This window comes from Pan paniscus, chromosome 9 (genome assembly GCF_029289425.2).
Source record: "Pan paniscus chromosome 9, NHGRI_mPanPan1-v2.0_pri, whole genome shotgun sequence".
In the NCBI taxonomy this organism is placed as follows: domain Eukaryota; kingdom Metazoa; phylum Chordata; class Mammalia; order Primates; family Hominidae; genus Pan; species Pan paniscus.
In genome coordinates this window covers 59,964,599-60,083,096 of record NC_073258.2, presented here as the reverse complement: position 1 = coordinate 60,083,096, position 118,498 = coordinate 59,964,599, and the positions used below count along the sequence as shown (strand labels likewise).

General features: G+C 39.4%; 1 protein-coding gene across 5 annotated transcripts; it reads left to right on the top strand.

The window, feature by feature from the left end:
• The first annotated feature begins 18,609 nt into the window (after positions 1-18,609).
• GLYATL2 (glycine-N-acyltransferase like 2) lies at positions 18,610-86,684 on the top strand. Of its 5 annotated transcripts, XM_063608187.1 has the most exons (8): positions 19,278-19,416; positions 24,695-24,801; positions 74,398-74,488; positions 79,256-79,373; positions 80,544-80,651; positions 81,521-81,647; positions 81,741-81,903; positions 84,082-86,684. In XM_063608187.1, the coding sequence occupies exons 4-8, from the start codon at positions 79,296-79,298 to the stop codon at positions 84,488-84,490; spliced, it is 885 nt and encodes a 294-aa protein (XP_063464257.1). In that variant the 5' UTR covers positions 19,278-19,416; positions 24,695-24,801; positions 74,398-74,488; positions 79,256-79,295; the 3' UTR covers positions 84,491-86,684. The 5 variants fall into 5 exon arrangements, with proteins under 5 accessions (XP_063464256.1, XP_063464257.1, XP_034788560.1 ...); XM_063608186.1 differs by lacking the exon at positions 24,695-24,801 and having other exon boundaries at positions 18,610-19,416; XM_055094364.2 differs by lacking the exons at positions 19,278-19,416; positions 24,695-24,801 and adding an exon at positions 39,896-39,951.
• The last annotated feature ends 31,814 nt before the right edge of the window (positions 86,685-118,498 follow it).

Sequence of the window (118,498 nt, the reverse complement as noted above, 5' to 3'; positions counted from 1 at the left end):
TCAACATTCCACAGGCATCCCATATAACTCCAAAGGTCAAGCAATAGTAAAAAATCAGAAAAAGGGGAATATAGGTAAAGACCCTGCAACACTACTGGCACAAACCTTGTTTACCCATAATTTTCTAAATTCAGATGACAAATTTCAATCAGCTGTAGAAAAACACTTTGCTAAAACCTCTCAAGGCATAAAACCAGCAGTTTTATGGAAAAATGTGAACAGTAATAAATGGTGTGGTCCAAATAAATTATTAACATTAGAAAGAATGTGTGCATATGTCCACCCCTAGAAAGAGAAATAAAGGGAAAGAATGATTTAAAAAGAAACTAGAAGAAACAGATCAGAAAGAGACACAAAAAGAAAGACTAAGGAAAGAAAGTGGGAAGAAGGAAAAGGAAATATTTAAAAAGTTATTAATATAAGAATGCACCCTTAGTAAGGAAGATTACAAAACAGAGTTAAAAAGTTAAGGCATGTCAAAAATTGTCTGTGAAAGTCGTGAAGAATGTTATAAAAGGGATTCATGCAGGAAATGTATAATTTTTGTTTTGAAAGTCTAAGCAAGTTGTAAAATGTTAATTGTAAAAAATTCTGTATGTAAACATATTGGCTAAATTTAAAAAAGTATCCAGTTTTTTTCTGTAAACTAGACATTAAAATGAAGCACAAGTTTTTCCCCACTTCAGGTTCTCCTGAGTCATCAAAGACAGCCTTGAGGAGCCTCCTGGGAGCCAAGGGGAGGGGCAGGCTGGCAAGGAGAGGGATGCCCCAGATCTGAAGGAGTGAGGCAGAACAGGATCTGGAGGCAGGGAACCTAAGGATGATTCACACTCACTTCCTAGAACTCAATCAAAAGGAAAATCCCACCTCTCCACAATCAAGTAACAAAAGGATCAGAGGTTACTCCCTTTGCAAATCATGCCACCAATTCCCGCTTTCCACTGCATTGCAGATGAAAAAGGGAAAGTACCTCTGTTTGGTCCCCTCCCGCAACCATTCAAACTGGTTGCGGGCCACTACTTCATTTCCGTAAGGTGTAAACAAAGTAACCAATGAGAAACCTCTAGAGGGCGTTTAAACCCCAGAATATCTGGCTCATTCAGAAAAGCAGGCAGCTCCCCTGTGACTTTACCCAAAGTCATTCAAAGCAATTGCACGTAGTTTGTTTTCCCTCTAGAGTGAGAAAGAAGGAAGGAAGTTTACAATTCTACGTGCATCTCACATTGAGATGTTCACCTGATTCTATCACTGCCTCAGAGACCTGGTAAAAATCCTGGGGATTGACAAATGGAGAAATGGATGCCCAAGTTCAGAAGGGATTCGGTCTGAAGCAAAAGTCTGAGCAAGTGTGCTGTGCCATAACTGGGAGGAAATGAGAAGAAAATTATTGAGACCCACCCCATTAGAATGCACGTTAAAGAATTTTAAGAAAGGCTATGTGAGGAATTATGGAGTCAAGGTAACCCCTCAGATGTTAAGAACTCTCTGTGAAATAGTATGACTCTCTTTTAGTGTTGGCTGGCTGGCTGAAGGCACTATAGATAGGGAAACAATTGGCCATGTATTTAAGGTGATGACCACGGTTGGAGGACAGTCAGGGCATCCAGACAAATTCCCCTATATTGATTTATGGCTAAATAGAATTCAAATTCAACCAGCATGGCTGCAAACCTGTCTGGCAGCATACTGTAAAATGCTTGTAGCTCAAGCCAAACCCAAAGTGAAAGAAAAATCAACGGCATAGGAAGGTAAAGAGACAAAGGAAAAGTCACAGGAAAGGCAAGAAAAGCCAGTTTTGCAGTCACCTCACGTGTTCCAATCTACCACCCTTTACCAAGGCTAACTTCCCCTGAGGAGTCAAGCTCAAATGGATACATGTCCCCAGTCTCACTGGAGAGGGAGGAATCGGAGCTTCAGGAAGTTAAAGGAGAAGGCCCAGAACATCAGGCAGGCCATCTCTGGTCTGGCTGCACCTGAGTTATGCAAATGCCTCTCAGGGAAAGAAGAGGACCCACCTATTATAATGAGCATGGCCACGTCCAGGGAGGAGAACAAACCTTCATTTACCAGTTTTTTTGAACCACTGGTCTCCTAAACTGGTAGCATCATACTCCCTCTGACACAGAGAAGCCCTAGGCCCTTATAGATGTAATGCAGTTTATCTTCCTAACGCACCATCCAACTGGGCCAGACTGAAACAGCTCAACCTGATGCTATTTAACACTGAGGAGCGCCAGAGAGTAACCCAGGCAGCCCTCCATCGGCCAGAAGCCAATGCACCTGCAGGCACAGTTGACGCCCAGGCATATACACAGGACCAATTTCTTGAAGAGGATCCCCACTGGGATCCAAATGATGCAACCCAGTTTCAGCACCCACAGAGCTAACAAGAGACAATCCTGCAAGGGTTAAGAGATGACAGGAAAAAGGCAATCAATGTAGGGAAAATCTCAGAGCTGCTACTATGTGCAGATGAGAGCCCCATACAGTTTTATGACTCTGTGAGGCATTCCAGTTATACACTCCATTTAACCCTGAGGTGGCTGAAAATCAGCGCATGGTGAATATGGCATTCGTAGGGCAGACCAGGGAGATATCAAGTGGAAATTGCTGAAGTTAGAAGGCTTTGCAGGCATGAATGCTACTCAGCTTATTGAAGTGACTATCAAGGTGTACATTAACTGAGATCAGAAGGCAAAGAAGGAGGCTGAACGGAGGCTTGGGAAAAAGGCTGATTAGCCAGCGGCAGACCTCACAGGAAGAGAAGCTGGCTTTGCAAGGGGTCATGGATGCGGTCATGGAAGAGGCTGGTCTGGAAAGGGATTCGAGAGCCGGCCAAGGCTAAAGAGAAATCAATGTGCGTGATGCAAAAGGAAAAGACACTGGAAGGATGAATGTCCAGAGAATAATAACGTGGAGAATGGTTAAGGCCACGGTATGAAAAAACCACTGGCCAAGGGCTACCATACCCTGTGAGGAACCAGACACTGACCTGATCAGGATGGCAGGGGCTGAAGAATATGAGGTCTCAGACAGACCGGGCTCCTTCTCTTTGGGCCCCTAGGAATGTATGGTCATATTACTAGTTGAAGGCCAGCTGATGGACCTTATGGTAGACACCAGCACTGAACACTTGGTAGTGACCTGACCTATAAGGCCACTATCCAAGAACTGTGAAACTATTGTAGGTGCCACTGGAGTCTCAGCTGTTTGTGCGCTTCCCACTCCAACTATCTGGCATCAAATAAGACAGTTCCTAGGAGCAGCAGGGTTCTGCTGCATCTGGATCCCAAATTTCTTGCTCATGCCTAAGCCATTATATGAAGCCACAAAGTGGGGAGAAATGGAGCCCCTCCTCTGGGAGGCCAATTAGGAGAAGGCCTTAAAAACAATCAAAGAAGCGTTAATTCAGGCCCCAAACTTGGGACTGCCAGACCTAACTAAGCCTTTCTTTTTGTATGTCCATGAGTGAAAAGAAATGGCCATAGGAGTCCTGACTCAAGTCATAGGATCTTGGCATCGCCTGGTGGCATACTTGTCCAGGCAACTAGAATCTGTGGTGCTTGGATGGCCTACTTGTTTCAATGTGCTAACTGCCACTGCCCTACTGGTGCAAGAAGATAATAAACTGACTTTATGGCAGCAACTGAAAATCCGGGTACCGCACTCAGTTATAACTTTGATGGACCAAAGGGGACACCTTAGGCTATCACATCCAAAAATGACTCGATACCAAGGGCTTCTATGTGAGAATCCCAGCATAGCTTTAGAGACTGTGAACACCCTAAACCTGGCTACCTTGCTCCCCATCTTGTCAGTGCCAGGAAGCCCCCTTTAGTCCTGTGTGGATATGGTGGTAGATTAAGTGTTCTCAAGCCAGAGAGATTTGACAGATCAGCCCCTCGGAGACCCGGACATTGAGTATTTTACTGATTTGAGCAGTTTCATATTAGAGGGAGTACGCCAAGCGGGGCATGCAGTGGTGACTTTGGACTCAGTAGTAGAGGTGCAGTTTTTGCCTACTGGAACTTCTGCTCAGAAGGCAGAGCTGACAGCTCTGACAAGAGTTCTCTGACTAGCAAAATACCTAAAAGCAAATTTTTAACCACACTCCAAATATGCTTTTGCCACTTTCCATGTTCATGGGACTATTTACAAAGAAAGAGAACTCTTTCTTTCCTCCTGCAGTTGCAGGAGGTAATAAACTAAAATACAAGGAAGAAATTCTACAGCTCTTAGACACTGTATGGGCCCGGAAACAGGTGGCAGTATTGCACTACAAAGGGCACCAAAAATCAGGAACACTAGAAGCTAAAGGAACAGGAAGGCAGACAAAGAGGCAAAACAGGCAGCAATGGCAGCTCTGCCTTCTAGAGAGAAAGCCTTAGCTATGCCTCCCCTCTGGGAGATCCCCCTCCCAGAGACCCCAAGCTACATTTCAAATGAAAGGGCCTGGTTTGCCCAAAAAACTGGGAAATACATTGAGGGAGAATGGTGGAAAACCTCTGAAGGGAAGCCAGCCATACCTGAAATGGTGGCCCCCAGGTTTGTGAAACAGTTCCACCGAGGAACTCATATGGGAAAAATGGCACAAGAAACATTGCTAGGATGACATTTCTATGTGCCATGGCTCACTGCCATTACCTGAGCCATTTGTGAACAATGTCTAACTTGTGCCGAGAACAACCCTCAGCAGGGGCCTACCCGAACCCCGGGAATTCAAGAAATTTGAGCCACATCCTGTGAAAATTTGCTTCTGGATTTTAATGAGGTGCTTCAAGCAGGAGGCTATTGGTACATGTTGGTGTTTATTTGTACCTTTTCGGGGTTGTTTGAGGCTTTCCCCACCCAGACAGAGAAGAAACGAGAGGTAACCAAGGTGTTGTTAAAAGACATTATTCCCAGATTTGGACTACCCCTGACTCTGGGGTCAGACAATGAACCAGCATTGGTGGCTGAAATAGTTCATTACTGAACTTGGCTATTAAAAATAAAATGGAAGTTACACACAGCCTACCGGCCACAGAGCTCAAGAAAAGTGGAGCACATGAACTGGACACTCAAGCAGCTGCTGAAGAAATTTTGTTAGGAAACTCATCTGAGGTGGGATCAGGTCTTGCCCATGGTCCTCCTCCAAGTCAGGTGTGCCCACGCCAAACAAACTGGGTATTCGCCCTAGGAGAACTTATTCAGCCGGCCACCTGAATTATATGTCAGATTAAAGGTGATCTCTGTGAGCTAGGAGAACTAATTTTAAGGAGGCAAATGCAGGCTTTAGGTATGGCCATGCCAAAAGTACATGGCTGGGTGCGGGAAAGAATGCCTATAAGTCTGACAGACACTGTATACCGTTTCAAACCTGGTGATTCTGTTTGGGTTAAGAAATGTAATCCAACCACATTAGGACCCATATGGGATGGGCCCCATCCTGTAATCTTGTCCACTCCAACTGCTGTTCAAGTTACAGGAACTGTGCTTGGATCCACTACAGTTAGCTGAAACTAGCAGCCCAGGACAAGTGGACCAGCCAGGAGTACCCAGAGCATCTGAACCAGCTGATAATGCCATGAGACCGAGATGTCACTGAGAACCACAACAGCCTTGCTCTGGTCACTCCAGAAGCTAACCATTCCACACATGGCAAAACCTTGATAAAATAGCAAGCCCTGCTCTAGTCACTCTGGAAGCTGACTAGTCTATGCACAGCCGAAGCTTGCAGAGTCACCATCAGATGAGTAAATGTGGCCAGAAATTTTAGGCCCAATAACTTTCCTTATATTATTAATTATACTTCCATTATTCTGTCGCTTTGGCCAACCCCCTCCCCTGGGAAAACACCTCTTCTGCCCATGCTGGGTGTAAGAATGTTAATCTTTGCTTTACCTTTGATGGCAACCATATCTATGCTATAAGGAGAAGAGCTCATAGAAGGATGCCCTCCCTGCATGCATACTACATGGAAAGGAAACACAGTAGTTAAGACTTTACTATACCATACTTACTATGAGTGCAGGAACCCACCTAGGAACCTGCATGCACAACCAGACAACCTAACAAATTGCTGCCTAGAAATCAATGACAATGGGAAAGCCATTATAGAAATGACTGCCAAGATGTGAAAATTAGCTCATGTTACAGTCCAAACCTGGAAACCAGGATGGTCTGCAGATTCCCTCTTAGGAGGTCGGTTTTCATTCCTTGGTGGATTTAAAATATTAATAGAAGTGGTGCTGGCTACATTAGGAGGTTGCTTAAGACTCCCTTCCCTCTTGCTCCTTCTTACCAGGAGCATCCAATCAACCATAGAAGTCCTAGTAGACAAAACAACCACCACTCAACTAATGGCTCTAACTAAGTATCAGCATTTGCCAAAGAGAGTAGATCTGCCTTGTCAGTGAAGAAAAAAATTGTAGTGAAGCTTTCTATTAAATTCCATTTATAGGAAGCATCAAAAGGGGGAAATGAGGCAGGAAATTAAAGAAAGAAAGAAAAATAAAATTTAAAAGAGCAAAACATGCTTTCTATATTAGGCTGAATCATCCCAAAGGCAGTAACAGGCAAAACCTGGACCCAGGTGAAGTCTTGATAACATTATCTAAGAAGCCAGGACTGAAAGGAATGTGCTCTGGAGACTTCCAGCATTCCCTCCACAAAGGGAGAAGAAAACAAATTTTCCTTTCCCCCATGATATGAGTAAACTTATGAGTTTATAGATTTCCGTTTTCTGTAACTAGTAACTTCAAGTATCCTGTTTTTATCTATGCAGCATGTGAAGGTCATGAGATGCCTGAGCAGGCAGGCCTGGACTGCAGCCATCTAGGCACCATAGCAAAAGTTATGAGATAAGCCCATGCAAAGCACTAGAGCAAGCCATCTAGGCTGTATAGCAAGAGTCACATGTAATCCTGAGTTATACACCTGTCACAACTTGATTAACTGCCTTTCTTCTGCCTCTGTATCCTTGCTTGCGTGCCACTATGTTTTTGCCACCGTAAACTTATTTCAAGCTAGCCCACCTTAGAAGCGTGTATAAAAGTCAAGTGCTGTCTTTATTCTGGGACCAGTGTTTGGCTGTTAATCTGCTGGGTCTGAGTGCACTCAGTAAAAATCCTCCTGTTTAACTCTGTGGTCTCTCTGGTCCTCCTTCATTCCCACAGCAATCAAAGACAGCCTTGCAGAGTCCCAGGGGAGTCAAGGGGAGGAGCAGGCTGGCAAGGAGAGAGATGCCCCAGGTCTGAAGGAGCGATGTAGAAGACAGGATCTGTTGGCAGGGAACCTAAGGATGATTCACACTCACTTCCTAGAACTGAATCAAAAGGAAAATCCCACCTCTCCACAATCAAGTAACAAAAGGATCAGAGGCTACTCCTTTTGCAAATCATGCCACCAATTCCCACTTTCCACTGCATTGCAGATGAAAAACGGAAAGTACTTCTGGATGGTCCCCTTCAACAACCAATCAAACTGCTTGTGGGCCACTATATGATTTATGTAGGATGTAAACAAACTAACCAATGAGAAACCTCTAGAGGATATTTAAAACCCAGAAAATTCTGCAACCAGTGCTCTCGAGCCCCTTTCTCAAGCCTGCTCCCACTCTGTGGAGTGTACTTTCACATCAATAAATCTATGCTTACATTGCTTCATTCTTTTGTTGCTTTGTTTGTACCTTTTTACCAATTCTTTCTTTAAAATGCCAAGGACAAGGACAACTTGTAGTCAAGACCATCCACTGGTAACAGGAGGAGGACTGGGGAGTCACTCCCTCACTTCCAAACCTCAGAGGAAGGCTTTGACTGGGGAGCAGATTCCTTGAGGGCCAGGACAGGGTCTGAAGTGGACTGAGGATTCAGTGCCAGTCCCAGATTGCACTGTGAAGCCTCTATGGGAGGTAGTAGGGTCCAGAGGGTGGAAGCACACATCCAGGCTCTGCTACTATTACCACCCACTGTGTGACCTTGGGCTACTTGTTTAACATCTCTGAGCTGTGCTTGGTAAGTGAGATAATATATGTAAAAGGCCAGGCTCTTATGGGGAGACTTGGTAAGTGTGAAGGCAGTAGAACCATATGGGGTAATCGTACTTTCAGCCCTAAAGGAGGATGTAAAAATCTGCCCTCCTCCTAATCTCCTCAGAAGCTATCAGAGAAGCAAACATGTCAAACAAATGTAATTCTTCTTTCTATAGTTCGATGGGACCTGAGATCTTAAGGAGGCACTACGGAAAAGTCACCATGCCAAAAGAGTGAAAGCGGCAGTACAGGAGGCAGTACAGAAAAGTCCCCATTCCAAAAAAGACTGGAAGAGGAAGGAGAGTCTAGGGACAGCAAATTCCAACTAAAACATGTCTCTTCCTTTCCAAGGTTGTGGGAAAGTATGTGGTAGTGGTGGTGGGTTTTCTGCTAAAGGTATAGCAAGATCTGTAACTAAATAGGGTAAATCAAATTATCTGGCTCATTCAGAGAGGCAGGCAGCCCACCTGTGACTTTACCTAAAGACATTCAAAGCAACTTAAGTTTCGTTTCCCTCTAGAGTGAGAAAGAGGGACGGTTACAATTGTGTGTGCATCTCCCACTGAGATGTTCACCTGATTCTATCACTGCTTCAGAGACCTGGTAAAAATCCTGGGACTTGACAAATGGAGAAACGGATGCCCAAATCCAGCAGGGCTTTGCTCATGGCCTCTCACATTCAGTATCTATTGGAGAGCAAGGATTCCACCTGCCTGGCAGTCCCAATCGGTGTCTGAGTTCTTGCCATCATTCTGCATCAGAATCACCTGGGGGTTTCTTGAAACACAGATTGCTGAGCCCTAACCCACAGGATATGACTTAATATATCTGGGATGAGTCTTCAGATTGTGTTGATCTTGCTGGCCCAGGGGCCAGGCTTTGAGAATTCCTGAGTTAAGGCAAAGAGCAGCTGGCCAGGCCCAGCTACCTTAGCTCCTCTCTACTCTGAGACCTTCCCGTGATGGCCCCCAACTACCTTCCCCTCGGTCATTCTAGAATCCACTCACTCTTCCATCTATAGCTCTGGGATCCAGAAGAGGGGCTCACATGGGAAAGGAGGACCCGGCTCTGTTGAAGGTCCCTTCACTGAGCCTTAGAAAACTCTGTGGGATGGACTTTCTGGGACACAGCATTTCACCTCACCAGGAGGAGACTGTCTAGAATTAAAATCAGAATAAATTACTGAATTGGGTAATCTGTACTTACTGTATGCCTTCTAAGAGTTTATGTGTGACTGGCAGGCATATTTGGAGATATTGTTATGCTTTGTTGGTAAGAATAGAAGAATTTTGAATCAGCAGAATTTAGAGGAACATGTTCTGTCAGCAAGATAGCTAGAGAAACAGAAATGACTGAGGAATAATAAAGGGGAAATGACTAAGGGCCAGGACAGGAGCCAGAGCCTAGGTGTAATCTGAGCTGAGATTCTAAGATTTTGGAGTCTCCTACATACTGCCTCTGTCTTGAGGCCTTGGGGCACAGCTGGAATTGACCACATCCACTGCACTCCCACAGTGAGATTACTCTCAACCCCTAGCAAAATAGCCAGAAAGGCAAATAATGCACCAGGAGGTACATATCCTAGTGAGACAGAGTAGGGACAGGACTTGCCTCCACCCCCATAATGCATTTTTCTCCACCCACTGACTACCAGACCTTGAATCTCCACTGGTGCCATCCTCACTGGCTGGAATACCATAAAGAAACTAAGATAAGAAGCATTCTATCATAATTCTCATTCAAGGGAGTTAATCCTATCACCTCCATGCACACAGGACCAGAACAATGACCAATCTTTACCCTTTGCCTCATTATCATATGGAAATCCCAACCCAGGGAGGGATTTGTCTACCACTTTTTGATCATGCGATGTAAGTACTAACATGATATCTCACCGGGCCTGCACACTCTACACTCCTCCCAACACATGTAATGATATTAGCTTACCTTATGCTTCTCATGTTAACTTTCTTAAAACACCAAAAAGACCTGTCTTTGGGGAGCCATCCGGAGACCTCTGACTCTACTGCTGACTCCCATGTATTCAAGCATAAGCCCCTAATAAAGCCTTGTCTGGGAAACTCACTTGGCCTTGTGTCAATTTCTATTGCATGGGAGACTAAAAACTTGTGGCTGGTAACACAAGAAACAGAAAGTTTTAGTGTCATGGATGCCACAACAGTGGCAGAGGTGTGGAATTGGATGAGAGGGTGGGACCTGCAGATGTTAAAAGCAGAAACAGCATGGGTATGAGTGGTGGGGTCTGGAACAGCACAGAACCTTCCTATTCCTTAGCTTTCTCTACCTTTTCTCCAGATTGTAACAGAACCAAACCTTGTGTTTCCCTGACCCCTACATCTAAGCCTGGCCAGGGTTGGGAAAAGAAGAATAGCATAAAGAGAGAGAAAGTGGCCCATATCCCATCCCTCTGACCACTCTTGCCTCATGAGGAAAACCCAGGCATGTTCCTTAGAGAGTTCCAAGTTTAATGGAAGGGACACAGGTACTGATTAGTGAGTCAACAAGCACTAGACCTACTGGTCAGTCAACAAGCACCCTCCCACCTCTGAACCTTTGTACTTGCTGCTTCCTCTGTCTTCAGTGTTCTTCCTCAATATATTTCCATCTAAGACTCACCTGCTCACTCCTTTGAGGTCTCAGATATCACCTTATCAGAGAAGCCAACTATGACCACTTCCAAAACAGCCTCCTCCATTCTCTTTTCCCTTCTGCCCATATCAAAACAGACACACATATGTGCATGCACACACACACAATTTATTTTTCCCTTCTCCCTCTATGGTGTCAGCTCCAAGAGAACATGAATATCACTGTATTAACTGGTATATCCTTGGTGCCTGTGACATACATACCAGGCAAGTAGTTTTGTAAGAAGTGTTCATTGAATAAGTGATCAAAGTGATTGAATATCTACTATGTAGTCACCACTGTGCTGGCCAATGAGAGACGAGGAAGAAAAAGGCAAAGTTCCTGTCAGTGTTAAAGTGCTTGGGTTTTAGTTTCAAAACCCTCTTGTCATTTCTCCTCCCTCTCTGGCCTCCACAGTTTAAGCCCTACATCCTCCATCTTTCATTTCCTTCACACCTCTCATCCACTCCATCTGCTCCTCTCTACCCCTCCAGCTCCCAGCCTCAGGCCACTCCAGGCCCCCTCCCTTTTAGCCTGGATGCCTGTGGAATAGCCTCCACTCTCAACTCCTCTGCCCCTTCAAGCATCTTCTCATCCCCTCTTTTCCAAGGCCTATGAGAGTGGAGTGTTCTGGCCCCTGTCCTCCCCTCCCTCTGCCCCATCTCCTGCTTCTCAGCTCCTCTCCCCTTGATCCCAGCTACATTGCTCACTCAGGCCCTGGACAAAAAGCCCTAGCCAGTCTCAGAGCTTGTGTACTCACCATTCTGTATGGCCTTCCATTGGATGTCTTCAGGGCCTCCTCAGAGGCCTCTCAAATTCCCCAGCCAGAGTAGCACTCCCAGGCACACACTTGCCACTTTCTCTTACCTTTGTATGTTCTTGATCCACTAGCAAAACTTTTCTATTTGTGTGTTTCCTGGATAATCTATTTCCCTGTTTAAAACGTAAGGTCCACAAGAGCTGGGACTCTGCCCCTCTTTCACATGCCCAGTCCCTAAAGTGGGAGCTGGTCAATAAAGTTTGCTGACTGAGGGGCCAGGCTTCAAATGCATTCAGAACAAATACCTCCCCTCTGTTTTCTGTCAAATTGGAAAACATTTCCCTCCCAGTGGTGAGACTCCCATAAGACGTAAATAAAGTACCTGGCAGACTGTCACATCTGGCATACAAAAGTCCCAATAACTTATTATCTTGACCATCCAGTTTTCAGAGGGCTCTAAGTCTGGGGGTCTCTGATGGAGACATGAGTACATCTGTGCAGAGCTTTTGTCTGGGGAGGGAGATTCCAGTGCTGGAGGTTTATCCTTTGAGGATTTTAGGGAGTGTGGAGGATGCAAGGGTTTCTGGTCAAAGGGGCAAGACAGTGCGGACACACTCCAGAGACCCAGAAGCAAAAGCAGGAAGTCTGCTAGGAGGAGCCACTAACAGTTGACTGGACAATCTTAAAGCTGCATGATGTCAGGATGACTAACCTTCTTTGTCACTCATGCCTTGTACTTCTGATCTTTCTAGTTCTTGCCTTGTCTCCTGGCCTTGGAGAGAGTAATGCACAAGTCACATTGCCCCTTCAAACCCCAATCCCTGCTGTACCTTCATTTACCAGGTTTGCCTATTCTCCCAGGTGCCCTCCAGCAAAAGAAATTAAACAAGACAAAAATAAATGGAGAATATACTTGTTCAAGATTGGAAGACTCAACATTCTTAAGATGCTAATCATCCACAATTGAGTTAATTTTTTACACAATGAACACACAATTTACACAAACACACAAAATTTGACCCAGATATCACACCATACAAAAATAAAAACTTAAATCAATCACAGGCTTAAATATAAAACTATAAAACTTCTGGAAGAAAACTTAGAAATGATTTTTGTGATCTTAGATTTAGCAGAGTTCTCTGATGTAAACAACAAAAGCATGATCCGCAAAGAGAAATAAACATATAAAGTAAACTTCATCAAAATTGAAAACTTTTCCCTCCCAAAACAGAACCAAGAGGATGAAAAGACAAGCCATGGAGAGATAAAAATCAGCAAATATCACAAATATTATGAGAAAAGCAATATAACAAAGGACTTGTTTCCAAAATATGTAAAGCCCTCTCAAAACTCAGATATAACTAACCAGTATAAAAATGGGCAAAATATTTTAATAGACATTTCACCAAAGAAGATATGTGGATGATATAAGAACATAAAAAGATGCTCAAATTATTGGTCATTAGTGTAATGCAAATACCACAAAAAGATGCCATTACATACCTATGAGAATGAAAGAATCAGAAAAGCTTTGTGTTGACAAGTATATGAAACAACTGGAACTCTCACACATTGGTAGCGAGGATGCAAAATTATACAGCCATTTTGAAAACATTTTGAAGATTTTGACAATTTCTTATAAAGTTAAACATACACTTTCCATGAAAGCAATTCCACTGCTAGGTGAACTCAAGAGAAATGAAAATTAACCTTCATACAAAAACCTGTATGCAAATGTTCCCAACAGCTTTATTTACAAAGCCCCCAAACTGGATACAATTCAAATGTTCTTCAGTGAGTGAATGGATAAACAGATTTTGATACATTCACACAGTGGAATGTTACTCAGCAATAGAAAAGAAAAACCTATCAATGCATGCAACAATACTCATGAATCTTAAATGGAATGTTCTGAGTGAAAGAAGCCATGCTCAAAGGGTATAATTCAGTCTATGTTCCATTTACATGATGTTCTGGAAAAGGCAACACTAGAGTAACGAAGAGATTAGTGGTTGCCAGGGACTGGGGTGAATAGGGGATAAGTGGGGAGCACAGGGAATTATTTAGAGTGATGGAACCACACAAGGAATTAGTAAGGGTGATAAAACTGCTTTGCTTCTTGAATTTGGTCTTGGTTACATGACTGTAGGTGTTTGTCATAAGCCATTGAACTGTATACTCAGAAGACTGAATTTTACCATGAAATAAATAAATATAAATGAAACAATAAAAGTTAAAGTCTTTCAAATAATCTGTAAGACAATCAATTGGGCATGGGGATTTTTGTGCTCATTTCTATCATCGTTTTTTGTAACTTCTACTGTTTCTAAATTTTTATTTCCTTGCTTTGTTGCCTCCATCATTTTTCCCTCTCATTCTATTTTCTCCACAAACAGTTTGGCAGTTTTACACTCTAGTTCTGTTCTATAAGTGGATGCCATAGACTAGTACTGCCTAATAGCATGTCTGCAGTGATGGAAATGTTCTACATCTGTACTGTCTAATACCACAGCCACATGTATTTCTTAAGTATTTGATATGTGATTAGTGCAAATGAGAATTTGTATTATTCACCTTTTTCATTATTTGATTTTAGTTAAGTTTAATTTAAATAATCACATGTGATTATGGCAACTGTCTTGAACAAAATAGCCTAGGCATTTTATCATTAATATTTAACTTAACAAAGTCTAAAGTGAGTTGAAGAACTCCTCCTAAGCAATACAAAGATAAAGTCTGTAAACACGTCTCCTTTATTTACAGAAGAAAATCCAGAAACCTACACATGGAATTCAAAGAAGGAAAAGATACTGCAGCTATTTTCCAGAAAGCTATTCTACCCCTCTCCCACTTTTTAGGAGCCATACATGTATGGAAATGAATTCATGCCAGTTTAAGAATATCTGTAAGTGCCCTCTCAGTCACAGGGTTTTGTGGAGGAATGGGTGAGCTACTTAAGTTGGGACAATTAGATGGCAAGAGAAGTTTCCTTAGAAAACCAGGATAGACTCATTATTGGGAGAGTAAAACATCTGATATTACTGCAGCTCTGTTTGCCACTATGCAGGAAGCCAGCCAGGGAATAATATGAAAAGCAGAACATAGAGACCGAACACACAAACAAGCCCTTGAAGAAATTGTATAAAACTGAATTAAGAGCTCTGCTGAATTCTGGAATATCCACTCATGTGAACAAATGAATCCATTTTATTGTTTCATTATTAGAAAATATTTTTACCAGCAATATGGAGAGCTCTTATTGATAGAAAGCCTTCTGAGATCTTGGCACCACACTACCTTACCAGTCTAGAAAGCATTATTTGCCTACTACATTATTGAATTCTCCTTATATACCATCAAATGCAGCTGTCTTATTCGCCAAATATATTTTCACGTGTACATGACTTTATTCAGGCCATTCCTTCATCCTTGATACCCAAGTGAAATGTTATTCATTCTTTTAAAAGAATAAATTAGTTTTAGACATACAGAATGCATAACTAATGTACATAATTAATGTATGCAACTTGATGAGTGTGGAGATACATTATCACCAGAATCTATGACATCAACCTATCTATCACCTCCAAAAGTCTCATCCATTCTGCCCTCATTTATTACTTTTGTAATAAGAACACTTAACATAAGATCTATCATTTTAGCAATAATTTAAGTATACAATATTGTTAACTATAGGCACCATGCTGTACAGATCTTGAGAACTTATTCACCTTGTATAAGGAAACTCTGTACCCCTTGACTAATACCTCTGTTTTCCTCTCTTCCCAGCCCCTGACAACCACTTCTACATCTATGAGTTTGACAATTTTAGATTTATTATTCATTAGGATCTGTCTCATATGACACTGCTTTAATTTCTTAAGTCTGAATTAAGAATTCTTCTCTCTGTACTCTAAAATCACTTGTTTATGTCTCAATTTAGTATTATCATTTTCCATATTTTGAACAAAATAGTGTGGGTCAAAAACCAGCCTCTGCAGTCTGATAGCCTGGGTTCAGATCCTTGCTCTGAAGTTCGTTATTTCTGCAACTATAAGGAAGCTGAGCTTCAGTTTCTTTTTTGGAAAATAAGGATGATAATATTACCAACTGCATAATAATATTAAGTGTTAAATGAGATAATTCAAATGATGGAACACAATTCTAGGCACACAGTGTTTCCTCAGGAAACATTAGCTAATTATTTTTGCCTGTGTGTACTTTCCATGATTTTAAGTGTCCATATTGTTTGTTACTCATCTTGGTGTCTTAAGACATGTTTATCATTGTTAACTCATACCCTATCATTTTGCTTTACACAAGCACTTATGTGTATGAGCTCCCCAAATATATTTTAAACAGCCTAAGATAAGGACTTATAACTATTATTCTTTAGGAATTTATCTCCAAGAATCTGAACTGGCACCACGGTTAGACTATCTCTCCAGTGAGGAGTTGTAAAAAAGTAGATATGCCTTTGAAACTTCAGGTCTAGCCCTCTGGTCATCCTCTGTAGCACTAAATGACTTGTTCCCTTCAGTCTTGATGGAATTCATGATGAGTTCAAAGACAATATAACTAACTTCTACTAGTGGAGAAAATGGAGAACCAAGGATTGAATTTATTCTGCCACCTTAAATGTCTAAAAAAACAAAAAAACAAGATCTATGAAATAACCACTTTCAAACACTGGACATCAGGCTGTGTGGGATCTCATCTCTGATATCTGAGAAGAAAATCATATGCGGTAATCCCTATGGCTATCTAGCTTACTGTATGGCATTTCCAAGGCATATCTCAGGGAGGGGAAACAGGCAGAACCTGGCAGTTTCCCCGAGTTGAGAAGACAAGCTGGGAGTTGTGGGAGGCCAAGATGACTGGAGCTTGTATGGCAGAGTACCAGGATGAAGAGCGCCACAGGAGCACAGAGGATCAGAGATGTGCAGTGGGCAACCCTTGAGATTTCAGCTTGGTCAATGCATGAGTATAATGAAACTGTTGAAAAGGAACAGGAAAAGAACTATCGGAAAGGAGCAGATGTAACAATTTCTGAGGCTCATACAGGACAGAAAATGGTTTCAGTTCCCCAAAATCCGACTAGAAAACTTCATAATTCATAAAGTATCAGGGAGACTACTCAGAAAGTATTGCTTCCATAGTGGGACAACATTAGCCCTTGTTCTGGTCCCACCTAACAAATAAATGCAAGCTTTGAAAGTATGAAATGGTTTCCATGTAAAATAACAACGTACTGGAACAAAGCTCAAGAATATTGATAGGAATGTAAAAATTTTTGGCACCCAAAGTTGCGAAATTAACAAAGCTTGATATCTAGTCAAAAATCAGGAAGTATTTAAAATGTGGAAAAAATATGACCCACAATGACTAGAAACATCAGTGAATAGAGACAGATCCAGAAGGGAGAGAGATGATAGAACTAGTAGTCAGGAACATTAAAAGTCATTACCTTGAATTTCTGGCCAAAATGGAGTAACAGGGACTGGATTTTCCCCTAGCCTGAAAACAAAACAAAACAAAACAAAAAAGAGCGAAATACATGAAATAATGGTTTGCAAGGAACTAGACATCATGCAATTAAAGATGGTGACAACTGAGATGCGTCCTAAATTCCACTCCAGCAGACTACCTTGAGGGATTCCAGGCCAGTGTCGCAAGGAAGGGCAGCAAGACAAAGACAATTGGAAGTCCAGATTTCAGAAGACAAAGCTGAGAGACCAAGGTGACAAGAGATCACAGGCCACAAACCTGGCGGGAGACCTGCAGAGGCAGAGAGAGAGAGACAGAAAACTCAGGATATATGAAGAGGGTTCCCCTAAAGCATTCAACTGTGTACTGATCAGAGCCCCGGCTGAGAAAACTTCCCAAGGCCAGGAAAGAACCACCCTAAAACTATTATGGTGTAACTTTCCTCCAACCCTCTCCCTGTACCTCTGTTAGGGATCCCCATTTCCTCATTTCTAAATTAAGGAGTTTGGCTCCGATCAACCTTTTATTGTTCCTGTGAATTGGCTCCTCTGAGCTTTTTAAAAAAGGATTCCACATCCCACCCTCACAGACTCTGATTCAGTATGTCGGGGTGTAGCTATGGAATCTGCACTTTTACCTGCCTCATCCCACAACCCCCGCCTCAAATGAGCACCGCGTTGTTTAAACAACCGTCTATGTGGCCACAGAATGACCTCAATGCTTTCCTAAAACTCCAGAACCTATGAAGGTAACCTGTGCTTGCAGCTGTGCTTGCTTACAGAAACAAAGGCTGGATGTCAGTAACCACCGTGCTACAAGATGGGAAAGAGCTCAGCAGCGCTACCCTAACATGAATCTTTGCTAATTACCATACCTAAATCTCTGCCCCGGGGAGAAATGCACCTTGCTAGGCACATGTAGTGCTGTGGTGCAACAGAAAGAATGAGACTGCCACATTCAGGTCTTCGTGGAAAGCCCCACCTCTTTCCAGGAATCCTTGTCCTCAGTCTCCACCTAGGACTCCTAAAAGACCTTAAAAAGCACCCCCTCACTACACCCCAGGAACTTTGAACAGGAGCTCTCCTATTCCATTCCCTGATCAGTGAATAAAGTTTCTGCTCTTGCTTAACCGAACCTGGTCTCATTCTATGGGTGCAAAGGGCACCAGGGAAGGAAAGGATCCACCAGGGTCAAACGACACTCTTGAGATTCAGGAACACCCAGACGATCTCCATGTATCTTTTCAGGAGTAAAACTCTTGGCCTTTGAAGCTGAGAGGCAGGAAGGGAATTACCACAACGGGCGGGGCCCAGCTCCCCATCCAAAACCTCCTTGGTTTTGGGCTGAGATCCTTCTGTCTACTGCCCCTGCCGGCCATCCACCTAACTCCGGGTCCGACCCAGGACCAGAAAAACCACTCAAAGAACCGGCGAGCCTGACCAGGCAGTGCACGTGCTAGTGCCCGCTGCTCCCGATTCGCAGGTGTTGGGAAGACTTCTCTCTTGCCTGTCTAAGCTGAACTTTTCCCGCCTGGAAGAGCAGGCTGGCGCGCGGGAGGGAGCCTGGGAATTGACACTCTCGCTGGCCAATGGACGAAGAGTCTCTGGAGGCTGTTTTCTCTCATTGGATGGAAATGATTCATCCTCTCATCCACTTTGGAAGCTAATTCGCCTCACTCCAGACAGTGATTGAAGAGAGGAAAAGGGATGAGAGTGCACGCCTGGGCGCACGCGCGCGCGGGCGGGTCAGACGGCCAGGCCGAGGGGACTGCGCGCCCACCCGCCCACCCTCCCTATTTGTCCAGATGACCCATCCCGGTCCCAGCGATCCCCTCCCCCGAACCACTCGGTCCACAGCCAGTTCCCGCGTACCAGGATAAACTAAGCAGTCACTGCCCTGCTTCTTCCTGCTCATCGGCGTCCCCTGTCTCCCAGTGGAAGCCAAGGAGGGGTTGCGCGGCAGCCGGGTGGGTATGGGAGATGCCTGGCGGTTTCGCGCTTTTTCCGCCTTTTGATTGCGAGTGGGAGCAGCGCGCTGAGGAGAGCTGCAAGGGGAATAGCCCGCCAAGGTGATTCGGTGTGTGGCCATTGCTGCCCTTCTGCCGCTAGTGGGTCGGCGGCGGTGGCGGGACGTGCATCCAGGCGCGATCCAGCGGCAGCAGCAGAGAGAGCTCCACCCTGATGATGCAGAGGCCCAGCTTCCAGCTGACTGTAAGTCGCAGAGCAGGCTGCACCCGCGTCTGCGTGAGGTCTAGAGAGACTTGGCCTGCTCCGCAAATGATCCAACTTCGTGGAGGGGCTGGCGAACACAGACAATGCCAGCCTGGACGAGGAAGGGGCCAGCACTGCTTAGGCCTATTTCCCAGGACGCGCATTACTGGGTGCAGAACTTTACCCCTCAGATGAAGAGTATTTAGGCCTGTTTCCCAGGAGGCGTATTACTGGGTGTGGAACTTTACCCTTCGGATGAAGACTCCAGAGTTGGGTATCTCCAAAGTGATAATCAAGTAAGTGCTTTGCATGGGGCTTGAGAAAACATCTTACTGTTTAAGAACAGAACGTCTTACTGTCTAAGAACATGAATAGAAGGAGATGCCTTCAGTATTGAGTGTTATTTTTGAGAAGTTGGTCAAAGAAGGGGAGAAGATGGTGGATTAATAGATGATGGTGAAAATTATTTTGTAACTCATAGAAGGACAGATGTTTATGTAAAAGTTGATAGTTTTGGTGGAATCATGAGCATGTTTCTGAACTTAATGTAAAATACACAGAGACTCCTGAAATCACTGCTTAAATTACATGGGTCTTGTGGTGTTTGGAAAGAGCAAACTTTAGAAGTGTAATTGTAAAAATAATATCAAACAGAAAAAGGGAAGAGAAAACGTAAAGACAGCTTTCTCAAATCGCTGTTATTCTTAAATCATCTGAAAGCAGTGCACATGACTGGCACTAATATGCATCGGAGAGTAAATCATTGCACAAGGAGACTTGATCTTCTTTTCATTGTAGAATCTGGAGGAAAAAAGCTGTGAAAAGCAAGAGGTGGCAGAGAATAGTATTGTCGAAAGTTTCTGACATCACTGGAGATAGAGAATTTTCCCTGGAAAAAAGTGCTCCTTAGGGAGGAGCATCTGCACATTCCATTAGCATAAAGCACCTGGTCAGCCATATGAAGAAGTCTGGATTTTGTTATAAATATGAAATTTATTTTAAATGGAGGATTTGTAGCAAGGAGTAATATAACCTGACATATTTTTAAAAATCTCTCTGGCAGCTGTGTCGGGGACAAACTCTAGGAGGACAATAGGAGGTGTGGAAGGGAGAAGGTGGCTAAGAGTATATCCCAGGATTGCAAAGATGTCGGAGCCCAGCCTCAGACGGTAATGGTGGAGGTGTTAGAAAATGCTGAATTCCACATTTATTTTGAAGGGCGAGCCCATGGAATTGGCTTGTGAATGGGGTTTTCCATAAATAAGAGAAAAAGAGAGCTCAATGATGATTCTTGGGCTTTTGACTTGAGCAACTAGAAAGATAAAGTCTGCATTAAGTGATATGGGGAAGTCTGAGGAAGGAGATGCTGTGTGTGCCAGGAGTGATGAGTGTGTCAGTAATTCTACTTTTGATATGTTGACTTGGAGATACTAATCCATTCCAACTGAAAAATAAGGAGAGAAGTGGACACTCAACACATGCGGGTGAATGCCCAGAGAGCCTTAAGAAGGGGCAAGAGGCTGAACTTGGGAGAGAAGAGCATAGATCAAAATAAAAGACACACAAAAGGAGAAAGAGAGGGAAACTAGGACTTATGATGGTAATGTTGGCCATTAACTGAGAATTATTTTATTTTATTTTATTTTTTGAGACAGAGTCTTGTTCTATTGCCCAGGCTGGAGTGCAGTGTTACAATCTCAGTTCACTGTAAGCTCAACCTCCTGGGTTTAAGTGATTCTCATGCCTCAGCCTCCTGAGCAGCTGGTATTACAAGTGCCTGTCACCACGCCCGGATACTTTTTGTATTTTTAATAGAGATGGAGTTTCACCATGTTGGCAAGTCTGGGGTCGAACTCCTGACCTCAGGTGCTCTGCTTGCCTCAGCCTTCCAATGTGCTGTGGTTACAGATATGAGCCACTGCACCAGGCCTGAGAAATATAATTAAAGTACAGGGAAAATTAAAAGGGAGAAGAAAGTTCACAGAGAGAGATCATGGCAAATGATAAATACAAAAGCCTGCCTTGTTTCCCAGATTCCCTGTGTCTTAGGTGCCCTGTATTTTACCTCCCATTGAACCACTCTTATCCCTTTGTAATGGTACTCCAAGCGGCACTGCTGTACACCAATTCCAGAGCTTCCCTGCTCCTTGAGCCTAGGAATAGCTATGCTTCTAATTCCTCTTTATTTGCTCATCATTGGAGTAACAGCTGAACCACACAATTGGAATAAGTAACCTGACGTCATTTTTAGTACCAATCTTCCATTTCTTCCTTAAGTATAAAAGTGACCCTCACAGAGAAACTAACTACCTAGAGCTATAGGTCCAGAGCAGAGCTCTAGCTTTGATTTTCCTTTTGCAGCTATGATCTGAGAGCTTGGATGCAATCCACTGAAATTTGATATCAGTGACAGGGTAGGGATGCTCAGGGAATCTGTTGAGCCACCAAGGAAGCCTCACTTTCAGCTAATGCTTACATGGGGCTGTGGAAGTTGTCCAGCATCCCTGAGGACAGAGTGTTTGCCCTGAAAAAGAACATTCCCTTGGCACAAAGCATCTTGTTGGCTGGATTTTATTATAAATGTGATGAGAATACTTTTGGCCAAGTAACTGGTCGTTGGGTCATTTTGTGGTAGTCAAACCCATAAAGAAGAAAAGCCCTCACATGGTCGGGTGAGGTGGGAATGGATCAAGCACTAAGGCCAGGTCTGGTGAAGTTAGGGAGTAAGGCCAGTGTTTATGGAAAGGGATTCCTTCATGAACCCCTAAAAGATGCTTCTAAACTCTAACAGTAGGCTGATGTCTGTATTTAGAGTTGCAAACAACATGTTCTGGGAATATAGAGGAAGGCACCACTGCCTCTACCTTGGGAGTATATCACAGAGAATGAGATTTATATTTGGACTTGATGGATGAGAGATGAGTAGGAGTTTGACAGAAGAAAAGAGTGGAACTGTCTGGATGTACAATGGCAGAAGTGGCAGGAAGGACTGAGGAGAATTGGCTTCTGGGGATGTGTTAGACATAAGGGCCTGGGCACCACATAATGGAGCTTGCAATGGGGTATGTGAAAGCTTAGATGAGATGGTTTTTTTCCTGTCCTCCTGTGGGTTCATAGTGGGCTCACCTCACTCACTCCTGCTAACAATCTGCCCCTATTGATAGATAGCTGAAACGGGGTCTCTAAGCCTCCAGCAACAGCTTAGGAGCCAGCCTTGAAGTACTGGCAGCTAACACTTCCCATATAGACCCCGTAGTCCATCCTATCTTAGGAAGACAATGCACTCATGGGGATGGTAACATCCACCTCCAGACTCCAGAGGCTCCAAGGAGTCTGGAGTCTTTACTCTTCAAGTAAAGAAATATTCACTGAGCTGCGTGTGGAGGTTTACATGGTTTGGGACCAACATGTGGCTGGGTGACTTCACTTCCATCCTCATACAGTGGTACTCAGAGATGAATGGGGGATAGAGTGATCAAGATTTAGTTCGATGTCTACCTCCAGTGGGGCAGTGCTTGGTAGTTGACTCATTTTGGTCTCTTTTGATATTCACAGTCACCCGTTGAGGTAGGTGTGACTGTTGATCCCATTTCACAGATTAGGACAGGATAATTTGCTAGAGGTCACAGGACTAGTTGGGGGAGGGAAAGGGTGTCAGGTAGGATTTTAACCTTAGAGCTTCACGTTTTCTTAGGATCTTGCAGGGAGACCTTGAGCAAATTCCTTTCCCTCTTGGTGGGGGTGGGGGAAGTCTCCATTCCCTAAGTATAAATTAAAGAGATCTGCCAGTTTGTGATTCTCTTTACTTTAAAGTTCAACCGTATCACTTGGATAGGTGTTTTGTTTGTTTGTTTGTTTGTTTGTTTTAATGGGGATTCTGGGAACCCAAATATATTTAAGTTCAATAGGTCTGGGGTGAGGCCCAGTAATCTGCAGCTTTTAACAAATCCGGACATCAACAAAACTACCTGAGAAACTCAAGCAAAATGTATGATGCATGAAAATCTTATTGTGAGCTGGTCAAAACACATATCGCTGAGCTCCATCGGTAGAGATCCTGTTTTGATACCTTTGGTTGGACTGTGGCTCGGTAATTTGCGTTTCTTAGAAGTGAGTCCATTCAGCTGGTCAACCGCCCCGCCTGTCTCTCTGTGACCCTCCCAGGGCGTCAGCGGTGCTTTTTTACTTGCATCTTGTGGGAAAAGGATCCGCGCAGGCAGCCCCCGTTTAGCACCGCCCTGAGTACACAAGCCAAGCGCTTAAAAACCTCGCTCAGCCCTGGATTTGCAGTTACTCAGGGCAGGCGAAGGCGCGTTTCCGCGTTTGGTATATTCCCGCGTGCTGCCAGCTGATGGCGCCAGAGAACTAACCTACTGGTATAGGGAGGAGAAAAGAAGCAGGGAAGAAAAGCGGGAGGTGAAGATTGACATCCATTAAGGCCAATGGTAGCTTCCGTTCTCGGACTCGAAGATTCCCTTAATGGGTTGACATCAATGAAAGCCAATGGTAGCTTCCATGAAAGCCAAAGCTGACCACCCCGCCAAGCTTCCCATTCTCATAGGAGGCTGCATTTTTGGTGCTAAATGGAGGGATGGGCGTGGGAGATGCTGGAACATGTGTTGGCTGAAGATACACCTGTTAGTCCAAGGTTGCTTCGGCTCATAGTGGCTCAACCCTCTTTGTCAATTAACCTTCTCAGTTAACTAAGGCTGCCTCACCTGTCTTTAGGCAAACCTACCCCCCGTCACGCTGGGTTTTTAGAGTTTTTAAAAGCGTCACGGTGTAAGGCCAGCGTTGCTTTTCGTATTCTTAGCGGGTATTTCTGGTGCTGACAGCGGGGAGCTGCCGGGCGGGAGTAGGAGTGAAGAGAGAATAGGGAGAGAGATAACAGGTGTGAAGCGTCTCTCAATGCCAGGCATCCTGCTTTCGCACCTTCCATAGGTTTTTTCGCAATCGTCTATTTAATCATTTTCTGTTTCATAGATTAGGAAACCTCAACTAAGTTGCCCAAGGACAGCCCTTGAATAATTTTAACTTCTGTCAGACACCAAAGCCTAAGGTCTCTTATTTTGCAGAGGCTGCTTTGTCAGGATTTCAATGCATGCAGGTCCTGCGAATCACTGCTCCTCACTCACTGATCCATCCTGCTGTCCACGCGTTCATTCACCCATTCATTTCTTAGGGGTCATCTACAAGGCATGGGGCTAGTTGCAACTAAAAATACAAAAGAAAAGGGACTCTGCTGTAAAGCAGAGGAGATTTTTTTAAATGATTTACACAGAATTCCGGTGCTCCGCATGGTTTCGATCTTCCCCCACCCCCCAAAATACTACTGATACCTATTTTGTTCCACACAATTCGATGGATTCTGAAAATACAGAGAGGGGTGAAATCTATCCTTGCCTTTCAGGAGCTTATTGCCGTACGCAAGAGTAATCTCTGAGCTTTAATTTTACATACCAAATTTTTAACAAATTGAGCATCAACTATATATGTATGTGTGTGTATATATATATTCTGTTGTAATTAACATGTTAAATAAATATTAGGCACACTTAATTTCTTATTTTTTAGATGAAGATGAATCTAAATGCTGGTTCAAGTATGTCCTTTGTTCACCCTAGTGGACCATCTTGGGTGATTCCTGGAGTGCTTTCTCAGACTGCAACCCTAACCCGCTGGTATGTGCTTGGCTCTCTATTCCTTCTTTCTGCAGCTGTCTGTCAAATGCCAGTCTTTTGTGGAGGCCCGTCCTAACCCCTTCCTGTTTCCTCTCCTTTTTGTCTGCTCGTATCTGAGGCCTCTTTTCCTATTTATTTGTTGTTCTTTCTCCCTCCATCATCTTCTGTCGTCAAATCATGTGTTGTTTTTCATATACTACACCTGAGTTTATAGGAAATATGTTTACTGTTTTTGTTTTTTTAATTTTTGGTTTAGTTTCTGCCTCCCTGCTCCAGAATGTAAGCTTCAAGAGGGGCAGTGAGGAGTTCTTAACACCCCACACTGACTGAGAAACGGTTGGGGGTGGAGGGAGACAGCTTTACCCTGTACATCCTGAAATCCTCTGAGGTGGGGGTGGGAGTGGAGGGAAGATCAGGGAATGTCCATTCATTTTATGAACTTGAAGTTGGGTTGAATCCTATTATATCCTGTGATGTTGGTTGTTAATCTCAACCTGAAGCCCTCATCGCTAGTCATCCACTTCTTATTAGCTTTGTGACTTTGAATGAAGGTTCAAGGTTACCTTCTTTCTTTGCACCTCAGTTTCCTTATGTATAAAATGGAAAAAATTAAATTTGGTCATCCTAAAATGTGGATTCATAGGGCATCAGTCCCCTGAGTGTAAAAGAAAAATATTTGTGTATTTATAAGGCTGCAGAAATTATATTCTTCTGAGGGTCAAATAAATATATTTGTGGTTTTGAAAGTCTTCACATATTATATCAGTAGCATATTTACATCCAGGAAATATTGGAGAAAGAATTTTATTTTATTTTTTTAAGATGGAGTCTTGCACTGTCGCCCAGGTTGAAGTGCAGTGGCGCGATCTTGGCTCACTGCAAGCTCCACCTCCCAGGTTCACGCCATTCTCCTGACTGAGCCTCCGGAGTAACTGGGACTACAGGCATCCCACAATGCCCGGCTAATTTTTTGTATTTTTGGTAGAGACAGGGTTTCCCAGTGTTAGCCAGGATGGTCTCGATCTCCTGACCTTCGTGATCTGCCCGCCTCGGTCTCCGAAAGTGCTGGGATTACAGGCGTCAGTCACTGCACCCGGCCTAGAGAAAGAATTTTAACTAATCAAATAGGAACAGAGATCTCAGATAAGAGCAGATAAAAAAAAAAAAAAGAGGAAACAATAGTGAGTTAAAAACAATCTGGCCAATTTTATGTAGAAAGTTAACTCTAAATGGACAATGTTAGGCTCTCCAGGAAGTGTAATAAAAGCTTTAAAGAAGGGTTCTTTAAATAGAAGAGACACACTGCAAGGGAAATTCTGACCATCTGGAACTAAAACAGCCAGAGATTGGTCTCAGGGGGATGAATGGTAGAAGAATAAAAACATTTGTCTCACTTAGCACACTCATCTGGATGTGAGGAGGCAGCAGAACAGGGAAATGAATCTATTGGAAGATGTCGTCTTATTGGGGTACAGGAGAAAATGGAGAATAACTGGTACTTTATTTTATATAATAGTAAAGAAATTTGTGTTCAATTATGAGCATTAGAAACAAATACTAGTGATTGAATAAAAATTACTAAGGGAATATTATGGATAATTAAGTTAATAAGAGAACTTGATGGATAAGTGAATTAATAAGACTCCATAGTGGAGGCAATTTCCCCTTTTAAAAAGCAGTATCTCTTGAATATATACAGGATATCCTTTTCAAAAGAAAAAAATGTATATGGGGAAACAATTTTCACTCATTTTCTAGGCAATCAATACTTTTCCAGGGATAATCTATGGCTATACAAGAATAATAATTCCTTTTCAATATATTTTCCAAGCAACTAAAAAGTTCAGTGTTTGTAATTGTAATAAGAAGACTGCTGATCTAGCATGAAATGAAAAGTTTTACCTTAGATATATGTTTCATAAATAGTTTTTATGAAGTCAGGGAATATGCTTACAAAGGGATTACCAAGGCCCTATAACACATGAGTTTGGGGGCACAGGGAGATCAAGATTTAGAATAAAGTTAGGTGAGATCTAGGGCCAAAGGATAGCAGGAGGATGTGTGTGTGTGTGCATTTATGTGTGTGTGTGCGTCTGTGTGTGTGTTGGTTGGGGCAGGTGGGAGCCTTTGGAGATGGCTGCTAGTGGGGTGCTGTGATCTCTAGGCCTTGGTAGGTCCTTGTGAAGACACACAGTTCTAAAAGGTTGGCACCCTTATAGGTTTTTAAATATTTTTGTTATCCACAGGGCTGACCTTGGACATCATTACAAAAATATAAAAATTTCACCCCTGGGCATGCAGGTTACCCTTCTCATGGTGGCACGGCAAGGCTTGATTTATAAGAGTTTCTTTTGGACTGTCCCCAATTTTTTCCTTTAAAAATGGGAGCTCCTTCAGGGTGAGGAAGGAAGGAGGAAATCATCCCTTCTAACCTACTTTCTCTTCTTCATTCCAAGGACTCTAGAAAGGCACAGCAGGTTTGGTTTTGAAATCTGTGGAATTTTAGTGCTGTCCATTCTCCCAAGTGGATGCCTTTACTGAAGGTAAAAGGAAAGACTGTTTGCTGTGTCAAGGGAAGTTTCATATGCAAATCCCAAGACTCAGATGTTATTTCAGAGGAGGTAGTGTCCATAGTAAAGTAAAACTGGCCCGGGTTCATCTGCCTACACGGGCAACTGTATGAGGCAAATATGAGGGAACTGGCAGAACAGGAGGTGGAATCTTCCTTGGAGAAAGAGTAAAGAGAATTCTAGGTGAAGAGGGGATCAAGGTGTGGACCAAACACATATCTGTCTTCTTAATTCCTATATGAAACGTTGGAAAAGACTTTAGAAAAAACAGTAAATATGTCATAGCAGGAAAACAAAGAGCAGTCTTTGGGCCAAAATAGAAACTGTTAAAATAAAAACAAAACAAAACAAACACGTTTAAGTTTGAAAACGACAGAAGTTAAGAAGTGGAAAGTTGCCTAGGATATGCTTTTATTGCAGCCTCTCTAATAAACCCGTCCCTACTCCATCTTTGTGTCCTTGTTTGTCCTAAGCAGCATGGTGGCAGCCGTGGCATTCATCAGGCTAAAGTGACAAGATGCCATTTGGCACTTGGGCTAGAGATGGCAGGGAAGCAGCATCATTTGTCTAGGGAAATGTCAGAAGTTTGTTGTCTCACACTATGGAAATTGAAGATGTGGATGCAAAAGGAGTGGGTTTAAGAGTGGAAGTTTAATAGGCAAAAGAATGAAGAGTTTCTTCGTGCATTGAAAGGGTATCTGAGCAGGTTTCCGGGTTTGGGGCGAGTTGCGGTTGGTTTTATAGATGAGCTTGAGGAGGCAGTGTCTGATTTACATAGGGCTCAGAGGATTGGTCGTGCCAGATGTGCCATTTAGGTGATGCATGAAGAGGCTGGCCATACCACCCCAAACTTTTATTATGCAGATGGGGTCTCTACCTGGCAGGTGCCATGTCGCCTGCACAGGTGAAGACAAAGAAAAGAAAAGAGGAGGCCAGGTGCGGTAGCTCATGCCTGTAATACTCGCACTTTCGGAGGCCGCGGAGGGTGGATCACAAGGTCAGAAGTTCAAGACAAGCCTGGCCAAGTTGGTGAAACCCCATCCTACTAAAAAAATATGAAACAAATTAGCCAGGCGTGGTGGTGGGCACCTGTAATCCCAGCTACTCAGGAGGCTGAGGCAGAGAATTGCTTGAACCTGGGAGGCAGAGTCTGCAGTGAGCCGAGATCGTGCCACTGCATTCCAGCCTGGGTGACAGAGCCAGACTCCTTCAAAAAAAAAAAAGAGGAAACCTCCATGTTGAATATGCCTGGCTTCCAGGTATCCCTTTTCTATTGGCATAGGTGCCGGCATTTACTTATGCAAGCTTTTGGCTTGCTTATCTATGCTTGAGGCTTGATTTTTCAGGCTGATTTTGGTTAGAAAATGAATTATATGGGGGCTGGTTTTTTATTAAAAGAAAAATCTTACCGAAAACTCCCTTACCCACATTAACTGCCTAAATGATTTCTTTTTAGCTTCTATATCAGCAGTGCTGGCCCCTGATAGGTGATGATCATGAGGGGGACCAGGAGCCTCTAGACTTAGAGACAAGATGCCAGCACTCTGAGATTGCAGCCATCAACAAGCTGAGAAAAGAGGAATGAGAAGGAAACTTACCTTGCTAGATCTTTGTCATGTCCCTTCCCAGGTTCCAGAAAACTGAGAAATCAATTTCTGTTGTGTAAGCCACTCAGTCTATGAAATTTTGTTATGATGGCCAGATTAATGCATGCTTCTTGGACTTTGTTTTTAACTCAATGTGAAAAACATATATTTTAATAAGAAAATTACCCCATTCATTTGTATTGTGTTTACTGATAATTTTGGACTTACCTTGTGCTCTATTTAAGAAATCCTCCTTCCTCTTTCCCACGCTTTCTTGTTGTTTTTCTAATCCAAGTGCATGTTAAGGTTTGGGAATCACTATCGTAACAGGGCCATGAAGTGCTACGTAAGGGAAGCTGGTTTGCATTCAGGGAAGGGACAGAGGAGGGAAGCTGCCAGCTGGACAGGGCTAAGATGACCTGAGTCCCACACCCTGGATGAACATCCTCTTCTGGATACAGGACCTGCCCGAGGCACCATTTTGAAATAGGCAAATTTTATTCGCTTTGTCTTCTTTTGTCATCTGTATTAGCTTTTGCATGTTGAGTGAAAAATATAGCTGTTTTCACATTACCCCAAGTTCCCGAGTTTATTTTTTATGTAAGAATTTTCCACCCTTTGAAATTCCAAATGACATGTTTCTTCTCTTTTTCAGACCATGCTTTCATTTCAGTCAATGTACCAAATCAGCCAGGTCTTAGTTTAGAAATCTGATTTGACCAATTCATACTAAGATGTAACAGATCTACCACGGCCTTCTAAGATGAATTGGAGTTTTTTTTAAAGCTCCATGACCTACACAATTCCTTAATTGCTGGAACTGCACACTTTAAAATCACATCAAATATAAACATTCAATTTTGTGGAGGCTTACTTTTTATGGAGAGATGAGGATAGGTGTTGGTTAATACTGGTAGACTTTACTCCCACAGCCAACTCCATTAAGATTTCCTTTGTTTTTTTAAATCTAGACTATCAGAAAGAATGAAAATGCTTTTTTTTTTTTTTTTTTTTTTTTGCTATAGCTGCAATGTTCACAGTAATCCAAGTTCCAATGGCAGGGTGACAGAGCAGAGCCAAAGGAAGCCACATTTTGTTTGTGAAGTGTAATTCTTTTTTAAGATCAGGGATTCAGAATTGTAATATAAGTATTTAATTAGAAAGTTCTTATGATAGTGCTTGGCACGTGTCCTTTCCATCATCTGAATTTTCTGCTTTTTTTATCTGGCTCACTCCTACTCACTCTCCAGTCCTCACCTTAGTGGTCACTTCTCCCAGGAATGCCCCTGACCCCTTAAGATAGCAGTGCTGCAAACACCAGACGCTGAACTTATAACCATACTCGCAGGCAACACCTTGCCCTGTGCTGTGCTTCGCTAATGACAAGGAAGTAAGAAAGAGTAGGAGAAAGGAGGCACAACAAGTGTCATTTCCATAGCAGAGGCCCCAAGCCCAGCCCACTTGATTCTCTGGAGATTCTTTTCTGCATAACAATGATGAAAGGTAGCCTAGGAAAGCCATTTGTCTTAGGCTTTACCTTTAATACCTAGCTAGTCACTAAAATAAGAAGCTGATTCCATTTATGAGCCATTGCCTCATAAATCCATAAATGGGGTATTTATTTAAAATAAAGTATCCATATAGATTAGGTGTACTTTATTGACAATTTTATTAAAGTCCTTCATTTATCTTCTAGATAGTAGATTCTATCTTCCAAGTTTCATAAAGAGTTCTGATTCCCAGAGGTAAGAACTGAGCCTGGCTTTCTAGTTACATGTTTACTGGTAACCCCTTCCTTCCCTACAACACTTATGCATATTTAAAGACTATATTCCCCGCTTCCCACCTCCAGCCTGGATTGTAAGTTCCTCAACAGCATGGCTGTGTTTTTTAACATCAAGTCTCCATGTAAGAATAGTTCCTGGCATATAATAAATGCTCAATCAACATTTGTAAGTGAAGAAAGCTATTCAGTGGTGTCTGCTTTAATATTAAGAGATGGCTTGCCCAAGATTGCAAAGCACCTTCATTGTCTAAAATGGAACTAGATTCTGTGGTTAGCAGGTCCATTGGTGCCACTCACAGGTGGCCACAAAGGAACCGACCTTCACCAGAAATGTGTGGGTGCCTTTATTTACCTCCAGCACAGAAAGGTAAAATGGAATATTCTTATGACGCAGATATTTCGTGAATCTCATGTTCACCTATGTTATGTTGCCTGTCCTTCGGTATTTTTTCATGCTGTAGGCCATTCCTACTTCACAAGAAGGGTCCATGGTTATCCATGAGACCAGCACCCCCTGTGGACCCAGGATACAGGCTGCTGGCATGGCTCCTATGCAGCGCTTGATGTAAGGAAGGCTCCTCTCATTCTTCCCTCGCCTCCAGTTGTCATTTACCAGCCCAGAATAAGAGACACCCAGCTTGGCATATTTAAAGTTGGGAGTTTCACTATAGAAAACAAAAAGAAGAGATCCCAGGCACTCCTCTTGTTTGAAGACCTACCATTGCAAAGTTGCGTATTTTGACCATTGACAACCTTTATTCATCACAAGAAAGGAATTCATCCTCTCTTTATTCCAAAACTGATTAATGTGAATTACAAAAAAGTACAAGGAATAGCAATTATAAATGATAAGCACCTGTTTTTGTACCTCTCAAATTCATCATCTGGGTGGCCTATCTCATCCCTACTTCCAAGCTTGCTTTTATTGCAGGCATTGAGCTTCAGGATATCTTCCACAATACAGAGGAATGCTCTCGAATGCTCTACCTTCACTGACTTTGAAAATGCAGCTGCTCTTATCCCCTCACCTAAACTTTCTTGAAGACCTGGGAAGAAAGGCAAGAAAGCAATATTGTCAGACGTGATGTTCTCGACTTACACTGCTCCCACCTGATTAATCATCAATGCTTAATAATTCTCAGACTTGAGTTTACACCACAATCAGATGGAGTCCTTGTCACACCACAGATTGTTCTACCTCTCCCATCCCCCAGAGTTTCTGTGAATTTACATTCACAATGTAATGGTATTGCTAAAGGTATTAGTTGAATGCTAATTCAACTAATGAATGAATGAATGGATGCTGATGGTATTAGCTGAAGACTCAATTTGAGAAGCACTACTGCTAGCCCATTTCTTCAGACTCCTCCAAGGGAGTATCTGTTTCCAGTTTATGATTTCACAATTTTTCAAAACTTCTTGTGATTTTTGAGGAGCTTTGGAGAATATATGATATACATTTGTGTATGAATCCATGTTGTCAGTCATATCCTGTATAGGATGGTGAAAGATCAGATCATTCCCTTGAACTTTTTCTTCACCTCCCACTGATTGCAATTATCAGAAAAATGAAAATTCAAAAGAAAATTTTAACAGTGGCCTACGATGGCTGCAGTTGGGCACATGGATAATAAAACCTAGGCCTATAAGCTACTGCTGACCATTTGCCTGTGTAACTGGAGTTTGTTAAATGTTTCACTGACAGATACTGGTTATAAACCTGCTTATTAGATACAGAACAAAGACAGGATGAAATTAGTCACCCTCCACCAGGCCTTAAGATGCCTCACCTTTCTTTCTACCCACTCAACTGCACATTTACCTTATTTTATATATAGCATCACCAAGCACCCAGCAGAATCAAAAGATTGCAAGAATTGCTTCTCTCCCTGCTTCTCTCACCTCTTGGGCCACACATATCCCCCTGTTATATATACTGTGCCCCATGTAACCTCCTGTGGGACACATTCTGGGTTATACTGAGTCTGTGTTGCTAGGATTAAATTTTTAAACTTGGCTCAAAGTAAATTTAACTGTGATTTCTCTAATTTTTAGTGCCTACTGTTTAACCAGACACCTAGAATCTGTAGTGTCCTAGAGGGTGGAGGGAAAGGGGCTGGGTTAGAAAACTACTTATTGGGTACTATACTCACTACCAGGGTGATGGGATCTGTCCATCCAGGGCTTGGGCAAGATACTTTAGTGAATACAAACATTAATGAGACATTGCCTTTTCCCAAGGCTACAGGATATCAGCCTACTCAAATAGTGACAATGTCTTTACAGCCAGAAGCCCACAAAATAGAATGAAGTAACTAAATTTTTGGTAGCATTCTGGGTAATTTATGTAGTGTTAGACTCATGGGTTTGAAAGAAAGAGACTTGTGATCCCATTCTGGTAAGCCACAAACTTCATGGCAAGATCAGTATGTGTTTCTCAGGGGAAATATAAACAATAAGTGTGAGAGGTTTAGCAGTGAATGTATTAATATTATGTTGGAAATTGTGTTGTTAAAGAGTAAAAGAAAAAATAGTGTAACTAATTTTAAAGAAACCTTCAAGAATTTGAGGGTGCTTTTATAAATGCAAGTTTCTGAATATGGCCAAAACCAAAATCTCAGTGAATTTAAAAGAGTAGATGTTTTAAAAGACTCAATTTTAAAAGAGTGACCGAAAATGGCCAAGTAAATATTCAAAGAATTATAAAAAGAATATCCAAGTAAACTAGTAAAAAACAAATGGAGCTATTTATAAAAATGAAAGCTATAAATAATGAAATGGAGAGCAAGACATAGTGCAAAGGATATATAAAGCCAAAAGTTCATTTTTAAATGGCAAAAGAGAGAGAGAAGAAGAGAGAGAGGGACATACTTCTGGTAAGTCATTTTAAGGAAATACAAGAGAAAAAGGAAAAAGCAAAAATAAAAAAATAAGCACAGAGTATGAGAGATGAGAACGGAAACAGAGAAAAGAAAAAAATAATTATAATAGAAGATTATATACTACTCCAAGGCAACATATTTACTGATAAAAGAAATGGATGTTATCCCTCAAGAATAAACTATCAAAATTGACTTTCAAAAAAACAGAAAACCTCAACAAACTAATAGAAAATATTGGAAATTAAATGAAATATCTACCCTTTAAAAAGTGGACAAGTATTATGGCCTCCTGCTCCATCCATATTGCTACAAAGAACAATATTTTATTCTTTTCTATTGCTGCATGGTATTCCATAGGAATATATGTACCAAGCATTTTTTTAATCCAATCTACTATTGATGGGCACCTGGGTTGATTTCATTTCTTTCCTATTGTGAACAGTGCAGCAATGAACATACAACAGGATGTGTCATTTTGGTAGAATGAGTCATTTTCTTTTGGCTATTTACCTAGTAATGGCATTGCTGGGTCAAATGGTAACTCTGTTTTAAGTTCTCTAAGAAATTTCCGACTACTTTCCACAGTGCAATAATCCTAAGCAAATTAATGCTGTAACAGAAAACTAAATATCACATGTTCTCACTCATAACTGGGAACTAAGCTTTGACCATACATGGACATAAATGTGGGAACAATAGACACTGTGGACTACTAGAGGGTGGAGGGAAAGGGGCTGGGTTAGAAAACTAACTACTGGGTATATGCTCACTACCAGGGTGATGAGATCTGTCCGTACTCCAAGACTCATCAACGTGTAATATTCCCATGTAACAAATCTGCACATGTAACCCCTGTATCTAAAAGGAAAGTTGAAATTAAAAAATAAAAAGTAGCCAAAATCAGATTATTTTATATTTAAATTCTACATAAGCCAAAAACAAACACATAATTTTAATACTAGACTTTGGTAACAGATGAAAAGCTCCTAATGCCAAATCTGTCAAGGAAATAACAAAAAGTGAATTATTGCCCATATTCTCTTATGAATACAGATACAAAAATTCTGAATAAAATATTCGGTAGTATATCAAAAGGATGTGAACATGAACAGTTTGTTTTAGAAAGGCCAGAATGGCTTTGATTGGAAGATCTTTTAGTGTAATAAATTAAAGGAGGAAAAATTTCATGACTATATAAATTGCCAAGAAAAAAGACAAAAATGAAATAAGATAAAATTTACCCTCCATTCTAAATATAAGTTCTATGAATGTAGGAACAAGAGGAAAATGCTCTAAACCTGTAAAGACAGAATCAAATGTAATTCAGATGTAAGTTGTTATAGCTATTTCATTAAAATCAGGAATGAGACAAGAATAGAACTATTATTTTTGTTAGTTGATATTGTTTTCTTAGGTTGTACATTATGCAATAAGGCAAGAAACTAAAAACCCATATAAATATTGGCAAAGAAGCAGCAAATTACTTTGTTTGTAGAGTACAGTATTACGTGTTTAGAAAATCCAAGAGACTTTGAAAAAACACAAAAACAAATAACACCCCCCCTACAGACAAAAAAACAGGTTTTAAAGAACAGTGTGACATATTTGGAAATCAAGAATACAAATAAAAAGCAATAACAAAATAATAATGCTCAGAAATAGAAATGGAAAAATAATTTAATATTCTTCACAAATAGTATAAAATACTTAAGGGTAAACTTAATGGAAAATCACATAGTTTACCACAGGAAAACAATAAAATTTTGCCAGATGGCATAGAACAAAAACTGAAAAAAGTGAAAAAAAAGAGCATATTTGTAGATGAAAAGATTTAGTATCACAAAAAAATTAACCCTTCCACAATTGTCTAAAAAAGCTCCTCCAACAACAATCACAATTGCAATAGTTAGTTGGGGTAGTTGGTGGGGAACTGGAAAAATTACTTGATGTTCATATAGTTCTTAAATTTATAAGAAAAAGGAAAGTAAGAAAAACTTTCTTAGGTTGTACATTATGCAATTGCGTACATTGCATAATGTACAATGTATGCAATTGCATACATTGCATAATGTACATATATTGCATAATGTACAATGGTGAACCCTCCCCTTGGTGAAGGGTGATTTGCTTTATTAGATATTAAAATTTATCACAAAAACAATGAAATAGCATGAGAAAAGACTAGAAACAAATACAGAAATAGATACAAAAATATATAAACATGTTATATGTCAAAATAGAGATTTATGTTTCAGTAGTGGAATCACTTAATAAATAGTACTAATGTAATTAGCCAGCCATATGGAAGAAAAATATGAAAGAATGTTAATTCATGCTATTCAAAAATATATTCCAAGTAGAATGAATATTGATATGTCAAAAGTAAAAATTAACTCACTGTAAGATTAAATAAGAAAACACTTGTATGATCGTGGAGTAGGAAAAATCTTCCTAATTATTAATAAAAAAAACAAAAACTCAGAGGACATAGTGAAAAAGATAATACATTTGATTACATGAAAATTCAAAATTTCTTCATGTCAAAATCTCCATCAATCAAGTAGAAAATAATTCTAAATTGGGCAACAAATTTGTAGCATACACCTTGTGTTAGTATCCCTAGTATCCAAAACACTTACAGAATTTTAAGAATGACACAAAATCCCAGTGTAAAAATGGTCAAACAATATAAACAGTTCAGAAGTAAACCCCAAATGACTGATAAACATATGAAAATATAATATGTTGAATATTAATAGGGAAATGCAAATTAAATCTACAATAAGATGCCATCTTTCACCCACCAGTTTGGCATAAATTGAAAAGGGACAACATTCAGTGCTGGTGAGAATGTGAGGAAACAATTCTTCCACACATTGCTAATGGAAATAAAACTGTGGAATCCTTTGAGAAGATAATCTGGCAGTGCCTGCTTAGGATAAGGTAAACTCTGACTTGGAGATATCCCTTTTGGAAATCAGTTGTATTGAGAAAAGTTTCCAGGATGTAAAGATATGTATACAAGGATGTTTATTGAAGCATTGTTTGTAGTGGCAAAGAAGTATGAACAATTTGAACCCAACAGCAAGAGAATGACTGCCTAAATAGCATTGCATTGACTCTATGGAATGCCACAGTTATTAAAACGAATATGTTAATGCTGCATTGATTCACCCGAAGGGATGTCCATATGTGAAAGGCAAATTAAAAAGTGATGACAGAAGAGATCATCAGTGATTATCCCTTTGTGTGTTAATATGGGCAAGGACACTGATTACCCCAAGGGGTAGAAAAGGAGGAGAGGAGAGGAGGGGGAGGAGAGAAGTTATTAACTTCTTAAAATCATGTTGGATTTTTCCACTTCTATAATCAGCATATATTATCTTTGAGATTAAAAACCAATTAAGAAAAAGTTACTTTTTTTCTATATAAATTCTCCTGCATCCCACCCTGAAAAGTTTTACTCAAAATCGAATTGACTTTCAATACTGAAAGAAACGTGGTATACTATGGAATCAGACTAGATGAATGTATTTCCAAGTAAATTGCAGCATATTTCATTATTTCCATTTCTTTGGTCATATATGTGTGGCATTCAACTTTTATATTTTCATATTTTTGTTTATTGACTAACTTTATAAAAACTAGCCTTGTTCAAAGCAATGCATATGTGAAGTTATGGTTTGATGCTATAGTTACGTTGGTAAAATACACATAATAACTACAAAGTTACTGAAATAAAAAGAACTACTTGACCTCCTACAATTATTTAGAATATCACACTTTTAAGAAATTGGACCATGGATTAAATAAACTTAGCATTAACCTTTGATCCCAAATTATCAGGAAGCCAGGAGATCAAACGAACATCCCTAGGGAAGGTGTTAGGCTCAGCCTGGTTCCCATCCCCTTTACCCCTTTGTTCCTCAAGCTAGGGTCATTTTGTCGCTTTCTGCATCCCAATCCCGACCCAATGTGCAAACTAGTCTTGACCTGGGGTGGCTTATTATTGTTTGGAGGCTCAGTGTCTATACCCACATGAAGCTGGGCTGGCCATGAGGCTTCAGTTCACTAACCAGATATGCATAAAACACACACAAAAAAGGGGGAGTCTTTAGGACAAAAAAATAGACCTAGGTTTGTATTACTATTTCAGCTTAATCGTGTATTCCTTGTATGTCCTCAGCCAACAATGGCCAATTCTGGTAGATACTATTTAAAATTATGTGCTATGTACTAAGTGTTTAACATACAGTATCTCATTTAAACCTTGTGTAATCCTCTGAAGAAGATCCTCTTATTTTTCCCATTTTAACAGATGATGAAACTCAGAGAAGGGCCTATGGTTATATAGCTAATAAAACTGGCAGAGTGCAATGAACTTGAATTCAGATTGGACAATGCTTTAACATCTGGTATCCAGCAGCTATGTGATTTAATATTTCTCAGTGTCATTTCCTCATCTCTAAATTGGAAATATTAATGGTCACTTAATAAGATTGTTCTGTTGATGACATCCACTAACAAAAGACGTGCTTCCATATAGTTGACACACAGTAATTATGAGTCCTTGAGTCCCTTCCCTGATTCCTGAGAAATAACATTTTTTTTTAAGACAGGATCCCACTCTGTTGCCTAGGCTTCAGTACAGTGGTGTGATCTTGGCTCAATGCAACCTCGACCTCCTGGGGCTCAAGCCATCCTCCCACCTCAGCCTCCTGAGTAGCTAGGAGTGTAAACATGTACAACCATGCCCTGCTAATTTTGTTTATTTTCTGTAGAGATGAGGTCTCACTATGTTGCACAGGCTGGTCTCAAACTCCTGGACTCAAGTGATCCTCCTGCCTTGGCCTCCCAAAGTGCTGGGATTACAGGTAGAAGACACCATGCTTGGCCCTGAGAGGTAATTTTACTGGTAGACTTCTGCCTTGGTTTTTGTTTCTAAGCCACTGTTCTGATATCTCAGACACCGAACTTTTCCTGTAAATTGGCCTCCTTTCAGCCCCTGCAGGTGACCCCTGCCACCTCAAAGGGCCCTTAATCTATGAGTGTCAGCCTTGTCCTTTTCCTCCCCTTCCCCCTCCACCCCTTTTCCCAGAAGAGTCCTATGCTTTACAGAAAGGGTAGGAACATGTGGCACTCATGCAAGGTGCCAAGTACTGAAGGAGTGTTTTAAAATACTCACGTTTCCTTTCACCCTATAAAAGCAGCCCTGGTGTCTGAACTGGTCAGTTCCTCAGGCCCTTTGGGCCTGCCTGGCTCCACTAGTCCCTGTTTGTGTGCCTACCTGTTTTGGTGGTTGGATAATAACTATCTGATACTCGGGCCAGGAGTCCACCAGCACCTCCATGTTGAAGGGGTTCCTATGATTGATGTGATACACACAGCCATGTACATGAAGGAGAGATGGAAAAGACTAGGAGAGGTTGAGATCCCTAGAGATGGGGATCTGGATGTGAAGAGGAAGAGAAAAACGGAGGTCAAAAGACAGTACTGGGACCAAGTCAGTAATGGTGAGATGAGCAGCATCTCCAGGACCATGCTGATGGACGTGAAGTTACCAGCAAGCAGGCAGAACTCACATATAGGTGTCCTTGTGATACCAAAGAGCTACTGTGCACTAGCTTGGCACTTGTCAATGCTCTTAGCACTTACATTGTATGGATTTATTCAGTGTTCACAACAATTTTAAGAGGTAGGTGCTAATATTATTCCCATTTCATTGATGAAAAGACCAAAGGTAAAGGCACAGAATGGTAAAGAAACATGCACAAAGCCATCTGACTCTCCCACTGCCCCCTCACCTTCAGGGACTCAGGAATGCTCACGGCCAGGGATTCGTACAGGGTCAGCAGCATCTGGGAATTATTCAGCAGGATCATTTTGTGGGATGCTTCATTCCTTGAGCCCTTCAAGAAGAAACCTAAAAAGTTAATAAGTGAAGGAAAAATGTTAACGGAATAAATGAATTTAAAATGCACTTTATACATCTCCATTCAAGTAACACTCATGATGTAGGTACTGTCAGTATCACCCTCATTCTAAATATACCAAATCTCAGAGAGATTAAGTAAATTTCTCAAGTTCTTACAGAGATAAATGTCAGTCAGATTTTGAAACCATATATGAATGGCTCCAAACCCCATGCCCTTCCTCCCTGGTGGAATGAATTAAAAGTGAATATTAAGAGTTCTGTGAGGTTCCCAAATGCCTGTAGCAGAACACTCCACCACCATCATCATAACTTTTTCCCTGTATTTTGGTCATCAGATGCCTGAGAAGTATTCTTTCATCTGGAATAGAAAATATCAGCCCTCGCATCCCTTGTAAGTTGGATTCCTAGGTATTTTATTCTCTTTGAAGCAATTGTGAATGGGAGTTCACTCATTATTTGGCTCTCTGTTTGTCTGTTATTGGTGTATAAGAATGCTTGTGATTTTCGCACATTGATTTTGTATCCTGAGACTTTGCGGAAGTTCCTTAACAGCTTAAGATTTTTCGCTGAGACAATGGGGTTTTCTAAATATACAATCATATCATCTGCAAACAGGGACAATTTGACTTCCTCTTTTCCTAATTGAATACTCTATTTCTTTCTCCTGCCTGACTGTCCTGGTCAGAACTTCCAATACTATGTTGAATAGGAGTGGTGAAAGAGGGCATCCCTGTCTTGTGCCAGTTTTCAAAGGGAATGCTTGCAGTTTTTGCCTATTCAGTATGATAGTGGCGGTGGGTTTGTCATAAATAGCTCTTATTATTTTGAGATACGTCCCATCAATACCTAGTTTATTGAGAGTTTTTAGCATGAAAGACTGTTGAATTTTGTCGAAGGCTTTTTCTGCATCTATTGAGATAATCATGTGGCTTTTGTCTTTGGTTGTGTTTATATGATGGATTATGTTTATTGATTTGTGCATGTTGAATCAGCCTTGCATCCCAGGGATGAAGCCCACTTGATCGTGGTGGATAAGCTTTTTGATGTGCTGCTGGATTCGGTTTGCTGGTATTTTATTGAGGATTTTTGCATCAATGTTCCTGGTATATTGGTCTAAAATTCTCTTTCTTTGTTGTGTCTCTGCCAGGCTTTGGTACCAGGATGATGATGTCCTCATAAAATGAGTTAGAGAAGATTCCCTCTTTTTTTATTGATTGGAATAGTTTCAGAAGGAATGGTACCAGCTCCTCCTTTTACCTCTGATAGAATTCAGCTGTGAATCCAGCTGGTCCTGGACTTTTTTTGGTTGGTAGGCTATTGATAATTGTCTCAATTTCAGAGCCTGTTATTGGTCTATTCAGGGATTCAACTTCTTCTTGGTTTAGTCTTGGGAGGGTGTATGTGTCCAGGCATTTATCCATTTCTTCTAGATTTTCAGGTTATTTGTGTAGAGGTTTTTATAGTATTCTCTGACGGTAGTTTGTATTTCTGTGGGATTGGTGGTGATATCCCCTTTATCATTGTTTATTGCATCTATTTGATTCTTCTCTCTTTTCTTCTTTATTAGTCTTGCTATTGGTCTATCAATTTTGTTGATCTTCTCAAAAAACCAGCTCCTGGATTCATTGATTTTTTTGAAGGAGAACTACAAACCACTGCTCCACGAAATAAAAGAGGACACAAACTAATTGAAGAACATTCCATGCTCATGGATAGAAAGAATCAATATTGTGAAAATGTCCATGTTGCCCAAGGTAATTTATAGATTCAATGCCATCCCCATAAAGCTATCAATGACTTTCTTCATAGAATTGGAAAAAAATACTTTAAAGTTCATATGCAATCAAAAAAGAATGCACATTGCCAAGACAAACCTAAGCAAAAAGAACAAAGCTGGAGGCATCACACTACCTGACTTCAAACTATACTACAAGGCTACAGTAACCAAAACAGCATGGCACCAAAACAGAACTATAGACCAATGGAACAGAACAGAGCCTTCAGAAATAATACCACACATCTACAACCATCTGATCTTTGACAAACTTGACAACAACAATCAATGGGGAAAGGAATCCCTATTTAATAAATGGTATTGGGAAAACTGGCTAGCCATATGTAGAAAGCTGAAACTGGATCCCTTCCTTACACTTTATACACTCCCACCCTAATACTGTGCTTTTCCAACAGGCTTATCAAATGGCACACCAGGAGATTATATCCTGCACCTGGCACACCAGGAGATTATATCCTGCACATGGCACAGAGGGTCCTATGCCCACTGAGCCTCACTCATTGCTAGCACAGCAGTCTGAGATCAAACTGCAAGGCAGCAGCGAGGCTGGGGGAGGGGCGCCTGCCATTGCTCAGACTTGAGTAGGTAAACAAAGTGGCCTGGAAGCTCGAACTGGGTGGAGCCCACCACAGCTCAAGGAGGCCTGCCTGCCTCTGTAGGCTCCACCTCTGAGGGCAGGACACAGACAAACAAAACACAGCAATAACCTCTGCAGACTTAAATGTCCTTGTCTGACAGCTTGGAAGAGAGTAGTGGTTCTCCCAGCACGCAGCTTGAGATCTGAGAACGGGCAGACTGCCTCCTCAAGTGGGTCCCTGACCCCCGAGTAGCCTAACTGGGAGGCACCCCCCAGTAGGGGCAGACTGACACCTCACACAGCCAGGTACTCCTCTGAGACAAAACTTCCAGAGGAATGATCAGGCAGCAGCATTTGTGGTTCACTAATATCTGCTGTTCTGCAGCCACCACTGCTGATACCTAGGCAAACAGGGTCTGGAGTAGACCTCCAGTAAACTCCAACAGACCTGCAGCTGAGGGTCCTGACTGTTAGAAGGAAAACTAACAAACAGAAAGGACATCCACACCAAAAACCCATCTGTATGTCACCATCATCAAAGACCAAAGGTAGATAAAATCACAAAGATGGGGAAAAACAGAGCAGAAAAACTGGAAACTCTAAAAATCAGAGTGACTCTCCTCCTCCAAAGGAACAGCTCCTCACCAGCAATGGAACAAAGCTGGACGGAGAATGACTTTGACGAGTTGAGAGAGGAAGGCTTCAGAAGATCAAACTACTCCAAGCTAAAGGAGGAAGTTCAAACCAATGGCAAAGAAGTTAAAAACTTTGAAAAAACATTAGATGAATGGATAACTAGAATAACAAATGCAGAGAAGTCCTTAAAAGACCTGATGGAGCTGAAAACCATGGCACGAGAACAACGTGATGAATGCACAAGCCTCAGTAACTGATGCAATCAACTGGAAGAAAGGGTATCAGTGATGGAAGACGAAATGAATGAAATGAAGCATAAAGAGGAGTTTAGAGAAAAAAGAATAAAAAGAAACAAACAAAGCCTCCAAGAAATATGGGACTATGTAAAAGACCAAACCTATATCTAACTGGTGTACCTGAAAGTGACGGGGAGAATGGAATCAAGTTGGAAAAGACTCTGCAGGATATTATCCAGGAGAACTTCCCCAATCTAGCAAGGCAGGCCAACATTCAGATTCAGGAAATACAGAGAATGCCACAAAGATACTCCTCGAGAAGAGCAACTCCAATAAACATAATTCTCAGATTCACCAAAGTTGAAATGAAGGAAAAAATGTTAAGGGCAGCCAGAGAGAAAGGTCAGGTTACCCACAAAGGGAAGCCCAACAGACTAACAGCTGATCTCTTGGCAGAAACTCTACAAGCCAGAAGAGAGTGGGGGCCAATATTCAACATTCTTAACGAAAAGAATTTTCAACCCAGAATTTCATATCCAGCCAAACTAAGCTTCATAAGTGAAGGAGAAATAAAATATTTTACAGGCAAGCAAATGCTGAGAGATTTTGTCACCACCAGGCCTGCCCTAAAAGAGCTCCTGAAGGAAGCACTAAACATGGAAAGGAACAACCAGTACCAGCTACTGCAAAAATATGCCAAATTGTAAAGACCATCAATGCTAGGAAGAAACTGCATCAACTGACAAGCAAAATAACCAGCTAACATCATAATGACAGGATCAAATTCACACATAACAATATTAACTTTAAATGTAAATGGGCTAAATGCTCCAATTAAAAGACACAGACTGGCAAATTGGATAAAGAGTCAAGACCCATCAGTGTGCTGTATTCAGGAAACCCATCTCATGTGCAGAGACACAGATAGGCTCAAAATAAAGGGATGGAGGAAGATCTACCAAGTAAATGGAAAACAAAAAAAGGCAGGGGTTGCAATCCTAGTCTCTGATAAAACAGACTTTAAACCAAAAAAGATCAAAAGAGACAAAGAGGGCCATTACATAATGGTAAAGGGATCAATTCAACAAGAAGAACTAACTATCCTAAATATATATGCACCCAATATAGGAGTACCCAGATTCATAAAGCAAGTCCTGAGTGACCTACAAAGAGACTTAGACTCCCACACATTAATAATGGGAGACTTTAACACCCCACTGTCAACATTAGACAGATCAATGAGACAGAAATTTAACAAGGATATCCAGGATTTGAACTCAACTCTGCATCAAGAGGACTTAATAGACATCTACAGAACTCTCCACCCAAAATCAACAGAATATACATTCTTTTCAGCACCACACCACAACTACTCCAAAATTGACCACATAGTTGGAAGTAAAGCACTCCTCAGCAAATGTAAAAGAACAGAAATTATAACAAACTGTTTATCAGACCACAGTGCAATCAAACTAGAACTCAGGATTAAGAAACTCACTCAAAACCACCAACTACATGGAAACTGAACAACCTTCTCCTGAATGACTACTGGGTACACAACAAAATGAAGGCAGAAACCAATGCCTTCTTTGAAACCAATGAGAACAAAGACACAACATTCCAGAATCTCTGGGACACATTCAAAGCAGTGTGTAGAGGGAAATTTATAGCATTAAATGCCCATAAGAGAAAGCAGGAAAGATCAAAAATTGACACCCTAACATCACAATTAAAAGAACTAGAGAAGCAAGAGCAAACACATTCAAAAGCTAGCAGAAGGCAAGAAATAACTAAGATCGGAGCAGAACTGAAGGAAATAGAGACACAAAAAGCCTTCAAAAAATCAATGAATCCAGGAGCTGGTTTTTTGAAAAGATCAACAAAATTGATAGACCACTAGCAAGACTAATAAGAAGAAAAGAGAGAAGAACCAAATAGACGCAATAAAAAAATGACAAAGGGGATATCACCACCAATCCCACAGAAATACAAACTACCATCAAGAATACTATAAACACCTCTACACAAATAAACTATAAAATCTAGAAGAAATGGATAAATTCCTCGACACACACACTCTCCCAAGACGAAACCAGGAAGAAGTTGAATCTCTCAATAGACCAATAACACCCTCTGAAATTGAGGCAATAATTAATAGCTTAACAACCAAAAAAAGTCCAGGACCAGATGGATTCACAGCCGAATTCTACCAGAAGTACAAGGAGGAGCTGGTACCACTCCTTCTGAAACTATTCCAATCAATAGAAAAACAGGGAATCCTCCCTAACTCATTTTATGAGGCCAGCATCATCCTGATACCAAAGCCTGGCACAGACACAACAAAAAAAGACAATTTTAGACAAATATCCTTGATGAACATTATTGCAAAAATCCTCAATAAAATACTGGCAAACTGAATCCAGCAACACATCAAAAAGCTTATCCACCATGATCAAGTGGGCTTCATCCCTGGGATGCATGGCTGGTTCAACATACTCAAGTCAATAAACGTAATCCAGCATATAAACAGAACCAAAGACAAAAACCACATGATTATCTCAATAGATGCAGAAAAGGCCTTTGACAAAATTCAACAGCCCTTCATGCTAAAAACTCTCAATAAATTAGGTATTGATGGGATGTATCTCAAAATAATAAGAGCTATCTATGACAAGCCCACAGCCAATATCATACTGAGTGGACAAAAACTGGAAGCATTCCCTTTGAAAACTGGCACAAGACAGGGATGCCCTCTCTCACCACTCCTATTCAACATAGTGTTGGAAGTTCTGGCCAGGGCATTCAGGCAGGAGAAGGAAATAAAGGGTATTCAATTAGGAAAAGAGGAAGTCAAATTGTCCCTGTTTACAGATGACATTCTTCTGTATTTAGAAAACCCCATCATCTCACCCAGAATCTCCTTAAGCTGATAAGCAACTTCAGCAAAGTCTCAGGATATAAAATCAATGTGCAAAAATCACAAGCATTCTTATACACCAATAACAGACAAACAGCCAAATAATGAGTGAACTCCCATTCACAATTGCTTCAAAGAGAATAAAATACCTAGGAATCCAACTTACAAGGGATGTGAAGGACCTCTCCAAGGAGAACTACAAACCACTACTCAAGGAAATAAAAGAGGATACAAACGAATGGAAGAACATTCCATGCTAATGGGTAGGAAGAATCAATATCATGAAAATGGCCATACTGCCCAAGGTCATTTATAGATTCAATGCCATCCCCATCAAGCTACCAATGACTTTCTTCACAGAATTGGGAAAAACTACTTTAAGGTTCGTATGGAACCAAAAAAGAGCCCGCATCGCCAAGTCAATCCTAAGCCAAAAGAACAAAGCTAGAGGCATCACGCTACCTGACTTCAAACTATACTACAAGGCTACAGTAACCAAAACAGCATGGTACTGGCACCAAAACAGAGATATAGATCAATGGAACAGAACAGAGCCCTCAGAAATAATGATGCATATCTACAGCTATCTGATCTTTGACAAACCTGATGAGAACAAGCAATGGGGAAAGAATTCCCTATTTAATAAATGGTGCTGGGAAAACTGGCTAGCCATATGTAGAAAGCTGAAACTGGATCTCTTCCTTATACCTTATACAAAAATTAATTCAAGATGGATTAAAGACTTACATGTTAGACCTAAAACCATAAAAACCCTAGAAGAAAACCTAGGCAATACCATTCAGGACATAGGCATGGGCAAGTGCTTCATGTCTAAAACACCAAAAGCAATGGCAACGAAAGCCAAAATTGACAAATGGGACCTAATTAAACTAAAGAGCTTCTGCACAGCAAAAGAAACCACCATCAGAGTGAACAGGCAACCTACAAAATGGGAGAAAATTTTTGCAACCTACTCATCTGACAAAGGGCTAATATCCAGAATCTACAATGAACTCAAACAAATTTACAAGAAAACAAACAAACAACCCCATCAAAAAGTGGGCAAAGGATATGAACAGACAATTCTCAAAAGAAGACATTTATGCAGCCAAAAACACATGAAAAAATGCTCATCATCACTGGCCATCAGAGAAATGCAAATCAAAACCACAATGAGATACCATTTCACACCAGTTAGAATGGTGATCATTAAAAAGTCAGGAAACAACAGGTGCTGGAGAGGATGTGGAGAAATAGGAACACTTTTTCACCGCTGGTGGGACTGTAAACTAGTTCAACCATTGTGGAAGACAGTGTGGCAATTCCTCAGCCATCTAGAACTAGAAATACCAATTGACCCAGCCATCCCATTACTGGGTATATACCCAAAGTATTATAAATCATGCTGCTATAAAGACACATGCACACGTATGTTTATTGCGGCACTATTCACAATAGCAAAGACTTGGAACCAACCCAAATGTCCATCAATGATAGACTGGATTAAGAAAATGGGCACATATACACCATGGAATACTATGCAGCCATAAAAAAGGATGAGTTCATGTCCTTTTTAGGGACATGGATGAAGCTGGAAACCATCATTCTCAGCAAACTATCGCAAGGACAAAAAACCAAACACCACATGTTCTCACTCATAGGTGGGAATTGAACAATGAGAACACATGGACACAGTCAGGGGAACATCACACACCAGGGCCTGTTGTGGGGTGGGGGGAGGGGGGAGGGATAGCATTAGGAGATATACCTAATGCTAAATGACGAGTTAATGGGTGCAGCAAACCAATATGGGCACATGTATACATATGTAACAAACCTGCACGTTGTGCACATGTACCCTAAAACTTAAAGTATAATAATAATAATAAATAAATAAATAAATAAAATAAAATAAAATAAAATCATTCTACCTCCCAATGACTAATATATTTATATTATTACTCAAACTCTTTTCCAAACTCAAGACATATGTATCTAATGGCCTGTTTGACATCTGTTGAATTCCATCCAATAGCTATCTCAAATTCATTATGTCTCAGATCAAACTCCTTATCCACCCTCTCCACCCATCCTGCTTCACCTGTAGTCTTTCTAAACTTAGTTGATGGTAACTCCATCTTTTCACCTATTCAAATAAAAACTCTTGGAGTTATTCTTAAGTATCTTTTCCCCTCCCTCTTTACATCCAATCCATTATGACATGCTGCTCATTCTGGTTGGGAGACAATTCTTCATGGCCTCTCACATTTCTGCATATCTTATGAGCAGAGACTTTGAGAGTCTTTGCTCCTGAGTATCTTCTCAAGGATGCTTGTAAAGAGGACAGCTTGGAAGCTAGAGATATTGCTTTCTTCTGAAGCAGAGGGCAGGTTTGCTGCAACACACGTCTATTGCATATGCAACGTTAATCTGCCTTCTTGTATTTCCTCTGTAGGACTTGTGGAGCAAGGAGGACTGACAGAAACAAGTAAATCATTCTGCCTGTTGAAGGAGTCATAAAATCCTGCCTTTACCCAGGAGGCTTGTGTCATCTGCCAGCATTTGTAAAACTGTGCCCCAAGTAGGGTAAACTTTTAGATGCTTCACAGTTCTTGGCAGTCTTTTCTGGATGGAGAATGTATTTCGTCTTTTCTCAATGGAAAACCAGAATGCTCCTTTTAAAAGAAAAGCTAGATTTTGTCATTCTTTTGTGCAACTCCTGCAATAACTCCCAATCTCATTCAAAGAAAGAGATATAAAAGTCTTATAAGAGCCCTCTAAGTTCTCCATGACTTAGACTCCAGTCACCTCCCTGAAATCCCTCCAGTCACATCCCTGACCTCCATCTCTTTAGCCTCTCTGCTTCAAGCACGTAGCTGTCCTTTTTCTTCTGCATGCATTCTGTTTTATCATTAGACCTATAGAAAACTCTATTACCTGCTTTAAGTCTTCACCTAAAAGCCACCTGCTCAATGAGGTCTCCTTTGGCCATCCTATTAAAAATTACAACTGTTCCCCTAGTCTCTCTGCAATGCTGCTGTGCCCCATTGTCATTCTCTGCCTGTAATTCTTTTTTTTTGACAGGGTCTCCCTCTGTCACCCAGGCTGGAGTGCAGTGGCTGGATCATAACTCACTGCAGCCTTGACCTTTCAGGCTCAAGCAATCTTCCCACCTCAGTCTCCTGATTAGCTGGGACTACAGGCATGAATCACTATGCCCAGCTAATTGTTTTATTTTCATTTTATAGAGATGGGGGCGGGGGTCTTTGTTTTTCAAGCTGGTCTCAAACTCCTGGCTATAGTTTTATAACCTTCTGTGCTAAACTCTGGTACCTTAAAATATCTAGCAGAGACAAATATAAAACCCAGACAAAAATGTATGCTGACAATTCTGAAGACATTTCTATTTTTATTTTACAATAATTTTAATGTTATCTTGCTAAAGATTTACTTAAGTAACATGAACATGAAAAATACTTTATACTTATTTACTTAATCTCTGAGTGCTCTTTTATTTTTAAACCAATTTGGTAGTCACAACATATAAGGTAACACATGTGCACACACATAAACACATCTAGATGCACATACATACAAAGATCCAATAGCTTTTAACTTGCAACTCTAGCCATGAGATAGTAATACAGTCTCACCAGTCTGAAAACATGTTCACATGGCTGAACTTTGTTAGCCTTGATAGGTAAACCAGTGAAGGATGTGAACCAAAATTTTGGGTAAAGCAGTTTCCATGGCAGTTTGATTTTTAAAGGCCAAACCTCCCCAGACTCCAAAGAACACTGTTGTCAAACAGCACCATGTGAGAACATCACATAGTAACCTGGCCCGACCCTGCTTAGAACAGCAGCACAAAAACCCACTTTCCCACTCAACAGCAAACTCCAGATTCCAAACTATACTGGAGCCAAACAGTGTTACAAAAGAATATCGGTTTATCAAATTCTAATTTCCCATGACTATATCAGACACATGCAAACAGTCACTAGAACACAATCCAACTTCTGCAGCATCAATCAAGCCCCAAAAGTGTACAAACTCAATGAGTTGGGGTGCTTCCTCTCTCCACTGGTTGGGCTCAATTAAACTGCAAATAAAAATTCCTTCAGAATTTCTCAAATGGAGAGGAGCTGATCCCACCGTCTGGTACCCACAAAAGACACTCACTTGCCTAGACACACACAAAATGACAAACAACTCCCCAAGAGTGTCCATACTGAAACAATCAAGGTACTTCCCTCTCTTCATCAGTTGGGCTTGTTTAACCCACAAGTGGAAATTCCTTTAAAAATTTCCCAAATTTAGAGGAGCAGAGCCTTCTGTCTGGGCCCACAAAGGACAGTCACCTATCTGGATGCAGATGTCAAATTTCAAAAGCAGTTCTTCCAAGGTAATCAGGAACATGGTTAAGGCCAGTGGCGGCTGGCCCCAAAGAGAGGGAACTCATCTCCAGCCAAAATTGGGTAAGCAGCTGCTTAGGAGGGCTTTGAGACTCCTGGGCCATGGCCGCCAAGCCAAAGTGTTCCTGGTCAGAGAACCAAAATCTGTTACTGAAATACCAGGGGTGTGGTCTAGGTCCTGCTCTTCACTGCACGGAAAACCAATCAATATCACAAATTATTGCCAAGAAAGACGGCTGAATTGGATGCTGTAGCATAGGAGATGCAAGCTCGGTCTCAAATCCATCTCCCTGACCAACTAAAATTATGAGTTTACATAGCAGGGAAGAAATGTAACAATGTGTAGAAAAACAGGAACTCAGGAGACCTAAGGAAGCAATCATGATTTATGAGATGCCTGGTGTCCCATTGTCTGGATGGGATCATCTGGTGAGTTTCGATTCTTTGATGCTTTTTGAGGTACCTATGGCTCCTTTACTAAGGAAGAAATTCATATAAAACAAATGAAAGTATCAAGCTCTAAGACCAGAGGGTCAACTTCTATGTTTATACAAAAATCTATCTATGGGACTACAGGGGAGGTTTCAGTTCCAGTGCCAGTGCTAGCTGCAATCTGCCTCAAGTCTGCCTATGCTTCTGGCAAACTCTGTATCAGGACTTTGGCCAGGAGAATGGCTTCCTCTCCCATCTGTAGGCTCCTCTCCCATCTGTAGGGCTGCTGAGCTTGCCAGTTTCTTAGACCACTTCAGTTCCCGAGGAGACTCCTTTGCATCAGGCTTTCGGACCAGCTCTGGAGTGTCTCTAAAACTCAGCCCGTGCTTATGGGATGCAGTGGGGTAAGGCTGGAACTAGACCCCTATGCCTTCCTCCCAGAAACACATGCCATCTGACAGAGTGGTTACTCTGCAGGACTCCAGCAGGGGATTCTCCAAGTCCACTTCTCTGATATATCTAGTCTGTGGTTCAAAACCGAAAGGTTTAGCCCTATGTGTCACAGCCTTGAGGCTATCTCTGCCTAGCTCAGTTTTGATATCAGTCCCATCATACTCAGTATTAGTCATAAGTGACTTCCCAAAACACTCATGGCAGCTTAGATTCTGGCATGAACATGGGATCTCTGAATGGAAGCAATGAATTCTGTTTTCACATGTGTTGAGATTATGCTAATCAGCTTTAGGCTTTTCAGGCTGTGTGAGGGACCTCTGATTCTAGGTCTCTCCAGCTGGCTAGTCTTGAATGTTCTTCCATCTTTTGGGACTCTACAGGTCCATCATGGGGTCATGGTGGAGTAAACACCTATGAGAGCCATTTGGGCATTGACCCACTTTCACAAAGTGTCCCAAATTTGAGATTCTAATGTTATCACCCAATGGTACAGAGACTCAGACAGAATGGAGAGAACATATTCACCATAAATTACATGCTGCCAAGAGTCCACCCTGAATTAATGCTTTATAATTCCTGTACTGATCTTGTGAGTAGAACAATTGTATTGCATGGTATTTTTGTTGTTGTAAGCATACATTTATAAAATATACACATTTAAAATCTATTATATTATCTATGTGTTGGCCTATCTTTATGTGTTGGCATACTTCATACTACAAAGAGTGGCAATGAGCTGGCCATCTTTGAACCCCTATGAGGCCCTAAAACTCTTGCTCATGGCAGGGAATGGGAACCGCATGGCTGAGTGTCTGTGGGAGGCTGGTGGAGCCCCACCCTCTGCATACTCTCACAATATGTCAAGGGTCTCTGGGCTGCTTCTTTCATATCAATATCCTTCATTATCCTTTAGCAATGTGAAGCTGGAATGCAGCAGCCATCTTAGGAAGACATCTGATAGCCATTGGCACCTATCCATAACATCTGAAAACTTCCTAGGATTCTGAGGACACTTGCCTTTGCAAGATCTTTTGGAGGACTTTGGAGACACCTAAAGGTCAAAGAATCACCCTATCCCAATCTAACTTATAATAAATTCTTTTAAAGTTACCTTGAGGCAGTGACCAGATGCCTGTGCACCTCTTCTGTGTAGTAGTACATTCCTGATCGATCTCTGTTCAACAGGGAACTGACCAAGAGACTCTCAGACTCTCAAATCTTGGAGAAATGTTTTTTCACCAGTAGTCCTTCTAGGGAAAAAGATTTCTTTACTGGCTTCTAAGATGACAGGTGGACACTGGGACCTAGGATTCCCCTGAAATACTTGCTGTATCTCAGAATTCCTAATGAAGTTCCTCCTGAAGGCCCAAAGGAGCTTCCTAACTCTTAATTCAGGAGCTTTGGTGATTGAGCAGATTCTTCACACCTGGACACTCAGGGAGGGGTTGTTCATCCAGTCAGAAGACCTTGAAATGATGGTGGCTTTAGATGTGGTTGCATCTTTCTGTAGCAAAAGAAAGCTGTTTTAACTGACTTGTGGCTGGTGGGAAGGCATAGAGGAGCCAAGTAAACACAGGTACTTTTGGGTCAAAAAGATAGCACCAATTAAATGGATCCCAGAAAAGAATGAGAGTTTCTGGAGTTTGAGATAAACAACAATCTGACTCTGTTGAAAAACTTGACACCAAAGTGGAATCTTGAAGCTTTTACAGAGGAAGAAAGGAGATGTTTAGGTACTTCATGGAGAGGGCAAGTAATGCCAAACTGTTCTGGGTTGGTGATGAGGTTTCAATGCCTCCAGAGAAATCAGGAAGTGGTATATGGTTTTAGCTAGATCAGGGATTTGGGAAAGTGTGGGATCCACAGGACATGCGTTCTTGGCTGGGGGCATCCGAGAACATTTTAAAGCTCTGAAGCTCTCTGATGTGTTCTAGTGTTCTTAGAGTCTAAAGAAGAGAAAATCAGAAACTTTGGCTATACTACAAAGTAATAGGGGACTCCTTTTATTGCTCCTAAATATTTTCTTTGTCTTTCTTTCATCTTTTGTTCACCAGTTTTCTACCCCAAATTTAGCTTTCATTATTTGCTTAGTCCCTGCTAATGCATTCTCTAAAGTCATGTCCTAAAACAGTGGTTAAGAAAGACACCTGAAGCCTTCTTTCTTCATCCTTTGTGACCAAAAAGTGCATCTGAGCACCTGCCTAACTTTCTGAAAGACAGGAAAATCAGATAGGAGGTTTATTAGAGATTGTCTAGTCTCAAGAAACTAAGTCCTGGAAACTGGACACATGATTGCATATGCAAAACTGAGACAAGAACCCAGACGTTCTGAATCCCAAGCCATTGTTCTTTGTTTTGGAAAATGCTGGTTTCCACTTTGTGATAAATATTGCATTTTGTGGCTCCAAATATCTCACCATGAGTCTCTTCCTCTTGAGGCTTTAGTTGAATTAGTTTACACAAATATTTGATCTGGAAACTTTTCTCTCCTTCTAGCCTGGTACTGGCTTGAATATCTTGAACAACAAGTCCTATTTTGTTAAGGAAAAATTTGATTGATTCATCCTCAAATATGTATTTTTGTCTTTTCTAGCCCAAAATATTATTTCTCTTATTATACTTATCATCAGAAAATCTGGAAGATTCAGTAACCATCAGAAATCTGAAATACAAGTCACACTTCATGAAGAAAGAGGCCAACAGTAGTTTTCCTCTATTGCGTTTAACTTTCCTTTTTTTTTGCAGAACTACTTTATTGTGGTATGACTGACATAGAAAAAGCTGTATGTGTTTCATGTATAAACCTTGATGAAGATAGAGATGAATACATACTCATGAAACCATCAACACAACCTATGCCATAAACATATTCATCACCTCCAAAAGTTTTGTCTGCTCTATTTATTGTTATTATTGTGTGTATATATGTGTGTGTTTGATAAGATCACTTAACATAAGGTCTGCCATCTTTCTTTCCAAATTAGGAGTACTGCCTCTGATGCTGCTGAGGCACTTTGAAAATCATTATTTAGAAATCTGACTGGATGCTGTGCAACTAGACATCAGCAAAATGTCAGAATGGGACTTTCTAGCACTTATCCTCAGAAAAACATCAATTTAAACAACTATCTGTGCACAAGAATACCTTCACAAGAACTAAGGATACCAGGTGAAAGATAACAGAATCTTTGTGTAGCAGAGAAATAAGAAAAGATGAATTGAAGAGCATAGGAAGAACAAGTTTACGTTACCTGTGTCACCCCACCCACAGGCATGGAACCAGGTACCAGAGCAGCAGAGCACACAGACAGACAACCTTTGTGTTGAAGAAGAAAAGGGAAGTGGGCACTGAACTTTGGTTTGGACCAAAAACACAGAGCCTGCTTCAGTGAAATACAGTAATAGGTATGCCCCTATGGCCCCACACTCCAGGCTGGTACCTGCAGACTGAGCCAAACCAGATCTCACAGGACAGGCTCCAGGCTTGCCTGGTGGACTTGGTTTCTGGGTACATCTTAATGCCAGATCTACCCCAGTGCCATAGGTGTCAGATGGTCCCTGGGACCAGGACAGCCCTAGTGGCTTCATGCTCCAGACTGCTCCCAGAATCATGATGGCCTCCACAACTCAAGGTTTCAGACCAGCCCCAGGACAAGGCTGGCCCCTGCAACTTTAGTCACCAGGCCAGTGTCCACAGATCCAACCTCCAGGCTGACCCCTGTGGATACAGACTCTAGGACTGCCTAGCGCCAGGCTAGCCCCTGTGGTCACAGACTCCAAGTCCACCCTAGGTGCCAGACTAGCCCAAAACTAGGTTGGCTCACAAAAATCCAGGATTCAGGCCAACCCCAGTTCCAGGTTGGCAGCCCTAGCCTTATCCCTTAGCTAGGTATCTGGCAAGCATCTGCAGACCCAGGCTCCAGGCGTGCCTAGGGCTAGGCCAGTTTCTGCCACCCTACTCTCCAGGGCCAGTTCCTATGTTCCCATCCTCCAGCAGACCCAGGATTCAGGCTCATCACAGTTGACTCCAGTATTGGGCTAGTGCCCACAGACCCAGTATCTAGGACAGTTTCTGTAGACCTCGGTTCCAGAGCAGTTCCTACAGTCCTAGGACCCAGGCAAGCCTTTGTGGACCTGGTCTCCATGCCAGCCCTGAAGACCTAGGTTCTAGGCCAGAACTCATACACCCTACCTCCAGGCCATTCCCCAGCTTCTAGGCCAGCCTCTGTGGCTACAGGCACCAGTCTACCACCTATGGTCTCAGGCTCTAGACTGGCCCCACCCCATCCCAGCCCTAGGCCAGCTTCAGGCTTCGGGCTGGTTTTTGTGACCCAGGATCCAATAAACTCAGGGTCCAGCTGTGCTCTAGCAAACCCAGCATACAGGCTGAGTTCAGTAGATCCTGATGCTAGGCTGGCCATCATGGATGAAGGCTCTAGGACCATCTCTGAAGACTCAGGCTCAAGGTCAGCCCCCATCTACCAATATCCTAGGTCCATTTCTCCAGTTGCAGGCTCTAATCCTGCGCCAGTTCCAGGCCAGTCCCTATGGACTCAGATTCCAGGCTCATCCCAGTAGACCCAGACATTAGACCCATTCCAGAACCTAGCTAGCACCTGCAGACACAGGATCAATGCCCACATCACAGCTGTGTCAGCCCCTGTGGACCCATGCTTCAGTCTAGCCCCTATTGGTACAGGCTGCATGCCTGCCTTTATAGACATTGGTTTTATGTTCATCCCCACATATGCAATGAAAATATCCACCCAGTGGATCCAGGATTTAGGCCTCACTCTACAGACCCAGGAACCAAGCCTACCACCAGCTAACACAGGCACCAGGCTAGCCTGCCTGAAGACTTCAGCAACAAGTTCACCTGCAGACCACAACAGACACCCTACCAAGAACTGCTGGATGACTGGGAAAGGGTGTTTCCAGATAAAGCCAGTATACAAAGACTAGAATAACTTTCCTGTTTTTCAAATGTGCAGACACCAATGCACAGCCTAAATATCAAGAACTATCAGAGAAAAATGATACCACCATAGAAAAAAAAAGAATAACCAATAGCTGACCCTAAAGAAATAAAGGCTTATGAACTTTCTGACAATGAATCTAAAATAATTGTCTTTAAAATACACAGTGAGCTTCAAGAGAACACAGATAGATGACTAAAAAGAATCAGAGAAATAATACATGAACAAAATAGAAAGTTCAACAAAGAGAAATCATAAAAAAGAAATGCTGGACATAAAGGACACAATGGTTGAACTGAAAATTTCATAGAGTTCTTTGAAAGCAGATTTGATCGAGTAGAATAAAGAATCAATGAGCTCAAAGACAGATCATTTGAAATTACTGAGTCAGAGACACAAAAGGAAAAAAATGAGAAAAAGTGAAGAAATCTTATGGTAATTATGGAATATCAGTAAGAGATCCAACGTACATATCATGTGTGTCCCAGAAAGAGAAGAGAAACAGATAAGAAGAGAAATCTTATCTGATGAAATAATAGCAGAATACTTTCCAAGTCTGGGGAAAGAGAAATATACAGGTATAGGAATATTAAAAGTGTTTGATAAGATTCAATCCCTTCAAGAATACAAGATATATTTTAATTAAACTATCAAAAATCAAAGGAAAGGAAGATTCTGAAAACAAAAGGAGAAAAGAAGCAAATAACATATAAAGGAGTTCCAATAAGGCTAACAGCAGATTTATGAGCAGAAACTTATCGGCTGAGAGCATGGAATGATATATTCAATGTTCTATACAAAAACAGTGTCAACCAAAAATACTGTTCCCAACAAAATCTGTTTTTTGTTTGTTTGTTTGTTTTTGCAAATAATGAAGAGATTAAAAACTTTGCCAGGCAAACAAAAATTGAGGGAGTTTATCACCATCAGAGCTGTCTTACAGGAAATGCTAGAGAACAAATGTTAGGACACAAAGCATGTCATAATAAATTTAAGAAGACTGAAATCATATTATTTATCATTCCAGATAACAATGGCATGAAAATAGAAATTAATAACAGGATACATTTTAGAAAATTCACAAATACATGAAAATTAAACAGCATGCTTCTGAACAACAGATGAATTAAAGAGGAAATTAAAAAAGAAATAAAAATTTATGCTGAGACCAGCAAAAATGGAAACTCAACATACCAAAACTTGTAAGATGCTTCAAAACATTTACATTGAAAAAAAAGAAAGATCTTAAACAACCAAATGTTACACTTCACGGAACTATAAAAAGAACAAACTAAGCCCATAGTTAATAGAATGAAGGAAAAAATAAAGATCAGAGCAGTTAAATTAAATAGAAACTATAAAAACATTAAAGAAAAACCCTGAAATTTGATTTTTTGAAAAGATAAAGAAGATTGACAAACCTTTATCCAGACTAGGGGAAAAAAAGAAAAAAAGATAAAAATAAAATCATACATAAAAAGGAGACATTACAACTTATATCACAAAGGATCAGAAGAGACTATTATGACTAATTATATGCCAACAAATTGGAATAATCTAGAATAAATGAGTAAATTCCTAGATGCATAAAACCCACCAAGATGAAGAAATTGAAAATCTAAACAAACCAATAATGAGTAAGGACGTTAAATTAGTAAAAAAAATATTCCATCAAAGAGAAGCCCAGGACCTTATGGCTTCACTGCTGAATTCCACCAAACATTTAAAGAAGAACTAATGTCAATCTTTCTAAAACCCTTCCAAAAAATCGAACAAGAGGGAATACTTCCAAAGTTATTTTACAAAGTTGTTGTTAACCCTGATAACAAAGATAGGGACACTTCAACAAATGAAAATAATAGGCAATAGCACTGATGAACATAGGTGCATCAATAAAATATTAATACTAGCAAACTAATCTCAACAGCATGTCAAAAAGTTCATTAATCATGATACAGTGGGCTTTAACATAGGGATGCAAAGATAGTTCAATGTACAGTTCTATAAATGTGAAATCCCACATTAACAGAATAAAAAACAAAATCCAATGATCACTTGATAGATGCAGAAAAAGCATTTGATAAAGTTCACCATGATTTCCTGATTATGAACTCTCAACAAATGAGGTATAGAAGAAATGTAGCTCATACAATAAAGACAATATATGATAAACCCACAGCTAACATTACACTTAATGGTGAAAAGTGAAAAACATTTTTCTAAGATTAAGGACAAGGCAAGGATGCTCACCCTCACGACTTCTATTCAATGCATTAATGGAAGTTCTACTCAGAGTAATTAGGCAAGAGAAAAAAATAAAAAGCATCCAAATTGGAAAGGAAGTAGCTAAATATATTCCTGTTTGCATATAGCATGGTCCTACATATAAAACATCCTAAAGACTGCAGCAAACTAGGTTAAAACTAGTAAGCAATTCAGTAATGTGGCAAGATACAAAATGAACATACATAAATCAGTAGTGATTCTATACACCAACAGTGAAAGATCTGACAAAGAAAATCATCCTGTTTACACAGATACAAAATATAAATACTTAGGAGTAAACTTAAACAAGGTGGTAAAAGACTTATATAGTGGAAATTATTAAACATAAATGAAGGAAGTGAAGAAAACACAAATAAATAGAAAAATATTCCTTATTTACAGATTGGGAGAATTAATACTGTCAAAATGACAATAATGGCCCAAGTGATTTACAGATTCAATGCAATTCCTATCTAAATACCAATGACATTCTTCAAAGAAATATAAAACACCAAAAAATGTATGTGTAATCACAAAAGATCCCTAAGAACAAAATCAATCATAAGCAACAAGAACAAAGCTGCAGATATCACACTACCTAACTTCAAAATGTACTATGAAGCAATAGTAATGAAAACAGGATGGTACTAGCATAAAAACAGAAACATGAAGTAATGGAACAGAATAGAACATCCAGAAATAAATCCATGCATTTAAGGTGATTGATTTTTGACAAAGTTGCCAAGAACACATGAATGAGGAGTGAACAGTCTCTTTAATAAATGCTGTTGAAAAAACTGCATATCCACATTTGGAAAATTGAAATTAGACCTTATCTCACACCATGTATAAAAATCAACCAAAAATGGTTTAAGGACTTAAAGGTAGGACCTGAGACTGCAAAACCACTAGAAAAAAACACAGGAGAAAAGTTTCCTGATATTAGTTGGGGCAATGATTTTTGGATGGAATTCCTAAAGCACAGATAATGAAGGCCAAAATAGACAAATGGGATTACATCAAACTAGAATAGTTTCTATACAGCAAAGGAAACAATCGACAGGAAGAAGAGGCAACCTATGGAATGGAAGAAAATCTTTGCAAACCATACATCTGAAAAGGGGTTAATATTTAAAATAATAAGAAACATAATAGCAAGAAAACAAATAATCCAAATTAAAAATGGGCAAAGACCCTGAATAGATCTTTCTCTCTCTCTCTCTCTCTCTCTGAGTTTTTTTTTCTTTTTGCTAGTTTATAATAATCTTAAAAACTCTATCACACCCATAAACCACACAGGTGAGAGGATGAGAGAGAGAGAGAATGAATGCTACAATATGTGGACAGAGTGGGGAATCCAGGTATTCCCTAGGGTAGTGTGGAATGGAGGCAGGGAGTGTGAATAGGAGGCTGTAGCTAGGATCCTTATTGATGGATGGGGGTAGGCTAGCAGAGGAGAGAGGGACTCAAGTTGAACTAGGAAACAGGGAACATCTCACACCAAAGGCAGTGGCAGTTGGGGGCCAGGGGGATTGCAGTACATTTTCTCCACAGACTACAGGTGTGAGTGAGAGCTTCAGAGACTTCCACCCCTACACAGGAAGAAATCGGTTAGAGGTTTTTGACTTAAAGCTCCCAAATTGGTATCTGGTCCAATTTCCTAAAATGGCAGCTCACCATTCAGGGAGAGGTACTGAGAAGGAAAGTATAGCAAGAATATCTGGTTTGGAGATCAAATGAGGGATAAGGGGAGACAGTGGTGCTCTCTAAATCTGACTCAGAAAAGCAAGAATTGGAAGAGGACCTTGGGTGAAATGGTGGCCAACACTTTGGGAAACGACATTGCACCAGAAGCTGTAGGTATTCCTGAGGAATCAGGGACACAGAAGTTCACATTAGGCAGGAAAACAACCAAGAACAATAAATTAGGACTTCATGTTGCTGTAATCTGGCATAATATAAATCAGGTAACTTTTTTTCCTTTTTAAATATAAGGCAATTTGTCAACACAAAATTTAAAAGCTGGTCTTCAGCCACATTGCTTCAGATCACTAGAGAATTCTTGGCTAAAGAGTAGTGGATAGTAAATAAAACTCAACATCTTAAGAACCATCAGCTCACATTGCCCAGAGACAAGTGGAAAGGGAAGGGCTTATTTGATCCAATTTTTTTTTTAAAAGCCCAATTCTTCATCTTTAACAGAAAAAAGGTGTAAAAATTTATAACAAAGCATTATCTAAATTTAAAGTTACAGAAAAGTGTTAAATTTCTAGCTAACTTATCGTCAGTTGGGAGTGAGACCATTGGGAATGGAGTGAATAAAGGGGTTCCCTAAGAATAAACACAGGGCAAGAGGGGCTGTTTCCAAAGTAGGCTCATCTCCAGTTGTCAGAACCATGCTCATTAGGAAAAGGAAGCACTCAAGGAACTTAAAGCTTTGTGGAGTTTTTTCCCCCCACTTTCTTCTTTAAACTGAGGGGCTGCACTTGAAGGTACTTGTGGAGCTGCACTTGAAGGTACTTGTGGAGCATTCACACACAATGCTACTCAAACCCACGCTACATTCACACAGACACATGACATTAAAATTTATACTGTAGAGCAATATTCTTATCCAGTGTAGAGAAAACAAGTGTGTTTTAAATGTTTTCTTTCCTTGTGTGTTTTTAAGCCCAAACTCCAATGTGAGCCATCATTCCTTGCCTACCTAATTCCTCAAGTAAGATATTTTTTGTTTGTTTGTTTTGCTTGTTTTTTTTTTTTTTTTTTTTTTGGAGGGGAAAAGAGTAGGGAATGAGGGTAGCAGGTAAGTCAGGAGACAGGCAACAGTGAGAAAGGGATCTTGGTTATGCTGAATGGTCACTGTGCTTATCTAGATTTGGAAAGGGGAGTCTGGAGTCAAGATGCAAATACAAAGACAGATTTTAGAGCAAGGAAAAAAATTGGAAGGAAATTAAAAGTGCTAGTCCAGTGACAACATGAATGACGAAAGAGCAAAATGGCCTTATTGCTGTTTTGGAGAAACAGCAATAAGACATCAACACAACCTGGGGTAGTGGTTCACGCGTGTGTCCTGGAAAGGAGGTGAAGTTCACTCTGCAGCACTAGTGGTAAGGGTTCCAGCTCTGGGCTCTGCAAGCATGGGGCAGCTCAGCCCACTCGCCCCGCCCCAGGGGGATGAGTGAGAAGGATGAGAAAAGGCTTCTCCAGGTCTAGGCAGTGGGAGGAGGAGGAGGCTGTTCCAGGTCCCAGAATCACCCAGGGAAGCTCTCTGTGGTGTACAGACACCCCTCCCCAGCCAGCTGCCGCTAGCTCCCCACCGCCATCTTGAATAGACATTTCTCAAAAGAAGACATAAAAATAATTAATGGGTTTTTTCTTAATGCTCAACAGTACTCATTATCAAGAAAAGACAAATTAAAATCACAATATCACCTCACACCTTTTAGAATTGCTATTATCAAGAAGATGAAAGATAACAACTGTTGGAGAGGATGTGAGGAGATGAGAACCCTTGTGCACTGTTGGTGGGAATGTAAATCAGTGTAGCCTTATGCAAAACAGTACAGAGATTCCTCAAAAAGCTAAAAATAGAGCTATCATATGATCCAGCAATCCCTACTGCATATATGTTTAAAGGAAATTAAATCAGTACAGGCACACCTCATTTTATTGCATTTCACTTTATCGTACTTCACAGGTACTGTAGTTTTACAAATATAAAAAGTTTGTGTCAACTCTGCATCAAGCAAGTCTACTGGCACCATTTTTCCAACAAATGTGCTCCCTTCCTGTCTGTATTACATTTTAGTCATTCCCAATATATTCAGACTTTTTCTCTGTTATTGTGTCTGTTAAGGTGATCTGTGATCAGTGAGTTTTGATGGTGCTATTTTAGCTGTTCTGGAGCACCACCAACTGCATCCATATAAGACAGCAAACTTAATTGATAACTGTTGTGTGTGTTCTGACTGCCTCACCGAATGACCGTTCCCAGACTCTCCCTCTCCTCTAGCCTCACTATTCCCTGAGATACAACAACATTTAAATTATGCCAGTTATAAACCATACAATGATCTGTAAGTATTCAAGTGAAGTAAAGAGTCATGAGTCTTTCATTTTAAACAAAAAGCAAAAAATGATTAAGCATAGTGAGGAAGGCAGGTCAAAATCCAAGACAGTCCAAGAGCTAGGTCTTTTGCACCAAACAGTTAGCCAAGTTGTGAATGCAAGGAAAAATCTTTGAAGGAAATTAAAAATGCTAATCCAGTGAGCACATCAATGATAAGAAAGCAAAATGGCCTTATTGCTGTTTTGGAGCAAGTTTTAGTGCTCTGGATAGAAAATTAAACTAGCCACAACATTCATAAACAAAAGGTTAATCCTGAGCAAGACTCTAAATCTTTTAAGTTATTTGAAAATAACTAAGAGAGGTGAGGAAGATACAGAAAAAAGTTGGAAGCTATCAGAGGTTGGTTCATGAGGTTTAAGGAAAGAAGCCATTTTCTTTTTCTTTTTTTTCCTTTTAGACAGAGTTTCACTCTGTTGCTCAGGTTGGAATGCAGTGGTGCAGCGATCAGGGCTCACTGCAACCTGTGCCTCCTGGGCTCAAGCGATTCTCCTCCCTCAGCCTCCTGAGTCACTGGGATTATAGGCACCCACTAACACACCTGGCTGATTTTTTTTATTTTTATTTTTAGTAGAGATGGGGTTTCACCATGTTGGTCAGGCTGGTCTCAAACTCCTGACCTCAGGTGATCCACCAAACTCAGCCTCCCAAAGAGCTGGGATTACAGGCATGAGCCACCACACCTGGCCCATCTTCATAACATAAAAGTGCAAAGGGAAGCAGCAAGTGCTGATGTAGAAATTGTGAAAGATTATCCAGAATATCTAGCTAGGATAATTGTTGAAGGTGGCTACACCAAACAACAAATTCCCCATGTAGATGACACAGGTTTCTATTGGAAGAAGACGCCATCAAGGACTTTCAGAGCTAGAAAGGGGAAGACAATGCCTAACTTCAAAGCTGCAAAGGACAGGCTGACTTTCTCATTAGAGTTTATGCAGCTGGTTACTTTAAGTTGAAGCCAATGCTCACTTACCATTCCAAAAATCCTGGGGTCCTTAAGAATTATGCTAAATAGAGTTTGCCTATTCTCTACAAATGGAAGAACAAAACCTAGATTACAGCACCATCTATTTACAGCGTGGTTTACTGAATAATTTAAGCCTACAATTGAGACCTAATGCTCACAAAAAATATATTCTTATAAAAATATTACTGCTCATTGACAAAGCACCTATTCATTCAAGAGCTCCAATGGAGATGTACAAGGACATTAATTTTTTTTCATGCTTGCTAACATACATCCATTCTGCAGCTCATAGATCAAGGAGTAATTTCAACTTTACAAGTCTTATTATTCATAATTCTCTAAGGCTATAGCTGCAATACATTGTGATTTCTCTGATGGATCAGGGCAAAGTAAATTGAAAATCTCTTGGAAGGATTTTCCATTCCATATGCCATTAAAAACATTCATGATCCATGGGAGGAGATCAAGCTATCAACATCAACAGGAATTTGGAAGAAGGTGATTCCAATCCTTGCAGATAACTTTGAAGCGTTCAAGATTTAAATGGAGGAAGTAACTGCAGATGTGGTGGAAATAACAAGAGAACTAAAATTAGAAGTAGAGCCTGAAGTTCTGACTGAATTGCTACAATCTCATGATAAAACCTGAATGGATAAGAAATTGCTTCTTATGGATGAGCAAAGAAAGTGACCTCTTAAAATAGAAACTACTCCTGGTGAAGATTTTGTGAACATTGCTGAAATGATAACAGAGGATTTCTAATGTTACGTAAATCTATTTGATAAAGCTGTAGCGAGGGTTGAAAGGGTTGATTCCAATTTTGAATGAAGTTTTACTGTGGGTAAAATGCTACCAAATAGCATTACATACTGCAGACAAATCTTTTCTGAAAGGAAGAGTTAATCAATGCAGCAAGCTTATTTGTTGTCTTATTTTCAGAAATTGCCTTAGCTACCTTAATCTTTAGGAAGTCCCACCCTGGTCAGCAGCCATCAACACTAAAATAAGACCTTGCACCAGCAAAAAAGATTACAACTCTTTGAAAGCTCAGATTATCCTTAGCATTTTTAGCAATAAATTATTTTAAAATTACTATAGGTACTTTTTAAAGACATAATGCAATTGGACACCTAATAGACTACAGTATAGAGTGAACATAACTTTTATATGCACTGGGAAACCATAAACTTCATGTGACTTGCTTTACTGGAATATCCAGTTCATTGCAGTGGTCTGGAACTAAACCCTCCATATCTCTGAGGCAGGCCTGTATGTTAAACAGATATCTGCACTTCTATGTACATTGTAGAATTATTCACAATAGCCAAGACATAGAGTCAACCTAAATGTCTATCAACAGATTAATGAACATTAAAAATGTGGTATATATGCACAATAGAATACTAATCAGCTTTTAAAAAGAAGGAAATTCAGTCATTTGAAACCACATAGATGAACTTGGAGTACATTATGTTAAGTAAAATAAACCAGGCACAGAAAGACAAATATCACATTATCTAACTTATATGTGAAATCTGAAAAAGTTAAATTCATAAAAGCAGAGAGTATAATGGCGGTTACCAGACATTGGAGGAGGTGGTAGGGACTGGGGAGATGGTCACAGGATACAAAATTTCAGTTAGATAGTAGGAGCAGTCCAATAAATCTATTGTACAGCATGGTGACTATACTTAAATATACTATTTTATGAAAATTGTTATTAGAATACATTTTAAGTGTTCTCACCAAAACCTTAAAAGTATATGATAGTGCATATATTAATTAGCTCTATTGTGCCATTTTACAATGTATACGTACTTTAAAACATCATGTTGTACTCAATAAATATATACAATTTTCATTTGTAAATAAATAGTTAATAATTAGAAAACGTATTCACTAAGAAAAAAATATAAGGAAATAGATTTGTTTCAGAGTCCCAGTTTTGAAAACCAAAAATTAAATATTCATTTCTTTTTCTCCTGGCTGTGATTTTCTAAAAGGTGTCAGAGCCCACTCAAACATATGATACTTCCAGTTGATACTACAGTCGTCCCTCAGTATCCTGGAGGAATTGGTTCCAGGACCCCCAGTGATACTAAAATCCACTCATGCTCAAGTTCTGCAATTGGCTCTGTGGAACCTGCAGATAGGAAAAGTCAGCCTTCTGTGTACACAGGTTTTGAATCCTGCAAATACTGTATTTTTGATCTGTATTTGGTTGCAGATGTGGAACCTACCAATATGGAGGATTGACTGTTTTTATTGAAAAAGATCCAGCCATAAGTGGACCCATGCAGTTCACACCTATGTTGTTCAAGGGTCAATTGTGTTTGTCAGGATATTTAATAATTATAAATATTCGTATAGCCCCAAATCCTTCAAACAATCTTGGGGTCAGTATAATTGTCTATACTTTATAGATAAAGAAACTGTTACTTAGATGAATTCATCTAAAGTCACACAGGTGATTAAATGGCAGTGGTAAAACTATGTTTGAATAAATGACTAAATGATTCTTGATTACACGTGCAAATCAAAGAAACACCAAATAAATGAATACCAAATATATGGCTATGATATAGAGATACTTTACTCATTAGCATTGTTGGTTACAAGCACTTCACTGGCTGACTGAGGCAAAAAAGAATTCATTATTGAGGAAAGACCTTAGCACTCAGCTTGGGAACAGAGAGCAACTGTTAAGGACCATATTGTGTTCCCTCAAAATTCACATGTTGAAGGCTTAACCCCCAATGTGACTGTATTTGGAGACAGAGCCTTTAGGGAAGTAGTTAACGATTAAAGAGACTTCTAGATCAACAAGGAAACTGGCAGATAATATGGTCTCAAATAGCTGATGGCAATTAGAAGAAGAATATTTGTCTGTACATCTCACTTGAGAGCTCTTGGCAAAGGTTCGGTGGCCTTAATCCTGGATCGGCTATTTTCATTTCATGTAATTTTGAGCAAGCTATTTACCCTATCTCTATCTCAATTTCCTGCTCCATAAAATGTGGATAATAGTAATGATTACCTCATAGAGTTGTTGTGAGGACCCAATGAAACAATATACTAAGAAGTTTGAATGTACCTGGCATATTGTTAATTTCTCAATAAATGTAGGTTATTGTTATTCAAAACATATAGTCAGGCAATTTGGAAACATCACTGAATTTCTCTTAGTTACATTCTCAGTGTCCTTTAATTGAATGTCCATAGCAGCTTTAAAAGACTTTCCTGGTAATAGCAAATTCTTCTTCCTGAAGCATGAGGAAAAACAGGAGATGGGGTTGGGCATCTAATAGCCCCTACTGCAGAATTTTTTATTGAGACTCATACGATCTCATGGAAAGAGGGTTAAGGGAACTGAGTTTAGAAGGAGTGAGCCTATGAAAGTTCTGTCAAAAGTAAGCACATTCATAAATATAGTCATTTGGTTTCACAGTCATGAAAATATCTTAATGAAGACTTTAAGCAAATTATCATCTACCAATTTACATATTATTTCCATTCAAAGAATTAAAATTATTGATGATTCTAGTGGATCAATCCAGCAACTTAGATGCCAGCCTTCTCACTCTTTCTCAATCAATGACCAAATTCTGCAAACTCTACCTTTGAATTATCTCAAATCTATGGATCTCTTCTCGTCTCAATAGGCTATCATGCTAGCTCAGGTGGCAATCATCCCTTGTGTGTATCCCACTAACAGACAACTTCCTCCCAACCATGTTTTTCCAGTCCTAACTTTCCAGTGGCTTGCCATCTCCCCTGTGATGATTTAGAAATTCTTTAACATTACTTATGAATCTTTTCCCACATGTCACCCACTTATTTCTGTAGTTCTACAGAAGTGAGGAAGATACACCCAGGAACCATATAATAGTAATCATGTCTCTCAGATGTCTGCTGTTTCTGGCAGTGTCCAAATATTATGTAATAGAATTCTTTGGAAGAAGGCCAACTCAATTGTCTTTCTTGTTTTTTTAATTCTTTTTAATATTTAATTTTTGTGGGTGCAGAGTATGTGCATATACTGATGCAAAAATCCTCAACAAAACACTAGCAAACCAAATTCAACAATACATTAGAAAGATTATTCATCATGACCAACTGGGATGTATCCCTAGGATGCAAGGATAGTTCAAAATATGCAAATCAACCAATGCGATACACCATATCAACAGAATGAAAGATAAAATCCATATAATCATCTCAATGGATGCTAAAAAGGGTAGTGGCCAGCCCCACAGGGTCTGTGGGTTTTTCTCCACATGTGCAGAGATGAGAGATCATAGAAATAAAGACACAAGACAAAGAGATAAAAGAAAAGACAACTGGGCCCGGGGGACCACTACCACCAAAATGCGGAGACCGGTAGTGGCCCCGAATGCCTGGCTGCACTGTTATTTATTGGATACAAGGCAAAAGGGGCAGGGTAAAGAGTGTGAGTCATCTCCAATGATTGATAAGGTCACTTGAGTCACGTGTCCACCAGACAGGGGGCCCTTCCCTGTTTGGCAGCCAAGGCGGAGAGAGAGTACAGTTTACGCCATTATTTATTCTATGCTCTTTTCAGAAAGATCAAGGACTTTAATACTTTCACTAATTTTGCTACTGCTATCTAGAGGGCAGAGCCAGGTGCCCAGAGTAGAACATGAAAGTGAAACAGGAGCATGACCGCTGAAGCACAGCATCACAGGGAGACGGTTAGGCCTCCAGATAACCGCGGGTGGGCCTGACTGATGTCAGGCCCTCCACAAGAGTGGTGGAGCAGAGTCTTCTCTAAACTCCCCTGGCGAAAGGGAGACTCCCTTTCCTGGTCTGCTAAGTAGCAGGTGTTTTTCCTTGGCACTGATGCTACCACTAGACTATGTCCACTTGGTAATGGGCATCTTCCCAGATTCTGGCATTACTGCTAGACCAAGGAGCTATCTAGTGGCCCTGTCTGGGCATGACAGAGGGCTCACACTCTCGTCTTCTGGTCACTTCTCACCATGCCCCTTCAGCTCCTATCTCTGTATGGCCTGGTTTTTCCTGGGTTATGATTGTAGAGTGAAGATTATTATAATATTGGAATAAAGAGTAATTGCTACAAATTAATGATTAATGATATTCATATATAATCATATCTATGATCTATATCTAGTATAACTCTTGTTATTTTATATATTTATCGCACTGGAACAGCTCGTGCCCTCGGTCTCTTGCCTCAGGTGGCTTACCGCCCACAAAAAAGCATTTGATAAGATTCAACATCCCTTCACAATAAAACCTCTGAACAAACTGGGAATAGAAGAAACATGCCTCAACAGGTTAAAAGCTATATGTGACAGACCTACAGCTAGTATCACACTGAATGGGGAAAAGCTGAAAGCCTTTTTTCCAATATCTGGAACACAACAAAGTTGCCCACTTTTACCAGGGTTTGCTAGTATTTTGATGAGGATTTTTGCATCAATATTCATCAGAAATATTGGACTGTAGTTTTCTGTGTTTTGATGTGTCTTCGATTTTGGTATCAGGATAATATTTGCCTCACAGAATGAGTTTGGAAGTATTCCCTTCTCTATTTTTTTCACTTTTCCTGTTTTTCTATTGGAATTGTTTATCTTTTTTTAATTATACTTTAAGTTCTGGGATACATGTGCTGAACGTGCAGCTTTGTTCCATAGGTATAAGCGAGCTATGGTAGTTTGCTGCACCCATCAACCTGTCATCTACATTAGGTATTTCTCCTAATACTATCCCTCTCCCAGGCCCCCACCTACCAGCAGGCTCCAGTGTATGATGTTCCCCTCCCTTTGTCCATGTGTTCTCATTGTTCAACTCTCACTTATGAGTGAGAACATGCGGTGTTTGGTTTTCTGTTCTTGTGTTAGTTTGCTGCCTTCTCCTGCATTTTTCAGAACAGTTTGAGTAGGATTGATATTCTTCTTTAAATGTTTGGTGGAATTCAGCAGTGAAGCTGTCAGATCCTGGGCTTTTCTTTACTGAGAGACTTTAGTATAGCTTCAATCTTGTTTCTTGCTATTGGTCTGTTCAGGTTTTGGATTTCAACCTCGTTCAATCTTGGTAGATCATATGTGTCTAGAAATTTGTCATTTCTTTTAGGTTTTCCAATTTATTGATATATAGGCCAGGTGTGGTGGCTCATGCCTGTAATCCTAGCACTTTGGGAGGCCAAGGTAGGTGGATTGCTTGAGCTCAGGTGTTTCTATTTAGGATAAAAGTAGTTTATACACCACAGTTAACAGCGTTATAATATTCTGTCTGTTTCTGTGTACTTATTATTACCTGTGAGTTTTAAAACTTCTGGTGATTATTTATTGCTCACTAATGTTCCTTTCTGTCTCAATGTTCTGTTCTTTCTTTAGCATTTCTTGTAGGAAAGGTCTGATATTGATGAAATCCCTCAGCTCTTGTCTGGGAAAGTATTCTTCCTTCATGTTTGGAGAATATTTTTGTGAGATAAAATTCTAGGGTAAAAGGTATTTTTCCTTCAGCACTTTAAGTGTGTCATGCCACTGTCTCCTAGGTTTACACTGAAAAATCTGCTGTCAGATGTATTGTATCTCCATTGTATGTTATTTATTTCTTTTCTCTTGCTGCTTTTATGTTTCTTTCTCCTTGACCTTTGGGAGTTTGATTTTAAATGTCTTGAGATAGTCTTTGGGTTAAATCTGCTTGGTGTTCTACAACTTTCCTGTACTCAGATACTGATCTCTTTCTCTGGTATGGGGAAGTTCTCTGTTATTATTTCTTTAAATAAACTTTCTACCCCTATCTCCATCTCTACCTTCTCTTTAAAGCCAATAATTCTTAGATTTGCCCTTTCAAGGCTATTTTCTATAACCTGTAGATGTGTTTTGTTGTTTTTTAATTTTTTTATTTTGTATCTTTTGAAAGCGCATTTTTAAATAGCCTGTCTTCAAGCTCACTAATTCTTTTTTCTGCTTTGTTAATTCTGCGAATAAAGGTCTCTGATGGATTCTTCAGTATGACAATTGCATTTTTCAGCTCCAGAATTTCTGATTCTTTTTAACTATTTCAATCTGTCTGTTAAATGTATCTGATAGAATTCTGCATTTCTTCTCTGTGTTATCTTAAGTTTCTTTGAGTTTCCTCAACACAGGTATTCTGAATTCTCTGTCTGAAGGGTCACATATCTCCATTTCTCCAGGATTGGTCCCAGGTGACTTATTAAGTTGATTTGGTGAGGTCCCATTTTTCTCAATGGTGTAGATGCTAGTAGATGTTCTTCAGTGTCTGAGCACTGAAGAGTTAGGTGTTTGCTCTAGTCTTCACTGTCTGGGCTTATTTGTAGCCATCCTTGTTGGAAAGGCTTTCCAGATATTTCAGAAGACGTAGGTATCATGATTTAAGCTGTCTCTACTTTAGAGAGCATCCCAAGCCCAGTAATACTGTGGTTTTTGAAGACTCATAAAGGTACTGCCTCAATAATCTTGGAGAAGATATGGGAGAATTCTCTGGATTACCAGGCAGAGACTGTTCTGTTTTCTTCCCTTACTTTCTCAAAAAAAAAAAAAAAAAAAAAAAGTCTCTCTCTCTGTTCTGAGCCAACTAAAATTGGGGGTGGAGTGACATAAGCACTCCTGTGGCCACCGCCATTATGACAGTGCTAGATCAGGCCTGAGGCCCGCACAGCACTGCATCTTGACCAAGGCGTGCTGTAATCACTCCTTGACTACTGCCTATGTTCACCTAAGGCTCTGGAACTCTACAATCAGAAGGTAGCAAAGCCAGCAAGGCCTGTGTGCTTCCCATCAGGGCAGTAAGATTCCTCAGGCCCTGAGATACAGATGTGCTGTCCAGAAGTCAGGGACTAGAGTCAAAAACATTAGAGGGCTACCTGGTGTTCTATTATATTGCAGTTGAGCTGAGGTTCAAACCACAAGATGAAGTTCTTCCCACTTTTGTCTTTTCTTTCCAAAGACAGAGGAGTCTCACCACATAGTCACCCCTACCCACTGGTTGCCAGACTACCAACCAGTGTTCTCTTAAGGCCTAAGGGCTCTTAAATCAGCTTGTAGTAAAGTCTACCTGGCCTGGGACTCACCTTTCAGGGCAGTGGGCTTCCTTCTGGCCCAGGGAAGGTCCAGAAATGCTGTTCAAGAGCTAAGTCCTGCAATTGGGGATGTCAAGAGCCCACTTGCTGCTCTACCATGCTGTGGCTGTGCTGGCACCTAAGGTGCAAAACAAAGTCTCTTTATTTCTCCTTCCACATTTCTGAAGCAGAAGGAATCTTGCCCCAGAGCTGCCACAGCTGGAAATGTGCTGAGTCTCACCTGAAACCTGCTATCCTCAGATGCTCACTCAAGGTCCTCAATGTACTAATAGTACCTGGGTACTGCTGTAGCTTATTCAGGGCTCAGGGTTTCTTCTACCAGGTGATGAATGCTGTGAGGACTGGATCCTTTTTTTAATGCAGAGAGTTCCCTTCCAGCCCAGCCTATGTCTGGAAATGTTGTCTGGGAGCTGGGGCCTGGAATGGGGGCCTCACAACTCTGTTTGGTGCCTTATCCTGTTGTGGCTGAGCTGATATCCAAGATGCAAGATGAAGTTCGCCTTACTGTTTCTTTTTCATTCCTCAAGCAGAGGGAAGGAGTCTCTTTAGCAGCTGTGAGCTATGCAGCCTGGGGTTAGGGAAGAGGTGATACCAGCTCTCCTTTGACTGACCCAGCTGGTGTCTCAGTATGTCAAGTGTCCCCCCAGTCCACAATTTCTGAGCCTAATTCAGCACTAGGACTCACTTAAGAGTTGCAGTCCTTATGGTTTACACTGCCTTTCAAGTTTACTTGGAAACACAGAGAACTGTAGGCCCTCTGTGGTGAGGTTTTCAGTCACTGAAGTTTTGACTGCTGGGATTGGTGATTCCCCTCGGGTTAGGGCTGGTTTAAATGCTCCCTCTGCCTCCATGGGCAGGTGTCAGCTGAGTTTGGTCTAGTTTTTCTTTGTGTCTAACACGACAGCAATGAGTTCAATGCCTCATAATTGCTGTGTTCTTTCTACCCCCGTGCCCAGAGATACACTGTGCACCACACTACTGCTACTGAGGTTGGGAGGGATGGGGGTTGGTGATTCAAGACTGTTTTTTTCTGTCTCTTCAGTGCCTCTTTCAGGGATATGAAGTCAAAACCAGGTACTATGAGTGCTCACTTGATTTTTGGCCCTCATGAAGGTATTTTTTTCTGTGTAGTTGTTAACTTGGTGCCTTGTAGGGTATGGGGAAATGATTAGTGGAGCCTTCTATTCTGCCACTTGCTTTGCTTCTCCTCCCCGTTATAAACTATATAAAAAAAATTTAATGGCTCAAGAAATTACTTAAGTAATACTCAGTATAGAAAAAAAAATGTGTTCTCTCAACTATCCACAGTGTGCTGTCAATTATGGAATAAAACATATGTATTGACTAGTTGAAATGGACCATTTTTTAAAAAGGATGATTAGTTTACTGTATAACTCTATAAACTTTGATATGTATTTAACAAATTAATCGTTTACAATTATGAATATGTAAAAATTCTTTGATAGATTATGTGAACCACTTTTGGTTCAAAAAGTAGAGTAACTAAAACTATAAAACTCAATGCCTTACATAGCAAGAATGTGCAGATAGTATTAAATTCTCACTGATGATTTTTAATATGTCATCTGGAGTAGATGATTTAGGTTTGTAAGAAGATATAAACTGCCTAAGGGTAGAGAATCACTCTCTACAGAATCATAGTGTCATTAAAATAATTCAATATTTGGCCTCATATTCCAGACATTGCCACTGGTTAGTTTTGTGACCTGGGGGAAGACATTTATTTTTTTCTCAGCAACAGCTTCCTTATTTATGTAAAAATAACTCATGCTTTTCTCATGTTATAAATGATTACAATTTGTGAAGTTTCTTTCACTTCCAGAAAGTGGGTGAATTTTTTTTTAATTAGAGATAGTATCTCACCCTGTTCCCCAGGCTGAAGTGCAGTGGTGAAATAGCTTACTGCGATCTCAAGTTTCTGGGCTCAAGTAATCTTTCCATCTCAGTCTGCTGAGTAGTTGCGACTATAGACACATGCCACTACATCTGGCTAATTAAAAACCAAAATTTTAAAGACTGGGGTTTTATTAGGTCGCCCTGGCTTGTATCAATTTTTTGCCCTCAAGCGATCCTCCTGCCTCAGCTTCCCAAGTAGCTGGTATTACCGATGTGAGCCACTGCACCCAGTATAAAAATTTTATAACTTATATTTTCCCATGTTTTAATCTCGATGTCTTCAAAATGTAATGTTGATCAGATTCTTTTAGATAGCTTTTTATAACATACTGATTGCCAGGCACTCTGGGAGCCTCTGATTTACCTGATCTGGAAAAGTTCTTGTATTGTTAACAAACAAGCCTAATTGATCTTGAAGTAGATGGTGTGAGGAACACACTTTGAAAAACAATGTTTGTCTCTGTTCCACTACAAAGCTAATTCCAGTCCCCCTGAAACTTTTCTCCAGTAATTGATTTTTCTTCTTAAACTTACAATGCCCCTCCCTGTTGCTCCACTTTAGACAACCAGAGGACAAGGTATATGAAACTGAGTTCTCATTATTACAGTAACTTCCTTGAGGCATTTTTGGCTTTTTCCAAGCCACAAATGGTTGAAAGTATTAAGCCAGGTATTTTGCATTGAAATCAAACTTTCCAACTCTTTGTTTGCTCTACTGACATCATTTAAATAAGGCTGCAGCTGTGCTATTTTTGCCAACAATGGAAAATTGACTTAATATTGTTCTAGAATAGCCTTTCAGCTACAAGAGGTTATATATAAATCAAAAGATTCTTGAGTAAAACTTCTTAGAATTGTAGAAGCTGCTCAATACGGAACATATTCTCAGTCCTCCTCTGGTCCACAAAGCCTGTGATTTCTTGTCTATGGACAGAACGTCTGGTTTAATCTACAGGAACCCATAACTTCCTGAAGCTTTATGCTTAACAGTGACAACGTGAGTCAGTTGAATTTTATTGTGTTTCAGTCCATAGAGTGTTAGCTACAGAAACCTTTCCATTGCCATACTGAGAAAGTGCAGCAGGCAGTGTGCCTACAGGTCTACAAAGAAACTTCAGGTAAGCAGAATTATTTAGAACAGCCTTTTTATCTTGGCAGTTCAATTAATTTGGATTCTTGTTCTAAAGCATTTGTATTTGTTAATTTATTTCTTTTCCCCTGCAAACCCTTGGAAAGAGCACTCCCCAGGGTCTCAATGTTGAGAATGAATTCTTCAAAACCTTTTAGGTACCTGAAACTGGAAATACTTCAGAAAAAGCCAGTGCGTATCCTTTTGAATTTGTAAAATGTCCAAATGCTTTCCTTGAATTATAAGTTATCAATATGCTTGTACCTTTCTCTGACACCCTCTAGATCTCCATAGTAATACTGTTAGCAAAAAATTCTCCTTGCCTCCAATCCTGCTTCTAAAGTATTAGTGGTTTATTTGCATAGAAAAATCTTCCTTCTTCCTTCTGTGTCATGTGGCTAGAATAAAACAATGCTTTTCTGTTGCCCTCTGCCAAATTTATCTCCATTCATTGAAACATTTGGCAACTGGTATCCTAATGTTTCTCTCCAACAAACTTCTGCTACATCCTATTCATGTCTGTGGTACCTGAAACTCCCATTCCCTTCTTGGCTCCTACTCTGTTGACTTGGAGTTGAAGCCAACAGCCCTACATCCCAAACTGATCTACCTCTGAGTGCCTCTGACATCTTAACCTCTAATAGTCTAATATCTGATCCCAATCTCCTATTTTTAAGTACATTTCTCCCTGTCTATTAACATTGCTCTTCTTTGACTTCATCAAGTACTTTCTTCCATGGCTTTTTCTATATTTTCTTACTTTATTGGTCTCCAACCTACTTTACTTTTTTTCTTCTCTCTCCTGGATGCTACAGTTTGTAAGTTTCAATCTCTCATTTCTATATACTCAAATGCTTTGTCCCTTATCTTTTTTGCTACACCAGCTCTGAAAAAACCAACCTTGGTTTGTTTTAATTTGTCTTCTCTGCTTCTACTCTCAGGGTGCTGAGCTCAATATATTGTTGAGTAACACTTCCAAATCATAGTGTCCATCTTTACATTATCCTAAGCATGCTTGCTAGTCCTTGCTAATTCTAGTCCACTCTTTCTCCCATTAACATCAAAAGCCATTTAAACCCTAACTGTTTCCCATAAAATCCTACTTCTTTTTCTCGACACTTTCTTGGCATACTCCCTCACCCACTTACTGCTAAAAAGTGATTTTGGAAATAGGAAAAAATTTTACCTCTTCCAGGAAACAGACATTCAAAAATAACTTGCCAACTCTCTGCTCTTTTTTTCTAACCCTGTGTACTCCCATATAAAATTAGTCCTCACTTAACATTGTCAATAGGTTCTTGGAAACTGCAATTTCAAATGAAACAACATATAACAAAATTAATTTTACCATAAGCTAATTAGTATAAAGAAGAGTTAAATTCCTACAGCATATTTCTAGTCACAAAAACATCACCAAACTTATAAATAAAGAACCCAAACACTTCTAATATAAAACAATGAACTAAATGGAAACTGCGTATACATTTAATAAATATTAATAAAAACAAGATAATTATTTACCTAATTTTTGGTGAGTCTGTGTGATGGTGGTCACAGTAGTGGTGGGTTAAATTGAGAAATAAATGTTTGCAAAGCAAAAGTTGTAAGGAGCACCTCTTGCCTCTATGAAGTTAAAATTCAATCACAAATATGGTGGGCTCACTGAGTCCTTTGGCACAGCATTGTTTATTGTCATTCATTTGTATGATTATCATAGACTTTATGAATTTTTGTTTTATTATGAATGTTTCATTCATTCATTCATTTTTCAACTGGCTTTTTCCAGTTCAGGGGAGCAAGTGACTGAAGCCTGTCCTGGTAGCTCAGAGCACAAGGCAGGAACCCACCCCAGACTGGACACCTTTCCATCACAGGGCGCGCACACACACACACACACACACACATGGTCTCACTCATCCTGGGACAATTTAGACAGAGAAAATCCATGCAGACATGAGGAGAACAGGCAAACTGCACATAGACAGTGGTCCAGCCAGGAATTGATGTTTTTCTCTTCACCATTGTAATGAAAAGATATTGAACAAAATGACATTATTTGATGACCTGCTGTATACGTGCATACATACACCTGCATCTGCATCCATCCTAATTTTTTTTCTGACTTTTCACTGGAAGAAGTATTCTTCCAGTCCAAAACTTAATTTAACAAGTATGCTGAGAATTATCATTGACGATTACATGAATTAATCAACATAAAGAAGCTGAAATAGTGGTTGGCATTTTGTATATAAGGTCAATGAATTTCTGTCACCTTTCTATGTCCTATTTACACATTGGCCTATTAATGACTTACATCTTCCCTTTTGTAGTTAGTATAGGTATGCTTAACTCTCATCTAATAAGAGAAATGCCTTTTTTGAGCTCTTGTACCTCTCCTCTGTCCTTCAATATTCTCATGTTCTTCTTCCTTTCCTGGTCAAGTTCTTTGAAAAAGTTACCTTCACTTCCTCACATTTCATTCCACATCTCTTACCAAGTCAGTAATCAACTCCTAACTCCAAAATGCACTGCCATCTTTAGTACTCATATCTTTTAGCTTCTCAGCAGCCTTTGACTGCTTTGGTCACTCTTTCCTTGAAGCTGATTGCTCTCCTCTGTGGAATATGCTACCAAAGCCTGCAGAATGGGCAGAATGCTGTGCCATTTGGTTAGTGCACCCATCATCCTAGACAGTGACAGAAACACATTAGCTTTTTCTAGATCTGTGGTTTGCCTCAAAATATCTATTTTGTGTCAATAGATTTATTCAAGCAAGTTACATGTAGTCCATCTTTGAAGTTGCAGTTTTCTTCATTTATGTTTCTGTCCGGTGGAATGGTCACCTTCACTGGATTAGAGGTCTTTAAAATGTCCTTCAGAACCTTGTATATACACAAATTACCACCATGCTAAACACTTCACATACCTTTTCTGGCAATGAAATCATGACAACCTACAAAGTAGATATTACTATCCCCATTTTATAGATAATGCAACTGAGACAGAGACTAAAATAATTTGACTTACCTAAGGTGACCCAGATAGCCAGAGGAGGAGCCAGGGGTGGAGTTTTGGTTTGTTTAATTCCAAAGCCCATGTTGTTAACCACTGTGCTTCCTTTTGTATTGATTATGGCTATACACTTACATATATACATGCATACATACATGTCATATTTATTGAGTTTTCTAGGATTGCAAAAAGTATTAATGGCTTCCTTGCAAACCATCAAAATAGTGTAGAAAATTTTCTATTTGTTGGTTCTTGGAAAATATGGCCATTCTTATATATTGCCTTCAAGTATCATATGAGGTATTACATATTTATATGTATTGTCAGCCATGTATATGGCTGGAAGAAAGTTCAAAAGTTCATATTTATATGTTATTTATATACTACTTTGTTTCAGAAAGACTTTCAGGTGGGTATATGCAAATGTACATATACACAGATAACCATTCACCTATGCATCTTTATATTATTTTTTTAAATTTTTATTTTATTTTATTTTATTTTATTTTATTTATTTTATTTTTTGAGATAGAGTCTCACAGTGTCACCCAGGCTGGAATGCAGTGGTGCGATATCAGATCACTGCAACTTCCTCTTCCTTGGTTCAAGCGATTCTCCTGCCTCAGCCTCCTGAGTAGCTGGGACTACTGACACTCACCACCACTAGCTGGGACTACTGACACTCACCACCACAGCCGGCTAGTTTTTTGTATTTTTAGTAGAGACGGAGTTTCACTATGTTGGCCAGGCTGGTCTCAAACTCCTGACCTCGTGATCTGCCCGCCTTGGCCTCCCAAAGTGCTGGGATTACAGGCTGAGCCACTGCACCTGGCCTGCATCTTTATATTATTAATTGGGATTACATCATATGTTTTCCTGACTTTGTAACACAGACGTTTTCCTATGTCATTAAACACTCTTCAAAGACATCATTTTGATAGTTGCCTGGTAATCTATTATTTGGATACACCATCATTAACTTGATCATTTCTTCATAATGAATTTTGTATTATATCTTATATACAGTATATTATAATAAATTTTCTTATGTTTACATCCTTAAACATATCTATTATTATTTCCTTGGGATGAGTTTCAGGATGTGGAATTACTGAATAAAAGGGTTTGGTCTATTTTTAAGGTTGCTAACATATAATTTCAATTCCTAGATCTTGCCAATTTCTACTTGGTGGTATCATCACTAATCAACAATTTTTTCTTCCTATGGTTTTGTTCCTTAGGAGAAAAGGGACTACACACAATATAGTCTGCAAGGTTTTTTTTTTTTCCAGAAGATTACATTCTTTCTTGATAGCTGAAAATAGTACCCATGCTATGGGAACATTAGAGCAAGTGTTTCAATGCTTGGGGGTGGGGGGCTCTCCTGAGGGACAATCCCTGAAGAGATGCATTATTTTTTATTTGTGTCTGGACAGCGGAAGGCATTCACTCTCCATATTCTTTTACTGGTTTGAATCAAATGAGCATGGGAGATATATTTTGCCAGGTATGTTAATGTACTTTTTAAGTGGAATTGTATGGAGATTACTAAGGAGCCCTGAAGTCTAGTTACACCTCTGTGCTTTAGTTTCTCATTTGTAAACTGAAAAGTTTGGACTAGATAATTTCTAAAGCCCATCACTGCTAATAGTGTATGATGTCCCTGGTGACTTCTCCTTCCTCTTCTTTCTGGACACCTATCATATCTCTCTAGGTATTTTTGTTTTTGTGTTTATTTCCTTAGATCATCTTCTTGAGGGAAAGAAGCTGAAGTGCTACATAAGATGCTTGTGCTTCATAACTCTCAGAAGCTGCAGATTCTGTATAAATCCTTAGAAAAGAGCATCCCTGAATCCATAAAGGTAACGGAGTAGGAGGAGAACAGAGGAGAGAGATGGTTGAGTTGAGAGGAGGACAGATTCAGGATTCATAACCTTAATGGGGAGATGGGAACGCAAGTCTAAAGTGAGAATCTGTGCAAAGATGACTTTAATATCAATATCCAGTCAATCACCTACTTTGCTTCCTTTTTGTGACCTCTTAAACATCTTTTGAATTTATCCTTCTGCTATCTTTGGTGTACTTTGTCATCTCTTCCAGGTAATTGCAATACCTCCTTGTCTCCAATCTTAACAGCCTAGTTACAACTTCGTGATGAGAGTTATCTATATGACACATATAGGGTCATATCACTCCCTGGTTTTAAAATTTGCCATAGCAAATTTGCAGAGTCCATCTCCAAGGCTTAATTGGGTTACAGGGTTTATCCCAAAATTCTCCAGCCTTTTTTATTTTGCCTGTCAACATTCTCCTGCCATATACCACTTGCTACAAATATTGAGCCCCTCACAGTTCAGTAGACATGATATCATCTGCCATACTTTTCATCATTTCACTCATGCTTTTTCTCCTACTTGTAATAACTTGCTCTCATTCTCTATTTTGCCAGAAAAAGGCATAACATATTCATCAAGACCCAGTTCAGATATTGCTTCTGATATTGTAAGTTTCCTTATCACTTCCTAGACAGGTAGTGCTTTTCTTCCTTGGGATCCTATACCACCGTATACATATATCTCTCAGACCACGTGTCCTACGATGGTTGAACTATGTACTCTCTATCCTTCTAAACTTAACTTTAGGGTTGTAGCCATATCATATTCACCTTTGGGTTTTTCATGCTTAAGACAGACCTGATACATAATAGATGCCAAATAAATAGTGTGTTATGAAAGAAAGAAAGAAAAAAAATGAGAAAATTGCATGAATTTTTTAGAAATGAATGAATATCAGGGAAGCCAGTTCCTAATGACTCAGGTATTAACTTGGATTTTTGTGGATGCTTTTTGGGCCGTCTAGCAGTATAACTCTCAATGAGTACCCCAATGAGCCATCCTGGAAGCACTGGCCCATCCTAAGTCCTCCTATACTTCTTGTCCTTATTTCTCAGGCCATGTCTTATTTCTCCACATGTAAGACTCTATATTGGAGAAGAACTTCATCCTCTCCTGCTTTGTTCTGTTGCATCGTAGGTATATGGCGCCATTTTCAACATAAAAGATAAAAACCCTTTCAACATGGAGGTGCTGGTAGATGCCTGGCCAGATTACCAGATCGTCATTACCCGGCCTCAGAAACAGGTAGGAGCAACAGTTACTGAATATGAGGGTAGTCACTCTCCAGACGTTCTCTGCATGGCAATGAGGGAACTGAAACTGAGGGGTGGTGAGAAGAACATTGACACTGTTGATGTACGCAGTTTTTGGAAGGGCTGTTTGGGAGACAGGGTAGGGCAGTGAGATAAGGCTTGAACTTAGATCCAGTGATCAGTAATCCAGGATGTGTAAATAAAATTAGGATTCCACCCAGTCAATCTATTCCATCAAGATTCTGATCATAGGAATACATCCCAACCTAGACTTCTATGGCTGAAAGTGATTAAGAAGCGTTTTCACCTGCAAGGACTCCCAAGGGGAAGTGTCAACAGCAGAGGGTAGGCAGGCATATGGAGGCAGACTGAGCTGTCTATTCTAGGTACTACTCTGGCTCTGGAATGATGGTTCTTTCCAAAACTTCATCTATTCACATGCACACCAAGAGCCAATCACTGAGCCAGCCCCAGAGTGCTGGGTCAGGATTAGCACAGGTGACACCTTGTCAAAAACCTGGAGCCTTGCCAAACCTGTTCTTTATATTTCTTTCCATACCTTAGGCACCTTCACTTTTAAATGCTTAACATACACCATTTTGGGTACACTTCCCATTCTAGACAATGGAGTTATTTACTCACCCTCTCAAGGGCAGCTCACTTTAGTGCCCTAAAAGAAAGAAACTATCTTCAGTGTATCAAGAGTGAGTTATTCTTGAAGTGACTCCAAGGCCATTTTCTACACCTGTCTCAGAAAAACAGAATATTTCAAACAATTGAATCTCTAGCACTCTAGACCTATGCAAGAACATTTTTTAAATTGTAGCGCTATGTAAATATAATTGATATTTGTTATATCAGGAGATGAAAGATGACCAGGATCATTATACCAACACTTACCACATCTTCACCAAAGCTCCTGACAAATTAGAGGAAGTCCTGTCATACTCCAATGTAATCAGCTGGGAGCAAACTTTGCAGATCCAAGGTAACTAGTCTGAGTTAAAAGAAAAAGATCCATGGTTTATTCCTAGCCGATATGGAAGGCATAAAGTGGTACTTGTCTTTCTCCTTTCTCCAGGTTGCCAAGAGGGCTTGGATGAAGCAATAAGAAAGGTTGCAACTTCAAAATCAGTGCAGGTAGATTACATGAAAACCATCCTCTTTATACCAGAATTACCAAAGAAACACAAGACCTCAAGTAATGACAAGATGGAGTTATTTGAAGTGGATGATGATAACAAGTGAGATTTTACCTTTTGCTTCCCAAATTCCTTGATAGAATTACTGAGTTGCCACAAAGGCTGTACTTGGAAATGTAGGATTTGAGACTAAATTATGATGGGCTACACAATTGCATGGGTAAAGAAAGGGAGTTATGTTAGCAACTGTGTACTGAGCATGGACAGAGCCTTCATTAGACAAGGTCTTTATGCATATTATTTCACTTAGGGCTCACAACGTCCTTCTGAGAGGGTAATGGACATCATGGTGACATCAAAACATGTTTACTGAAACTATTTATGTCTTACAAAATGCTGCATGCTTATAGAAAATACATAAGTATATAAAATAAAAAATAAAATCTGTCCACTTGGGTTCCCTTGCTAGGTGTAAATAATTTTGACACTGATATTATGCTTTTAGTACTCTATATGAGTTATGTATTTATTTTTACAACACATACACATACTTTACTGCAACTTCTGCAATGAATATCATCATAAATAGATCATTGCACAGTTGTGTAAATATATCTGAAAGATGAATTACTAGAATTAAAATTGTTGAGTCAAATAATATGCATACTAAATAAATGATGTTAACAAACTGGATGGCAAGATTTTCATGAATTTAATGTGTGATATCATAACTTATGAAACAACCTAAACATCCAGTAATGGGGAAATGGATAAATTTATTATGGGACATTGAAACATTAGAATACTATGCAGCCATTAAAAAGAATGAAGTAGCTCTACACGACAGATTATAAAATATTTCCAAAATAGATTGCTACATGAAAAAAAATAAGGTGGATAGAACAATGTATATAATATGCTACCATTTGTGTAAATAAACAAATGTACATATACATCTAGAATTGCAGAGAATAACTGGAAAGTTGTAAAAAATATGTTGGCATTAGTGGTTGCTTCTAGACAAAGTAACTGGGTAATATGAGATCAGAGAAAGAAGAGAGATTTGCTTTCCTCTAGTAATCCATTTATGCTTTATATTTGTATTACTAATTGAAAAAATAAATAGAATTTAAACACACACTCACAGGTACATTTGATTTAGCCAGAAAAGTCAACACTCTTCAAATCCTGCTTTGCCCCACCAGTGTTCATATGAGACACTTAAGGGGAACATATACACAGGGAAAATGATAAATGGGGATTAAATAATATTTAGTAGTATAACTCTGGAAATCTGGCATGAAATACCTGCCCTAAGGTGATTCCTCTAAGCCTACATGGATATCTTGGTATCTTGCCACTCTAGGTTTGGCTATCCACAGGAGAGGGTACAGGAAAGGATACTTGAGATCTTTCAGGAAGCAAGTCCAGGATCAGGTGAAGTGAGCAAAAACAAAGCATCGCCCATAGAAAACTTAGCGTTCTGTTACCCACCCACTGGCAAACATGAAGTGACTCTGAAACTGACAAACTTCTCAAAACTCTTTCTCCCTGGAGAGGGGCAAAACTTCCTGGAGATCTTCTCTCTTCCACCATCCCCATATTTACAGACGATATTACTGTAATTTCACAAGCAAGAAAACCAAGTAAATAAGAGAACATAACCTTTCCAAAAGAAAATAATCAGGATTAGAATCCCAATGGTTAGCACCAAAAATGTAGTATTCTTTTTCTTATATTGCAGCTTCTTAAACTGCGTTTCTGGGTATGTGATGAAGGGCTTTGGGACACATGAAGATGTAAGATCAGCATTGTTCTCATCTTCCTGTAAAATATGTTTTATTGGAATATCTGTTCAATGAAATACTATCTTGTATATTTAGATATCCTGTGATGTAGAACTCAAAATGCACATGGTTTCATACATGCATCTTTCAAGTAAATTCAGCCATGTGGAGGGCTTCTATGGCCTATATTCACACTCTTTTAGGGACATGTGTTCATTTTCTTCCTTAGGGCACTTAGTGGGATATTTTGAGATGTCCTATAACATATCATGCTGTCTCTCTGCTATTAAATGGGCCATAAAACACACAGTGTTCCCCCATCAACTATTTGGAAACATTTTGAAGCGGAAATAGAAAAGGTAGTTGTTATGCATCTATTGCCTCCTCCAGGCTGTAGGGTCCTTAAGGAAAGGAATGGTGTTATATTTATTTTTTGCAATTCCAGTGTTTGGTAATATTGGCTGAATAAATGTAAAATTCTTTTTCTTCACAGGGAAGGAAACTTTTCAAACATGTTCTTAGATGCTTCACATGCAGGTCTTGTGAATGAACACTGGGCCTTTGGGAAAAATGAGAGGAGCTTGAAATATATTGAACGCTGCCTCCAGGATTTTCTAGGATTTGGTGTGCTGGGTCCAGAGCGCCAGCTTGTCTCTTGGATTGTGATGGAACAGTCCTGTGAGTTGAGAATGGGCTATACTGTCCCCAAATACAGACACCAAGGCAACATGTTGCAAATTGGTTATCATCTTGAAAAGTATCTTTCTCAGAAAGAAATCCCATTTTATTTCCATGTGGCAGATAATAATGAGAAAAGCCTACAGGCACTGAACAATTTGGGGTTTAAGATTTGTCCTTGTGGCTGGCATCAGTGGAAATGCACCCCCAAGAAATATTGTTGATTGATTCCACTGTCCATTTCAAATCTTTCTTATCAGTAAAAAAACATTAATTCAAACACAAGCATTGTGATCTACATTAGCACAAAATGCAACTGATTATCTAGGATCTGTGTATTACTTAAGCTCACCCTTAACATTTTTACCTTCCTTCTCCTCTGTATTCTTACAGAAAATTAGAAGCTCAATCTTATGGTCTCATAATTTCCTTTATGATGACAGACATCTCAGAATTAAAATCACCCAATGCCAATCATTAGTGCCAAGATAACCCTTTAACGGCAACACTTTCTTAAATGAAGACTATTTCTTTCATGAAAAAATTCACTTTTATGACTTTCTTGTTAAAATAAAAAGTCTGCTTTTAAAAGTGACTCCTCTGGTATTCTTCCCTTCCTTCTAAAAAGTTATCCCAAGGATTTTTAAAAAGCCCTCAGCATCATTGCTTTTTCTTCGGAGTACCCTCTGAGGAGCTTTGAGATGCTCCGCTAAATTAAATTTTGTGGCCATGAGTGAAAATTTGGTTTTCTAACTTGCTTTTTATTCACAAGGGGTTGCTAGGTTGAGTTGCAAATTTAAAGCTTAACTTTAAATTTTCAAGATAATTTTTATGTCTATGATGTATTAGTTTTGCCATTATAACAAATTATGATAAATATTATGACTTAAAGCAACACAATTTGTTATCTTATATTTATGGCAATCAGAAGTTCAGAATAGGATTTATGAGGCTAAACCCAACATGTTGGCAGGTACAGTTCCTTCTGGAGGTTATACGGGTAAATCAACTCCCTTGCCTTTTCCAGATCATAGAGGCTGTCCTCACTCCTTAGCTTGTGTCTCTGTATCACATCATCTTTTATCTCTCTACTTTGATCATCATCGCATCACTTTCTTCTCTTCTACACTCAAATCTCCCTCTGCCTCCCTCTTAGAAGGACACTTGCATATACATAGGACCAACCTGGATAATCCAGGATAATCTCCCCATCTCAAGATTGTTAATTTAATCACACTTGTGAAGTCTCTTTTGCCATATAACACTCAAAGCTTCTAGGGATTAGGACCTTAATATTTTTGGAGAGGCATTATTCGGCCACCCCTTATGTGTACAAGTATATGTTTTTTCCTGAGCAAAGTTACCTCATACTTTCAGAATTTAAATGTTCTCAGTCCAAGTCTGGTCATGATTTCTATATTCCAGGTCCATGTTGATGGAAAACTGAACTTACTCTAGCTTGAGACCTTATCTATCTCAAATCCTATCAGCTATGACTTAAGGGTAAAGATCATTTAAAAAAATTGGTAGTTGGCCGAGCACGGTGGCTCACACCTGTAATCCCAGCACATTGGGAGGCCAAGGCTGGCAGATCGCGAGGTCCCGAGATGGAGACCATCCTGGCCAACAGGGTAAAACACAGTCTCTACTAAAAATACAAAAATTAGCCAGGTGTGGTGGCAGGGTAGTCTCAGCTACTCAGGAGGCTGAGGCAGGGGAGTCGCTTGAACCAGGGAGTCGGAGGTTGCAGTGAGCCAAGACTGTGCCACTGTAGTCCAGCCTGGCAACAGAGCAAGACCTCGTCTCAAAAAAAAGAAAAAAGAAAAAGTAATCAGAGCACATTCATAGAAGGGATTTGGGGGAGAAGACACCATAGATAAAAGGTTTAGTTAAATTTAGGCAAAATAGAATCAACATCTTCATCTTCAAAATATCCTTGTTGCTTGAAGATAGGTGCCTACCAAGGCTGGTAGAGATGATACAGTCAACCCACAACAGGGGACCACAGTCTGAAAATCCCTGTCATTCTCTGAAAAGAGAGAAGCTCCCAGGCACTCTGCCTTTACAGTGAGCCAGGAACTTAAGGACTTGGCTTCTCTCCAGACTCCACTTTTCCTATCCTAATTTACATTTTAGGACTTGGTCCTTATGATCAAACCTTCCAGCAGCCATGACACACCTTGGCTGTATAACTTAAAGTAGAAAGTGCTGACTCAAGATAGTATCGAAGTAATCATAGAGATGCAATAAAGTGAGTGAGAAATGTTCACACAATGATAAGACCTTACATTTTAGATAGCACTTAGATTCCAGGCAGCATTCCAAGTGTTTCACACATTTTAACACCTTTAGTACTCACAACTATCCCAAGAGGTAAGCAGACATTGTCATTACAGAAGAGAAAACCACACTAGAGAGCATTTACATCCCTCCTCCAAGGCCATCTAATGAATAAGTGGCCAATTCAGGAAGTGAACTCAGCATGGCTTCCAAGATAGTACTCAACTTCTGAGATATAACTAGTGACAGAAGGCTAAGGCTTAATAAACATTAGCAAATTAAATTATGAATAATTGCATTTTAGCAATATCAGACTCTGGACAACAACATTCTCTTGTTGACTATGATCCATCATGTAATTTTGTACCAGAATCCTCCCAATTTCTAATAAAAAGACCCAGGGAGTCAGCCAACATACTTTATACCCCTTTTACTAATCAATTCTGATTGATCCTAGAGATAACATTAGCTCTAGAAACTCTTGCACAACTTTCAAGTCCTCACCTCAATGCCTCTGGCTGCATTTTTTCTTGGCTGGATGACTTCACACAAGGGGTGCTCACACCAAATGTTGAACCCAGAGATAGAGTATTTCATAGGTATTTCTGCTATTGTGGGATCATTCTAATGTCCACAATCCTACCTAAAGCTAAGCCTAGAAGATGATTCAAACTTTGCTCCTCTAGGGAACACAAGGTAAGTGAAGTGTGAACGTTGCTTTGTGCTGCACTTGGCCAGCCTCTGGACTCTAGCTTTATTAAGAGAAGATGACAGTTGCCAAAAAAGTAACTTGTTGCTAAAAATTTACCAAAGTTGGTTAGTTAAGATTGGGTTCAAGTAGCAATGATCAACTTGAGTTACTCTGAGCATGAACAAAGTGTTTTATTTATTTGAATATAAATTAAAAATATAAAGATATGGATTCTCAAATACAAGAATATAGATTGACCCCCAGGAAAAAGGATAGACCCTGGAAATGGAAAACTACCAGGGGCTCTGGGACCACTTTTTCTCCATGCTTGTTTTCTCTGGACAGACAGGCTTAAAAAGTACACACACACACACACACACACACACACACACACACACACACAGTGGTAAAATATATATAACATAATATTTATTATTCTAACCACGGTAAGTACAATGCAGCGGTATTAAATATATCCACAATATTATATAACCATTCTCATTGTTTCAGAGGCGCAGACTGCAGAGCCGCCCAGGTCCTGAGCCTGGGAGGGCGGTTGCAGCTGCACCTCTGGGAGCTCTCGCCCTGCCAATACGCAAGAGGCAGGGCTCCCGCTTGTCCCCTGCTCCCCTGGCTCCCTGTAGCTTGCAGCCCCCGGGGTGCCTCCGAAATGGGAACGGGCGCTGACAGCGGAGAGAAGCCACGCAGTGGGAGCAGGCACTTCTGAGCCTGTGGGAGGCAGAGGGGTCTTCCTGGGCCCCCAAGAACACAGAGACGCGTGATCCCGAGAGCCATGGCAGGGCGGCTGCAGGGGCACCCAGGGAGCGCGGGGCTCCTGCCTGCTCCGTGGAGCGTTATAGCCCTGGCCAGAGCCTCTCCGCGGTATCCTGTGTCTTGATAGCGGCGGCTCTAGATGGGCAGCTGTTTCCGTCACTATTACGTACACCTAAAACTTTTTCATCATCTCCAGCATGAACTCTGTACCCATTAAACAACTCCTCATACTCCCCTCCCTCCCAGATCCTGGTAACCTCTATTCTATGGTCTCCATGAATTTCTCTACTTTGGGCTTGTCACAAAAGTGGATTCATACAACGTGTATATATCATTTAGTATCTGACTTATTACATTTAGCATAACGTCATCAAGGTCCATTAATATTGTAGCATATATCAAAATTTAGCTTTTTTGTGGCTGAATAATATTCTACTGTATATATACACCATATTTTGTTTTTCCATTCATCTGTTGATGGACATTTGTGTTGTTTTCACCTTTGGCTATTGTGTATAACGTTGCTATGAATGTGAGTATACAAATATGTTTGAGGCCTTACTTTCAATTGTTTGAGGTATATGTCTAGGAGTGAAGCTGCTGAATTACATGGTAGTTCTATGTTTAGCTTTTGGAGGAACTGCCAAACTGTTTTCCACAGTGGTTGCACTCTTTCTTTCCTTCCAGCAAAGCACAAGCGTTCCCTTTTCACTCCACATCCTTGTCAATAACTGTTATTTATCCCCTTTAAAAGAATTATAGCCATTCTAGTAAATGTAAAATGATATTTCATTGTGGTTTTGGTTTGCATTTCCCTAATGACTCATAATATTGAACATTTTTTATGTGCTTATTGGCCATTTGTGCAGATAGGCTCTTGAATTACAGCTCTAAATTTTTGCATTTCTGCCATTCAAATGACTCATTCAGATAGATACTTAACTTTCTTAGTCACAACTCCAAATTCATCAGTGACTACACCACTACACCTAAATGCAGCAGCCAGGTGCCCACTCCTGGCCCAGTCAGTTATGGCAAGTTCTGTGGCCCAAATACTATATCAAATAATACCTCCTGGTGTCCCCTTGGTTGGAACAGAAGTGGGCAAGGGAAAGAAGTTAGCAGAAAAGGAATTACTTTTATCTGGAAATACCAAAAACTGACAACATTTCTCTTTTATTTATTTTATTTTACTTGGATTAGGATAAAACCACTGAACACAATAACTACACAATATTTGGCAAAAAATCCTCAATAAACTAAAGAAATAAGCTGAGTATTTTCTATGCAGAAAGCAGTATGTTCAGCTGAACTTGCTTCTCTTTTAGTTTTCTGATGGCCAAGCCCTAGTAGAACATTTAGGAATCGACTTTTCTTCTTATTTTTTTTTTTATAACTTTGGCATGTCTCTGTTCTGCCAGCCCCAAGTTGGCCCGTCCCTGTTACAGAGAAAGAAGACAAGGAACCTGCTGTCTTCTGTAGTTCCCAACATTTTATGCTTTTCTTCTTTAATCTTTTAGAAACTTTCTCCAAGGTAGAAAGATTTTTGAGGTGGCTCTTTAGGAAAGATTAAGAAAGCTTTGGCATATTGGTGGCTTGGTGTGGAGAGCCAGTGGGAAAGCTTCAGTAAATTGCGTAGATCAGAACCACTTTTCACAGAAACTTTCCTTACTTATCTGACATTTCCAAAAGGGAGTGGCAATACAACATACAATAACCTAAACAGTGGCCTATAAAGTGATATACTGTCACATCTAACTCAGGATGTGGTACACTGTAAGGGATGACGAGTTGAGGCTCAGAGACTAGGTTCAAGTTTTAGTTCTCTCTCTTGCTAGCTATGTGATCCATAGTAAGACCCTTCAACTCTCTGAGCCTCAGTTTCCTCATCTGTGGAATGGGGTAATTATGCCAATTTGTAATTGGCTTATTTATTGTATGTATAATATATAATATTGTAATGATCAAATGCAATAAAATAAGGAGTTTCTAGTATATAGGACATGCTGAAAAAATGGTTGTTTGATGATAATGTTGTTATAGTAGATATTTAATAAGTATTAGTACCTCTTTGATCCCCACTAGTCCCTCAAATTCTTTCTTAGCAGCCATTTTGACCCTGAAACTTTGAGACAGGTCTCAGTTAATTTAGAATGGTTATTTTGCCAAGGTTGAGGACACATGCCGATGACACAGCCTCAGTAGGCCATGACAACATGTGCCCAAGGTAGTCAGAGCATAGTTCGGTTTTATACATTTTAGGGAGACATGAGACATCAATAATCAACATATGTAAGATGAACATAGGTTCGGTCTGGAAAGGCGGGACAACTTGAAGCAAAGGTGAGACAACACAAAGTGGGAGGGGGCTTGCAGGTCATAGGTAGATAAGAGACAAATGGTTGCATTCTTCTGAGTTTCTGATGAACCTCTCCAAAGGAAGCAAATAGATATGCATTTATCTCATTGAGCAGAGGGGTGACTTTGAATAGAATGAGAAACAGGTTGGCCCTCAGGAGTTCCCAGCTTGACTTTTTCCTTTAGATTAGTGATTTTGGGGGCCCAAGATGTTTTCCTTTCACATTTCCTCCCTTTTCTTTTTAAAAATCTTTTGGATAAATCATTTTAGAAGAAAATGACTCTCTGGTCCCAGGTTTTGTCTCATCTCTCATGGCTAAGATGGTTTATTCCTAGACAGGTAAGTCCTACATTATTAGGAAGGCTCATTTTTAGAAGGTTGTGAAGTCTCTTGTCCTATGAAGAGAAAATATGTGGAGAAAGGGAAAAAAAACAACAACAACAAGCAAAAGAACAATCCCGGAAAATCACTGTAGGCCACATTACTCTGAAGTCCATATATCAGTAGGAAGGTATGAAAGTGGCTTATTTATGTAAATAGGTTGCTATTATTTTCTTCTGAAGATTAAGTTATCTAGCTTCAGTTTGCAGGGCTTTACAAAGTCACGGCTTAGTTTTCAGTGACTCCAAATTAGGAAAAATATAAGAAAAAAGAAGGAGGCCAGGTGCGGTGGGTCACGCCTCTAATCCCAGCACTTTGGGAGACCAAGGCAGGCAGATCACGACGTCAGGAGATCAAGACCATCCTGGCTAACACGGTGAAACCCCGTCTCTACTAAAAATATAAAAAAAAATTAGCCAGGCTTGGTGGCGGGCACCTGCAGTCCCAGCTACTCGGGAGGCTGAGGCAGGAGAATGGCGTGAACCCGGAAGGTGGAGCTTGCAGTGAGCTGAGATCGTGCCACTGCACTCCAGCCTGGGTGACAGAGCGAGACTCCATCTCAAAATAAATAATTAAATAAATAAATAAATAAAAATTTTAAAAAGAAGGAAAAAAATTGAACATTATTTTGAAAACTTGTAGCAAAGAAAAATTAGAATTCAGTCCAAAATGTAGAAAATAATAACAATGGAAAAATATTAGGCAAGACTAGAATCTAACAACAGGTATACTATAGTTTTTAAAACATAATTTTTCTGTCTCCACTTTCTCATATTTGCTAAAGACAAATCATGGTAAGACTGGTTTGCTTTATTATACTTGGCCTAATTATTTGTATACAGTATGGCAAGGATAATTATTTTTATATAGGCTTTTAAATTGGCTTTGGTGGAACTTTGTTCCATAGAAGGAACTTCAGATAAGACTTTTTTTAAAGCTGAGCTCAGCCATGGATTTGTGTCATCAAATACCTATGAGTTGGGTGGTCCTCCTCACTTGAGGTTCCAAGATATACTTGGGGCTCCTGGGACTGACAGAAAGTGATATTCTTTACTCATCACAGATCAGGAACCCTGAACAGGGGCTGTGCAGAAAAAGATATGAGGACAGTTTTTCCAAGGGGTTTTTTTTGGCTCCATAAGTCAAGTTTGATTCCTTAAAGGAAAGTACACCATTCCAGTCAAAGCCTTGGGAAAATAACCAGTTTCTCCAATTTGTGTCCTGTTACAAATGAAAACAGATTCTTATTGCACTTGTGATAATAATTGTATTGTCATAAATTAAGAATTCTCACAAATAGTTTCCAAATTCTAGAGAAATCAGGTAGAGAGAAACAAATATGCTCCAAATTTTGTTCATATGAGTATACTTTACTCAATTGATAAAATCTGCAAATAGCTTAAAAGTTTTCTTGACTCTGAAAAACAAAGCTAAGAAGATTGCTTTAGTCTTCAATTAGTTCAGTTCACAAAGTTAACTCCTGTTCTCCTTGATATTCATGAACATTTCAGCTCTCCATGAGAGTGCTGAAAGTTTTTTCCTTTATTCTAATGTTACAATCTCCAAAGTTGTCATAAACCTGCATTCAAGAACACCTGTTTAAGTTCTGGAGTTGATTATAAAATCACCTGCTAAAGAGGATTTAAATGAGACAAAAATTGTCTGTGGATGACAAAAGGTTTTAGGGCAGCCATAGTCAAAGGCACAATTGACAAAGAAATCTTTTATCTATGTGTCACACAATAATTTGACATGACAATTTTAATTATTGCTGATAATGTACACTAAGTCATGGCAGAATTATATGAGTTTCCCATGATTTTGGAACACATACCAATAATATATTTATACAAATACAGCCTAAAAAACCCAAACACTATTTCATATTTGACGATGTTTTCTGTATAATTTTTATAGCAAATAAGCCAAATTATTTCATTTTTGGACTTTAGGAAACCTAATATCTTAAAGGATTAATTACATCAGAAGAAAACAATTTAGCATTTGATTTTGGAAAGTCCGTGATATATCAAAGGTTTAAAACACTTGATATCATGGATCATTGTAAAATAAGTCTTTCATTTGACCAAAGTGATAACTCAAGGACTTCAATAAAGAAGGCAAAAACCTTCATTTTTTGAGAGAGGAGACTTAAATTTCCAAATAATAAGCCCTAATAAAAACAGCATGAAGCCAATTAAATGTTTTTTTTTCAAAATTTTACAATCTATAAAATTTTAATCTTGATCATAAGATACAACTTCCATAACACTTTTATAACCTTTACAACCTTTATTTAGGAGTCAGTTAATGCTTCAAGAAAACCCTTGACACAGGGGCCCATATGCTGATCTTGCATATGTGTGCCTCTCACATTAATCATTAATTTATAGATAAACTGAATTTACTTTATCTCTCAAAATCAGCCCTTACAATCTCACATGTCCACCTTTTCCATGATAATCCCTGGGCCTTGAGGAGTTGAATAGGTTTAATTTCTGGAATGCAGTTTATTTTGATTGGCATCTCGTACCAGGCCTGAAGATGGGGTTTTAATTCCTGTTACTGTTTAGAATTTAGCAGGACTTGGTGTCCTTTTTAGACCCAGGATTCAAAGCCCTGTAACCAATGTCCAAGTACTTTAAAAGTGCATGCAGAAGCCATAAAAAAAGAATGAGTTCATGTCCTTTGCAGGGACATGGATAAAGCTGGAAGTCATCATTCTCAGCAAACTAACACAGAAATAGAAAACCAAACATGACATGTTCTCACTCATAAGTGGGATTTAAACAATGAGAACACGTGGACACAGGGAGGGGAACATCACACACCAGGGCCTATCGGGGGCTGGGGGGCAAGGGGAAGGAAAGCATTAGGACAAACACCTAATGCATGTAGGGCTTAAAACATAGATGACGGGTTGATAGATGCAGCACACCACCATGACACATGCATATGTATGTAACAAACCTACATGTTCTTTACATGTATCCCAGAACTTAAAGTAGGAAAAAAAGAAGAAGAAAAAGAAACATATAAAAGGTGGGACAAATAGAACTAAAGACTAAGATTCTAAAAATAAAAAAAACTAAAATCCATCAATTAAACAGACATGTTGTGTAAAAAAAAAGAAAAAGTATATTAATTTGACATTAAAGAAAATATAATCACTGTTAATATTAGAAATAAAGCTCTTTAAAACCCTCACAGTAAAGGTGAAGTCATTCTATAGGCTCACATAATTCGCAGTGTTTATGTAAAGATGTGGATTGTTATAGCTCTCATTAATTAATTACATAGGTTTGCATCTCTAGTCTTAAATATATGGTGTTAACACCAGTAACCTACCAGATAAGTAGAAGAAACTTAAGATATTCTATTTAGTTAAGCTTGAGATAAGACAATAATTCAAAAATTATGCATAAACTAAAATGTTATATTTATATTATATTTCGCACTCTGATAAAATTAGAGAGAGAATATACAGCTATCCCTTTTGCCAAAATCTATAATGTATTGTGTATGCATGAACTTGAAATGTGGATTTTTATATAATTCTTCTGTATTTATTTTTACTAAAGTAATATTGAAATCTTTACATTTTACCTAAATTTTTAACACAGAAGGGTGTTTTGTAAAGTCATCTTCTGACTACTAATTGGTGGCTAAATGACGATTTACAATTCTTTTTTCCTTGTAATTCAACATTAGGAATTCCATGTTATTAAACTAATATTTGCATTTTTTCCTTTTTCTGGTCCAGGGGCTTTTTAGAGAGAACTGTAACTTAATATTAAAAAACAGGAATGCTTTTCACAGTTCTATTAATGACTTGGTTGTTTATACATAGTTTAAATTTTTTAAATTTTATGCTGATTAGGGTAATATAAAGCTTTATTTTTATCATCTTAACCATTTTGAAGTTTGTAGTTATAGATGTTAAGTATATTCACATTGTTTTGAAAGATATATACTTTTTTGTTTTGAGGTGGAGTTGCACTCTTGTTGCCCAGGCTTGAGTGAAATGGTGTGATCTTGGCTCACTCCAACCTCCACTTCCCAGGTTCAAGTGATTTTCCTGCCTCAGCCTCCTGAGTAGCTGGGACTACAAGAGTGTGCCACCATGCTCAGCTAATTTGTGGTGGCTGATGCCTGTGACCCCAGCACTTTGGGAGGCTGAGGTGGGCGGATCATTTGAGGTCAAGAGTTTGAGACCAGCCTGACCAATCTGGTGAAACCCCATCTCTACTAAAAATACAAAAGATGTATACATTTGATGAATGTTTTAATAACTAAATTAATTTGTAAAAAGCACATGTGGAGAGATACATGGATGTAAAAACCTTAATTTTTAAAAAAAATTTTAATGTTAGTTTTTTTCTGATGCAAACCAAAACTTAATAATAATGTGACAACTTGATTATATAAAAGTTTTTGCTTATTTTAACTCACTTAAAACTGCACAACTACATTGAAACTGAACAACCTGCTCCTGAATGACTACTGGGTAAATAACAATATTAAGGCAGAAATAAATAAGTTCTTTGAAACCAATGAGAACAATGACACAACATACAAGAATCTCTGGGACACAGCTAAAGCAGTGTTTAGAGGAAAATTTATAGCACCAAATATACACATAAGGAAGTGGGAAAGATCTAAAACTGCCACTCTAACATCATAGTTAAAAGAACTAGAGAAGCAAGAGCAAACAAATTCAAAAGGTAGGAAAAGATAACAAATAGCAAAGATCAGAGCATAACTGAAGGAGTCAGAAACATAAAAAACTGTTCAAAAAATCAATGAATCCAGGAGCTGGTTTTTTGAAAACATTAGCAAAATAGATAGCAAGTATATTAAAAAGTGTAAAAAATGATAAAAGGGATTCACCACTGATCCTACAGAACTGCAAGCTAACATCAGAGAATACTATAAACACCTTTACTCAAATAAACTAGAAAACCTTGAAGAAATGGATAAATTCCTGGACTCATACACCCTCCACAAACTAAACCAGGAAGAAGTTAAGTCCCTGAATAGACCAATAACAAGTTCTGAAATTCAGGCAGTAATTAATAACCTACCAACCAAAAAAAGCCCAGGACCAGAAACATTCACAGCTGAATTCTACCAGAGGTACAAAGAGGAGTGGTACCATTCCTTTTGAAACTATTCCAAACAACAAAAAAAGAGGGACCCTTCTCTAACATATTTTATGAGGCCAGCTTCATCCTAATACAAAAACCTGGTAGAGACAAAACAAAAAAAGAAAATTTCAGGCCAATATCCCTGATGAACATCGATGTGAAAATCCTCAATAACATACTAGCAAACCAAATCCAGCAGCACATCAAAAAGCTTATTCACCATAATCAAATCAGCTTCATCCCTGGGATGCAGGACTGGTTCAACATCCACAAAACAATAAACACAATCCATCACATAAACAGAACCAATGACAAAAACCACAGGATTATCTCAGACGCAGAAAAGACCTTTGACATAATTCAACACCACTTTATGTCAAAAACACTTAATAAACTAGGTAATGATGGAACATATCTCAAAATCATAAGAGCTATTTATGACACACCCACAGCCAATATCATACTGAATGGGCAAAAGCTGGAAGCCCTCCCTTTGAAAACTGGCACAAGGTAAGAAGGCCATCTCTCACCACTCCTATTCAACATAGTATTGGAAGTTCTGACCAGGGCAATCAGGCAAGAGAAAGAAATAAAGGGTATTCAAATAGGAAGAGAGGAAGTCAAGTTGTCTCTGATTGCAGATGACATGATTGTATATTTAGAAAACCTCATCGCCTCAGCACAAAATCTCCTTAAACTGATAACCAACTTCAGCAAAGTCTCAGGATACAAAATCAATTTGCAAAAACCACAGGGATTCCTATACAGCAATAATAGACAAACAGAGAGCAAATTATAAGTGAACTCCTATTCACAATTGCTACTAACAGAATAAAATACCTAGGAATAAAACTTACAAAGGATATGAGGGACCTTTTCTTTATATATATATATATATTTTTTTATTATTATACTTAAAGTTCTAGGGTACATGTGCACAATGTGCACGTTTGTTACATATGTATACATGTGCCATGTTGGTGTGCTGCACCCATTAACTTGTCATTTACATTAGGTATATCTCCTAATGGTATCCCTCCCGCCTCCCCCTAACCCACAACAGGCCCCAGGGTGTGATGATCCCCTTCCTGTGTCCAAGTGTTCTCATTGTTCAATTCCCACCTTTGAGTGAGAACATGCGGTGTTTGGTTTTTTGTCCTTGCAATAGTTTGCTGAGAATGATGGTTTCCAGCTTCATCCATGTCTCTACAAAGGACATGAACCCATCCTTTTTATGGCTGAATAGTATTCCATGGTGTATATGTACCACATTTTCTTAATCCAGTCTATCATTGATGGATATTTTGGTTGGCTCCAAGTCTTTGCTATTGTTAATAGTGCTGCAATAAACATACGTGTGCATGTGTCTTTATAGCAGCATGACTTATAATCCTTTGGGTATATACCCAGTAATGGGATGGCTGGGTCAAATGGTATTTCTAGTTCTAGATCCCTGAGGAATCGACACACTGTCTTCCACAATGGTTGAACTAGTTTACAGTCCCACCAACAGTGTAAAAGTATTCCTATTTCTCCACATCCTCTCCAGCATCTGTCGTTTCCTGACTTTTTAATGATCACCATTCTAACTGGTGTGAGATGGTATCTCATTGTGGTTTTGATTTGCATTTCTCTGATGGCCAGTGATGATGAGCATTTTTTCATGTGTCTTTTGGCTGCATAAATGTCTTCTTTTGAGAAGTGTCTGTTCATATCCTTCGCCCACATTTTGATGGGGTTGTTTGTTTTCTTGTAAATTTGTTTGAGTTCATTGTAGATTCTGGATATTAGCCCTTTGTCAGATGAGTAGGTTGTGAAAATTTTCTCCCATTCTGTAGGTTGCCTGTTCACTCTGATGGTAGTCTCTTTTGCTGGACAGAAGCTCCTTAGTTTAATTAGATCCCATTCATCAATTTTGGCTTTCATTGCCATTGCTTTTGGTGTTTTAGACATGAAGTCCTTGCCCATGTCTATGTCCTGAATGGTAACGCCTAGGTTTTCTTCTAGGGTTTTTATAGTTTTAGGTCTAACATTTAAGTCTTTAATCCATCTTGAATTAATTTTTGTATAAGGTCTAAGGAAAGGATCCAGTTTCAGCTTTCTACATATGGCTAGCCGGTTTTCCCAGCACCATTTGTTAAATAGGGAATCCTTTCCCCATTTATTGCTTTTGACAGGTTTGTCAAAGATCAAATGGTTGTAGATGTGTGGTATTATTTCTGAGGCCTCTGTTCTATTCCATTGGTCTATATCTGTGTTTGGTACCAGTACCATGCTGTTTTGGTTACTGTAACCTTGTAATATAGTTTGAAGTCAGGTAGCATGATTCCTCCAGCTTTGTTATTTTGGCTTAGGATTGACTTGGCAATGCAGGCTCTTTTTTGGTCCCATATGAAATTTAAAGTAGTTTTTTCCAATTCTGTGAAGAAAGTCATTGGTAGCTTGATGGGGATGGCAATGAATCTATACTTGGGCAGTATGGCCATTTTTCGACAATATTGATTCTTCCTATCCATGAGCATGGAATGTTTTTCCATTTGTTTGTATCCTCTTTTATTTCGTTGAGCAGTGGTTCATAGTTCTCCTTGAAGAGGTCCTTCACATCCCTTGTAAGTTGGATTCCTAGGTATTTTATTCTCTTTGAAGCAAGTGTGAATGGAAGTTCACTCATGATTTGGCTCTAGGTTTGTCTGTTTTTTGTGCATAAGAATGCTTGCGATTTTTGCACATTGATTTTGTATCCTAAGATTTTGCTGAAGTTGCTTATCAGCTTAAGGAGATTTTGGGCTGAGACAATGGGGTTTTCTAGATATACAATCATGTCATCTGCAAACAGGGACAATTTGACTTCCTCTTTTCCTATTGAATGCCCTTTATTTCCTTCTCCTGCCTGATTGCCCTGGCCAGAGTTTCCAGAACTATGTTGAATAGGAGTGGTGAGAGAGAGCATCCCTGTCTTGTGCCAGTTTTCAAAGGGAATGCTTCCAGTTTTTGCCCATTCAGTATGATATTGGCTATGGGTTTGTCATAAATAGCTCTTACTATTTTGAGACACGTCCCATCAATACCTAATTTATTGAGAGTTTTTAGCATGAAGGGCTGTTGAATTTTGTCAAAGGCCTTTTATGCATCCATTGAGATAATCATGTGGTTTTTGTCTTTGGTTCTGTTTATATGCTGGATTACGTTTATTGATTTTCATATGTTGAACCACCCTTGCATCCCAGGGATGAAGCCCACTTGATCATGGTGGATGAGCTTTCTGATGTGCTGCTGGATTCAGTTTGCCAGTATTTTATTGAGGATTTTTGCATCAATGTTCATCAAGGATATTTGTCTAAAATTCTCTTTTTTTGTTGTGTCTGTGCCAGGCTTTGGTATCAGGATGATGCTGGTCTCATAAAATGAGTTAGGGAGGATTCCCTCTTTTTCTATTGATTGGAATAGTTTCAGAAAGAATGGTACCAGCTCCTCCTTGTACCCCTGGTAGAATTCGGCTGTGAATCCATCTGTTCCTGGACTTTTTTTGGTTGGTAAGCTATTAATTATTGCCTCAATTTCAGAGCCTGTTATTGGTCTATTCAGAGATTCAACTTCTTCCTGGTTTAGTCTTGGGAGGGTGTTTGTTTCCAGGAATTTATCCATTTCTTCTAGATTTTCTATTTTATTTGCATAGAGGTGTTCAGAGTGTTCTCTGATGGTAGTTTGAATTTTTGTGGGATCAGTGGGGATATCCCCTTTCTTTTTTTTTATTGCATCTATTTGATTCTGTCTCTTTTCTTCTTTATTAGTCTTTCTGGCAGTCTATCAATTTTGTTGATCTTCTAAAAAAACCAGCTCCTGGATTCATTGATTTTTTGATGGGTTTTTTTGTGTCCCTATCTCCTTCAGTTCTGCTCTGATCTTAGTTATTTCTTGCCTTCTGCTAGTTTTTGAATGTGTTTGCTCTTGCTTCTCTAGTTCTTTTAATTGTGATGTTAGGGTGTCAATTTTTTATGTTTCCTGCTTTCTCTTATGGGCACTTAGTGCTATAAATTTCCCTCTACACACTGCTTTCAATGTGTCCCAGAGATTCTGGTATGTTGTGTCTTTGTTCTCATTGGTTTCAAAGAACATCTTTATTTCTGCCTTCATTTCATTATGTACCCAGTAGTCATTCAGGAGCAGGTTGTTCAGTTTCCATGTAGTTGAGCAGTTTTGAGTGAGTTTCTTAATCCTGAGTTCTAGTTTGATTGCACTGTGGTCTGAGAGACAGTTTGTTATAATTTCTGTTCTTTTACATTTGCTGAGGAGTGCTTTACTTCCAAATATGTGGTCAATTTTGGAATAAGTGCAGTGTGGTGCTGAGAAGAATGTATATTCTGTTGATTTGGGTGGAGAGTTCTGTAGATGTCTATTAGTTTGGCTTGGTGCAGAGCTGAGTTCAATTCCTGGATATCCTTGTTAACTTTCTGTCTCGTTGATCTGTCTAATGTTGACAGTGGAGTGTTAAAGTCTCCCATTATTATTGTGTGGGAGTCTAAGTCTCTTTAAAGCAAGTCTCTAAGGACTTACTTTATGAATCTGGGTGCCCCTGTATTGGGTGCATATATATTTAGGATAGTTAGCTCTTCTTGTTGAATTGAACCCTTTACCATTATGTCATGGCCTTCTTTGTCTCTTTTGATCTTTGTTGGTTTGAAGTCTGTTTTATCAGAGACCAGGATTGCAACCCCTGCCTTTTTTTGTTTTCCATTTGCTTGGTAGATATTCTTCTATCCCTTTATTTTGAGCCTGTATGTGTCTCTGCATGTGAGATGGGTTTCCTGAATACAGCACACTGATGGGTGTTGACTCTTTATGTAATTTGCCAGTCTGTGTCTTTTAATTGGAACATTTAACCCATTTACATTTAAGGTTAATATTGTTATGTGTGAATTTGATCCTGTCATTATGATGTTAGCTGGTTATTTTGCTCATTAGTTGATGCAGTTTCTTCCTAGCGTTGATGGTCTTTGCAATTTGGCATGTTTTTGCAGTGGCTGGTACTGGTTTTTCCTTGCCGTGTTTAGTGCTTCCTTCAGGAGCTCTTGTAAGGCAGGCCTGGTGGTGACAAAATCTCTCAGCATTTGCTTGTCTGTAAAGTATTTTATTTCTCCTTCACTTATGAAGCTTAGTTTGGCTGGATATGAAATTCTGGGTTGAAAATTCTTTTCTTTAAGAATGTTGAATATTGGCCCCCACTCTCTTCTGGCTTGGAGAGTTTCTGCCGAGAGATCAGCTATTAGTCTGATGGGCTTCCCTTTGTGGGTAACCCAACCTTTCTCTCTGGCTGCCCTTAACATTTTTTCCTTCATTTCAACTTTGGTGAATCTGACAATTATGTGTCTTGGCATTGCTCTTCTCAAGGTGTGTCTTTGTGGCTTCTCTGTATTTCCTGAATTTGAATATTGGCCTGCCTTGCTAGATTGGGAAAGTTCTCCTGGATAATATCCTGCAGAGTGTTTTCCAACTTGATTCCATTCTCCCCATCACTTTCATATACTCCAATCAGATGTAGATTTGATCTTTTCAGATAGTCCCATCTTTCTTGGATGCTTTGTTCAGTTTTTTAAATTCTTTTTTCTCTAAACTTCTCTTCTCACTTCATTTCATTCATTTGATCTTCCATCACTGATATCCTTTCTTCCAGTTGACTGAATCAGCTATTGAAGCTTGTGCTTTCATCACGTAGTTCTTGTGCCATGGTTTTCAGCTCTGTCAGGTCATTTAAGGACTTCTCTATATTGGTTATTCTAGTTAGCCATTCATCTATTCTTTTTTCAAAGTTTTTAACTTCTTTGTGATGGGTTTGAACTTCCTCCTTTAGCTTGGAGAAGTTTGGTTGTCTGAAACCTTCTTCTCTCAACTCATCAAAGTCATTCTCTGTCCAGCTTTGTTCCATTGCTGATGAGGAGCTGCGTTCCTTTGGAGGAGGAGAGGCACTCTGATTTTTAGAATTTTCATTTTTTCTGCTCTGTTTTTTCTCCATCTTTGTGGTTTTATCTACCTTTGGTCTTTGATGATGGTGATGTACAGATGGGGTTTTGGTGTGGATGTCCTTTCTGTTTGTTAGTTTTCATTCTAACAGTCAGCACCCTCAGTTGCAGATCTGTTGGAGTTTGCTGGAGGTGTATTCCGGACCTCGTTTTCCTGGGTATCAGCAGCAGAAACTGCAGAATGGCAAATATTGCTGAACAGCATGTTGCTGCCTGATTGTTCCTCTGGAAGTTTTGTCTCAGAGGGGTACCCGGCCATGTGAGGTATCAGTATGCCCCTACTGGGGGGTGCCTCCCAGTTAGGCTACTCAGTGGTCAGAGACCCATTTGAGGAGGCAGTCTGTCCATTCTCAGATCTCAAACTCCATGCTGGGAGAACCACTACTCTCCTCAAAGCTGTCAGACAGAGACATTTAAGTCTGCAGAGGTTTCTGCTGCCTTTTGTTTGGCTATGCCCTGCCCCCATAGATGGAGTCTACAGAGGCAGGCAGGCCTCCTTGAGCTGCGGTGGGCTCCACTCAGTTCGAGCTTCCCAGCCACTTTAATTACCTACTCAAGCCTCAGCAATGGCAGGCACCCCTCCCCCAGCCTCAGTGCCACCTTGCAGTTTGATCTCAGACTGCTGTGCTAGCAATGAGTGAGGCTCTGTGGGCATGGGACCCTCTGAGCCAGGCGCAGGATATAATCTCCTGGTGTGCCATTTGCTAAGACTATTGGAAAAGCTCAGTATTAGGGTGGGAGTGACCCAATTTTCCAGGTGCCATCTGTCATAGCTTTGCTTGGCTAGGAAAAGGAATTCCCTGACCCTTTGCACATCCTGGGTGAGGTGATGCCTCGTCCTTCTTCGGCTCATTCTCGGTGCACTGCTCCCACTGTCCAACAAGCCCCAGTGAGATGAACCCAGTACCTCAGTTGGAAAATGCAGAAATCACCTGTCTTCTGCATTGCTCTCACTGGGAGCTGTAGATTGGAGCTGTTCCTATTCGGCCATCTTGGAACCGCCCCCCGTGACTATGTGAGGGACCTTTCCAAGGAGAACTACAAACCACTGCTAAAGGAAATAAGAAAGGACACAAACAAATGGAAAAACATTCCATGTTCATGGATAGAAAGAATCAATACAGTGAAAAATGGCCATAATGCCCAAAGTAATTAATAGATCCAGTGCTATTCCCATGAAGCTACCATCGACTTTCTTCACAGAATTGGAAAAAACTACTTTAAATTTCTATTTTTTTTTTTTTTTGAGACAGAGTCTACTTCTGTCACCCAGGCTGGAGTGCAGTGGCACAATCTTGGCTCACTGCAACCTCCACCTCCCAGGTTCAAGCAATTCTCCTGCCTCAGCCTCCCTAGTAGCTGGGATTACAGGCACCCGCCAGCATGCCCGACTAATTTCTGTATTTTTAGTAGAGACGGGGTTTCACCATGTTGGCCAGGATGGTCTCAATCTCCTGATTTTGTGATCCGCCCACCTTGGCCTCCCAAAGTGCTGGGATTTCAGGTGTGAGCCACAGTGTCCAGACAAAAAACTACTTTAAGTTTCATATGGAACCAAACAAGAACCTGTATAGCCAAGACAATCCTAAGCAGAAAGAATAAAGCTGGAGTCATCATGTTACCTGACCTCAAACTATACTACAAAGCTACAGTAACCAAAACAGCATGGTACTGGTACCAAAACAGATATATTGACCAATGGGACAGAATAGAGGCCTCAGAAATAACACCACACACCTACAAGAATCTGATCTTTGACAAACTTGACAAAAACAAGCAATAGGGCAAGGATTCCCTATTTTTTAAAAATGGTTTTGGGAGAACTGGCTAGCCATATGCAGAAAACTGAAACCAAGCACCTTACTTATGCTTTATACAAAAATTAGCTCAAGATGGATTAAAGACTTAAATGTATGACCTTAAACTATAAAAATCCTAGAAGAAAACCTAGGCAATACCATTCAGGACATAGGCATGGACAAATACTTCATGACTAAAACACCAAAAGCAATTGCGACAAAAGCCAAAATTTACAAATTGGATTTAATTAAACTAAAGAGCTTCTGCACAGCCAAAGAAACTATCAGCATGAACAGGCAACTTACAGAATGTGAGACAATTTTTGCAATCTATCTGTCTGACAAAGGGCTAATATACAGAATCTACAAGGAACTTAAACAAATTTTCAGGAAAAAAAAAACTAACAAAAAGTGGGAGAAGAATATGAACAGACATTTCTCAAAAGAAGACATTTATGTGGCCAAAAAATGGATGAAAAAAAGCTCATCATAACTAGTCATTAGAGAAATGCAAATCAAAACCATAATGAGATACCATCTCCTACCACTTGGAATGGCAATCATTAAAAAGTCAGGAAACAATAGATCCTGGAGAGGATGTGGAGAAATAGGAATGTTTTTACACTGTTGGCGGGAGTGTAAATTAGTTCAACCATTGTGAAAGACAGTTTGGCGATTCCTCAAGGATCTAGAACCAGAAACACCATTGGACCCAGCAATGCCATTACTGGCTATATACCTAAAGGATTATAAATCATTCTACTATAAAGACACATGCACATGTATATTTATCGCAGCAATATTCACAATAGCAAAGACTTGGAACCAACCTAAATGCCCATCAATGATACACTGCATGAAGAAAATGTGGCACATATACACCATGGAATAATATGCAGCCATAAAAAAGAATGAGTTCATGTTCTTTGCAGGGATATGGATGAAGCTGGAAACCATCATTCTCAGCAAACTAACACAGGAACAGAAAACTAAACAGCACATGTTGTCCCTCATAAGTGGGAACTGAACAATGAGAACACATGGACACAGGGAGGGGAACATCACACCCCAGGGCCTGTTGGGGGGTGGGGGCAAGGGGATGGAAAGCATTAGGAAAAATACCTAATGTAGAAGATGGGTTGATGGGTGCAGCAAACCACCATGGCACATGTATACCTATGTAAGAAACCTGCACTTTCTGCACATGTATCCCAGAGCTTAAAGTATAATTTAAAAAAAAAAGAAACTTTTTTTTCTTTAAAAAAAATAATAAATCGCCTTACTGTGACTTGCACAGACCATTTATGACATGCTTGGACTTTCTGGTTTGTCCTGAACATCCTGCTTTTTAAACAATCAGTCATTTTATTCTCAGACTAAATTTATCATACAAGATTCTTTCTCATGTGAAATTATATCCCTTTAAGCTTTCTTATTAAAAAAACTATTTTTATAACCTCTTTACATCTCTTTTATTTCCTGGTTCCTTTTACCTGGTTTTATCCATGACCTTTAAATAAGCTTTGAATTAGATGAAAATTGTTCACCTTTTTTTTAAAAAGGTGCACATGTTTTTAAGAAAAAATGTTTTCCTACAAATATATTTTTATTGGAAAATACCCAAATAATGAAATATGTACTATTAATTTAGAATAACTTTAGATTCTAAATTATGAGTTTGTCTACAAGTATTTATCCTATTACATTTACCTAATTATTTTATTTTTTAATCATTTACCTAGATTATCTATAAAAATTGTGATTGTCAGTATTAAAGTGTAGGACCACCATTACAAAATTATAACTGAGACAGGAAAAAAAGATTTGACCTAATTAACTCCATGTTCCTTCTAACCTCCAAGCTGTCTTTGTTCATTCCTGGGCATAGGCTGAACTAACTTTGGGAGGAACTTAGTTTATAGTTTAGCTTTGAGACAAAGACAATAACAGTCCTTTCCCAAAACAAACTTTACTGCCTATGGACTTCACTGACTAAAGCCGAAAGATTAGAAGTTATGGTAACCTTACTAAATTCAAGATGCAGTTATTTTTATTAAATAAATATGAATGTCTTATTTATTAAGGGTCCCACAAGCAATGATCATTCTGTCTTGGGCTGGATTTATAGTTTTGTAACCCTTATGCCAAATTTTGATATATTGCAGTATTTGGAAGGGATAAGTATGAAATTTCTTGATTATAAATTCCAAACGAAAATGTATGCTGGCAATTCTTAAGACATTCCTAATATTACTTTACCAATAATTTTAAAGCTAACTTGTCTATTAAAGCTTTTACTTAAGTTATGTAAACTTGAATAAGCATTTGACTAGTCTTTTCTTTTTGCTGATAAAGTAATTTGGTTATTTCCTTAAGCCAATTAATTAGAGCTCTTTAATATATTTTCAGTAGTGAAACATTGTGTACACAACACATTAATATATAGAAGTATTAGGCATGCCAATAGAAGTACATCTTATAGATTTATGAAAAACCTTTTTTTCCTATCTTAGACTTTCAGATTCTTAACCTGTTTCACAACCCTAGGCAGTTTTCAGCTAAATAGCCTTAAAATTGCATATTAAAGGAAACAACTCAGGTGAAAATGAAATAGCAAAATTTACATCATAGGGTACAGAGAGGAAACGTTTGGTAGTGTTTAAGGGAGATTAAAGATGGATGCCAAATCAAACATAAAATTATATAAATCTATCATAGGATTGTATAAGGAGACCAATTTTATTTAGGTAGGGACTACCTATCTTTTAAATGCAGCTCTGAGCTCTGGGCAGAGCCCATATTGAATCCTGGGTCTCCAAAAAAGGAAAATTATTATGAGATTATACCATGTGATGCTTTTATGATGCACTTAAATTTCTTTTTTACAAAGACATTTCTAAATTTCTAGATCACACTCTTCCTTAAAAACCCAATAGTAACCTCTGTTGCGATAACAATTTTTGTCCAAAATAAAGGTAACACAATACAAAAGTAGGCAGTTCAACGTCTGAGACAAACTTTTCTGTTTACTTTCTTGGGGTTACATAAGAAAAAACAGGTTTCTCCCCTAAAGGGAGTCTGGTACCTTCTTCATTTTCTTTAAGAAACCCCAGGATATTATAAACTATTTGAGGTCCCCCATGCAGCAGAGGGTGCCAGAGAAAAGAGAGACAGCCAAAGTAAGTGAAGAAAACAGAATTCAGTCAACTGAGAAGAAAAAAACTTGTACTGAAAAAAAGACAAGTTCCTAGAAGAAAAACAAAAATAAAAACTTGAAGACCTTTTAAATACAAACATACACATATGCACACACACACACCTCTTTTTTTAGGGGAATTTAGCCACTTCAGAGGACTTATTCCCCATAAGTTGGAATTTCCTTCAGATTTGATCAAGTCAGATAGAGTCAATCAAACTTAATGGGAAAAAGACTGGAACAACGACAAGAGCAGAAACAAACAACAACAATGACAACAAAAAGTTAAGCCAAACAAATGATTGCACAACTTATATGACTACTGAGCGCTCTAATGATAAGGAGAAATTAAGACCAGCTTGTTGTTAACTTTAGCCAAGACAAAACCTCAATTTAGCTACTTACCTAAGGATGAGTCTCAGGCTGAAGACAGCTGTCTACCATCCTAGAAGCAGAAAAAAAAAAACCTCATCTTCCTTGTCAGAAGTGAGCTCAAACTCCACAAAGGAGTTACCCACCTTCCATCATCATGGAAGTAGAAAAACTTATCTTTCTTGTTGGAATCAAGTAAAACTCCAATAAAAGAGGGAGTTGTACAGCAAAATAAACTTTAGATCTAAACAAAATTTGAGGAGATTAAGGATTCTCTGAAGGGGGTTCTCTCAGACCTCAGCAAATTGTTCTGTTGGTTTGAGTCATAAAGTTAGCTCATGCTGGTATCTGGCACTGAGAGGAGATTTCTCAAAGTTCAGCGACACCTCCACTCAGAATCTCTTCGTAGTTACCAAAATGTGAACCCTGAAAATTTGAGACAGGTCTCAGTTAATTTAGAAATTTTATTTTGCCAAGGATGCATGTGTGTAACACAGCTTCAGAAGGACCTGACAACATGTGCCCAAGGTGGTCAGAGCATAGCTTAATTTTATACATTTTAGGGAGACATGAGACATTAATCAACATATGTAAAATAAACATTGATTATGTCTGGAAAGGTGGGACAACTCAAAGTTGGGAGAGAACTTCCAAGTCACAGGTATATGAGACAAATGGTTGCATTCTTTTGAGTTTCTGATGAGTCTCTCCAAAGGAGGCAATCAGATATGCATTTATCTCAGTGACCAGAGGGGTGGCTTTGAATAGAATGGGAGGCAGGTTTGCTCTAAGCAGTTCCCAGCTTGACTTTTCCCTTTTGCTTAATGATTTGAGGGGCCGAAGATATTTTTCTTTCTTACCATGATGGGTGCTGGAATCTTGACCGTCTCAGGTTACAGAAGCATAGGGTCTCCTCAGTTAAGTAATTTACTCATCCATATTTCTTTTCATTCAATAAATAAGTCCCAAATTCTGGCTAATGCCAGATACTATGATTGATCTTGGGGATGTAAAGATGAACAGAACAGTCCAACAGCTGATGATCTCATAAGGGAGACTGGTGATATAAACAGATGTAATAATTTAATATAGAATACCATTACTGGTTATATACCCAAAGGAAATGTAACTAGTATGTTAAAGAGTCATCTGTACTCCCATGATCATTACAGCGTTATTCAAAATAGCAAAGATATGGAATCAAACTAAGTACCCATCAATGGATGATGTATAAAGAAAATGTGGTATGTTTTGTACACATATAGTACACCGTGGAATGCTATATAGCCTTAAAAAGAAGGAAATTCTGTCATTTGAGACAACGTGGATTAACCTGGAGGACATGAAGTTAAGTACAATAAGCCAGGCTCAGAAAGACAAATGCTTCAGGTCCTCACTTGCAGGTGGAATGTTAAAGTTATTAGATGTAGGGGGTAGAATGGTGGCTACCAGAGGCTGCAGGTAGGGGCAGCAGAGTGGGGAGATATTGGTAAGAGAAGATAAAGTTTCAGTGCAGCAGAAAAAAACAAGTCATTGACATCCATTTTACATCCTAGCAACTATTGTTAATAATTTATTGTATATTTCAGAATTGCTAAGGGAGTAAATTTCAAATGTTTTTAGCACAAAAATAAGTATGTATGGTGATTGATATGTTAACTAGCTTGATTAAATCCTTCCACATTTTATATCCTTTCAATGCCAAAAAGACCATTATAACATATATAATGCTATATTATATTATAACATTGCATTTTATACCATAGATACACATAATTATAAACTCAATACAATTTCTTTAAAAATAAGGTACAAACTACTGAATTGCCATAAAAAATGCACCTTTTGCATGACTCTAAGGTTCTACTAAAATCACACCAGTCCTTGACAAGACTCCTGAGTCCCTGGATGTGAGGTAGGTGAAGAGGGAGGGTTGAGGATGGATGGATGTATATTAGACCCTTCATATGGACTGTAAAACAATTTTCTTGCAAACCTAGAACCCTAAAGCTGTCAGCTTCTGTTTGCTGCCTGGGAGATATTTGAGATGTTTCCAATGGCTGCTGAAGGTATCTGCCATTTCTTCTTTGGTCTTACTTGTGAATGACTGAGAGTCAATCTTGCATTGGTGCAATCAAAACTCACTCATCAATTTCTACAAACACTTTAGGAGACCTGCTATGTGTCTCTGTGTGTTTACTTCACAGAAGGTTCACAGATAATACCATCTGACTTACTTGAGAATGGAATATGATAATGACAATTTATTTCCTTTTTTTCAAAGAGAAGGGGAAAATTATTAAATATAGAATAAATTAATGGGCTACTAAGGGAAATTTTGCCAAGTGTTTCACAGATCATTTGGCAAAATATCTAAATGAACTTAAGAAAAAGTTTTGGTGATTAATACCCCAAAACTAAATTTCAGCAAAATTAAAAGTACAGAAACCAAATTGTGGGGCACTGGGGAGAGAGTGTGTTAGAACACTCAAGACCTTTGTCTTTTTGGCTTTGAAAGGATATAAAAAGGGCAATAAATTAAGGAAAGACTTTTGCTGTTGTTGCCTGATATGGTTTGGATCTGTGTCCCTGTCCAAATCTCATGTCAAAATGTAATCTCCAGGCCGGGCGCGGTGGCTCACGCCTGTAATCCCAGCACTTTGGGAGGCCGAGGCAGGCGGATCACGAGGTCAGGAGATCGAGACCATCCTGGCTAACACGGTGAAACCCCGTCTCTACTAAAAATACAAAAAATTAGCCGGGCGTGATGGCGGGCGCCTGTAGTCCCAGCTACTCGGGAGGCTGAGGCAGGAGAATGGCGTGAACCCGGGAGGCGGAGCTTGCAGTGAGCCGAGATCGCGCCACTGCACTCCAGCCTGGGCGACAGAGCGAGACTCCGTCTCAAAAAAAAAAAAAAAAAAAAAAATGTAATCTCCAGTGTTGGAGGTGGAGCCTGGTGGGAGATGATCAGATCATGGGAGTGGATTTCCCCCTTGGTGCTGTTCTTATTAAAGTGAGTGAGTCCTCATGAGATCCGGTTGTTTAAAAGTGTGTGCCACATCCCCCCTTTCTGCCTTCTTCCTGCTCTGGCCATGTGAGTGGTTTGCTTTCCCTTTGACTTTCACCATGATTCTAAGTTTCATGAGGCCTCAACAGAAGCCAAGTCAATGCCGGAATCATGCTTTCTGTACAGCCTGTGGAATAGTGAGCCAATTAAATCACTTTTCCTTATAAATTACCCAGTCTCAGATATTTCTGTGTAGCAGTGTAAGATTGGACTAATATATTGCCTGAGACAGGAATATTTGGGAGCTGAAGAAACAAAGCAAGGAGAGAGAGAGAGAGAGCTGTGAAGGTATGATTATTGTGAAAAAAGTGGAAAAAAATTTCATTTCAGAGATGAAGAAGGAGATGTCTCCTGTAGCCTAGGTGGACACAGGAGTATTGAGACAAGTTATTTAAGTCAGAGTGAGTGGGGGCTCAAGTACACTTGCAAGCTGTGTGGGCTTTGGATAGTCTTTTGTCATTTCTGTTTCTCAATTTTTTCAAATGCGAAATGAGAATTTTACTCCTTGGGATGTAATTTGGTCTATAAGTTGCTCAGTACATTGCCAAGTACTTAACATGCACCTAGTAAATGGCAGTTATTATTAGTGTAAATATTTTAAATTTATTTAACAAGTATGTGTTGCACACCTACAATGCAACAGGTAGTGTTTTAGGATCTGAGACTTGGGAGTAGAAGTGTTGTCTTCTTAGACAAAGTTCATTCTCCATAATCTCTTTATGTTGATTTTGCTTGAAATCTTAGCTGTGTGGCTGAAAAAGACAAGAACAGACTTGGATGTATAGATGTAGGAGTGAGAGAGAAGCAACAATTACATCTCCTTACTCTTTGCCTATTCCATACAGGAGATGATAGACAACTTGGACCACTATACCCCATTTATGATATATTCACCAGGACATCTCAAAAACTCCAGAAAATCCTTGATTTTCTCAGGGTCATCAACTGGTACCAAGCCTTCTGTGATGGTTAACTTTATGCATCAACTTGACTGGGCTAAGATATGCCCAGAGAGCTGGTAAAGATTATTTCTTGGTGTGTCCATAAGCATGTTTCCAGAAAAGATCAGCTTTGGAATCAGTAGACTGAATAAAGAAGAGTCATCCTCACTGATGTAGGTGGGTATCATTCAATCCATTTAGGACAGAAATGATCAAAGAGGCAGAGGCAGAGTGAATTCTCTCTACTTGAGCTGGGACATTTCTCTTCTCCTGCCCTTGGGCATTGGAACTCCTGGTTCTCAGGCCTTTGGAGTCAGACAGAGAATTACACCATTGGCTTCTCTGGTTCTCAGGCCTTCGGACTTGGGCTGAGTTACACCACTGGCTTTTCCTTCAACTTGCAAATAGCATATTATGAAACTTCTCAGTTTCCATAATACTGTGAGCCAGTTCCTATAATCTGTGTGTGTGTGTGTGTATGTGTGTGTGTGTGAGAGAGAGAGAGACACAAACACACACACACACACACACAGATTGTGATTGGACTGCCATATAGCACATGGCAATCTACTCACAATCCACAAAAATTTGAACAAATGCTGAGACTGAGATGGAGGAGATTTTTTATCACCCGTCTTTCCCTAGTTACCTTAAACTTGGAAATTATGTTGGGGTTTTCCAGAAAAGAGAATATATAATTCACACACACATACAAACACACACACACTGAGGAAGGTTAGGCATTAATTCAAAATCCTTCTCTGCCCCCATCCCACACACACTTTCAGCTATTTTATGGATCAAGAGTTTAATTTTAGGATATATGGAAACTTTTAAAGTTCAGCCCCTTATTTCAGATTACTGTAAGTGCTTGCCACTACCTCCTCCAACACACAGCTATTTGTTCTTTGCCTCTCTCCTTGTCTTAATACTCAACACAAAGTATGGGTATAGATGTGTGTATGTGTGTGTGGGAATTATATAATTTGTTTTCTGGAAAACCCTAATATACCTTCTAAATCCTAGGTAACTAGGAAAAGATGGATGAAAAAATCTCCTCTGTCTCAGTCTCAGCCCTTGTTCAAATTTTTGTGGATTGTGAATGGATTGTGTGTGCTCTAGACTATAAAGGCTGACATTATATGGAGGAGTTTAATGTTGAAATAAATCTGCAACAAGTGATATGACATGTATTTTAAAGTGTGTATGTTGTTAGGGCCCCTCAGAAATTATCCCAGTTGCCCATTTCCTTACTACCTCTGCTTTGCACATTGGCCAGGTGAATCCAATATCCAAATGCTCAAACAATTGAGATTATATGCATTCCAGGAAGAATGTAAAAATGAATAGAGTCCCTGAGTTTATTGTGTCAAATAATGTCTAACAATAGAAACCAAATGAATGAAAGAAACAAAATATGCCTTTAAGAACATTTAAAGCTGTAGAAATAGCAGCTGGTGAAAACAGCATAAGGAATGGGGGAAGGGGTACAGGTAAGTCTATTAGTAAGAAACAATCAGCTGCATTATCAATTTATTATAATAGTGTAGTGTTATTAGTTTGCATTCCTACCATATAGTGTATAGGATGATTTGGGTAGCTAGAGAAAATCTGGAGTGTGGGACACTGTGGACCATGATGGAATGCACTTCAGATAACAAGAGGACAGGGAAAGATTTCTGAGAAAAAAAGCAGAAGAAAGGGACAGGATGGTTTTTTCAGAACATGAAAGGGAACATAACAAAGAAAAGTAAAGTATTTTGAATTTTTGACTAGTGCCAGTCCTCTCAGTTCACTGAACACCTTTCTATCTATACCTATATTTAACTTTGACTTGAGTATTAAGACAAGGAAAGTGGCAAAGAACAAATAGCTGTGTGTTGGAGTGGGTGATGGCAAGCACTTACAGTAAACTGGGACAATTGGGCTGAACTTTACTTTTAAACGTTTCTAGATATCCTAAAATTAAACTCTTGGTTTATAAAATAGCTGTAGGTGTGTGTGTGGGGGGGTGTGGACAGAGAAGAGTCTTGAATTAATACCTAACCTGCATTTTTTCCTCATTTTGAGACTCAGTCCAGCAGGGATTAACATCCAGGTTTTGGAATTAGACCTTGCTTTGGATTCTGGCTCTTCTGTTTTAAGTCTGAGTTAATACATCTTAGAATGGACAATAAGAGAATCTTTCTTAGAGTTACAATGATGACTAAAAGAGATAACACATACAAAGTGTTTCTCTCACAGTGCCTATAACATGGTAATGGTCAGTAAATGGTACACATTATCGTTTATTGTTATTATCTGTCAGGGTTGTTAGCGGGATTGGGATCAGGTGATAAGGAGGACTTCCACTTTAAAGTTAACGCAGGTGGATATATGAGCGACCTACTTCTTATTAGATGGCAACCAAATCAACTCAAGAATTGAATCCCTCCTCCCTCGCCCCACCACAAACCAAGTTTAGAACCTATTCTGATGTATCCAGCCCAAATGATGGAAAACCGAGAGGTGAGAACAGATCTTGGGTACCTCTGTTTACTGTAAATAGCTTGCTCTGTTTAAAAGAGGTAAAACTGCATGAGGAGGGTAGATTCCTTTGGAGTGTGTTAGGAAGGAAGGAAGTCTGGGCATGGGCAGGTTTGGAATGTTATGACTATGAGTGGCCTATGAGTAACTAGTTTGAGGTATGAGTTGGAGACTACAGCTGACTTTAGATAGAGGCTCATGGAATTGAGCTATGAGAGGGAACTTTTAAGCATATATACAAGATATATGGCAGAATGAGCCAGAAGCCAAATGTTCTAACCTAATCTCTATGTCACCTAGTTATCACATGGGAAGTTTTCTTTGTCGAGCAAATCTGGTCATCAAGATGTCTTTGCTGGAGGCCCCCTATGCAAGGGTGGTGAAAAGTAACTGGAAACATGATCGGAATAAATAGAATTTGAGTTGTGTCTAGTGATGCATTCAGCACTTTTCTACAGAGCACAAAAAGATACCCTGTCTCTTGGTGTGTGATGGAACAGTCTTGAGAAGTGAGTATGGCTTACACTCATCCTAACTTCCACCTCCAGGGCTTCTCAGGGCAGGCCAAAGGGCATAAAATGAAACCTTTCACTGAGCAGGGCACTCTATTTTATGGGGATATATGGCAGAAGAAAATGAATAAATCTTAAGGATCAGGAAATGCTTGGGTTTCCAAGTTGATCCTTGTGACTGACATCAGTGGAAATGTACCCCAATTCAGGTTGGCCCATTTGGAGACCCCCAAATTATTCTCATTCATTACAGTCAAAGAAAAGAGTATCACAGGACTTCTCTCATACACACCCCTTGCTTTTGTCTGATAAATTAATGGGAAGTATTATATGCAGGTTGAAGCTTGGGAGATATTAAGACACAGCTCTGGATGTTTGAGTTGAGATGGACCTTAAAAACTATCCAGCTCTTTTAATTCTCCAGCATGCAAACAAAATGTAGTGGGACATCTTGGCCTCCATAATCAAGTGAGTCAATTCCCATAATAAATCTTCTCTGATATATCTACATGCATCCTGTTGGTTCTGTTTCTTTAGAGAACACTGACTAATAAAGTGTACATCTGTCAAAATTTACAATATTAAAAAATAAAACTAATAATTCTAAACAGTATATTTATTAGAAATAAGAATAAACTAATTAAATGTTAACATAAATTATATTTTTTGTGATAGCATAAGATATTTTATGGAAAATAACTATTTTCCAAAAAAAACCTAAGTGACAGGAATGGCATTGTTCCATATTTTAAAAATGTTTAACTTCATAGGAGATAGCTGTATTCTCACATCTGCTTCTACATTAATTTTGTTGTAATTTGCTATTATGAATGAAGTGTATAAAGAAAATCCAGCCTCACATAAATATTCAGATGGAAAAAGAGTATTTAATAGCTATCTGATATAATTATTTGATACTACACTAAAAGTCAAGAGGTAGCATTATGAAGGTTAGTTGCAATATGAAATATAAAAAAATACATTTTCATGTACTGTTATGTTAAAGTCTATTGATTTGTCTTTACTGTGAATATATATTTTATTCATGTGTGCTTTCATAATATCATGCTGTGGTCATTTGAAAAATATTAATCCACTGACTTCTGCAGATCTTCCAAATGTTTATACAATTTGTTATAAGATGTCAAGAAATCTCTTTTGCTAATATCACCACCAATCTGAAAAAAGAAGTCTTTAATTATTGGGTAACTTTCAAGCTTTTGGTACTGCATACAAGTTTTCTAACTTTTGCTTGTGTGCTCAATTTTATCATTGTTAACAAATTTCTCAGTTTTTTTCAGTGAAATGCTGGGCTCAATGTGCTCTAGTATGAAACTGAAGGGTATATACGTATTTCTCAATTTGTCATAAAGAATATTAAAAATACAAATACTAAGGATTTAAGATGTAATGAAATTAATCATTTTTCAGCTCATTAAGAACCTTCCTAAGTGAATTTGACTTTTTAATATTGTGAGTGGGTAACAGTAAAATATATATATATATATATATATGACTATCAGCACAATTTGTTGTGGCTTTCTAAAACACCAGAGGTTTACCCAGATTTATTTTGCACCATCAAAACTAGAGTTTGGAAAATAACTCTATTTTCTTTAGCCTCCCCTCCTTATTACCCTTCTCAGCCTCTGGTAACTTCTATTTATATTCAATGTACCCATTAATTCAATTTTGGTTTTTCTAATTCATGAACACTGAATATCTTTCTATTTTTGGTGTCCTCTCCAATTTCTCTCATCAGTGGTTTATGCTTTTGTTATAGAGATCTCTCTCAACTCTTTGGTTAAGTTTATTCTCATGTATTTTAATTTTTGTAACTATTATAAATGGTATTGATTTCCTAATTTCTTTTTCAGGTTATTTACTTTTGGTATATAAAGTGCTATGGATTTTTGTGTTTATTTTGTATACTACAAGTTTATGGAATTTGTTTCTCAGTTCCGTTTTTTTGACAGAGTCTTTAGGGTTTTCTAAATATCAGAGTATATCATTTGCAAACAAGAACAGTTTAACTTCTTTTCCAATTTTCATGTCCTTTATTTCTTCTTTTTTTTGCTTTTTTTTAAAAAAAATCAACTTATTTAGTGGTACATGTGTAGGCTTGTTATATTTGTATATTGCATGACGGTGAGGTTTGGGATACAATTAATCTCATCGCCTAGGTACTGAGGGTACTGAGCATAATACCCAACAGTTGCCAATAGTTTGTTTTTCAACCTTTGCCCCCCTCTCTTCCTCTCCTCTCTAGCAGTCTGCAATATCTATTGTTGCTATTTTTTATGTTCACAAGTATTCAATGCTTAGCTACCACATATAAGCGAGAACATGAGGTATTTTGTTTTTAGTTCCTGTGTTACTTTGCTTAGGATAATGGCCTCCAGCTGCATCCATGATGTTGCAAAGGACACGATTTTATTCTTTTTTATGGCTGCCTAGTATTCTGTGATGTATATGTACCACATTTCCTTTATCTAATCCACCATTGATGGGTACTTAGGTTGATTTCATGTATTTTCCATTGTGAATAGTATCACAATGAACATATAAGTTCATGTGCTTTTTTCATAGAATGATTCATTTCCCTGTGGGCATATATCAGTAGTTCTGTTTCAAGTTATTTGAGAAATCTCCAAACTGTTTTCTACGGTGGCTGAAGTAATTTACATTCCCACAAATAGGGTATACATGCTCCCTTTTCTATGCAGTCTTGCCACCATCAGTTGTTTTTTGACTTTTTAATAATAGTCATTCTGACTGTTGTGGAATGGTGTCTCATTGTGGTTTTGATTTGCATTTCTCTGATGATTAATGATGTCGAGCATTTATTCATATGTTTATTGGCCACTTATATATCTTCTTTTGAGAAGTGTCTGTTCATGTATTTTGCCCATTTTTTAATTGGGTTCCTTTTTGCTTGGTGAATTTATTAAGTTCCTTATAGATTCTGGGTATTAGACCCTTGTGAGATGCATAGTTTATGAATATTTTCTCCCATATGTAGGTTGTCTGTTTACTCTGTTGATAGTTTCTTTTGCTGTGTTTATTTCTTAGTTGTCAATTTTTTTTCTGTTGCAATCTTTTTTGAGTACTTAGTTATAAATTATTCTCCAAGGTCAATGTCCAGAATGGTGTTTCCTACATTGTCTGTTAGGATTATTATAGTTTTAGGTTTGACATTTAAGTATTTGATTCATCTTGAGTTAATTTTTGTATACGGTGAAAGTAGGGGTCCAGTTTCATTCTTCTGCATATAGCTAGCTAGCTATCCTAGCACCATTTTTTGAATGGGGAGTCCTTGCTCCATTGCTTTTGTGGTCAATTTTGTGAAAGATCAGAGGGTGTGTGGCTTTATTTCTCGGTTCTCTATTTTGTTCCATTGGTCTATGTTTACGTGTTTGTATCAATACCATAATGTTTTGGTTACTGTAGCCTTATATTATAAAGTCAAGTAACTTGATGTCTCTGGCTTTATTCTTTTTGCTTAAGATTGTTTTAGCTATTTGTGCTCTTTTTTGATTCCATATACATTTTAGAATGATTTTTTCTAGTTATGTGAAAAATGATATTGGCAGGCTGATAGGAAGCATTAAATATGTAGAGTACTTAGAATAGTATGGCCATTTTAATGATATTTATTCTTTCAATCTATGAGCATGGAATGTTTTCCATTTGTTTGTATAATCTGTAATTTCTTCCAGCAGTGTTTAATAGTTATTCTTGCAGAGATCATTCACCTCTTTAGTTACATGTGTTCCTAGGTTTTATTTTGTGGCTATTGTAAATGGGATTGCATTCTTTATTTGGCTTTAGGCTTGAATGTTATTGGTATATAAAAATACTATTGATTTTTCACATTGATTTTGTATCACATGGCTTTACTGAAGGGGCTTATCTGTTCAAGGAGCCTTTTGGAAGAGACTTTTTAGGATTTCCTAGGTACAGGAATTTTATCATCAGTGAAAAGAGATAGTTTGACATCTTTTCCTATTCAGATGCCTTTTATTTCTTTATCTTGCCTGATTGCTCTGGTCAGCACTCATAGTACTATGTTGTATAGAAGGTGAAAGTAAGCATTCTTATCTTTCTGTTTCTCAAAAGAATTGTTTCGAGTTTTTGCCCATTCACTATGACATTTGCTGTGGGTTTTTC

Bases quoted from the DNA above. Each gene is read 5' to 3' on its own strand.
- GLYATL2 (XM_063608186.1), top strand. From the start codon at position 79,296: ATGCTTGTGCTTCATAACTCTCAGAAGCTGCAGATTCTGTATAAATCC. The intron at 79,374-80,543 runs GTAACGGAGTAG...GTTGCATCGTAG, and splicing joins GCATCCCTGAATCCATAAAG to GTATATGGCGCCATTTTCAA. The intron at 81,904-84,081 runs GTGAGATTTTAC...TTTTCTTCACAG, and splicing joins GAAGTGGATGATGATAACAA to GGAAGGAAACTTTTCAAACA.